The sequence below is a fragment of the Biomphalaria glabrata genome, chromosome 6 (assembly GCF_947242115.1).
Source record: "Biomphalaria glabrata chromosome 6, xgBioGlab47.1, whole genome shotgun sequence".
Lineage (NCBI taxonomy): Eukaryota > Metazoa > Mollusca > Gastropoda > Planorbidae > Biomphalaria > Biomphalaria glabrata.
This window is the reverse complement of record NC_074716.1, coordinates 2532666-2676844: the sequence shown is the minus strand read 5'-3', so window position 1 is coordinate 2676844 and position 144179 is coordinate 2532666. Positions and strand designations below refer to the sequence as shown.

At 38.9% G+C, this 144179-nt stretch overlaps 6 protein-coding genes across 11 annotated transcripts in view; 3 read left to right on the top strand and 3 right to left on the bottom strand.

Moving 5' to 3' along the window:
- LOC106051475 (schistosomin-like) overlaps window positions 1–16201 on the bottom strand; it is a 27599-nt gene extending 11398 nt beyond the window's left edge. The window contains exon 1 of the transcript XR_008778606.1: window positions 16078–16201. The gene's annotated coding sequence lies outside the window, so the exon portion shown is untranslated. The remainder of the gene's footprint in view (window positions 1–16077) is intronic.
- On the top strand, window positions 8397–14745 carry LOC106051767 (schistosomin-like). Its single transcript, XM_056033481.1, has 4 exons — window positions 8397–8556; window positions 10979–11126; window positions 13231–13341; window positions 14614–14745. Exons 1-3 carry the CDS (start codon window positions 8517–8519, stop codon window positions 13331–13333), a joined length of 291 nt encoding a protein of 96 aa, XP_055889456.1. The 5' UTR covers window positions 8397–8516; the 3' UTR covers window positions 13334–13341; window positions 14614–14745.
- A 12391-nt stretch (window positions 16202–28592) lies between the features above and the next one.
- LOC106077549 (schistosomin-like) lies at window positions 28593–32868 on the top strand. 3 transcript variants are annotated; one of them, XM_056031371.1, is made up of 4 exons: window positions 28593–28740; window positions 29890–30037; window positions 31429–31539; window positions 32762–32868. In XM_056031371.1, exons 1-3 carry the CDS (start codon window positions 28701–28703, stop codon window positions 31529–31531), a joined length of 291 nt encoding a protein of 96 aa, XP_055887346.1. In that variant the 5' UTR covers window positions 28593–28700; the 3' UTR covers window positions 31532–31539; window positions 32762–32868.
- A 726-nt stretch (window positions 32869–33594) lies between these two features.
- LOC106052840 (uncharacterized) lies at window positions 33595–42377 on the bottom strand. 2 transcript variants are annotated; one of them, XM_056034239.1, is made up of 6 exons: window positions 42266–42377; window positions 40736–41133; window positions 38569–38694; window positions 37372–37536; window positions 35330–35538; window positions 33904–34493 (listed from the first exon to the last, which is right to left on the bottom strand). In XM_056034239.1, the coding sequence occupies exons 2-6, from the start codon at window positions 40978–40980 to the stop codon at window positions 34114–34116; spliced, it is 1125 nt and encodes a 374-aa protein (XP_055890214.1). In that variant the 5' UTR covers window positions 40981–41133; window positions 42266–42377; the 3' UTR covers window positions 33904–34113. The 2 variants fall into 2 exon arrangements, with proteins under 2 accessions (XP_055890215.1, XP_055890214.1); XM_056034240.1 differs by lacking the exon at window positions 37372–37536 and having other exon boundaries at window positions 33595–34493.
- Window positions 42378–44756: 2379 nt separating this feature from the next.
- On the top strand, window positions 44757–117473 carry LOC106052839 (USP6 N-terminal-like protein). 3 transcript variants are annotated; one of them, XM_056032837.1, is made up of 14 exons: window positions 44757–44808; window positions 48207–48310; window positions 69309–69385; window positions 91501–91586; window positions 96053–96095; window positions 99086–99166; window positions 106765–106872; window positions 107382–107491; window positions 108521–108635; window positions 109445–109499; window positions 111176–111270; window positions 111971–112036; window positions 114967–115066; window positions 115651–117473. In XM_056032837.1, the coding sequence occupies exons 2-14, from the start codon at window positions 48307–48309 to the stop codon at window positions 117162–117164; spliced, it is 2454 nt and encodes an 817-aa protein (XP_055888812.1). In that variant the 5' UTR covers window positions 44757–44808; window positions 48207–48306; the 3' UTR covers window positions 117165–117473. The 3 variants fall into 3 exon arrangements, with proteins under 3 accessions (XP_055888812.1, XP_055888813.1, XP_055888814.1); XM_056032838.1 differs by having other exon boundaries at window positions 44799–44935; XM_056032839.1 differs by having other exon boundaries at window positions 44808–44824.
- Window positions 117474–142088: 24615 nt separating this feature from the next.
- On the bottom strand, window positions 142089–143117 carry LOC106065064 (uncharacterized). Its single transcript, XM_013223826.2, has one exon. It carries the CDS (start codon window positions 143115–143117, stop codon window positions 142089–142091), a length of 1029 nt encoding a protein of 342 aa, XP_013079280.2.
- Window positions 143118–144179: the final 1062 nt, after the last annotated feature.

The window sequence follows — 144179 nt, the reverse complement described above, 5'->3', positions numbered from 1 at the left end:
CATAAAACGCAATAAAGTCAAATCAGTGACTTCTAACTTTACAGATCTATAAAGAACTACAAAAAAAGTGATCCCAAATTGACACGACCTCAGGAAAGACAGCAAATCAGCTACTCCAAATCATAACAGAAAATACAATGAAAGAATTGAACACAAGTATTTATATTTGTTTGTTTGTAAATGTTTTGTTTTACATGTTTCGGATGTTCCTTCAGAGTTGAAGATAGTTTACTTCCTAGTCCAAACCTCCCGCAGGACGACGGGGGATGGGAGCGGGCAGGGTTTGAACCCTCGACCGTCGATAAATCCGAACGACAGTCCAGCGCGCAAACCGCACGACCAGGCAGCCATCCATATTGAGTTACAATTTTTTGTTAACAATCTGTAAATACAACCTCTACTGAAAGCAGCTTTTGAAAATTGAAACTCATTTTTACAATAATAAGAAGAAATACCATGGGTCTGAAAAAAATTTATTTCTTAAAAGTTTTGACGTATAAATCCAATCTTATCTTATATGATACAGACGTTATTTCAAAAAAAAAAAAAAAGAAAAAAAAGATGATGATTACGTCCTACGCGTCATGCATATAGTTATGCATATTAACCAATGACCTAAACTCTGCCAAGTCACTGGTTTTTCTGGCTAGCTCAGGCAAACCATTCCATGCTCTAATAGCACTAGGGAAGAAAGAGTATTTGTACAAATTTGTCATAACTTATACACACACACCAGAGATGCCATAGTTTATTTGTCTCCATTAAATTTAAATATCAGGTGACCGAGCCTCGCTCGGATGAATAATTTGTTAAGGAAGGATATTTACCCGAAGTTATTTTGGGAATATTGTTGTAATTACGAAAATGAACTATCGGGTAAAGACTATCAATCCGAAGAGTTGCTTTTTAGTTCTTTCAGTTCTCAATGTAATTGTACATGGCGATTAGAATAGAAAGTCCCTCCAATAGTAGGCCTATAGAAAACCACAGCTCACGTCTTAACGTTTTACATTGCTTCTTTCATGTAGAACTATTGGGCTATTATAGGCTTGTAAGAAAGTCTTTGCAGTATAACTTCTAAAATGGTTACTTCATGACATTTAATACTGCAATTAGTATATTTATTATGGCTCTGAGACATGGACACTTTACAGAAAAAACTAAGACTTCTTGAGTGCTTTCACCAAAGATGCTTGCGCTCCATCATGGACATACGGTGGCAGGACAGCACTACATACAGCGATGTCCTTGCCAACGCCGGTATGGACAGTATAGTGGGACTTCTTATGGTCCGACAGTTGCACTGGGTAGGGCACGTATCCCGTATGGGAGACGAACGAATGCCAAAGGCAGTCTTTTTTTGTGAGCTAAAATGTGGTCGACGTAACAGAGGCGCTCCACGGAAATTCTTCAAAGACCAGCCTAGTCGTCAACTTTCCTTGGCTGACATAGAAGAGAGCACCTGGTTGCATGCGGCCTCAGAACGAGACAGCTGGAGGTCTCTCACGAAGGCCGCGAGATACACATTTGAGACCAAAAGAAAATCTGCTGCCGAGAACAAACGCAGACGGCGAAAAGAAAATCTAAATCGGCCACCTGCGGACAATGGTTATGCTTGCCCTGGATGTGGCAAAATATGTAGGTCACAGTTGGGGCTGCACAGCAAAGGAAATACTGCATTCCTCACTTATCTTCGGACTCGAATTTCATACCTTTTTGCAAGAATATTGCTGTTTGTATTGTGGTCTTTGGTAAAGTCGTTCAAGAAGTCTTAGTTGCTTTCTATAAAGTACTCATGTCTCAGATCCACATAGAGGGGTTGAGAGAATACTGGTTGACACTGATTTTTGTAGACAGGCGGAGCGATTTATTTCGCCACACTCTCGCTTGGAGGCGTCCAAAAGCACGACTATCCATGATCACATATCAACCTCTCTTTAAAGCAATGCGTCAATTGATAAAATGCTTCCCAGATAATGTGAAGTTATCTACCACTTTAAGGGATGTCTATGCGCAGTGATCTTTGGGCTGAGTAGGTTTTATTGGATGACTTTTGTAACATGACTTCTGTTTTACCGAGGTTTATAGGTTAACAAATAAAAAAAAGGCAGCAGCGTGATGAAAATTCGTTGACCGCGAGCTGGATATCATCAGGGCCAGCCCTAGGCCTATGCTGTCACAGTGGTGGACTCCGAAGGTTCAAAAGCCCCGCGCTAATTCTAGGTGTAAATTATTAAATTAAACCATTATAATTTATAATAGGGTTCCCGTGGTCTCCTTGTTTTCAAGGAGCTCCTGGAAATCTCCTGAAACTCATAAAAATGTCCTTAAAAAGACAAAATTGTCACTTTGGGGTGTCAATCAATATGGTAAATGCCAATCCTACGCGTGATATAAAAAAACGGCATCGTCAGCTTTCATTTAATAAAAATGTAATGCAAATACGAATTTATTTTCTAATACAAAATCTTTATTTTCACTTAATATCTTTATCTCTACCCTTACTGGTCCGCGCGCAATTCTCACATTTCACATAGGGCCCCGCCAATGTTAGGGCCGGCCCTGATTGTGCAAGTAAGGCATAGATATGCTGTGTTATGACCATTTCCTATGTTTTGGTATTGGACAGCAGACTTCGAAGCTTAAACACATTGCAATAATTCACCAGCAAAATAATAACAAAGTAAAAGCTACCTACGGGTGTAAGCAATTAAAGTGTAAACAACTTATAAAGCCTTTAAAACACAATAACTAATCTTACATTAAGATATTTAATTTCATTATTTTTCTTCCATAAATTCCTAATGGATCAATGTACAATAAGATGGTGCGCAAATGTTTAATTACGCCAATTGAATCATTAAAACTTGTTCTTGTTTGCGAAGAAATGTCTTAGTGTACTGCTGTGAGGCTAGTGACGTAAGCGGTGTCAAGTTTTTTTTCCCATTGACGTCATACAGAAAATTTCATTCATAAAACATTCTAGCCAAAATAAAATTTTCGATAATGAGCCATTTTCAAACCGATATAACGGTCGACCTCGAGTTTTCCCGATGTGGCCAGTGAGTTGAGAATTTTTTTCTCACTATTATGCACATACCGTGAACTTTTAAAGAAAATCGTTAGAGCCGTTTTCGAAATAAAATTTATATATATATATATATATATATATATATATATATAATATCAGGTGACCGAGCCTCGCTCGGATGAATAATTTGTTAAGGAAGGATATATACCCGAAGTCATTTTGAGAATATTTTTGTACCAGGTGGCCGAACCTCGCTCTGTTAAATAATTTTGGAAGGTTATATACCCGAAATCATTTTGGGAATATTCTTGTAATTACGAAAATGAACGATCGGATAAAGACTACTAATCTGTTCTGTTAGTTCTAATTGTAGGCCTAATTGTACATGTCGATTAAATTTAAAGTCTTTTAAGTCCTCCTACAGTCTAGACAAACTACAGCTCACGTCCGTCTTATAGTTTTACAATCCATCTTTTGCGTAAAACTATTGTAGGCTTACTATTATTGGCTTGGAAGAAAGTCTTTGCAGTGTAACTTCTCTACGTTATAGGGTAAAACATTCACTTAGTGACAAAGTAAAATGGCGCATTTTTTCTTATTAGACTTAAATCATGGCATTAGTTTTCTAAAGAAACGTTTCCGTGGGGCACCTCTGTTACGCCAAACAATATGCTCGTTACCCATACGGGATACGTGCCCTGCCCAGCCTGACTGTCGGACTATAGGAAGTTCATACCGGCTTTTACCATCCATCCATCCTAGTGGTGCTATGGCCTGCTTTTACACATCCATCCATTCAGATCTCTCCTGGCCCTAACTCCAAGCTTTTTACCGAAGTTTATAGTTAAATCAAAAGAGGTTGCAGTGTACGCAAACTCGTTGACCGCTAGATGGATATCATGTTTAGTGTGAGCAAGTAAGGCGTAAAGAAGCTGTGTTATGACCATTTCCTTTGTTTTGGTACAGGAGAGGTAGACACTGAAGCATGAACACATGGTAATAATTCATCAGCAAAATAATAATAATAATAAGGCTTGTCTTAGAGTCCGAAAATTAATGAGGATTGCAGCTGTGACCTACATATCTTGCCACATCCAGGGCAAGCATAACCATTGTCCGCGGTGCTCGATTAAGATTTTCTTTTAGCGTCTGCGTCTGTCCTCGGCAGCAAATTTTCTTTTGGTCTCAAATGTGTATCCGCGGCCTTTGTATAGAGGGAATTCTTTAAGTCCGACAGTTACGCTGGACAGAACAGTATCCTGTATGGGAGACGAATCTCAGACGAACGCATGCCAAAGGCAGTCTTTTTTGGTCAGCTAAAAAATGGTCGACGTAACACCGAAACCCTTAAGACCAGCTTATGGCGCAAACTTGACTTAGCTGACATAGAAGAGAGCACCTGATTGCATGGGGCCTCAGGACGAGACAGCTGGAGGTCACCAGCAAAATAAACAACAAAGTAAAAGGTATCTACACCGCTCTACACAATTAAAGTGTAAACAACTTATTAAGCACTTAAAACACAATAACTAATCATATATCGGCACATTTAATTTCATTACTTTTCTTTCATAGTTCTATAATAAATCAATCTACAATAAGATGGTGCGCAAATGTTTAATTAGGTCTATTGATCCTTTAAAACTCGTTCGGCTTTGCAAAGAAATATTTTAGTGTACTGCGGTAAGCCTAGTGACGTAAGCAGCGTTTTTCCCGTTTACGTCATGGAAATTTTTCATTCATAAAACATTCTAGCCAAAATTAATTTTTCGATATTGAGGCATTTTCAAACCGATATAACGGTCGACCTCGAGTTTTCCCGATGTGGCCAATGAGTTGAGAATTTTTTTCTCACTAATATGCACATACCTTGAAATTTTAAAGAAAATCGTTAGAGCCGTTTTTGAAATAAAATTTATATATATATATATATATATATATATATATATATATATATATATAAATAATATCAGGTGACCGAGCCTCGCTCGGATGAATAATTTGTCAAGAAAGGATATATACCCGAAGTCATTTTGAGAATATTTTTGTACCAGGTGGCCGAACCTCGCTCTGTTAAATAATTTCGGAAGGTTATATACCCGAAGTCATTTTGGGAATATTCTTGTAATTACGAAAATGAGCGATCGGATAAAGACTACTAATCTGAAGAGTTGTTTTAGTGTTCTGTTAGTTCTAATTGTAGGCCTAATTGTACATGTCGATTAAATTTAAAGTCTTTTAAGTCCTCCTACAGTCTAGACAAACTACAGCTCAAGTCCGTCTTATAGTTTTACAATCCATCTTTTGCGTAAAACTATTGTAGGCTTACTATTATTGGCTTGGAAGAAAGTCTTTGCAATGTAACTTCTCTACGTTATAGGGTAAAACATGCACTTAATGACAAAGTAAAATGGCGCATTTTTTCTTATTAGACTTAAATCATGGCATTAGTTTTCTAAAGAAACGTTTCCGTGGGGCACCTCTGTTACGCCAAACAATATGCTCGTTACCCATACGGGATACGTGCCCTGCCCAGCCTGACTGTCGGACTATAGGAAGTTCATACCGGCTTTTGCCATCCATCCATCCTAGTGGTGCTATGGCCTGCTTTTACACATCCATCCATTCAGATCTCTCCTGGCCCTAACTCCAAGCTTTTTACCGAGGTTTATAGTTAAATCAAAAGAGGCTGCAGTGTACGCAAACTGGTTGACCGCTAGATGGATATCATGTTTAGTGTGAGCAAGTAAGGCGTAGAGAAGTTGTGTTAAGACCATTTCCTTTGTTTTGGTACAGGAGAGGTAATTACATGGTAATAATTCACCAGCAAAATAATAATAATAATAAGGCTTGTCTTAGAGTCCGAAAATTAATGAGGATTGCAGCTGTGACCTGCATATCTTGCCACATCCAGGGCAAGCATAACCATTGTCCGCGGTGCTCGATTAAGATTTTCTTTTAGCGTCTGCGTCTGTCCTCGGCAGCAAATTTTCTTTTGGTCTCAAATGTGTATCCGCGGCCTTTGAATAGAGGGAATTCTTTAAGTCCGACAGTTACGCTGGACAGAGCAGTATCCTGTATGGGAGACGAATCTCAGACGAACGCATGCCAAAGGCAGTCTTTTTTGGTGAGCTAAAAAGTGGTCGACGTAACACCGAAACCCTTAAAAGACTAGCTTATGGCGCAAACTTTACTTAGCTGACATAGAAGAGAGCACATGGTTGCATGCGGCCTCAGAACGAGACAGATGGAGGTCACCAGCAAAATAAACAACAAAGTAAAAGGTAGCTACACCGCTCTACGCAATGAAAGTGAAACAATTTATTAAGCACTTAAAACGTAATAACTAATCATATATCGGCACATTTAATTTCATTACTTTTCTTTCATAGTTCTATAATAAATCAATCTACAGTAAGATGGTGCGCAAATGTTTAATTAGGTCTATTGATCCTTTAAAACTCGTTCTTGTTTGCAAAGAAATATTTTAGTGTACTACGGTAAGCCTAGTGACGTAAGCAGCATTTTTCCCGTTTACGTCATGGAAAATTTTCATTCATAAAACATTGCAGCCAAAATTAATTTTTCGATAATGAGGCATTTTCAAACCGATATAACGGTCAAACTCGAGTTTTCCCGATGTGGCCAATGTGTTGAGAATTTTTTTCTCACTATTATGCACATACCGTGAAATTTTAAAGAAAATCGTTAGAGCCGTTTTCGAAATAAAATTTATATATATACATATAAATATATATACATACATACATACATACATACAAGAATTGCTCGCTTAAGAGTATAGGATATATACATACATACAAGAATTGCTCGCTTAAGAGTATAGGATATATATAAATATATATACATACATACAAGAATTGCTCGTTTAAGAGTATAGGATTAAATTTAGTTGTTATAAACTTTAATTTCTGTTATTTAAAAAGAGAATACATTCTCCTATATATCTATACCAAAAGTAACGTTTCCTGATTACAAACAAAAATGTTATTGAAGTTTGATCATGACAGGGTGGAATGTACAAATGTGAAAAATGAACAATTCTGCCAGAACTTGGAAACAATTAGGGAGATATAAGAGTTACATAACTTTTTTCTCTCAGAACAAAACCAAAACCTAATAAAATACCCAGAAAGACACATAGGCACATTCCTTGTTCCATATGCCAGGACCAATTTGTACAAACACTCCTTGTTCCCTACTACTATTAGAGCAAGGAATGGGTTGCCAGAGTCAGCCAGGAAAACCAACGTCTTGTTAGAATTGAAGTCATTGATTAACATGTATGACTACATTGACATACTGACACGCGTAAAATGTTATTTTCTTTTTTTTTTTTTGAAGTAACGTCTGTATTTTATAAGATATTATTCAAGACAGAGCCAATGATTTAGTAAAGTTTAAATCTTGGATTAACATGATTAACAGATGGATACGCTATTGACGTTAAGATCTTTCCATATGCTAGGACACATATTTAGAATGCAACTTCTTTCCTAGTGCTTTAGAGCAGCGGTTCTCAATCATTTATCTCGGAGACCCCTTTTTTAGTATTCACAACAATGCGGCGAACCCCAATAGTAACATTATTTTCGTTCATAGGCATAAAAACAACTGTTTGCTTTATCGCTTTTATAATTTATAGAGCTCAGTAAACTCTTTCTTTCTCCGGAACACTTTCATCTTTGAGTGGGAATAGACGTCTGCCAGGGGCAAAATGTACGTCAGATTTAAAAAAAAACACATGTTTTCGATGGTTTTAGGTGACCCCCCGGCAAATCGTCATTCGACCCCTAAGGGGGACGTCATCCACAGGGTGAGAACCCCTGCCTGGGAATATGGGTCGGGTTGCAGGCAAGTATTTATTGTATTTGGCTATTATTTGTACTATTACTTTGCTAACTCGATAAGCCCAGAAAATGGTTTAGTCGAGCGTGTGGTCCAGAATTGAAAGTTTTCGAATTGTACACACAAAAAAAAGGAAATGATTATTTTGAAACAAACATACACATTTTTTTTCATAAGTTTCATTTTTTGTTTAAACATTCCTTTTTTATATTTATATAGTAAAAGTTAGATGTTATAGGATTCATTATCAAATGTACGTTACTGTTGGTAGATATTTCGGGGGTTCCCTTTTGATCTGACATTCATTTAGATATAGGCCTATATGTGTCTAGCTAATAGCTATATGTGTTTAGCGTTGTTTTTATAAACATGATATTTTGGTATTGTCAGCCTTAAACCAAAACATATCCACAATACTAAAGGTTAATGAAAACAAGTCGCACTTGTTAATTGCTAAAATTAAAATAATTACTCTAGTAGGTCAAATTAGTAGCGTTTCCAACATAAATTTTCAGCTATATATACAGGCCAGTGCGTCGTTCGAGTCACACCAGACGACTAACCGCACTGATCTTTATATTTTGTGTAAGCCCAGCATATCGTAGCAGCATTCACCATGAAGACAGTATTTATTATTCTTGCCCTGATTGTCTGTGGTAAGTCTTAAGAACTGATCTAGACTGTAAATTGTGGTGCTTGTTATAGTATATTGTTACGATCTTCTCTACCAGGCCTTCTGCAAACACTGCCCAACAACACAACACAGCACATCTAAAACATCAACTTGACAACAAGAGCTTCAATAAACAAAGTGGCGGTTTATTTACAATTACATCGACAACAGCCAATAAACACAATTGGCTACAGTAACTTCAAATGCTCTGCTACACTACAGAACTGCCTAACTAATCACTACAAGTCTCTCTAGCTCGTACAGCTACATTTTCGAGGACTCACTTCGTAGCACACAGTCCTTACTGCTTGCTGTCCTGGACTCTACTGTCCTTTCTAACACACTGTCTCTCGTCTGTAAAGGCTTTGTGGTCACATGACCATAACATTGGTCATATTGCATGCATTAGCAGTAATGTTCCTTGTTCAACAGCCCTTGACCTGTGTGATTGACCTGAATCATGTGTGTCAGTAGGCCGCACACACATTAACCCTTTCAGTCCGCCACTAGGGTTATAACAATATTGTTTTCAATGTATTCCGCTTCTTGCATGTTTAATAAATAGCTTTTTATTAACATTCATTGTTTGAAAACATGTTTTTGAAAGGATATGATTATTTGTGATGGCTATTTAGTAGAAAAAAAATTGTGTTTGAGTGCGGTCGTTTTTTTTTTCTTTTAAAGAAGGAATTGTTACAATTTGTGTATGTTTAATCTCTGATTTTTTTTTTATTCCTTCCTTGTTCTATTCTCTCTGTCTCTCTGTCTCTCTCTCCCTCCCTGACTAATCACTTCTCTCCCTCTTGCGATGGTCGAAAACAATTCAAAAAATAAACAAGTTATTACTTAGCGTGCACCCAGAACAACTAAAACCCTTTTAATGGTCGAATTGGCAGTGAAATTAAATAATTTTCCTAAAACGATTTCAATGTCTCAATTTAGAACCGGTAAGCCGAGGAATAGTGACAATAGTCAGAGACTGTAAGTAAGTAGTAAAGTTCCCCTTTCAGACCTTGCGATATATGGGGCAGACGATGTCAAGGTCATCTGTTTCTAAGGGGGTGGTGGCTGAGTGGTTAATCGCTCGGCTTCTGAACCTGAGGTTATGGGTTCGAATCTCGGTGAAGGCTGGGGTTTTGAATTTCGGGATTTTTAGGACGTCCCTGAGTCCACCCAACTCTGACTTTAGTTGGGGAAAGTAAAGACCGTTGGTCGTTTTGATGGCCACATGACACCCTGCTCGTTAACCGTTGGCCATAGAAACAGATAACGGTCTATTGTACATAGACCATTTTGTTTTGGGAGGGAGTGGTAAGTTATACTTGAATTCATGGGACAAAAATATTCGTAAGTGGGGGGCGCTAATATGCTGGACGATCCATTTAAGGATTAAACAAAAATAGTTCCAGCTAAAATTTGCAACATTTAGTATCATTTCTTTCCAACGCTGCTAAGATTGAGTATCAGGGATAGTAGAATTCATGGGTTAAGAAACAGAAAGCTTCCGGCAAAAAAAAAGCAGCAACAGCTAAGCGTACAGAACTATTTTGTTTTGCGGAGGTATGAGACATGGGGAAAAAGTCATTCACAGGCAAAAAAAAAATAATAAAAAAATACCCTGAGTGGCGGGCAAGGGTCGGCATTCAATGTGGTCATTCTTAAAATATTTTTTCCCATTAGGCCTAGGGCCGTTCCAACGAAGAATGCTAGTGGAGTTGGGGTTTCAAATTAACTCTTTCTCTCCTAACTGACGATACCAACGTTGATTTCATCAGAATGTGGTAAATAATTACGGAGAGAAAGAGTTAAACATGTGTAGAGCGTTTGGGGGTTTGGGGGGAAGACGTTACAATTGGACAATCCAAGAATGGGATTTTTTTTTAAAGAGTACATCAGTTGGGCCAAAGTATTGTCTGTGCAGAGTCAAAATTAGTGGGTTGCTGGATGTTTTACCAAAAAACCAGAAAGATGATTGGTTGTCGAGAGTGTGTGTTGGGGGAAGGTTAATGTGTGCCTACCATTGAAATAAGAAAAAAAAAAAGTCCCTGTCAAATTAATTATATACCAACTATTTCAACCGTGGCAAAGCAGGGGTGTCAGCTAGTCTATATCTCTCCTTAACTCTTCATCCTTTTCTCCTTCACTCTCTCTCTCTCTCCATCATTTTCTTCTTTTTTTTTCTTTCTTCACTCTCTCTCTCTCTCCATCATTTTCTTCTTTTTTTTTCTTTCTTCACTCTCTCTCTCTCTCTCCATCATTTTCTTCTTTTTTTTCTTTCTCTATCGCTCCTTCTTTTTGTCCTTCTCTTGTCTTATAATTTCAATAACATCTTCTCTTCCCCTCTCTTTCTCCCTCTCTCCATCAATCACTAACTTCATTTTTAACGCAAATATTTTTTTTTCCAGCCGTCGTGGCCGACAACTACAGATGCCCCAACCCGGGTGACGCTTTTGAATGCTTTGAGTCTGACGCCACTGCCAGGTTCTGTGTGTCTGGTAAACGGGGAGCCTACGTCATCTGCTCCAAATGCAGAAGGAAATACGAGTTCTGCGCGTGAGTTTTGATTCTTTCAATACTAGTTTTAATTCTGAAATTCAGGGCCGGTTCTACCAGACAAAAAAAAGTACTAGACAGCGACAAAGGCAGCTAAAAATTGAAATTATATGCAGTTCAGAAGCACAAAATAATAGTGCTAATTAATATAACATTTTGTTACAACTGTTTTCCATTTTAGCCTCCATTACAAGAAATATGTTTGTCCATTTTGTCCTTATTTTGTTTATTAATGCGACATTTGCAACACAACTGCTGGGTTTTATGAGTGTGTAGTTTCTCAACATTATATTTTTTTTTTGTAGTCATGTTCTCTCTTAGTGCTCTCTACTTGTCCATTAGACATAACTCTCTAAATACACTGAATAAAGATAGGTGTTAGCAGACGTCAAGTTTATTGAGTAGAAATAACTTGGCTAATCTAGCCGCAAAGGCAAAGGCACACTGTACATACAAATAATAAAGTCACAACCATAGCTACCAATTTTATGTTCAGAATTAAACTCACATATCACTTAACAGTACACATACTCTTGCTCTGGAGATTCAAAGGTATATGTCCCTACTCTACAAAAAAAAAAAAAAAACAAGGGCAACAACTGAGGTTTTCACTTCGTGGTCAGTTTCAGACCGATTGCTTTCCCATGTAAAAGACACGAGATGATCAATGATTACAAATTCACTTCACGTCGCAGTTAGTCTCAATCGAGGCCGTGACAACATTGTTTTTTAATTCCATTATTATTTGTATTGCGCAACATTTATGCCAATAACAAGGTACTAGAATTTATAGAAAAATGTTTACTTTATTTTAAATGAGAAACATAGCAGATAGAGAATACTACACATTCCAGCCAATTTTAAAACAACATTTAATAAGACAGTCGTTCTCCAACTGTGATCCACGAGAAGACCGCACAGGTCTATACACACACACACACACACACACACACGCACACACACACACACACACAAATAGCCATTGCTTATCTATATAATAATTTTCTCACTAAAAGCCAGGTTAATCCGATCGGACAATTTGATTAATAATCCACTGGCCCCTAACTCCTGTTCAATATGTCAACTAATCATCCATGACTTTTGTTGACGCAGCATGGCAGACGATACTGATTAATCACAGTCCCTTTGATATAATGATATTTGGCGCATGAATATCAATTTCACTTATTTTACCAACGAATCAACGACGTTCTTTTAAGTCGTCTGCTATTCAAAGAAGTAGGCCAAGCTTTGTATTAATCAAACCGACGACACTGAGACTCCACGACACGTCGACATCGGTCTGGCTATTAATCGTGCATAATTAATGATTAAGTTGTACAGTGTTTATTGAATTGGTGTTGTTGTTTTTTCGCACACCCATCAAACCGTTAGATTATAGATAAATATTTGAAGCATAAGCAGACACCTGAAGAAGAGCTACCAATTAGTCAATTAATTACTGGTAATTGTTTATTTTGTTTGATACCTAGAAGAAAAAAATAAATCATTTAGTATTCATATAATATATGATATATATATATATATATATATATATATATATATATATATATATATATATATATATATATATATATATATATATATATGGCTAAATATGTAGGGTTTTGTCCACTTAGATAAATGTATATGTTATTACTCACACACCCATTTTCGGATCAAGTAAAAACTTTAAACAATTAGTTATTGTATCTAACAAAATAGGAAACAATCAGAAAAAAAAAAAACAATTAGTCAATTCATTATTTTTTATTCCATTATTTTGTTTGAGATCGAATATGGGAAATAACGTCTACACAACAGAGAGATATAGTTGTAAGTGCAAAGTTCTTCCCCTTAGATAACTTTGTTTTTTTTTAAAAGGATTTTTTAAAATTTATTTTGAGTATACTGAGAGGAACACTTGTGGGCCGATTCTGAGTTTGTGTTTCTACACAAACTATATAATTGTACGCTTGTTAATTTAAAGTTCACTTTATTTATTAACAGCTGAATTTTTACACAATTTCTCCTGTGACAGTATCTATACAAGACATTCTTTCAAATGTAGAAATAATGCAATGTGTGACCATTATCTCCATAGCAACGGCGCTAAGGTGTCCAAGAGACCGGAAGTTGAATGCAGACCAGATTGGGCCTCAACCGAATGTACTTCCGATAACAGTGATGTCCCCTCTGTCATGTAAATATTGAGGTCAGTGACATTTTCTTGAATGTTTTGAACTATAACAAAGAATTAATCCAGTATCAGTGTAAATATTCGCGCTGTATTATTATTGGGCTTTCGTTACAATGCTCCGGGTTTTAAAATGGGACTGCATCAGAGACGTGCTACTAGCAGACGACTGTGCCCCTAAAATCCTCAAACGAAGAAGACCTTCAAAAGAGCCTGTCCCTTTTTTGCTAACGCCTGCCAAAAATTATGGCCTCACTATAAATGTAAAAAAGACACAAGTGCTGCACCAACCTCCTCCAAATAAATCTGTCACAGGACCAGACATTCTTATAGAAACTGGTAAATGTTAAAAATAGTGTCTACAGCAGCGGTTCTCAATCTTTTAAGCTCGGCGACCCCTCTTTACAATCCCACACTCTGCCGCGACCCCATCTCCTCCGCTCAGACACACAGCAATAGAAGAATAGACCAAAACTATTCATTTTTTTCGATGGTCTCTGGCGACCCCTGGCAAATCGTCAATCGACCCCTAAAGGGGGTCGCGAACCACAGGTTGAGAACCCCTGGTCTATAGTGCAGCCCCACATCAGCGAATGCCAACCCTTGACGGCCAGGTAGACTTGCACGTGCCCGTGCTGCATTGGGCAGACGTCAAAGCAGAAGCGTAGTGAGGGGGGGACGCATGGAGAGAACGGTGCCCTGGGCGCTAAGCTCAGGGGGCGCCAGACGCAGAGGGAAGATTTTAAACAAAAAAAGATTGTTGATATTTTATATATTAGCTATATTTTGCACTTTTCAGGCCAAACTTTGACAGATTTAGGAAGCCACGGGCAAAATGTTTGTTTCTCAAATATTTTACATATTTCGGATGTTCCTTCAGAGTTGAAGATATTCTAGATTGTAGTCGAAACTTCCCGCTGGATGAAGGGGGGGGGGTGGCATCGGGCAGGGTTTGAACCTGGGACCATTGAGACAACATAGCGACAGTCCAGAACGCTTACCACATGATCAGACTGCCATCCAAGCTCATTACCCGTATGGTAAGGCGAGCATGACCCATATCAGCAGGGTTTCTGTCCAGGGCTTTTGCCAGAGAGGATTTAAGCCTCTCGAGCCCTCGCTAAAAATAAGCTTGACGATGATAATGCAGGGGTTGATGTGCAGGTATCATTATTTTATTAACACAAAAATGCTCATTATTTAGAGATACAGTTCAATTAACTCTATAATTTCTTTAGTCTCGTAATATTTTTTTTTCAATTCAGTGATTAAGTTGACTTTGTCTTACAGGTGATGTAAAGACACAACCAAGACACAACCAAGACACAACCAAGACACCAAACAGACCTGTTAGTACGTGTTATATTTATGGAATTCTCATATGAAGTTATTATGTAATAAACTCAAATATAAGAAAGAAAAGACATTTTTCTTTTGCTCTCTTCATTCATCTTATAAAATACAGACGTTACTTCAAAAATGAAGACGATTTCGTCCTACGCGTCATGGATCTAGTCATGCATATTAACCAATGACTTAAATTCTGCCAAGTCGCTGGTTTTCCTGGCTAGCTCAGGCAACCCATTCCAAGCTCTAATAGCACTAGGGAAGATGGAACATCTATATATATAATTCTCTTCATGGTTCAAGAGTTTGGACACCACGTAATGGAAAGATCACTCTTTTATTTTTGCAAGTCGAACGAGTAGAGTTACCCACGTAATTTTAGAGGCGAAAAAATAAAGGGGGGGGGGGGGGAAACAAGTAGAATTCAAGTAATCTATTCTGTATTCACCCGTCACTAAATAGCAAGGCCGGACTTAACCATTGTGGGGCCCTATGCGAAACGGATTTCGCGGGGCCCAGTTTGGGTAGGGATACGGGTAATAAGTGAAAATTAAGAATTTGTATTAGAAAATAAATTCGTCTTTGCATTTTATTCATTTTTTACTACGTACAGAATTACTTTACGAGCCTTGCGTGTAGCGAAGTCATACAGTATATCATAAAAATTCTATTTCCTACATAGATCACGCTCACTAGCATGAATTACCAAATGTTCCAATCTATCTACGAGAATTGTTGACCTCATTAGTTTGAGGCGCGAGAAGCTTCTTTTACTAGATTCCACAATTACGGGTAATGCATAATGCAGTTTTTTTTTATCACGCGTACGATTGGTGTTTACCCGCATTGAATGACACCCAAAAATGACAATTTCGTCTATATATTTAGATTTGTATGAGTTTTCAAAGATTTTAATAATTTCCGGAGATTTCCAGGACATTTTCATATATTTTGCGATTTCGGGAAATTTCCATGAGCTCCTGGTAAACCGACAAGAGACCGCGGGAAATCTGTTATAAGTTATAAAATGGTTTATACACCTAGACTAAGCGCGGCTCCAATGAAAGTGCAAGTGCTATGAAATTGCGGGGCCAACTGCGGCTAGTTTGTACATATTCACTGCTGCGTATGGAACGACGAATGTGCCTTTAATCCGTGTGTCTTTCTGAGTATTTTGTTAGATTTTGGTTTTGAAGGTTATGAATATATTCTAGCTTGCTACAAATTATTATGAATTTTTTTCATAACGTGGGAGACAACGACTTTAACAAGAGATGAATACATTATACACTATACAAGGTTAACTCTTTCTCTCCTAACTGACGATACCAACGTTGATTCCACCCAGAATGTGGTAAATAATTACGGAGAGAAAGAGTTAAATTAAAGACAAAAAAAAAACTTAACCTTTTGATGAACTGTTCGGATTTCTATCTCGTGTTGTTTCTCGGACGAGCTCGGGGTACTATTACTTAAGTGTAATATGTAGATCTAATATACACAGTGCACAAAAGAACATCAATAAGACTGCTTGCGTGGCAAATTGGATCTTTAGCGCCATGACTAAGGGTACAGTCCGATGCCTCTTTAGTCCCACGATGATAAAATAAAGCGTCTCTTCTTTATCCAGTCTCAAAACAACTTTTGTTCCATAATTCTGTCTCGTTATGTTTTGAATCTACCGTCACGTCACTAAAGCAAATCTCCGACTGTTGCTAACTTCTAAGCGCCAGCATGTTGCACTAGTATCTCTATACAACCATTCAGAGCCAATTATAAAATACAAAGGGGGAGGGGGATTACACGAAGAAAAAATCTACAAACTAAAAAAAAATTATGCATACGTGTATGAAAAAGAAAAAGAGATTGAACCATAGCACACTAAACATGCTAAATGCTGCTATAGGATAAAAGACAGTACAAAAGGGATTGGACCATAGCACACTAAACATGCTAAATGCTGATATAATAAAACACACACTCTACAAAAGAGATTGGACCATAGCACACTAAACATGCTATATGCTGCTATAGGATAAAAGAAACTCTACAAAAGAGATTGGACCATAGCAAAACTAAACATACTAAATGCTGCTATAATATGAAAGAGGCTTTCCTCAAATTAATTTAAAACAAACGAGAAATAAAAAGTATTGAAAAAAAAAAAGCTTATCTTTTTATCAATATCAAACAAAATTAACAAATTACCACCAACTAATTAATTGGTCAATTTTTCATTTTTCACTTTTTTTTATGTTTAATCTTCTTATCTTATCTTATGAATTACAGACGTTACTTTAAAAAAGAAGATGATTCGTTAGGAACAGTGAATATTTGCTCTAAATTTCAACTGGATACGAAAATGAGAAGTGGGAGAAATAACGTATTCAAGCCGCGTGACAGACAGACAGACAGACTGACAGACAGACGAAGTGAGTTGATATAAGATTCGTAAAAACACCATCAGACTAATTTCTTACAGTTGCTTTGACTAACGTATACTCCTATGGATGGTTCTGTTTTAATGTTTGTATTCTTTTTGAAAAGTATTACTTGAAATAAGAGACGTCGTTTCATGCTTTGAAAATGATTCTCGCAACACTGAGAGAAGGGAGAGACTATAAGAGAGAAATGGGACAAGAAGTATATACTAGAGGGAGAGATAGAGAGATAAAGAGAGTGAAAGAAAGAGAAAGAGGGAGAGAGAGAGAAAAAGAGAGAGAAAAGAGAGAGAAAGAGAATAAGAGAATGAGAGGCAGAGAAAGAGTCAGAAAGAAGGAAAGAAAGAGAGAGAGAGAGTAATAAAAGGATACAGTGAGGGAAAAGGAATGATATTGAAGAGAATGAGAGAAAGAGAGGCAGATAGATAAAGAGAGAAAGAGACAGAAAAAAAGGAAAGAAAGAGAGAGAGCAAAATAAAAGGATACAGTGAGGGAAAAGGAATGATATTGAAGAGAAAGAGAGACAGAAGAGAAATTAAGAGAATAAGCCGGAGAGAGAGAATGTTGTTAAAGAGAAGGGAATAAACGGAGGACGAGGGAGAAAGAAAGAGAGAGGAAGTAAAAAAAAAAGTAAAGCCCCCCCTCCCCCCTCTTTTCACACCTTGCCATCTATAGGGCGGATGATGTAAAGGTCATCTGTTTCTGTGGCCCTTATTTCATACGGGTGTCATCTGACCAGCAAAACTAACGACCGCCATTACTTTTCTCCAACTAATGCCAGGTACATATATGAGGAGGGTGGACTCCGAGGAGCCCTAAAAATCCAGAAATTCAAAATCCCAGTCACAATTTAATATTTTCAGCTTGCAAATTCTTAATGCAGAGAGAAAGGTGTGTAAAGATGGTCCCTACACACTTGATAGTTTATGTATATGGCTGTCTGGTCGTGCGGTTTGCGCGCTGGATTGTCGTTTGAATTTATCGATGGTCCTGGGTTCAAACCCTGCCCGCTCCCATCCCCCGTCGTCCTGCGGGAGGTTTGGACTAGGAAGTAAACTATCTTCAACTCTGAAGGTGCATCCGAAACATGTAAAACATTTTACAAATAAACAAACATTTTAGGAGAAAAAGATACACGCTTATTGGTCACAGGGAAATTACAGAGTCTGGTATTCTGGAACATGAGGAAAGAGGCAGAAAGACATAAAGATAAAGGCACATTCCTCGTTCCATATCCTAGGACAAATTTGTACAAATGCTCCTTCTTCCCTAGTCCTATTAGAGTATAGAATGGGTTACCTGAGACAGCCAGGAAAACCAGTGAGTTGGCAGAATTTAAGTCATTTGTTAAACATGCATGACTAAATGCATGACGCGTAGGACGTAATCATCTTCTTTTTCGAAGTAACGTCTGTATTATATAAGATAAGAAGATCCAGTTCTAAATTCAAATAACAGTTAATTAAAGAATACGTGCGCAGTCTGCGTCGTACCTTCGATGAAGTCCAGTAGGGAATCGGCGCCGGAGGCGCCATTATCCCGTTGATGGTTAGAAAGGCTTTTATCCAACCACCAGGCCTGGACATGGGACTCTTCACCCCTGTCCTGTCTAAGGGCACCCAGCGGTAGACGGCCATATCGATTGACTGGGCCAGACCGGGCCGTGCCGCGTACACAGCGCACCGTCCCCGAGTCTTAAGTCACCCGCTATAAGTGTCAGGGACAGCGCTAACTGCGGGGAGCTTGTCTCATATTCCTATACTGTAACCGCCACTGTTCCGTGTAAGGGCCGCCAATCCAGCAATCCGGAACTGATGACGACCCCCTTTGTGGAACGGCGTGGCGGACTTTTTGGACTGGGTTGCAGGTTACTTGTTCCATCCTCACCCCGAGTGAGATAAAAAAAACAAAAGCTCACCCAGGGAGACCTGCTAGAAGGCCTGGTTCGCTACTCGTTCTTTGCCTGTCCAGATCCACCTCTGGATGTTTCCACCGGAGGGCCACGCTGAGGCGACGGGTAGCTGGAATATCCTCCGGGCGTCGTACCAGATCTTGCTTCTCTATTTCCGTATACGTCTTTCAAATAGTCTCCAGTTGCCTCCCTTCTAGGTTAAACAATACAATAATCAACTCTAAAGCAGTAGCCAGCTTCATGAATACATTCTATTAACAAACCTAACGTAACACAAAGGGGAATAGTTTTAAATGGCGATAAGATAGACACGTGCATAATGTCCACCTAAAGACATACAGTGAATAGTACGACCACATCGGCATTATTTGTTGAATTACTGAGCACGTCTGATCATTGTTGCTAGCCCACGCGGTTACGAATACATTTGAAAACATTGATCTGACCTCCGAAACGAAACAATACATTGCTTCAAATTGAATAAACAACTTTGGGGATTTCCCTCTGAAAAAAAAAAAATGAGGCCGACCTTAGCAGTGCACGGAGCCCTGTGCGTGTGCCATATCAGGGCCACGAATATTTGTAAAAATGGACTGGCGTGACAAAAGATTTTCATTATTTTAATACATAAAAAACTAAACCATATTTACAAATAGAAAAAGAAAACCGAATGAATTCCTTTTTCCATACGATAAAACAAATCAATACAATTGCTTCTTCCTCCGTAATACCATTAGAGAATGGAATCAGCCAGGAAAACCAACAACTTAGCAGAGTTTAAGTCATTGATTAACATGCATGGCTAGACTGACACTTGAAATGCGTTGGACGTAAATATCTTCTTTTTTTTGGGAAGCGTGGTCGAGAGGCCAAGTGCGCTTGAACTTGGCTTAGCTTGGCTACCTAGAAGGGGGCTCGAGGTTCGACACCTGATTAGGGCAGAGTTGTGTTTACTGAGCGCCTAAAGGCAGCACGGAAAACCAACTCCCACTGGTCCACAAATGAGATTGGACCAAAAGCGCTTTGAGCATGCTATAAGCAATAAAGTAGCGCTATATAAAAGCTATAATAATAATAATTAACACCTGTATTAAATAAGATAAGACAGCGGGCAGGCTTCGAACCCGGGATCTCTAAGACAGGAGCACAGAGCGCATAACACACGACCAGCGAGCCATCCAACGACCTCAAATCAGCGCCCCTCAACTTAGAAGTACATATAACATAGATCCTATCCCCTGCCATTTAGTCAAGGGAGCATACATTTCTTGTTCACGTGTCACACCAAGTCACCTTTGACCCCGCCGGAGGTCTACTCATTGCCAACTAGAGGTGTCAACAAAGATTCACAAGCGATTAAGTCGCTCAGTAGGAAATCAGCGACATTTTCCCTCACTCGGCACCAAAGACTTTTGATGTCCCGCTGACGGTTAGCAGAGCTCAACGTAAGCGTACTTACTGAGGGGGGATAATTGCCAGAACACCTACATGTCCAAGCCTATTTTTTTCTGAATTGTAAACCCATTTAGCCTACTTCTCTCCCCCCCCCCCTCCTTTTTCACATGTAGTAGTACACTCTTATCATTCTAGAACAGGGGTTCTCAACCTGTGGGTCGCGACCCCTTTGGGGGGGGGGGGTCGAATGACGATTTGCCAGGGGTCGCCTAAGACCATCGAAAAAAATGAATTGTTTTTGTCCATTCTTCTATTGCTGTGTGTGTATGCGGTGGGGTGGGGGGTCGCGGCAGAGTGGGGGTTGTAAAAAGGGGTCGCCGAGCCTGAAAGGTTGAGAACCGCTGTTCTAGAACAATATTCTGATCTTGAATAACAAGATACTGTAACAAAAACAAGGGTCAATCCACAGACAGGAAAGATGAAAAATGGAAATACAGTATCAAAACACAATAACAAACTGATAGAATGAAAACAGTAACACAACTGTTACAAACACAATAACTAACTCGAATAACGAAATAGAATGAATGTTAAAATAGCTCAATGCAAGCCAAACATTTCCAATCAGTAAAAATCTAATATATAAAGCAAAACGTAAGGCGTATGTATGTATGTATGAGTGTGTGTGTGCCCCGCATAGAAATAAAAACCTTTTAACCAATCTTGATAAAACTTGTATGTATGTATGTATGTGTGTGCCCCGCATAGAAATAAAAACCTTTTAACCAATCTTGATAAAACGTGTATGTATGTATGGGTGTATGCCCTGCATAGAAATAAAAACCTTCTTGATAAAACTTGCCCTACATGTTCCTTAAATCATGGCAAAGACCGTAGCGTATGTTCAATGTCCCAACCACAACACGGGCCGCGGGTCATATCCGGCTAGTATTAAGATAAAAATGAAGCAGGCGATAAATGGATACGGATTAATTAGTAAGAGGATCAATTGGACGAGAGAAATTAATATTACCATTAGCAAATTGTTCTTCCGTATACAAAAAATTGATGATAAACCTTTCCAAGGTTATAGGCAAAAACTCTTCCAGGCTCGTGGCCTGTCAGGGGGCGGTACTGCTGCAGACCTGACACATCACCAGAAAATGTCTCAGTGGACACTGATAAACGGACTACAATTAAATTTGTTTCTCTCTAACGAAACTCGACCCTGCCAGTGCCAGTGCAGGGGCGTAGCTAGGAATTTTCTATCGTTTGGGGGCCGGTGGGGCTTGACCTCTTTGGGTGCCCCCTGTATTTTGCGTAATATTTAATGTAAAAATAGCAGTCATTTGGGGGCTCCACTCAAGTGCGGGCCGGGGAGATTTTCAAATTCCCCCCCCCTCTTCCCCCCACCATAGCTACGCCACTGTGCCAGTAAATTAATTCTTGTTCATTTTAAGCATTATAATAATACAAATAATAATAACCATAATAATCAATTTTGAAAGAGGAGAGTTTTTCAAAAATTCTGACTACTATCTCTCTGGAAATGATTCTGAAGTCACACCTCTAAACCTAAAGCCATCCTGATATTGGTTTGGGAGACAAGGGCTCGTAGATTCGTCAAAGGGAGATAATAGTGTTGAGCGCTTCCGCTCTGTGCCTTATTCAGATATGTCAAATGGAGGTAACTCAAATAACGAAATTAGATAACCCAGGCGAAAGGTTAACAATTGTAAGTTAGTCGACGCTGATAGCGAATTTCGAACAAGAAGTTTATCAATAATAATAAATGTGCACATTTATACATATGTTCATATTTATACTTATGTTCAGTTTTGTTTTTAATAAAGTTTGATTATGTTCAGTTCAAGTTCTACACTGCTATACCCATATAATCACACCAGACCAAATTCTACCAGCTGTTTGGAGTTACCAACTAACTACCGCATATCAACATTGATATCAACAGACAAGACAGTAAATTTACATAGACCAAACCAGCTGTTCATTGACACACAAGAATAATCTACTATTATCATTGACCTGTCAGTACCACTATCTGAAAACATTGAACAATCTGAGAACGAAACATGCAAAATGTTAGAAACCCTTTAAAAAACATAAAACAAAGCTTCTAAAGAGTGATAACTCCGTCATTAAAAAGCACATAGACCGTTAACATAATGTACAGGTTATTTCCCTTATTTGGTATCAAACAAAATTAATAACCAATAATTGATTGACTCATTGAGTATTCTTGTTTATTGATTCATGTTTTGGTTGGTACAATAAATAATTGTTTAAAATATCAACTTGATCGGAGAATGGGTGAGCTATTTAAAGGGACTAAAGCCAACAAATTTGGATGGCTGCCTGGTCGTGAGGTTTGCGCGCTGGACTGTCATTTGGATTTATCGATGGTCCCAGGTTCAAACCCTGCCCGCTCCCATCCCCCATCGTCCTGCTGGAGGTTTGGACTAGGAAGTTATTATCTTCAACTCTGAAGGAACATCCGAAACATGTAAAACATTTTACAAACAATTTAGCCATATCTGTGAATACTAAAGTATTAGCTTCCTTTGTTGCTATTAAACAAATTAATTGGTTACCAGTAATTCATTGTCTAATTGGTTACTTTTTTTATTTTATTCGTGTCTTGCCTATGTCATTTCATAATTGTGCGAAGTTTCAACTTGATCCGAGATTGGGTTTGGGAGAAATAACGTGTGCACACTTTTTACCAGACAGACAGACAGACAGACTGAGTTGATATAAGCTTTGTAAAAAGAACAAATATGAAAACTTTTCAATTGATCTTAAAAGTGTTCGGAAGTAACTAAAATTCCCTGGACATAATTAGGAGGTTTCTTATTGTCTTGCCTTATAAGTTTCGGACGTTACTTCAGAAGTGAAGATTATGACGCCCTGGTTCAAATCTCCAGCTGGACTGCAGGGGAGGTGGCAACAGGCAGGGTTGGAAATCGGAACCATCTTGATGACAGTCCGCGGCGCATACCATATGAACAGCCACCCTGCTTGACATGTACAGCCATGTATCTCAATACTGTACGTTTTATTTCCCTTCTTATGTATCAAACAAGCTTAATTAATTGCCACTAATTAATTTAATGAACTGTTTAATTTGTTAATCGATTCATGTTTTGCTAGGGACAATGAATAATTGTGCTAAGTTTCAACTTGATCCCAGAATGGGAAGTGGGAGAAAAAACGTGTACAAAACTTCTAACAAACACATAGACAGGCTGTGGACGCTGATTTAAGCTTTCTATACAAATCGGAAGGGATAAAGTTTGTGCGCATGATTTTTAATTAGAGACGGAGATTAAGGTGTTACTAGAGAGAATATAGGAGAAAATAAGAGAAGATAAGAGAAAATAAGAGAATATAAGAGAGCTGGTTTTAAGCTGATGTCAGATGTGTGACTATTTGTCTCTCCACTCTTGCACATATTCTACATATGCTCAGTAAATAAGCTCAAATACCACATCTTATCTATTTTATAAAATACAGACGTTACTTTAAAAAAAAGAAGATGATTACGTTCAGTGGCGTACCGAGGGTGCCAGGCGCCCGGGGCGGCATAGTCTGTTGGCGCCCCCCCCCCCTATTAGTATGCATAATCTATATTTGCATTAAAACAATCACCAATCAATAAATTAATTTTTTTTATTGTAAACAAAGTTAATGAACAATCTGAAGCAACATTAGCCATTTCTTATAGAACTACTTTTCGTGATCTAGCACTAGCAAAATTGTCAATGACATCATCAAAATTAATTGTTTCGACCAGCTCCTTTTCTATGCTTAGCAATGCCAAGTCTGACAGACGCTCCTGACCCATTGAAGCTCTCAAATAAGTTAAAATGATTTTTAGTTTACTAAAAGAAAGCTCACAGCTAGCAACTGACACAGAGATTGTCAGCATAATTTGCAAAGCAATTCGCAAGTTTGGAAATATGCCTCATTGCCATATGAAATAATAAATGAAAGTAATTCTAATGGGCTGCTTGGGGTAGCATCTGGCCGGGTTTTCAGCAACATACTGCAGTCACTGATTTCTACGAACAGTTCAGTTCCATCGATATCAGTTTTATAAAAGTCAGCCAGCGTAGCACAGTGCTGTTGAATATCATTAGAGGTATCATTAGCAAACAATTTGCTGATGTTGAATAGAAATCCAAACTTTTCATCTAACGTCTTCAGACGACCAAATCGTGTTGTCATCTCCTGGATTAGTCTATCAATAACTGATTTCATAATGCGAGTTATTTCTTCAACCGCAGCGAGTCCTGCATCACCAGCATTTTCACCAGGCATCTGTTTTCGACGTTTAATTCTTCCTTCTATCCTAATTCCCAATTTTTCACACAGAACTTTAGCTGCATTGACTGCAGTGATGCAAAGATCTTCTCGAATGCTACTTCATCAAAGAAGTTTTCCGATCCGTGCCGCTGAAAGTATGGTGTAATGTTTTGCTAGTAAAATTACTATGGTGTAACGTTTTGGTTAATTTGATGGAACCAAAATTATTTATAGAAACATATTGAGAGAGAGAATCAGAGAACAGAAAAAAGAGAGAGGAGATTCTATTTGCGTAAATAAGTTCGCAATATGTGCCAGATTTAAAGTTGTTGTCTGCTTTTGAAAAGTTGTTTTTTTTCACTTGGGTGTCACCCCCTTATGACCACACCCCCCGCACCTGCCTAGTGACGCCACTGGTAATACCCATTTTGGCGCCCCTGCTCTCCGGCGCCAGGGGCGGATGCCCCCCCCCCCGCCCCCCCCCTCGGTACGCCACTGATTACGTCCTACGCGTTATGCATCTAGTCATGCATGTTAACCAATGACTTAAATTCTGCCAAGTCACTGGTTTTCCTGGCTGACTCAGGCAACCCATTCCATGCTCTAATAGCACTAGGGAAGAAGGAGTTTTTGTACAAATTTGTCCTAGCATATGGAACGAGGAATGTGCCTTTATCTTTGTGTCTTTCTGAGTATTTTATTACATTTTGTTTATGTATTTGAAGATTATGGTTCAGTGTTTTATGTATGATTGCTACTTTACTTTTAAGTCTTCTATCCTGAAGGCTTTCTAAATTTAGTGATTTTACTAAAGGTGTTACTCTGGTCGTCGTTCACTGTGCCCAACTTTGTTTCTTAAGTAGTTGAGAGAACTAGCCTGCAAAGAGCCAGGTCTCTCAACGTCGGTAATTTAACCCTGCCATCGATCAAACCTATAGACCAGCATGTACAATCCTTAATCAGCATTTTATGGATTTGGATTTTAGATTTGCTGGCACATCGGCACACTTTAAGCCATGTCGTGCCCTTAAAAGAAACATTTCGGCAGTTTGTAAAACCCTCCCACGTCATCTAAAAATCACTCAGTTGAAACCGCTAATTAGAATACACAGTGACTTTTGCTTACGTTTACACGAATTTCGGTCCTGGCAAAGTCAAAGGAAAAAATAATTTAAAAAAAAAAACTTAGGTTGGTAAAAAAAATCCCCAGCCTTTTTTTTTTTCGTTCGAAATTCTTCAACATTTAATTCTATGCTCCGGAAGTGACGCGTGTAATGTGATGCGCACTGTCGAATGGAAAGCTAGACATTCACGTGACCGTTGAGGCACGTGCAGCCTAGAACTTGACGCCGACAATTTATTAGTGTTCCAGATTCGTTTCCCATTTACCCGGTAATTAGCCTGACAGGGAGGTACAGTGAACGGAATTACCCACAACATGAGTTTCAGCCAGTGATTATCTTATTAATCTCAATATCAGAGAGCTCGTTAGAGAAGTGTATGCACATTTATGTACAACCTACAAAATTGTCTTGAGTTTAAATTTAGATAAGACCATTTGTATATTTACCCCGATCAAGAAGGGTGCATTTCTGTGTATTATAAATATCTAAATATATAAATTATATATAGTTTCTAGCTCTATGAATACAAATAGAACGCTCTACGCCCAGACAGTGACTGAACAGAGTTTCTAAATGTTTTGAAGCCTGCATTTAAAGGCCCTTGACTCCTTTATGATAGACCGTATAAGGGTTTTTTACTTTGCAAAGCGTCAAAGCGAGGTTCACCTGAAATGAGGGCCGTCTTGACCCCTTTTTTCAGCCTCTTCTCCCGTCCCAGTTTTCTCTCTTTCTTTCTCTCTCTTTCTGTCTGTCTCTCTTTAGGTCTCTCTCTCTTTCTGCCTCTCTCATTCTGTCTGTCTCTCTCTTTTAGTCTGTTTGTCTCTCTTTTGGTCTCTCTCTCTTTCTGTCTTGTCTGTCTCTTTCTGTCTCTCTCTTTTTTTTTTCTTCTGGATCCGGTGGTGAAGTTTTTTTTTTCCTTTGTGATGATCTAATGGTAAATCTAAAACTATTTTTAGCTTTTAAAAATTTGATTTACACAGAAATGTTTCGAAGGACTATTGAATGTTGTCAGGATGTTCAATACTGAACTCAGTTGAAGATGTTGAAGTTGTTAAAGATGTTGAAGTTGTTAAAGATGTTTAAGATGTTAAAGATGTTGAAGATGCTGATGTTTTACAGGATTTGAAATGGTAATATGGGCAACTATCAAGTACAATATGCTTGTAACACTCAGAGTGAGAGAGAGAGAGAGAGAGAGATAGAGAGAGAGAGAGAGAGAGAAATGGAGCAGGAACAAGAATAAAGGCGTGAGATTGAGAGAAACAGAAAGAAAGAGAAACAAATTTAATATTTTTAAAATATTTTTAAAAATTAATTTTTAAAAAGCTCAGGTTACATTGAGTGAAATTGCATCAATAATGGACCTCATTCACCAATCGTAAACAAACAATATTTAGCCACGTGATTCTATATATCTTCTATACAAATTATGTCATCCATAGTGGTTGTCACGTGATACGTATTTTTCATTGTTTTATCAATATTATGACGTGGCTTAATGTGTTTATTTACGATTGGTGAATGAGGTCCATTTTAAAGCAATCATGTAATTAATTTTTCCTAGATCTAAACTAACAATAATAAATGTGTACTATTGGAAGTATTTTATGAATTATTTTTGTCTAGCGTTCCTTTCATGCTTATAACAAGCTCGGTGCGTTATGGACCAATCACTTTTTGGACCAGTTTGGGGACAAAGTTCAGCTTAATCTGAAGATGGAGAAATAACGTGTAAAGGATAGCACCTAGACAGACTTATCTTATCTTATAAAATACAGACGTTACTTCAAAAAAGAAAATGATTACGTCCAACGCGTCATGCATTTAGTCATGCATATTAACCAATGACTTAAACTCTGCCAAGTCACTGGTTTTCCTGGCTAGCTCAGGCAGCCCATTCCATGCTCTAATAGCACTAGGGAAGAAGAAATATTTGTACACATTTGTCCTAGCATATGGGACGAGGAATGTGCCTTTATCTTTGTGTCTTTCAGAGTATTTTATTAATAAGAATAAGTTGTGTAAACAAGCAAAATATAACCAGAGAATGCGTGAGGAAAAAATAGTGTTGACAATTATTTAAGGGGACTAAACCCGACAATTTAGTCATATTTGTGAATACTGAAGTATTAGTTTTCCCTTGTTGCTATTAAACAGTAATTAATTGTCTAATTGGAGACTTATTTATTGATTCATGTCTTGTCTATACTAATGAATAATTGTGCAAAGTTTCAGCATGATCCGAGAATGGGTGTGGGAGAAATAACGTGCACACACGTTTTACCAAACAGACAGAGAGAGCGAGAGTTTGCACGGGATGTACATCTGGTACAATACAATATGTTATTTATATTTATTCAATAAAACTTTGATTTAAAACAAGTCGCACTGCTACTGCATAAGTTTGCAAAGTGAAAAAAAAAAGCTGAAGGAAATGAACAGGCTACATTTCTAGACTTACAAACTCTGATAGTTTGAATTACTTAATTACTAAATTTTTAGTTTTCGGCTCTTTTAGCTTTGCTGGCACATTTTACTTATTATTATTTCTATTTTACATCATGGCCGACATAACGACTTTAAAAAAAAAAATATGAAAAGGTTAAACAATGAAAATAATCAATTATCGAATTGTTTCCCCTTACAGACATATTTTTTGTTGTGTGCTAATTACCATTCACGTGATTAAACTAATTGCAGTAATTACTTGGGTTTCTAGCATTTATTCCCGCTATATATACAGGCCAGTGCTTGGTTCCGATCAGACGACAACCTGCACTGCCCTACATCACTTTGTGCGAGTCTACAAGTCCAGCCTATACCAGCATCACCATGAAGACTGTATTCTTTATTCTTGCTTTGATAGTTTGTGGTAAGTGCAATACATAGAGGGACTAGTCTGGATTTAAAGATCTAGAATTCTAGATAGTTAGCTGATGTCTTTTTTTTTCAATAAGCTAATTTCATAGAGTTCAATGTTAAAAATAACCGTGATATTTGTTAGATCTAGGAGTTCTCTCTCTCTCTCTTTTTCTCTCTTTTCTTTCTTTCTCTTTTTTCCTTTTTTTTTCTTTATCTTTTCGGTCTCCCTTTCTCTCTCTCTTTTTATTTTTGTCTGATAGCCAAATTCTCTTTCTCTCTTTTTTCTCTCTCCTTTTCTCTCTTTCTCTCTACTTCTCTCACCTGTTCTCTTTCTCTCTCTACTTTTCTCTCTACTTCTCTCACCTGTTCTCTTTCTCTCTCTCTATCTCTCTTTCTCTCTACCTCTCTCACCTGTTCTCTTTCTCTCTCTCTCTCTCTTCTCTATTTTCGTTTTTTCGCCCACTAGACTTCTCTTTTGCAGCCTCTCGCTAACTCATTCTCTCATTCTCCATATCATTTCATGAGTCTGACACATTCGTACTCTGGCACAACATTCATACTGTGACACATCCATACTCTGACACATTCATACTCTGACACATTCATACTCTGGCACATTCATACTCTGACACATTCATACTCTGGCACATTCATACTCTGACACATGCATACTCTGACACATTCATACTCTGACACATTCATACTCTGACACATTCATACTCTGGCACATTCATACTCTGACACATTCATACTCTGGCACATTCATACTCTGACACATTCATACTCTGGCACATTCATACTCTGACACATTCATACTCTGACACATTCATACTCTGACACAGTCATACTCTGGCACATTCATACTCTGACACATTCATACTCTGACACATTCATACTCTGACACATTCATACTCTGACACATTCATACTCTGGCACATTCATACTCCGGCACATTCATACTCTGGCACATTCATACTCTGACACATTCATACTCTGACACATTCATACTCTGACACATTCATACTCCGGCACATTCATACTCTGGCACATTCATACTCTGACACATTCATACTCTGACACATTCATACTCTGGCACGTAACCTCAACACAATAAACACACATACATAAATGTTAAAAAGTTAAACATTCTTTTCTCCAGCCGTCGTGGCCGACAACTACAGGTGCCCCAACCCTGGTGACGCCTTCGAATGCTTTGAGTCTGACGCCACTGCCAGGTTCTGTGTGTCTGGTAAGCGTGGAGCCTACGTCATCTGCTCCAAATGCAGAAGGAAATACGAATTCTGCGCGTGAGTTTGAACATTCAGTTTTTTTTTTAGTTGTCATTGAAAAGTAAACACATTAAATAGGCCAGTATGGGGATCGAACCCACGCTCTACCAACTTAACTAAAAAAATTTAGATTGAAATTGGATAGGTCAAGACGAGGTCGCACCATTCTACTTTCACATCACGCTGCGCAATTGTTTACATTTTTGGACCAAATTATTATTTTTTTTTACCATTAGTTTTTACATATCCTCCCATGAGGACAGTGCAGACCGATAATAAGACTTCGACACGTTTTTCTCTTAAGAATATAATAAATCATTCGTCTAAATGTTGTTGTTTTTTTTTTCGTCTGCATTTTTATATTTTTGGGATGTGGTGGCCAAGTGGCACGCGCTTGGCTTCTAAACCAACTAGTCGTGAGTTTGAATCTCTATAAAGATTGATCGTTGTGCTGGTCGCGTGACACGTTCGCCATAAAAATAGGCGCGCTTTAAATTTTGATCCCCGCGAAACGCAAGTCCTGAAAAAGAGACCTTTGTTGGTGTGTGTTAACAATTCGTTGTAGTCAGTATAATCCGTGTATCATTCAACATGACTAGATTGACCTAGGAATACGCGTAGGACCATAGACATAAATAAATATAGACTGGAAAAAGGAAGTAACTTCATGTAACTTGAAAACATGTATATCTATTGTATTCGGATTTCCGAATTATAAAAATTGCATGATCTTCATTCTTAGAGATTAAACAAAACTACACTGCCTCCTTATTTACAATATATATAGGTGTGTGGCTGAAATAGATATGAATACTTAACTTTTATACTGCTCATAAATGCTGTATAATAAAGTACACAAAATTGCAAGTCACAAATTTTCGTTTCATAAAACTCTTTAATCGGCCAGTCTATATTTATTGATGTCTATACGTAGGACGTAATCATCTTCTTTTTTGAAGTGACGTTTATATTTCATAAGATAAGATAATCAGTGTAGCAGGCAGTCAAATCAGAATAGCAGACAGTGTAAAATCAGTAATGTTCATTTTTTAGTTGGCAACAACGATCTTTCACTATTGTTTTCGTCTTGACTTGGTTTATTTAGTGACAATTTAGTCTATTTATTTCAAAATCCCCCCCCCCCTCAAACATCCTCTTTTCAATTTCTTTTTTTTTTCCTTTCTTTAGCTTCCATAATATCACCACCACATTTCTTTATATTGCTTTCTCTTCTTGTATTTCCCCCTTAGTATATTTTATTGCATAAACAATGTAAATGGAATTTGAAAACTGTGATTAACTTTCAGTCTTAACATTTCCAGTACAGTGGGGTTTTTAGACTTCTAGACAGGTTTTCAATCCATTTCAATGGTTCTTTGCAAATGTATTTATACTCTTTGTTTCCATAGCAACGGAGCTAAAGTGTCCAAGAGACCGGAAGTTGAATGCAGAGCAGATTGGGCCTCAACTGAATGTACTTCTGATAACAGTGATGTCCCCTCTGTCATGTAAATATTGAGGTCAGTGACATTTTCTAGTTTTTTTTTTATTTATTTTTAGAGGTAATGACACTAGAAGGTTTTTATTTTCTATTGATGACACTAAACCAATGTTTCTCAAACTCTGGTCCGCATACCCCCAGAGGTCCACAAGATGACCGTAGGGGATCCACAGAAAGATTAAAATTGTATACAGTTGACATAACTTTGCTAAAAGCAGTTTATCTGTTCTTATAATTTGAATTATAATAAACTAGCCCCTCACTGCTGTTTAATATGTCTTCACCTAACCCTTAGTCTGTTGCCCCGTTGGGGCACGACACACGATTTGCAAACCGTCTTTCTCCATATACAAATAGAAAAAAACAACAACTAATAAAATACTCAGAAAGACACAAAGATAGAGACACATTTCTTATTCCAAGTTTGTACAAGTGCTCCTTCTTCACTTGTGCCATTAGAGAATGGAATGGCTTGAATCAGCCAGGAAAACCAACGACTTAGCAGAGTGTAAGTCATCGATTAACTTGCATGACACATGAAATGCGTAGGACGTAATTATCTTCTATTTTGAAGTAACGTCTATAATATATAAGATAAGATTCCTCTCTGTCTTTTGCCTTGCATAGAACCTCTTTGAATGTCAGGCCCGTCCATTCTTTTATGCTGCCTTCCCAGCAAGGTCCTGTTAATATGTCTATGACGATCTAAACCAAAAGATTTGAGGACATTCATCACTTGAATATTGAACGTGTTTATGCGTACACAAACTTAGATCCCTATCACAGATGAATCCAAACAAATAAAAGAGCATCTTATTAAAGTATCCACCAATGAGAAGCATTAACCAATGTTTGAACAAGGTTCCACAAATTCTGGTTTCAAAAACAGATTTGTATAGCCTACTCTCTCGTCTTCTTATTTGGTACTAAATGGATTCATTGCCATAATAAACCTCGTCACCTTTTGTTTTTTATATAAATGAGTTTAAAAAGCGATCACCTAGCTACCCCATTTTTTCTCCCCTACCTCTTACTAACTGGTCTAGACAAGTGATAGGATCATAGCGCATTGCTTCACTTCCGTAAGTCCCTGAGTCTGTTGGGCCGTTGGGGCACCACCCATGATCTGTCGACTGCCACACTCTCTTTTCACTCTACATTCCTTGAAGTTGTCTTCCCGTTGAAGTCGTAGCCAATTTCAGTGTTCCTAAAGAGTTGTTTTTTTTTTCTTTCTTCTCCAGGTGAACTGTCACACAACGGCATCGCTGTCTCAATGAGATGGAGTAAACTCTTGTGCCGTGTATTTGCATTGTTGACAACTAATTTATCAATAAAATGTTTTAACTTATGGAATTGTTTTATTCCTTTTCTTTTTGTAGTTGTAGTTTTTATAAATCCTATTTCATGAAACAATATTGTAATTAAGAATACACTTAGACTCAACACTTTTGTTGCTGTCCTGCAGTGTGCGGACATTCCAGCAGGCGACTCTGAGAGGACTCGAAGACAAGCCTTATTAGATTCAACAGGGGAAGTAATTTGTAATAGTTAAGAATACGATTATATACAACAGGGGAAGTAATTTGTAATAGTTCAGAATTCAATTATATACAACAGGGAAAGTAATTTGTAGAATTTAAGAATAAAATGTTTTTCAACTGATCAACTATATTTTGCAATATATTTTTTTTTAAATTATGTAGTGTTTTTTAATCATGCGATGTTTACCAGCATTCTGAGGACTTATTCCACTTACCCTGACCAGGTCTAGCTTAACCTTGTTCTGATAATAATGTTTTTCATGTGACTACAAGGTACCACTACAAGCTACGAGAGATGAGAATCTATTGTAATTCAAAATAAGTCTACGCTGGGTTCTACACCTTCTTCCATTAACATTGCACACATAGGAACAAAAGAAAAGCAGGAAGTGATAGGTAGCGTCAGTTGAATGAAATGTGGGAACATTAATTCTTATACATTTCGAGTCCATTGTTTGTGAGCGCAGTTTATCGGATAACATATGTTGAAATAGAAGAGAGACAAAAGATAATGCCCGACTCTGATTTCCACAAAGAATGTGTGGTCATAATAATATTTTAATTTATAGAGCGCTGATGTAGGCTTAAGGCGCTGTGATAACATTACAAACATGAACACGACAAACTAATCTAAAATAGCTTTGAACAGACAGGTCTTAATGTTCTTCTTGAATGTAGTGAAGCATGCTGTCAGTGATCAATGGGGAGTGAATTCCGAACATTTCTCAGGTGTCCTGGAAATCCCGCAAACCGTAACTTAAATTTAACATGGCTTGACTGTAATGAAATTGCGCTATGGTAAGTCTTCCATAAATATCGATCACTAAATTTTAAGACAATAAAAGAAACAAAATTGTGTGTGTGTGGTATTATTAAGATTTAAAGCATTTCTGTTTCCTACTTTCCGAATCCGATCGTACATAATAAATTTAAGCGACTGATGTATATCTATGATCTTTCCTTCACCTTTAACATGGTGATAATTTTTTTGCATAAAACAGGATTAGTCCCTACTGCAGTAAGTTCTGATGTAATGATCTCTAAAAGAACTGTCACTGGTGTAGCGTCTTGATGTAGCTCTCCATGTTATGTACCGAAGCATGCGACAACTGCGGCTCGGACTCGTTCTCGTACAGGGTCATGAGCGGCACGACCTGGGGTGGAATGGTGAAGTCCTTGCTCTGCATAGCGCCCTCCGAAACCCTGAGCTTCTTCTGCGCACTCCTGTGCTGCCCTGTAACGATGTGCTCCACCCTCTTGGTCAGAGGCAGGTGGAAGTTCTTGGCCATGCAAGAGACTGGGATGACATCTGGCTCGTTGTGGATGAAAATGTCCTTCTGGTTGAGACCCCCTGCGATGACGTCAGGGTCCCAGTAGGTTTCTGTCTTCTGCTGCATTCCTTCGGGCGTGTTAAACTTGTATTCAAAGGGATCTAAACGTACAAAAACAGATTTCATAAATGAGGTATATTCATAATATTGGAAACTTATTTTATGATTACAAGATTTGAAATTAATGTAAAATTATCCCTTCTTATTAAGGCTACCACATTCAGAGATAAAAAAAAGTTGATTACGTTCTACGCTTAATGCACTTAGTCATGCATATTAACTCTTTCTCCCCGTAATAATTTATCACGTTCTAGTGGAGTCAACGCTGGTATCGTCAGTCAGGAGAGAAAGAGTTAACCAATGACTTCAATTCTGCCAAGTTATTGGTTTACTATGCTGGCTTAGGCAACCCATTCCATGCTCTAATAGCACTAGGGAAGAAGGAGTATTTGTACAAATTTGTCCAAGCATATGGGACGAGGAATGAGCCATACACGGTCGATGTTATACAAAAAAAAACATTTTAAAAAATACTTAAAAAAAAAAAACAAAGCGATCACCCAGATACCCCGTTCTTTCTCCCATTACCCCCTTCAACTGGTCCAAGCAAGTGATAGGATCATAGCGTATTGAGCTAGCACCATAAAAGTATAAAAGAATACATCTACACTCTTAAATGCGTAGAGCAACTGGCAACAAAAGCTGATGCGCTAGATCAGGGGTTCTCAACCTGGGGATCTCGACTCCCTTGGGGGTCGATTGACGATTTGTCAGGGGTCGCCTAAGACCATCGAAAATATGGATTGTTATTGTTTATTCCTCTATTGCTGTATGTGTGTGTGTGTGTGGGGGGGGGGGGGTCGCGGCAGAGTGAGGGATTGTAAAAAGGGGTCGCCGAGCCTAAAAGGTTGAGAAGCGCTGCGCTAGATGAACCAACCTTGAAATATAGTTTTGGGGAGCTGTTTTGACGCAGGCTTGGCAGGTAGTATGTGCTTCTCTCCAGCACCTTTGAATTGTCGATAGAGCAGCCCTGCGGGTATGGACATTATGTCCTTATAGGTGGCTGTGTTCTCTTGAGCGAGAATGCTGGACATTTTAATGCTGGAAAGTCTTGGCCTGTCCATTAGTTGTACTGGTGGTTTCCCACTGCGCAGACATATATAAATATATAGACATTTGTACGATAAGGTTTACTGTTTTAATTCTATCCAGCACTAAAAAAAAAATAAATGATAAAATTAATAAATAAAAAGTAATTCAAGACATGGACGTGGTTTATGAATTTTGAATATCTAACAAATACACATACATCACACAAAGACCTACAGACACAGCAGAAGAAACATCCTGTTTCTAGTTGACAATGTGTGTGATATTTATTTAGTACGATATACATCGTTTTTAAATTCTTGTTTTTCTTTCAAGAAGTTTTGGAAAGCGTGGTAAGGGGCTATGACGCTTGAACTTGGCTTGGCTACCTATGATGGGGGCTCGAGGTTTGACACCCCACTCGAGCAGAGTTGTGTTTACTGAGCGCCTAAAGGCTGCATGGCAACCTTGTACCCAGGTGCCCCCTCCACCCACTGGTCCACAAATGAGATTGGACCAAAGCGCTCTGAGCATGCTATAAGCATGAAAGTAGCGCTGTATAAAAGCTATAATTTATTTATTTAAGATTCAACAACTATGACTTGGCTAGGTTCTTTCACGATCAAGTCTTTCAAAATATCAACTGCCATTAATTTATTTATTTTAAAAGATACTACCTGCACAAACTATAACCATCTCATTGCTTACCTGGATATTTCAGCCATGGGGCCCACAAACTATCAATAGCCATTGTTTATTTGGATTTTTCAGCCATGGGGCCCACAAACTATCAATAGCCATTACCTACCTGGATTTTTCAGCCATGGGGCCCACAAACTATCAATAGCCATTGCTTACCTGGATTTTTCAGCCATGGGGCCCACAAACTATCAATAGCCATTACCTACCTGGATTTTTCAGCCATGGGGCCCACAAACTATCAATAGCCATTACCTACCTGGATTTTTCAGCCATGGGGCCCACAAACTATCAATAGCCATTGCTTACCTGGATTTTTCAGCCATGGGGCCCACAAACTATCAATAGCCATTACCTACCTGGATTTTTCAGCCATGGGGCCCACAAACTATCAATAGCCATTGCTTACCTGGATTTATAAACTATGCTGCCCACAAACTATCAATAGGCGTTACTTACCTAGATTTATAAACTATGCGGCCCACAAACTATGAATAGACATTGCTTACCTAGATTTATAAACAATGCGGCCCACAACAAACTATGAATAGCCGTTGCTTATCTAGATTTATAAACTATGCGGCCCACAAACTATGAATAGCCGTTGCTTACCTAGATTTATAAACTATGCGGTCCACAAACTATGAATAGACATTGCTTACCTAGATTTATAAATTATGCGGCCCACAAACTATGAATAGACATTGCTTACCTAGATTTATAAATTATGCGGCCCACAAACTATGAATAGACATTGCTTACCTAGATTTATAAACTATGCGGCCCACAAACTATGAATAGCCATTGCTTACCTAGATTTATAAACTATGCGGCCCACAAACTATGAATAGCCATTGCTTACCTAGATTTATAAACTATGCGGCCCACAAACTATGAATAGCCATTGATTACCTAGATTTATAAACTATGCGGCCCACAAACTATGAATAGCCATTGATTACCTAGATTTATAAACTATGCGGCCCACAAACTATGAATAGCCGTTGCTTACCTAGATTTATAAACTATGCGGCCCACAACACCTACACTTTTCTATGAAACGATACACAAACTATGAACGGACATTGTTTATCTAGATTTTTCAACGACGTGGCCCAAAAACTATCAAGTCATCACTTACCTAGATTTTTCTACGATCCGGCCCACAAACTATCAAGAGCCATCGCTTACCTAGATTTTTCAACGATCCGGCCCACAATCTCATTAAGTCTGTTGTATTCAAACAGCAGGTCGTCTGGCATCAGCTGCTTCCGGGCCTGTGAGTACAAGTTTTGTATAGCGCAGCGATAGGCTCTCCAATCGTCTTCCAGTAGCTCATGGCGTGGCACAGGGATCCTGTCCCCATTTCAATATTAATGTCAATATTTACTGCATAGAATTTGTTATTATAGCTTTTTTATACAGCGCTACTTTCATGCTTATAGCATGCTCAGAGCGCTTTGATCCAATCTCATTTGTGGACCAGTGGAGGGAGGGGGTATATGAGTTGGTTTTCCGTGCTGCCTTTAGGCGCTCAGTAAACGCAACTCTGTCCGAGTCGGGTGTCGAACCTCGAGCCCCCTTCTAGGTAGCCTGTGAAGAGCCCATCCAATGATACATTATAGAATGACTTTTTCATAATTGAACATTTTATTAGCGATTTATTAGATCTAGATGTTTAAAACAGATTTTTACAAAAGTATATATTCACTTTTAACTACCAGTATTTTTCATCCAATCTTTGTCCTTATTACAAAGCTTATATCAATTCTGTCTGTCCCTTTGTCTGTCGGTGTGTTAAAAAGGAACAAGAAAAAAAAAAGAAAGCTTATTGATAATAACAAAGAGATGATAGTTTTTGTACACTTAGACGACATATTAATTAATCATAAAATTATGATGGTCAAACGTTGTCATGGGGGTGAAGGTCGTTGGGGGGGGGGTGAGGTCAAATGTGTCCATAAATATTCCTAAACAGCATGCGTCTCAAAAAGCCTTTGACTGCAGTGGCGTAGCCCAGGTGGGGGGGGTCCAAATTTGAAAATCCCCCGTGCCCCTTCTGGTTTTTAAATTAAATATTAAATATTATCATGATGTCGCATGTCAAAATGCAGGAGCCCCTAAAGATTTAAAGCCCCCATCCCACGAGCCCCCCAAATCCCTAGCTGCGCCACTGACAGAGTGGGCTGACATAAGCTTTGTAATCATCTACTTCCTGGTCCAAACCTCCCGGCTGGTGGCAGCGGCCATTGACGCATAATATGAGCCCAATAAACGTATCATAGACCCCCCTTGACCAGGATCTCGGAACTGGGAAAAACTTGGACATAAGAACTAAATCAATCCCGCCCTTACGTCACGTCCTAACCAAAAACTGAACATTTTTACCTGTTGGCCAACACAGGGTAAACCATTTCCGGTATAATCTTAACCTCTTTGGTCAGTGGGTCAGTTCTTTTGATGTAGAGATATGATGGTGCTTCCTTGGGAAAATGTCCTAATTTTGTTTTGTACCTGGAAAACATAATTAAATTCGAGTCCACGTGTCTCCCCAAACTGTGTTCCGCGGAACACTAGGCCTAAATAGGTTTTCCACAAACTACTGGAATAATTGAGTAGTAGGCCACAGCGTGAATTAATATCTCTAACAAGAAAAACATTTTAAAAAATACTTAGAAAAACAAAGCTTATCAATTAGTTTGGATTAATCATGTAATTAAATTTGTAATAGGCCTAGATCTAGACTAACAATAAAAAAAAGTATTTAAAAAAATAAATTTTAAAACAGGATACGACCTGAATTCGAACTCGTGAGCTAAAGCATACTCAAGCCAACACGGAAATCCCTTTACTAGCGAAGAGTCTATGGTCATGGCAGATTGTATAGTTATCTATTGTTTCTATTTCATGTTTTGTGTTCTCTAAGTCTGAGACGGCGGCCTAATATAAAGGGGACTAATTCACCTTATACCACCATTTCAGTCATATACTATTTCATTCCCTTGCTTGAGATACCAAACGAATAAATTTATTACCAATAGCAAATAAACTAATTGGTAATTATTTTTGTTTTATTCGTGTGTTGTCAGTAAAAGAAAAAATTGTGTAAAAAATTTCAGCTTGATCCGAGATCTTATCTTAACTTATATAATACAGACGTTACTTCAAAAAAGAAGATGTTACGTCCTACGCATCATGCATTTAGTCATGCATATTAACCAATGACTTAAATTCTGCCAAGTCACTGGTTTTCCTGGCTAGCTCAGGCAACCCATTCCATGCTCTAATAGCACTAGGGAAGAAGGAGTATTTGTACAAATTTGTCCTAGCATATGGGATGAGGAATGTGCCTTTATCTTTGTGTCTTTCAGAGTATTTTATTAAATTTTGTTTTTGTATTTGAAGATTATGGTTCAGTGTTTTATGTATGATTGCTACTTTACTTTTGAGCCTTCTGTCCTGAAGGCTTTCTAAATTTAGTGATTTTTCTAAAGGTGTTACTCTAGTCAAATCTAAATATTCATTTGTTATGAATCTCACTGCTCTATTTTGTGTCTGTTCCAGTTTCTTAATGTTTTCTTGAGTTGAGGGGTCCCAAACAGAGGATGCATATTCTATTATTGGCCTAACCAAGGTTAAATAACATTTTAGTTTTATATTCTTATTTGATTTATAGAAATTTCTTTTATAAACCCTAATGTTTTGTTTGATTTTTTGATAGTTTCATCAATATGGGGATTCCATGACAGTTTTTCATTTATTATAACACCTAGGTATTTTGCGTTTTTAGTTTGTGTTACTGGTTTGCCATGAATAAGATAGGTGGAATTAATTTGTTTCAGTTTTTTTGTTACTCTTAATAACTGACATTTTTCTGGGTGGAAAGACATGCTCCAATTTGATTCCCATTTCTGTAATTCATCTAATTCTTTTTATAAATTTCTGTATCTTGTGCTGTTTTTATTGTTCTATATATTATGCAATCGTCTGCGAATAATCTGACTTTTGTTCCTGAACTAATGCAATTTGGTAAATCGTTTATGTAAATTAAAAATAGTAGTGGATTGGGTGTACCATTTCTTTCCCTTGTTTGGTATATTGAACAAGGGAAAGAAAAGGTACTTGACAGATTTGACATAAGTTGAATTAGTCCTTATAAGAAATCTTTAGACCTGAGTGAACATTTTTTTTTATGCATTTAAAAAGCAATCATGTAAACATTCACCAAGATTCCCCCTTCTTCCCTCCCCCTTTCCCAACTGGTCCAGACATGTGATGGGATTATAGCGCATTCAGAAAGCTAAAAGCTAAACAAAAACAATTGGTAAAAATATTTCTATCTATCGCACAGATATGTTTAAATCAACCACGCAGGAGATTATATGACTAATCCAAACGTATTGATACAATAACACTTAATATAAGCTTATGTTTTTTTTAAGTATTTTTTTTTTCTGTTTATCTTGTTTAAAATAGTATTTTTTAGTGCTGTAGTTCCTGTTTTAGTTAAACAAAAGAGTGTACTAACAACAGTGAACAGAAAGATTCCATTTACCGGAAAGCTGGCTGCTTCCAAGCAAGGTGGCGATCCGTCTCCAGCTGTCTGGCCAGCAGCCTCTGTGTAGGTTGGTCAAGGGACACATTTCTTAGAGAGCTCATGTCTTCCAAGGAAATCTCCGAGGTGGTGAAGTAGCTGTGTGACATCTTTGGCAGTGATATTCGGTTCACTGGGAGCATGAACCCTGGCGGGTGGTATATATGCTCTATGGAGGGGGACGGCGTTTTCAGTTTTGTAGGCATGGTTTGAATATATATGTATCATTTGTTTCAGCACCTAGCTTCAACTCTATGTTTATGGTTTGAATATATATTTAGGTAGAAATTCAAACCAGTACTATAGTGACATTCTTGAGCTTGCTTATGATGATATTTCTTATTGACTTGATGGCATCCCTGAAATAAACAAGAATCATTTTTACAGAGAATACCTCCTTTATGAATGAATAACTAATAAATGATAGATTTAAAACAAGCGAAATATAGAAAGAAAGCCTTTTTAAAAAAAAAAAAAAAAAGAAAAAAAAAAGCTTATCTAAAGGGAAAGAACTCCGTCCTTATTTCCCAATAATGTAGGCTACAGGTTTATATCCCTTATTCGATATCCAACAAAAATAATTAATTGTCAATAATTAATTGACTAATTGGGTTTTTGTGTTTATTGATTCGTGTTTCTTCATTAGGTACAGGAAATAATTTTTAAAAGTATTCCATTCCATTCTCTAATGGCACTAGGGAAGAATGAGCACTTGTACAGATTTGTCCTAGCGTGTGGAATAAGGAAATAGTCTCTATTTTTGTGTCTTTCTGAGTATTTCATTAGGTTTTGTTTTTTCTATTTGTAAATTATGGTTTAGTAGTGTTTTATGCACTAAACAATAATTGTAGCTATTTTACTTTTTATTCTTCTGTCCTGAAGTGTCTCTACGTTTAGTGATTGTACTAATGGTAGATAGGGCCTACTAATTAACCTTGGTTAGGCCAATAATAGAATATGCATCCTCCGTTTTGGGACCCCTCAACTCAAGAAAACATTAAGAAACTGGAACAGACACAAAATAGAGCAGTGAGATTCATAACAAACGAATATTCACATTTGACTAGAGTAACACCTTTAATAAAATCACTAAATTTAGAGAGCCTTCAGGACAGAAGGCTCAAAAGTAAAGTAGCAATCATACATAAAACACTGAACCATAATCTTCAAATACAAAAACAAAATTTAATAAAATACTCTGAAAGACACAAAGATAAAGGCACATTCCTCGTCCCATATGCTAGGACAAATTTGTACAAATACTCCTTCTTCCCTAGTGCTATTAGAGCATGGAATGGGTTGCCTGAGCTAGCCAGGAAAACCAGTGACTTGGCAGAATTTAAGTCATTGGTTAACATGCATGACTAAATACATGACGCGTAGGACGTAATCATCTTCTTTTTTTGAAGTAACGTCTGTATTATATAAGATAAGATAAGATAAGAATGGTGCTACACTCTAATCTTTTAACAAGATGAAGTTAGTGCTTACTTATTTCCTAAGTTTTATTCCCTAGCTTCTGGTGTTCGGTCCATCGCTACTCGAAACACACAAACACATTAAAGCAAACCATTGATGGTATTACGCTGGTGTTAAATTGTATGTTCTCATGGGATATAGATATATGTAATGGTGCGTAAAAAAAAAAAAGAAAAATATTAATTTTTTTTTTTTAAAGGGAATACTTCTTTTATACAACCAAAAGAGTGATTATTTTTTTTTCTTTAATACCTAAATGAATGTTAAATGAAAAAAAAAAAAAAGAGAGACGATAACAGTGGCGTAACTAGGGTGGGGGGAGGAGGGGGGAGGATTTGAAAATCCACCCTGGCGCCCCACTTGAAGGGGGCCCCCAAATGAGTGTTTTTTTACATAAAAAATAAATATTACGCAAAATGCAGGGGCCCCCAAAGAGGTCAAGCCCCCCCGGGCCCCCAAACGATAGAAAATTCCTAGCTACGCCCCTGGACGATAATTAAAAAGAAAAAGGTTTTTTGACATCGCTTACAAAGACCCCATAATAAATTAATCATAATAATACAAATAATAATCTTTATAAGGAAAATGTCTTACTATTTGTGCATTACACCAAAACAAAACATTGTAACTATATTAAAAAAAAAAAAATAAAATGTACATTCACACCTGGAGGATTAATACTGCAATTGGACCCCACGATTACCTGCTAAACACTGTCAAAAAGAAAAAAAAACAACTCAAACGTAAACTGTATTTCCACATCACTAGGTCCTCAGGGCTCGCAACCACCTGGCATAGACCTTCCTTCAAGGAACAGTACCAGGAAAAAGAAGAGACTGACAGAGAAAGCGATGGGAGACAACATTTAAAGAAATTCAATCCAAGGCAAAGGACAGAATGGAGTGGAGAAAGACGGTCGACAGATTTTGAGTGGTTCAACTGGTGAAGGTGAAGCAAAAATTTTTGTTTGTAAAGTTGTGTGGTCTGGGCAAATGAAATCTTTTTTAAGGATACATTTTATCTTATCTTCTTATATAATACAGACGTTACTTCAAAAGAAAAGATGATTACATCCTACGCGTCATGCATTTAGTCATGCATATTAACCAATGACTTTAATTCTGCCAAGTCACTGGTTTTCCTGGCTAGCTCAGGCAACCCATTCCATGCTCTAATAGCACTAGGGAAGAAGGAGTATTTGTACTAATTTGTCCTAGCATATAGGACGAGGAATGTTCCTTTATCTTTGTGTCTTTCAGAGTATTTTATTAAATTTTGTTTTTGTATTTGAAGATTATGGTTCAATGTTTTATGTATAATTGCTACTTTACTTTTGAAGGCTTTCTAAATTTAGTAATTTAGTGCTACTCTAGTCAAATGTGAATATTCATTTGTTATGAATCTCACTGCTATATTTGGTAAATCATTTATGTAAATTAAAATTGTTTTAATAGGCTCAAAATGTTCCATATTAGAATTGTCATTGATACCCTACTTCTGTAACTTTCAATATGACATTTCAATGTGCACCTAATGGCCTATTTGGATGAGGATTAGGTAAATCCATCACCTTACTTAAGATTGCTTCCTGGTCGTAGGGTATGCGCTCTGGACCGTCATTCGGTGGTTTCGGTAGTCCTGGGATCGAACTCATTCCGCTGCCAACCCCTGTCATCCTGCGGGAGGTTTGTGCTAGGATGTCATTATCTTCTAATCTGAAGGAACATTCGAAACTTGTGAAACATTTTACAAAACAAGCAAATTTAGATCCTCCAGCACCGTACAGCACTTTGGGCGCCAAGTTGTCTCAATAGGGCATCGGTTCTCAACCTTTTAAGCTCGGCGACCCCTTTTTACAATATCCCACTCTGCCGCGACCCCCCCCCCCCATACACACACATACAGCAATAGAAGAATGTTTTTTGTTTGGTGTAATGCACAAATTGTAAGACAAATAATAATAATTAATAATAAAGATAATAAAGATTATTATTATTATTATTATTATATAATAATAATAATAATAATAATAATTATTATTATTATTATTAACAATCCTTATTTTTGATGGTCTTAGGCGACCCCTGGCAAATCGTCAATCGACCCCCATGGGGGTCGCGATCCACAGGCTGAGAACCCCTGCAATAGGGCAATGTCTGAAGCCTCTTCTCAAATGGTGTCCACTGCTCTGAGGTCCTCCTTGAAAGTGTGGAACTATGATGCTACAGAAAACTGGTGTAAAGGGAATTAACTTACATCAGTGGGAAATTTTAAAACATATATGTGTAAGGTCCCCTTATAATAATAAAAAAAAAGAAACAAAAAACGAAATAGGTTAAAAGCACCATTTACATTTAGATCCAGACATACTTCTTTACGTATATTGTAAATTTTAACAATTAAGCTAGATCTAGATAGAGAGATTGTTATAAATGTAGATCTATCATGTGTCTTTGCTTATTTATCAAATTATACTAAACTACATTGTAGCATGGCTTTTAATCTTCACAGTCACGTGACTTGAAGTTCCTGTTTAGGCTAAAAATAAATTTAGGGTGAGTTAGCCTTCTTGTAAGAAGAATTTGTAATGTACATTGTAGATCTATTTAATTGTAATTATTTTAATAGATTATTTCAATAGCTGTGTACATTGTGAGTTTCGTGCGGGTGTTTTTTATGAGTGTAAGATATTTATAATTTTTTTATACGGGTCTTGATCTAGATTAGAATATATTTTAAGTAAAACTAATAAAAAACAAAAATTTACTAAAACATTAATAAAATTAATTAATTAACAAAAAGTCAAAAGATTGAAAAGTTAAAAGTAGTCTTCTAAGTCACTTTTTAAATAATAATTTAAAGTAATTAAAGTGGGGATAGTATAGTATTTATAATAATGTCTAGAAAAAAGATATTTCGAGTATCATCTGACATCTTGTCGGGATAGCTTATAGTAAGCATCATCTTTCTTGTGATTTGGATGGAACCACTGCGCAGTTCATCTCATGTATTGGTCTAGTCATATGAACACTCCAACATAACAATGAGAACGATGAAGAAGAAGAAGAAATCTGACATCTGTCTCTCTGAGACTCTCTCTGACACTCAGTGACAGTACTGACACTCAGATGACTCTGTCTAGTGACTCTAGACTCAAGCTCATGTAGCTGCAGTCTAGATCTAGTCACTCTATAGTGGCCTAGTCAGTCTGTCTAGAGTCTAGTGACACTCTAGTCAGACTAAGATCTAGAATCTACTACTTAGATTAGACGACTTATTCAACTTACTTTCACTTAGATCTAGATCTAGATTATTCTACTAGATAGACTAGTAATTCCTAGTAAGTCTGACTCTCATCACAACAGTAACAGTATGATCAGTCTCTCTGGATGACTGCCTGGTCGTGCGGTTTGTGCGCTGGACTGTCGTTCAGGTTTATCGATGGTCCAGGGTTCAAACACTGCCCGCTCCTATCCCCCGTCGTCATGCGGGAGGTTTGGAAGTAATTATCATCAACTCTGAAGGAACATCCGAAACATGTAAAACATTTTACAAACTCTGCTGGTTGGGTTGAGTCTATAATAATAGTCTAGTCCATCTAGACATCTATATCTAATTAGAATCTAGACTGATTCTATACTATAAGATTTGTAGATATGAATAGTAGAATTGGAAATAATAATTAGACATCTAGATCTAAATATAATAGAGACTCTAATTAGAGTCTAGTCTGAATGGATCTCGTCTAGAGATCATTTGTTAATATAGTCATATATATATATATATTATATAGTATAGATCTAACTATAACTATAGTCTGGATCTAGACTCTAGAGATAAAAAATAATCCATTAAATTCTAGATCTGGATGTTATTAATTAGATAAAAATATCTAGATCTAGTATGGTTATTTATATCAAGAGGGTAGTGACTAAATTGTCACAAAATCTAGTCTATTTAACTATGATTAGTTTAGTAAAATAATTGATATATAAATATATCTAGATTTTCTATTTTTTATATCTAGATATAGATAAGATAAAAAATATTTTTTAAAAACTAGAACAAATGTTGAGCAGACTGAGGTTTATAAAACACAAAAATGAATTTCCATTTGTTTGGACCAATAAAATCAAACTATTTGTCTTATTTGTCATGTAGCATAAAGCAGTTTTTGCACGAGTTTATTTTTAGTTTGAATATTTGCATCGAAAGGTCATAGATGTGTATGTTGTAAATGGAATTTACGTCAGCTTTAAAAATAACTTAGTAAAGGTTGGGAAATTCCTGGTGCGTGTAAGGAGATTGGATGGTTACAGAAAAGGTGGGAAGATGTAGCTCAATAAAGGGAGATATTGTTTGAGACTTCTAAAATTGTTTTAAAAGAGAACTATTCCAAAGCTAGAATTTCAAAAACACATTGTATCCCATCATAATATCAATCAAGACATCGTGACATCTGGCACTTGAACATATTGTGTCATTATTAAATTTTCTTGTCTCTTAATATTCACATTTGACCAGAACTAGAGTAAAACCATTAGTAAAATCACTATATCTAGAGACACTTCAGGATGAATACTAAAATGTGAAGTAGCATTAATGTAAAAAAAAAACAAACAAACTAAACCAAACCATAACTTAACAAAAATAATAAAAAAACAGAACCTAATAATTTACTCAGACAAGCATATTCCTACAAGTGCTTAGTCTTCTTTCCTTATAAGTCTACTGCCATTAGAGCATGAAACAGGTTGCCTGAATCAGCCAGGAAAACCAATGCCTTCTAGCAGATTTTAAGTCTAAAAATTAATATGCATGACAATATAATTCATGGATACCTAATTATAATTCATGGATACATAATCATCTTATTTTTTCAGGAACATCTTTAGAAGAAAATGTATAAATAGATTGTCAATAAATCTACATTTTAGGAGATATTTTTTTTTCGAATGTCCAAAAGTAATCATGATCTAGCCTAGAAATTTAGATAATCTAGTTTTAAATCTAAATTTGATATCTAAAATCTAGACAAGTTTCTGTGTTCATGATCTACTGTTGCAATTCTGCAAATTAATTATTAAATCTAAATCTTTTCTTTGGGACTCATCAGCTCAAGAAAACATAAGAACTCTGAAAAATGTATAAAAAAAAAAGAATATTCACATTTAGAGTAACACCATTAGTAAAATCACTAAACTTAGAGACACTTCAGGACAGAAGACTAAAAAGTAAAGTATCATTAATGTACATAAAACACTGAACCATAATTTAGAAATATACAAAAGCAGGTATTGGTGTATACCTGGATTATTTTTTTTTCTCATGGTATTGACGCTGATTCTGCGGGTTTCTTCTCCTTTAAGTAGTATTGGCTTAACAATGGTGTTGAAGAGTCTGATCTAGGTGCTGGTGCTTTTTTCTCTGGATATTTGGGGATCCAAGATCACATATATTGCAGATTATTCAATCTAGACGTCTACACTCATCTAATAAAAATTAATGCTTTTCGCTTTTTAAAGTTAAACTATCATGCCAGGCCTAATCATGTTTTTTTTTCATATCATATCCACTTCAGCCTATGTAAGAAAGATTAATAGACCAGTTGTAACATCATTAAATTATAAACTTAGTTCTAGTCAAAAGTTATTACCTTGATCAGTTAGACTAATTTAAACATAAAATTTAATTGAATTGTGGGAAGATTAATTAATTAATTTAAGATTATAGGTTATATAAATACAAATATTCCATCAACACGAGTCCCATTCATAGGAGGATATATATATATATAATATGATAAAAATCTCTAAGAGCTGTTGTTTCACATATATCACTTAGAAATGAGCCTTTTTTGTCTTAATATGCAGAAATACTTTTGTTATTGCCAAGTAAAAATGTACATCTAGATAAACATAAGAGATAGATATATTCCTGCTTTTTATTTCAGACTTTTGTGATGTGAACTTTCTAATTTGGATGATAACTGTGAATTCACAAACCTAAGTACAATGTGATTTACTTATTGGATTGGACTATATACTGCCACAATGAGTAAGTCTTATTTTAGCAGATTAAAAAAAAAAGGTTAAAGGTCAAAATATTTCACCAAAAGAATGTCCTTGTATGCAAGACTTTGATTTACCATTGTCCTTCACCTATCCCTGAGTCTGTTAGAGTGTTGGGGCACCACACGGTCAACCATTCGTCTCTGTTTTTAGCTTTGACTAGAGACACTATTCTGTTGTGGTTAAGTAAGCTTATATAAGGTTTTTTTTTAAAGGGTGATGAGTTTTAATAAAATCAGCCCTGAAAACTAATGACGTAATAGAATTAAAAACTGTAATTGACAGTCATATAGAAATGCATGGAGATCTGTTGGTTTAAAAAAAATAATTCTTAAATTTTTTTTTGCTTTAAAAAAAAATTTTTTTTTTTTGGTTTTAGATGTTTGATCCAACTTTTTAAGCAATACTGTTTAAATCTAACCATAGCAGTAATGTTGTTTGATCCAACCATAGAAGTTCTATTGCTGGATCCAACCATAACAGTACTGTTGTTGGATCTAACCATAGTAGTACTGCTGTTGGATCTAACTATAGCTATTTTATTGTTTGATCCCACCATAGCCTTGCGATGTTTGAACCAACCAGAGCAGTACTATTTTTTGATCCAATCATAGCAGTACTGATGTTCTAACCAACCTTCGCAGTACTATTGTTTGATCCAACCGTAACAGTACTTTTGTTGGATCTAACTATAGCTATTTTATTGTTTGATCCAACCATAGCAGTACTGATGTTTGAACCAACCATAGCAGTACTGATGTTTGAACCAACCATAGCAGTACTATTGTAGGATCCAACCATAGCAGTACTGATGTTTGAACCAACCATAGCAGTACTATTGTTTGATCCAACCATAGCATTACTGGTGTTAGATCCAACCAAATAACTTAGTACTGTGTAATTTAGTCTCTTACATCCATAAAGATAGAGATGTGTTGTTGGTTGTTTCAAACATCTCATAAGTTTTCTCTCTCGTAAGTGATTTTGAGTGTTCCTCTTTTTTCACTCAGGGAGGTAATTGTGAGCAAGAAAACGTTTCTAGTGTGTAAACAGTCATGTGCCTCTTGACTCAATGATACCATTGAAACAATGGCCATGGATGTCTATTGAAATCTATTTCCTCACTTGACTAGTGGTAAACATAAATCAAAAGGCAGCTAAAAGTAAATGAAGGGTGAGAATTCAGTTTGCTTCTAACACAAGTTTTATCATCTTTACATTATGATGTAAACCACTCGTGTCACTAGAAGTAATGGCAATTGCGGGAAGAAACTTTCAGTGTTGATCAGTTATTTATTTATTTTTTTTTTAATTTTTAAAAATTCCATTCTTAAATTTACCTTTATTTTGTTTTTATTTAAATTGAAAAATGTTTGTTGTGGGGGTTGGTAAGGGTACAGGGCCTGTCCTAGGCCACTGCAACCTAAGCGGCCGCAGTAGGCCCCGCGCGAATTCTGGTTGTAAATGATAAAATTAAACCATTTTAACTTATTGTTGTTTTTGTTAGAAAATGTACTATCTACCGTAGATGGCTCGTTAAGTTAATTTAACAAGTGATTTTGTACTAAGTAAAGTATGAATAAAATGTAAAGACAAATTTATTTTCAAAATCTTAATTTTCACTAATTATCATTATAATGACAACCCAGAATAGGCCCCGCGCAATCCGTTTCGCATAGGGCCCCGCAATCTGTAGGACCGGCCCTGTAAGGATAGATCTAAATAATAATAATCTTTTATCATCAGTGAGGAAATTTACTTTACAATTGTGTATTACGAAAAACAATACATGATTAGAGCAAACAACTTGTAGTCCAATAGCACACAGCCCAGTATTACTTCAACATTGCATGTGACATTTACAGCAGGAAGTTACAGCTTGTTCAATGATTTAATTTTCTTTCATTGCCAAAGGAACAAAAGAGTTCTTGTGTCTGTTTTTTTTTTTTTTTTAGTGTCTTGTATCATCTCTCCAACCTGTCAGACACTGTTGGACTCAGAAAGTGTGTCACCCTGGACCCTGGTCTCTGTTGGGGAAAGTTCTATCTATTCTTATAACCAATCCATTTTGTTGTTACTACTGCAGTGAAATAGAAATAACTTTTGCTTGCATGATGGGGTTGTACAAATAAAACAAAAAATCATTCAGGCAATTAAGGTGTGAAAAAATTTGTGTGTGTGGGGGGGGGGAGAGACCAGGATGAGATATGGCTGCCTGGTCGTGCGGTTTGTGCGCTTGACTGTCGTTCGGATTTATCGATGGTCTCGGGTTCAAACCCTGCCCGCTCCCGTTGTCCTGCGGGAGGTTTGGACTAGGAAGTAAACTATCTTCAACTCTGAAGGCACATCCGAAACATGTAAAACATTTTACAAACATAGCTTGAGTGTCTTCAGCTGGTGGGTGAATTTTCTTACGTACAGAGGTTACTTCAAAAAAAAGAGAAGATAATTACGTCCCAGACATGTCATGTGTCCTTCTAGTCATGCATGTTAATCAATGACCTCAACTCTGTGGTTGGTTTTCCTGGCTGATTCAGGCAACCCGTTCCAGCTAATTACTCAAGTGTGGGAGAATAAAGTGTGATGCCACTGTGGTCAGCCAACACTTTAAAGTGCGACTTGGTTTTGAATATTTTAGCAGTTTTAAATTTGATTTTGTCCCCACTCTGTGGCTTTCTACTACATGAGAGAGTTTTCTTGTGTATTACATTTCTTTGAGATCTGAAATGTCTTATTTAGCAGAGATTTAAACCTGTCATATCTTTGTGTGTTTTATTTTTTGTGCATGGAATAATTCTTTTCCCCAACACTTGATTAGCTTGTTAAGGAAGGGGGTTTCACCTAGACTTAACTACAAATAATTTTTATGGATTAGTAATATTAAAACTTATGATTTCTTTTTTACAAAGCTTATATCAAATGAACTTACTCTGTCTGTGTGTCTGTCTGGTAAAAATCTTGTACATGTTATTTTTAGACACCCAATCTTGGATTAAGCAGAAGTTTTTACAATTATTTCTCTTACCAGACAACACAAGAATAAAAAAATAATCAGCATTTGTTTTACTGTTATTGTACAGTAGTTACGCTGATGTTGTCAATTGCAGTCAAACTGAATTTCCATTTGATTGGATCAATAAAATTATCTTATCTTATCTTAATTAGTTAATTAATTATTGGTATCTCAAACAAGGGGAAGAAATGTTACTTGACTGAGGTGGTGGTATAAGCTGAAACAGTCCCTTTCATAGGTCACCGCTTTAAAGTAAGTTTGAAACAAATCTTTTATTTCATACACACCTCAGTAGCAACCGACTTGAGGAGGTTAGAGTCAAGACTTGAGGAGGCTAGAGTCACGACTTGAGGAGGCTAGTGATCTCCCTTTTTATTAAACGAATGCATTGAAAAATGATTTTGGTACCCCCCCCCCCTCTCCCCAGCTATTCCCTTTCTTTCTCTCTCTTTCCCCCCCCCCCCCCCCCCCCCCCAATTTTCCCAATCGGCCCAGACAAGGGATAGCATCGTTGTGTAGTGAGAAAGCTAAAAGCATGAAATAGTGCTAAACTACAAAAAAAACAAAACAAAAACTAATTAGTAAAAATATTTTTAATCGCACTGATTTGTTATTGTGATAGATCTATTACACACTTAAATACGTGACTGATCCAAACTAATTGATAAACTTCACTTCATATAATCTTTGATTAAAAATAAATATTTTTTATAATTTTTTTTTTAATCATTTTGAAATTCCTACTTCTGGGTCGAAGTTGGGTGTAAGGAAAAAGTTAGTAAAAACTCAGACGTCTCTATAATTCAGAAACTATCAGCCGAGTTGATAGAGCATTGCACTAATAATGTGAATGTCATAGGTTCAACTTGTCCAAGACGGGCTGGTCAGTAATGTTTTACATTTTTCAATGATGATATCCTATTCAAGCAAGATCCGGTCTCATTGTATTTGAATATAACTTGACTTAATCTTGCCAACTCCAAGGGGCCGCAACCACACCCCTCCACCGAACTCGTTCTGAGCAGCTTTCTTCATCTGCTCCCATGTCATGTCAGTACCCTCAGCTTCACCGATGACTGACCTGTTCCAGGTTTGCGTGGGTCTGCCCACTTTCCTTGCAGATTCCAATCAAGTGCCTGCCTTGCAACATTGGTCGCTGTTTTTTTTTTTTTTTTTTTTGCAGGGTCTGGCCTATCCAGCTCCACTTTCGCTTTTTGCTATCTTGAGCTGTGGGTTTTTGCCTGATTCTCTCTCCCACAAGTTGACTGTGATTATCCGGCCACCTAATTCTCAATATCCACTTAGGCATTTATTAATAGAGGTCCGGAGTTTTTCCATATATATGTTTTAGTGACTCTCCATGTCTCCGTACCGTACAGAAGGGCCGACTGAAGCTTTGTGTTATAGATTCGTATCTGGTTATGCAGAGACAGTGCCTCGGAGCGCCAGCTGAAGAGGGGAAAAAGCAGACCTCGCTTTATTGATCAGACTCGTCATCAGCTGTCTTTACTAACTCTTACTTCCCGGAGGAGGGAGGTGCCTCCGTCTCCAGCATGATTGGGGTCTCCTGTTATTCATAGTGGGACTTAACGTAAGGAATTTAAATAAGGAGACGGTGTCTCTTGTTCTCTGGTGTGCCTGTCTCTTGTTCTCTGGTGTGTCTGTCTCTTGTGCTCTGGTGTGTCTGACTCTTGTGCTCTGGTGTGTCTGTCTCTTGTTCTCTGGTGTGCCTGTCTCTTGTTCTCTGGTGTGCCTGTCTCTTGTTCTCTGGTGTGCCTGTCTCTTGTTCTCTGGTGTGCCTGTCTCTTGTTCTCTGGTGTGTCTGTCTCTTGTTCTCTGGTGTGTCTGACTCTTGTGCTCTGGCGTGTCTGTCTCTTGTTCTCTGGTGTGCATGTCTCTAGTTCTCTGGTGTGCCTGTCTCTTGTTCTCTGGTGTGTCTCTTGTTCTCTGGTGTGTCTGTCTCTTGTTCTCTGGTGTGTCTGTCTCTTGTTCTCTGGTGTGTCTGTCTCTTGTTCGCTGGTGTGTCTGTCTCTTGTTCTCTGGTGTGTCTGTCTCTTGTTCTCTGGTGTGTCTGTCTCTTGTTCTCTGGTGTGTCTGACTTTGACATTGTGTTTCATTGTTTATAATTTCAGCTCTTTTTTTTTTTCCTTTTCTTTTAATCTTGATTTGATTTTATCCTCTGTAGAAGTCTAGAGCTGACAACTAATTATCCGTGGCGAGACAATGTGTGTAGTATTTCCATTGCTGTCTCTCAGTCTCTTACTAATTGTGCGTGTGTAGTTGATGGCATTGTTTGTTTCAAGTGCGTAGTTGTACTATGTGTGTGATTGGGTTCCTGGGATGTGTAACTATAGACATTGTCCTTGATGTTATCCTGATAGTGAATGGTCAAGTTGGACAGTCACAGCCACTTACTTGGTGTCTCTTGTCTTGGTCAAGGTAGATTGTTATACCTACACACTGGTGCATGTCTCACAGTTTGGAAATAATTCTAACTGTAGAGGAACAGAAAACCAAAATAAGTTTGGCGTCTCTGTGACAAGTCTATGATCTAGTGGAGCTGAGCTAAGGTGATAAGTCTATGATCTAGTGGAGTTGAACTAAGATGAAAAGTCAGTGGGGCTGAGCTAAGGTGACAAAGTCTATGATCTAGTGGAGTTGAGCTAAGGTGACAGTCTATGATATAGTGGAGTTGAGCTAAGGTGACAAAGTCTATGATCTAGTGGAGGAGTTGAGCTAAGGTGACAAAATCTATGATCTAGTAGAGTTGAGCTAAGGTGACAAAGTCTATGATCTAGTGGAGTTGAGCTAAGGTGACAAAGTCTTTGATCTAGTGGAGTTGAGCTAAGGTGACTAAGTCTTTGATCGATTGGGGCTGAGCTAAGGTGACAAAGTCTATGATCTAGTGGGGCTGAGCTAAGGTGACAAAGTCTATGATCTGGTGGAGTTGAGCTAAGGTGACAAAGTCTATGATCTAGTGGGGCTGAGCTAAGGTGACAAAGTCTATGATCTAGTGGAGTTGAGCTAAGGTGACTAAGTCTTTGATCGATTGGGGCTGAGCTAAGGTGACAAAGTCTACGATCTAGTGGGGTTAAGCTAAGGTGACAAAGTCTATGATATAGCGGAGTTGAGCTAATGTGACAAAGTCTCTGATCTAGTGGAGTTGAGCTAAGGTGACAAAATCTATGATATATTGGAGCTGAGCTAAGGTGACTAAGTCTATGATCTAGTGGGGCTGAGCTAGATTAAATAATTTCATATTGCTCATGCAGAATGACGAAGGAATTTTAGAAAGATTGTCTCCCTCTAGCGACGACGCCTGCAGCTCACTGTGATGCTCACACCTAGACTACTACGGAGCTTAGCGAGAGTACACTACAGGCCAGACAAAGTAAACCCTTCCCGCCCTCCTCTCGGTCTCCCTCACCAAGTCAAGAAAGAAAAATAAGTTTCTGTTGAGGTTTGCTTCTTTGAAAGGTCATTTTAGTTCGTCCGTTTCTTTGACCTTTGCCGTGGTCTGTAAGGTTCAATGTTGGTGCGCTACACTGAGACGTTCACTTACATCACGCTCAACAAGTGGCGGGAGTCTTGCTTCTGTGGTCATCATGTGACGAAGGTATTACGATTGATCAGATATAGACTTGAACAATGAAATCAAATTCAGTGTTTCAAACCCCGGCCTTCCCTTGGTGTTCAACTATCGCCCTCGACAACCAAAAGTACTTTACCAAACCAGCTTTTCCTTTGTGATTCTTAGCCGCGTATAATAGTCTTTGTCCAAGTTTATCTAGTATGTCCAGGTTTTATGTCTATGCTGTGTCCGTGTATGTTTGTCAATCTATTTGGCGCTGTCCATTTATATGTTTCTCCCCCCCCCCTTTTTTTTAAAACCCCTGGCTTTCTCTCACTATGCATTTTTTTAAGGCGCCCCAAGTCCCCACCCAACTCTAATGTACACCTGACTTTAGTTGGGGGGAAGTAGAGGCGGTTGGTCGTCGTGCTGGCCACATGACCCCCCCTGCTCGTTAACCGCTGGCCGTATAAACGTGTGACCTGACCATCATCTGCCCCATAGATCGCAAGGTATGAAAGGGGGGAAACTCTCCTCAACTTATTACATAAACTCCCTCTCCCTTGGTCTTGTATGTTAGTTGTTGCTGACCTGTTCTCAATATATGTCGACTTAACAAAGGCATTCGACACTGTTAGCAGAGAAGGACTCTGGAAGATCATATCAAAGTATGGCTGTCCACAAAAATTCATAACCATGGTGAGACTATTTCATGATGGCATGAAGGCTCGTGTCCAAGAAAGTGGAGAACCATCAGAGCCCTTCGAAGTATCAAACGGGGTAAAACAAAGCTGTGTCCTAGCACCTACACTGTTCAGTATCATGTTCTCCGCTATGCTGACAGATGCATTCACAAATAGAGAAAACAACGCATAAATATATCATACAGATTTGATGTTGGCCTATTCAACCCGAGGCGGCTTAAAGCAAAAACAAAAACAAACGCAGCAGTAATCAGAGACTTGCTATTTGCTGACGACTGTGCCCTAAATGCCTGCTCTGAAAACGATCTGCAGAGCATCGTCAGTGACTTCTCAAGAGCATGCTCAGACTTTGGCCTTACCATCAATACGAACAAGACTGAAGTCTTATATCTACCTGCTCCTGGGAAAGCCTACTCGGATCCAAGCATTACTATAAATGGACAGGTTATAAACGCAGTGGACAAATTCACATATCTTGGCAGCACACTCTCCAGAAATGGAAAAATCGATAGTGAAATCGACCTGCGTATCGCCAAGGCCAGTGCATCCTACGGCAGACTGTCTACAAATGTCTGGAACAGACGGGGTATCACCACAAACACCAAGCTAGGGGTCTATAGAGCCGTCATCCTCCCTACATTGCACTATGCCTCAGAAACATGGACAGTGTACAGTAAACATGCAAAGAAACTAAACCACTTCCACATGACATGTCTGAGAAAAATACTAAATGTCAAATGGCAAGACAAAATACCAGATACAGAAGTCCTTCGAAGAGCGTGTCTGCAAAGCATCCACACAATCCTGATGCAGTCCCAGCTGCGATGGGCAGGTCACATCTACAGAATGGAAGACCACCGCATCCCTAAACGACTCTTGTATGGCCAACTAAGCGAAGGAAAGCGCTCGCAAGGTGGTCAAAGAAAGCGCTTCAGGGACACCCTCAAAGTTTCTCTGAAGGCGTTTAGCATAGACCCAGGCACCTGGGAGACAGAGGCACATGACAGAGCATCTTGGCATCGCGCTGTGAGAACTGGCGCACAGGTTGCTGAGGAAAAAAGAACAATGCTGGCAGAAGAAAAACGCCAGAAAAGAAAAGCAAGGCCCACGACACTAGCTCCAGCTGAAATAACCTGCCCAGTGTGCGGCCGAACATTCCGGGCTCACATGGGTCTCACCAGCCACATGAGGAGGCATAAAACCCCAGTGCAAAGCCCTCAGCCCCCTGGATGACAAAGTGGTCATCACCGCACCACGATGGACGAACTATATATATATATATATATATATATATATATATATATATGTTAGTTCTCTCCCTTTTTCTATTCTCGTCTCAAGTTGAAACTTTGACACAATTATTCATTGTCGATGGAAACGCATGAACCAATATAAAAAATAAAACAATAAGTTAATGAATTTGCGGTGATTAATTAATTGTTGGTTATGCGGAAAAGTACTGAGAGATTTCCCTTGTGAGAGATTTAGTGATTTTTTAAATTATTTTTTTGCTTTGCTTATTCTCTCTTTCTCCCTCCCCCATTCTCCTGTTAGCCCATCTCTGTGTCCGAGTGTACTTAGAAAGTCACCTATGAATCTTTGCCTGCTCGATTTCTTTGTGTCCTCCCTCCCCTCCCCCCTACATTCCCCCATCCCACGAGCAGAGGTGTTCACCAATACAAGACCGAGAGAACAAGTGGATGTCACTTGGCTTGAAACTCATTCCCCACACTGATCAGGTCATTGGGCAGACGTGAAGTGTGTGGGACCATTAGAGAGTCTACTTGCTTACTTCCTTCCCCCCAAAAAACAATGATCTCTACGAATGGCTCTTCAAACACAAACATTTAAGGATGATAATAATACGTGAGAGTATCTTCGCTATCAGGAAGAAGAAAAGGACGGTAAAACCAGGGGCGTTGCCAAGTGGAAAGAGAAGGAAGGGTTATTGAGTAAGCGTCAAAAGCGCGTCCCACATTCACACGTCTGAGAATTAACTTTTTGAAACACGCTTGACTGTTGTAATGGCGCCTGCTCATTGAGCCTAACGTTCCCAGCCATCTTGTTTGTCCAGACTGCGCTGTTGATTCATCCATTAATGACTAATGAAACTTAGGCTGTTAAAACAATGAGAGTACGGTTCTTAAAGATCTACTTCCGCGAGGTGAAGATTCTCAGGGCCCTCGTAATGGCGTCATTGATTCGTGAGTACCGAGATTATGTCAAAGGTCAAACTACTTGAACCACGAGGGTGTTAGAGATTATGTCTCGGGTCATCTCTCTCCGTATCTCTCTGTGTTCACCTTTTGGGCCAAACTCTGCTAAATCCTGCATGGGGGCGCGGCCGCACTCAGTTAATTGACTTGGCCATTATTGTTTTAATACTGTATAGTACACCATCGTCTGCCCTAAAAGAAGTATTTAGGTCACGTGTTCCATGTTTTGTTAGTATTAAGCCGAGTATCCAAGTCTTCTGACGTAACCTATCTGTGCACTAAGTTTTAACTGGACCTGATGATTTCAATGCACTCAGTACTTTCTGGACCTGATGTGTGTACACTAATTCAGTACTGACGTAACCTGATATCTGTGCACTCAGTACTAACTGGACCTGGTGATTTCAATGCACTCAGTACTTTCTGGACCTGATGTGTGTGCACTAATTCAGTACTGACGTAACCTGATATCTGTGCACTCAGTACTAACTGGACCTGGTGATGTCAATGCACTCAGTACTTTCTGGACCTGATGATGCCGATGCACTCAGTACTTTCTGGACTTGATGTGCACTAAGTACTAACTTGACCTGATGATGTCAATGCACTCAGTACTTTCTGGACCTGATGATGTCAATGCACTCAGTACTTTCTGGACCTGATGTGCACTAAGTACTTTCTGGACCTGATGTGCACTAAGTACTAACTGGACCTGATGATGTCAATGCACTCAGTACTAACTGGACCTGATATGCACTCAGTACTAACTGGACCTGATGTGCACTCAGTACTAACTGGACCTGATGTGCACTCAGTACTAACTGGACCTGATGATTTCTGACTTTGTTAAAGTAGAGCCACCTTCTATTGCATTCTTTGTTCCTCTCTATTGCATCTGTTTCCTCCTGTGTTGTCTCAAGCAACTGGCCCCCCCGATATGTTCGACAGATTGGACTCGCTGTGAGCATAACCACAGCCTTGTGTGGCGCTCCCCTCATCGGTGGGACCCAAACACTGGAACTCATTGTTACGTGACTTCAATACGAACAGACAATCATTTATAGCTGTATATCATGTGCGTGTGTGTGTGTTATTGCTTACTATCATTGTAGACACGATCACCTCCCGACAGAGGAGAGTTCTGTATGCAGGTCAGTGCAGTAAAGGGAGATAACTTATGTCATGGTTCAGCGTTTCTCAAACTGTGGAGCCCGCAACGTCCTGACCCGGGGAGTGGGGCAAGGTCGTGGCCGGTCAATTTACTTTTCAAAAAGATAAAAACAAAAATGTATTTTAATTGTAGCTATAAATTTGTGTATATATTAAGGCTTTTCTTATAGTCCGAAGATTAGTGAGGAATGCAGTATTTCCCGTGGCTGCGCAGCCCCAGCTGTGACCTACATATTTAGCCACATCCAGGGCAAGAATAACCATTGTTCGCATGTGGTCGATTTAGATTTTCTTTTCGCCGTCTGCGTTTGTCCAATTAAAATAGCAATGCTTTTAAAAAAAAAAAAAGTTATTTTATTGTCCGAGTTGGACCTTCAAAAAAAAAAAAATCATTTGAGTAAGAGACGTCTGCAATACTCTAAAATTTTTTGAAGAAAGTATTTTAAAAAAAGCGATTATCGACTTTTTTTGTTTTACGTCATAACAGTCGAATTTCTCCCGACCGTTGTTCATCGTTCTGCTGTCGACTATTACATAACAACAAGAAGATAAAAGAAAGTTGGTCAACTCCAAGACTTCTGACTTAATACAATGACGATCACGCTCGTTGCATGTGTATTATATATATCTGGAATGACCCTTTGCACACACACACAAAAATAGTATTAACCAGAGCTGCTTCATTCTTGTGTATCTTGTGTAAGTGTATCGGTCCGTACCACCCCCTTTGAAATTACATTTTTTTAAAACATGCACCCTTAGTACTGTGAGAAAAATTGCGTTCAGGATGCCGGTGTGGGGGGGGGGGTGACATTCTGAAGTTCAGAACGCATGAAATGCTTGGCGTTGGGGCTCCACCCTGAACCCGCATGGAAAGCTGGATAGAGGTTGAATGCTGCCTCTCCCCAAATTGTATGAAGTATGCAAAACATTTCAACATTTTCAAGGAGACACGTTCTCCGAAACGAAAGATAAAAGCTAACTGAACTGATGTCAATGAGCTTCATTAAGTAAATGTGGAATTCAAACATACTGTAAATATAAATGCAAAGAAAGCCGGGAAAATGTGCGCCTTAGAGGTTCTAAGAGGTTTTTTTTTTAAATTGGGTATGGGGGTGTAACAGGTAAAAGTTTGAGAAACACTGTCGTATCAGTTTAATTGATGCCGACTATGTCTTTTTTTTTCCCTCCAGAAACATTTTACAGAACACAATAAACTCAAAGGGCCATAACTCATCTTAGGTAAATAGATGATAGGGGGCGCGCCTTGCTTGCAGAAGATAAGACCATCATTGTTTACACATGGCCCTTTAATTTATGCACCAGTTTTTAGTTCACTACGCGTACAGAAGGGGTATTATGGGTAATGTTTGCTTTGCAAAAACAAATAAAAGTAAATCTAATGACTTGGTGATAGCGTAGCAGCTCAGGAGTTGTTTACCACTATAGTTGTCAGATTCTGTTTCAGATCTGCTCTATGTCTAACGTTTCTAGATCGATCTTTCTTTGTTTCATTTCGAAATCCTATATCAAACGCTTATCTCTGATATGTCATTATATCTAATATATAAAGCAGAAAGTAAGGCGTGTGTATGGATGTATATCTGTATGTATGTATGTCCCCAATAAAAATCAAAACCGTTTCACCAATCTTGATAAAACTTAGCATAAATGTTCCTTAGATAATGGCGGAGACCGTAGTGCATGTTTAATGTCCCTCCCACAACCGGATGGCCCTAAAAATAGACAAAAAGTAACTAATTGTATCTGAGTATCTCTATCAAAGAACGAAACGTTTAACAAATCGGGTAAACCCGTTTTCACAGTAGTTTATATTGGCTATGAGTATATCGGCTGAACGGGTATACCCATTTTCACACTTAAAATTTAAAAATGTGAAGGGAACATTCTCCATGTTTGACGTAGATCTAAATCAAGTAGATCAATAATATCCAAACTAAGGCCAGCAGGCCCCCGGAACATACACACACACACACAACAGCCTCGTTAACAAGTCTGTTCTTGAAACACAAAAGCATTATCTGCGCTTTGGACTGCTGGACGTGGGAAAGAACTATTAGGAATTGATCGTTTGTTTCTCATTCCTCATTAGTGGGACGTGTGGCTGAGAGACCAAACCGCTTGACCACCAAACAACGGGGGGGATCGAGTTCGAATCCCGACTCAGCAGAGTTGTGTTTGCTTAGCGCCTAAAGGTAGCACGGAAGACCTTCTCCCAGATATCCCCCCCCCCTTTTCTGGTCCACAAAAAAGATTTGACCATAGCGCACTGAACATATTATAAGCATAAAAGATGCGCTCTGAAAAAAAATAATAGCCACAAATAAATGAAATAAATATGACAGTAAGGATCATTGGCAGCCTGGGCCAGCTCTGGAGCTTATAGTCAGGGCTCAGTTGTGCATACTCTCTCTCTCTACCAGGAGCTGTACTATGCAAAGTAGTTCAGGTTGACAAATCAATGCTGAATGTGGATATTGATTCCATACCAACCAGTCTACATAACATGGCCGCACCTTTGTGTTCTGTACATATCCTGCGGTTAGTCATTATTTTGACTGTGCCTTTTACGGGGCACTTTCTCCTCGACAAACAGGAAGGCGAGAACAATGCATAAATAAAAGTGTGTGTTTGGTGGCCTGGCGATAAAGCAAAAAATTAACCAATTTAGAAGGAATGATATGTAGGTCTTGGCAGTGTCGTTACTGAGCAGTTCAGCACGACGTGAGCGCGGGTCGAACTTTCACGCACTTTCTAGTCACAAGGTAGTTTTAAAAAAAAAAGTCTCCAAACACTTGCTGATAGGTAGCGACTGCAATGTTGGTATGGTCCATTAACTAATTAGCTTTGGAGTGTGTCAGCGTGATGGTGAGATTGTGGGCTTCGGTATCTCCACGCGATCGTAGCCACCGCCCCCAACCACACACACACACACGCGCGCACGCTCTCTAGCTTTGAAAATAAAAAAAAAGTTGGTTGCTTTGAATTTGAAATCACGTCCAGTGCGTCATGTGACCGTCACACCGTGCTGTACCGTGCTAGTGAAAGTAGACTTGTTGAGGACACACACATTCCATTGAATGGCTTGATGGCGTGTTGTCAACAGTCCTATGTGTTTGTTCAGGACACCGGAATGACTAGAATTATATTGACCCTGACTAACTCCTCTAGTATTCCAACTTCGCTATACACATATGAAGAATTGTGATGTGTGGTACTATAATTGATGGTCAGTTACTAGTTATAAAGGGGAAAGGTACCCATTTTAGACCTTTCGATCTTCATGGGCAGACGATGTAAAATCTCATCTGTTTCTGTGGCCGACGGTTATCAAGGGTGTTATGTGGCCAGCACAACGACCAACCGCCCCGCTTCCCCAGTGTATGTCGGATCTTCGAGTTGGGTGGACTCAAGGGCGTCCCAGTCAGCCGCGGCACCCCTACTTCTAAGCTATTCACAACTAACTATAGAGTTATTTGTGTTTCCTAGCCTTTAACGCTTTCTCTCCTAACTGACGATACCAGCGTTGATTCCACCAGAATATGGTAAATATTTACGGAGATAAAGAGTTCAAGAGTGTGTGCGTGTTTTGAGCTGTGGGAACACTGTGGATCATAGCAAGCTCCAAATTTCACTAAACTAGGACCATTACTTGATTGATTGATTGATTTTTTAAAATTATCTAGTCACATTCTAGTATATTACTTCATGCATTGGTACTCTCAGGTTGGGCCTTCGTTGTCTTATATATATATATGTTATATTTGTACACTGGTGTTTTAAGGACACTGTCCTACAGGACTTGGTGTACTAGTTGTAGGACCAACTGTCAGACGAACTGTTCTTACTTCCTGGCCTCATTGTCTGGCTGTCCGCTCGATAACTCGTTGAGATGCGCTCGAGAAAAGGGGGGGGGGGTAGGAGGAGCCAGCGTTCATTTCTGCTGTCAAAAGTTGCCAAGATCGAACTGTAGTCCGACTAAAAATGTCCAGATATCTGCGCCAGATGGTCCTGTGATCGATGATGACAGACCACTGATTTGAGCCGCGCCTTGGATTGAGTATGAATCATGTCTAACACTGAGGAGCAGACGACAGACGAAAAGCGGACAGGGAGGGGGGTGGGGCTGAATCCGTTCTCAAAGTTTTTTTGTTTTCTACAGATTGTATTTCAAGTAAACAATAATGTTCTTACAATTGCACACAACCAAAAAATCTCTGAAGTACGTGACGCGGTGATGGTCAGCAGTTCTCAAGTTCTAAGGCAAGCTTTTATGTATGGGCTTGAAAACATAGCCCTGAATACAATGATGGCAAGCTCAATTACGTTTTTATAACGGTAGCCTTGACAAAAGAAACGTTGACTATATTTGAATACACTTTTAAAAATTATTTCATAGGTCCCTGGTCTGAATTGTAGTCGCCATTTAAAGATGAATTTTAGCACAAGAATATTTTCAATTATTGAAACACTAAAAGGAAACTATTGTTCAGGGATTATATTGTTTTGTTTGAGTGGTACATAAGAGGCTATTTATTGACACTAAAGAGTGCATCTATACTTCAAGGATTACCTTTGTTTGACCGCTACATAAGAAGCCGTCTATTGACTGGTATTCGATTGTTCATGGTCAAGGTGATCTGCTCCTAGCTGGTCAACTCACATGAACGTACTAAGGGATAGTTGACGTCTGGGGAGGTGATGGGTCACGTTGACCAGATCATGGGGACATGTCTGTTTGAATATTGTTGGGAAGAAACAATTTGTGTGTCTGTGTGTGTGTGTGTGTGTGTCTGTGGTGTTTGACAGTGAAACGGTGTATGTGTGGTATTTGACAAGAAACAGTTTGTGTGTGTGTTTGTAGTCTGACAATGAAACATTGTGTGTGTGTGTGCTAGTGAGCTATGAGTGGACATAGTAATAGCTCAGGATTATATTCTCGTTGGATTGGGTCGCGACCTATCGTTACAGAGGGCCTGTGCGCTGACCTGCAACGTCACAACCTGTGGGTAGTTTAGACCAGTAGCTCTTTGCCGCACCACAAGTCTGTACGACGTGACAACTAGCTGTACTCTACAACTGCCCATAGGCTGTGACGTTGCAGGTCAGTGTTGAGGCCTTCTGTTATGATTGGTCTCGCGCGGATACACAGTAGCATGAATCTGCCAGTTTAACCAACATAGATGTTGTAATCTATTGTTCACTCGAATTGATCTAAATCTAATCAATACGTTTAGAAGTACCCTTTCATTGTCTCATATAATCAGTTTGTATGTTTGAAGTGACCCAGTAGTGTTAGCCTGTGTTTAAACAAGGCATATGTATATTGAAGGAGTGGACCGACTGACCAATTAAGAAAAAGTACTGATTGATCGTTAGAAAGGATTGTATCCACCGACCAGGCGTGGACCAGGAGCTCTTCACCCAAAAGTCCAGTCTGAGGGTTCCACAACGATAGTGGCCATTTACTTGTATGGGTCGCACCATGTGTGGCGCACCGTGCCTCTGTCCCGGGGGTCCCCTACTACACGTTTTCATGGAGACGTCTCACTGAGACGACGGGAATTCCTCCGGAGTGCTTGAATGCACAGATCGCATGATTTCAGTGTTACAGTGAGGCCGGTATTCGGTAAGGTCTGTCTTTAGTGTCTCCAAGCCTTCTATCACATTCTCCACTTTGACATGACCGGTAGAATGTTAAACCGATACAACTGATACCATGCACTCTGTCTGACTCTTTTGGTCATCAGGGTAGGGACTACGGTCTTGTAGAGCACTCATCTAACAATCTTTACTTAACTACAACTGCGAAGTAACTCTTTGGGTGTCAAAAAAAATATTTTATTTCTTAATTTTTTTTTAATAATTTTTTTTAATAATCATTAGTAAAACAAAAAACTAATTTTAAAAGTTTCGTATGTCATCATGGCAGAAGGTAGGAGTTTCAATTTATATTAGTTTCTTGAAGACAGAAACATATGTTTTATAATGAGGCATATTTGTTTCTTGATGTCTCGGCATTGAACAATTGTGTCTGTTTATTTAGTGAATGATCTTGCCTCTTCACTAAATGACCTTGCTTCGTCACTAAACGACCTTGGATGGCCACTGAATGACCTTGAATGCTCATTGAATGGCCTTGAATGTTCATTGAATGGCCTTGCATGTTCATTGAATGGCCTTGGCTGTTTGATGTATATCCATCTCTTAATTGTCTTGCCTAGAAGCTGATGTCACAATGTGGTCTACTCTAGTCACCATAGACAGTCGTTGTTTGAGACCACATTGTCATGACACACGGGTTTACTGGGTTAATCTTAATAAACTAGACCACGTGACTAGTGCCACTTGACAGAGATAGCTGTTCAATACGTCGTAACGATGTCACTTCACTCGTGGCTCAATCTGTTATCCCAGTTTATCTTCTTGAATCTCACAACAAAAAAAAAAAAAGCTTTAATTTTTTTCCCCGAAAAAAAAAATGTGTACTGTTTGATTTTACGAAAAATTGGCATCATCCACTTGTGACTTCACCACGAAACAAAACACTTTTTTGACGTCATTCATTTGAGCCTACGTCCTCACCCATCCACGTTTTACAAATGTCTGATGCTATAAAAAATAATTTTAAAATAATTTTAAAATTTGACTAATTACTTCTGACCCAGTTTTGTTGTAACCTCGGATGAAGCGTTAAGATAGCTCATCTCAATCCCAGATTCGATCTAAAATGTCAAATTACTATCTAAGATTGAAAAAAAGAAATTCGTTTTTTAAACAAACTGTACTTCAATTTTACTCAACGAAATGTTTAAAGGACGCTCCGTAGCAGTGCATTGATCTCCCGAACTATATTAAATATAACAAACTAAGGTCACACGCAGTATGAATACTCTACATCCTAGATCTTTGGTGGCAGTGTTTTCGATTCCCAAGATAAAGGATGGGCACACTGTTTCACGTGACGGCGTCAACCCAGTTGTTAAATGCATATTTTGTCACACAGATGCAGACAAAGCATTTGTCTGCCGGGCGGGGAGGGGGGGGGTGGGTCCACTTAAATTTTCTTCTTCTCGTCTAGCTGAGGGGGCTTGACGAGGCTTGAGCCATGAGTTCAAATTCAGGTCGTTCCCCCCCCCCTCTTTTTTTTTTTTGGCAAATGCATTAAAAAAAGACGATTACGGTCAAACTCACCCAGATAGCCCTAACTCCCCCCCCCTCCTCATCTCGCAACTGGTCCAGACAAGTGATAGGATCATAGCGCATTGAGAAAGCTACAAGTATGAAATAGCGCTCAACAAAAATCAATTGATCAAAATAGTATTAATAGTGCATATTTAGTGTTGTTAGTCTAGATTCTAGATCGATGACACATTAAATTATATGAAACTAATTGATACAAATACACTTCGTATGAGCTTCTGTTTTTGTTTTTTTTTTAAAGTCTTTCTTTGTATATGTTTTTCTTGTAAAGTAGTCTCGCCACCAATTTAACAATTGCATTTTTGTGTCGTAAAGTAGTCTTGCCAACGTATGCCTAAACATGGAGCGAAAGTATCATTGATCGAGGGTTCTTGTACCTTTTATGTGCCTTCTAGGGAGCCCCCCCCCCCCCCCCCCCATGTCTCGGAGCCATACAAAGTGTGGGAAGAACTACTGTCTTATAAAACATTGCTATTTGTTGTTGACTGTTGACAAGACTTTCATACTGAACGTTGCATGTTTATTTCATTCTTTTATAAGTTTTCAAGGGTCAGTTAGAATCTTGATATATCAGCCAATGTTGTATTGACACAGGTTTGGGTCTGGGATTCTAGTAGGAGTGTGTCAAGGCTTGGCTGACTCGCGCTTGCTTCGTTTGTCAGACCTGTTATTTCGAGAATGTGGAAGTGACTGTTTGCTTCATTCTTTTATAAGTTTTCAAGGGTCAGTTAGAATCTTGATATATCAGCCAATGTTGTATTGACACAGGTCTGGGTCTGGGATTCTAGTAGGAGTGTGTCAAGGCTTGGCTGACTCGCGCTTGTTTTGTTTGTCAGACCTGTTAGTTCGAGAATGTGGAAGTGACTGTTTATTTCATTCTTTTATAAGTTTTCAAGGGTCAGTTAGAATCTTGATATATCAGCCAATGTTGTATTGACACAGGTTTGGGTCTGGATTCTAGTAGGAGTGTGTCAAGGCTTGGCTGACTCGCGCTTGTTTCGTTTGTCAGACCTGTTAGTTCGAGAATGTGGAAGTGACTGTTTGTTTCATTCTTTTATAAGTTTTTAAGGGTCAGTTAGAATCTTGATATATCAGCCAATGTTGTATTGACACAGGTTTGGGTCTGGGATTCTAGTAGGAGTGTGTCAAGGCTTGGCTGACTCGCGCTTGCTTCGTTTGTCAGACCTGTTATTTCGAGAATGTGGAAGTGACTGTTTGCTTCATTCTTTTATAAGTTTTCAAGGGTCAGTTAGAATCTTGATATATCAGCCAATGTTGTATTGACACAGGTCTGGGTCTGGGATTCTAGTAGGAGTGTGTCAAGGCTTGGCTGACTCGCGCTTGTTTTGTTTGTCAGACCTGTTATTTCGAGAATGTGGAAGTGACTGTTTGTTTCATTCTTTTATATGTTTTCAAGGGTCAGTTAGAATCTTGATATATCAGCCAATGTTGTATTGACACAGGTCTGGGTCTGGGATTCTAGTAGGAGTGTGTCAAGGCTTGGCTGACTCGCGCTTGCTTCGTTTGTCAGACCTGTTATTTCGAGAATGTGGAAGTGACTGTTTGCTGGGCATCTTGTCTGCTTGTTGTCTAACTCTACGACGTAAGGTCTGCTTGTAGATTTCGTGTCAAACCTGTTGGTTCACTTTCTGTCTCCTGGCCCCCCCCCCCCCCCATTTCCCGATCCGATGACTGGTTTTGTTGTTTTGCTTTTTTCATACGTCGGACTGTGACACACACACACACACACACTATTGCTCACAAAGTGACTGACACCTGTTACTAATGATAAAACTACAAGTGTCTTAAAGGAACCCCCGTCTTATACGGTAGTTTTACGTGACAATTTTACACTAAAATAAAAATAACATGAATTTAATTGTACAAAGCTTATAATATCAACTCACTCTGTCTGTCTGGTAAAAAGTTTGAACATATTTTTTTTCTCTCCCTTACTCGGATCAACACGAACATTTCCACAATTAATCATTTGCACCTGGCTAGACAGTCGTCAATTATATAAAATTAACCAATTAGTTGATCAATTATTGGTGAATAATTATTTAGTTTGATATCGAAGTAATAAGCGGAATAACTGCTACTTAATGAGAGATGTGGTTGTATATGTGGATTTAATCCCCGTATTATGTTTTGACACGTATCTTCTCCCTGTTCCCATTCTCGGAGCAAATTGAAATTTTGCATAATTATTCATAGTCGATGGCAATACACGAATCAATCCAAAAAAATAACCAATTAGTACTATTAATTAATGTAGTTTTATATGGCTGAACTATGCCATTTTCAGATAAATGGCAGTAATTGGCGGTTCTTTCCTTTAGATAAGATTTGTTAAAAAAAAAAAATCTTTTTTCTCTTGCTTGTTTATTATACAAATACAAACAGTCAACAAGTACAAACATTTCGTATGTTGGTTGTATAGAAAGCAATGCATTCGTTATTTTCACAAAGCTTATAACATGTAAAACAGACAGACAACAAGAAAACAACATATCCACCCGACTCTGGCGAAAACCTTGTGCACCTTGTGTCTCCCACTTCCCGTTTTCGGATCAAGTTGAAATTGCGCACAGTTATTCGTTGTACCTGACAAGACATGAATCAATTCAATAAATTTAACCAATTAGTTAATTAATTATTTGGTTTTAATTAATTTTCTTTTATATAAAAAAAGGAAAGTAAATCTTTCAGAATTGTGCGGCTCTTTCCTTATATACGCTTTTTAAACAATTTTTTTTTGTTAGTTTGTTGATCATTCTATATTTTTTTTTCCCCGTAGATTTCATTCCTTAAAGTGAAACCAAAATCTTGACTTAAGACTTGACTCTCGCGTCTTTCGCTGCATTAGGGGGGAAGCCGGATTTACTTGAAATAAAACTCCACTCCGCGTTTTAAACGAAATTGGTCGATAAATTTTGTTGTTGTCTGGTCTTGTGTCTGTCACGTTGACAGTAACCTCAGCAATAACTGTACGTAGTCCCAGTTTGGGAGCCGTTGACTGTGCCAATGACAACTTGCATGCCGTCCGATTTTCAAGCAATGCCTTTGTTTCTTTTTTCTTGCAGGTTCGTCGTTGGCAGAGTTTGAGGAGATCCAGAGAGCGGCCAAAGAAAGAGCTGATATTGTTGCCAAATATGATCTGGTAAGTAGGGGGCTAGCTAGGTCTTTAAAAGGAATCCTCACAGCTTAGGGGATGTCTAGATCTGTAGTGGGCACTCACAGACCAATGCTGTCGTATGTGACCTTGACATTGATCAGTTGGTGTGAATTCAACTTCGTATCCCAGCACTCACCAATGTACTTGTCTATATCTGTAGTGGACACTCACAGCCCAATGCTGTCGTATGCGACCTTGACATTGATCAGTTGATGTGAATTTTCAACTCCGTATCCCAGCATCCACCAATGTACTTGTCTATATGTGTAGTGGACACTCACAGCCCGATGCTGTCGATGTGACCTTGACATTGATCAGTTGATGTAAATTTTCAACTCCGTATCCCAGCATCCACCAATGTACTTGTCTATATGTGTAGTGGACACTCACAGCCCAATGCTGTCGATGTGACCTTGACATTGATCAGTTGATGTAAATTTTCAACTCCGTATCCCAGCATCCACCAATGTACTTGTCTATATGTGTAGTGGACACTCGCAGCCCAATGTGTATGTGACCTTGACATTGATCAGTTGATGTGAATTTTCAACTCGGTATCCCAGCATCCACCAATGTACTTGTCTATATCTGTAGTGGACACTCACAGCCCAATGCTATCGTATGTCGTATGTGACCTTGACATTGATCAGTTGATGTGAATTCAACTCCGTATCCCAGCATCCACCAATGTACTTGTCTATATGTGTAGTGGACACTCACAGCCCAATGCTGTCGATGTGACCTTGACATTGATCAGTTGATGTAAATTTTCAACTCCGTATCCCAGCATCCACCAATGTACTTGTCTATATGTGTAGTGGACACTCACAGCCCAATGCTGTCGATGTGACCTTGACATTGATCAGTTGATGTAAATTTTCAACTCCGTATCCCAGCATCCACCAATGTACTTGTCTATATGTGTAGTGGACACTCGCAGCCCAATGTGTATGTGACCTTGACATTGATCAGTTGATGTGAATTTTCAACTCGGTATCCCAGCATCCACCAATGTACTTGTCTATATCTGTAGTGGACACTCACAGCCCAATGCTATCGTATGTCGTATGTGACCTTGACATTGATCAGTTGATGTGAATTCAACTCCGTATCCCAGCATCCACCAATGTACTTGTCTATATGTGTAGTGGACACTCACAGCCCAATGCTGTCGATGTGACCTTGACATTGATCAGTTGATGTAAATTTTCAACTCCGTATCCCAGCATCCACCAATGTACTTGTCTATATGTGTAGTGGACACTCACAGCCCAATGCTGTCGATGTGACCTTGACATTGATCAGTTGATGTAAATTTTCAACTCCGTATCCCAGCATCCACCAATGTACTTGTCTATATGTGTAGTGGACACTCGCAGCCCAATGTGTATGTGACCTTGACATTGATCAGTTGATGTGAATTTTCAACTCGGTATCCCAGCATCCACCAATGTACTTGTTGTCTATATGACACTCGCAGCCCGGCGCTCTCGTATGTCGTCCGTGTCCTTGACATTGATCGGTTCAACTCCGTATCCCAGCATCCCCCACCAGTGTACTTGATGTTTAACGTCATGCGAGTCAAGTTGCAGTTGTAGATGTCTTAGAGATTATTTCCGATGTGTCAACAGTTGAGTCATTCAGTCGAGGACTTTATATGGATGGCTTGACCCTTGACCCAGACATCACTTTTTATTGTATTTTTTTTAACACACTGTCGCCTCTTGAAATATGGAACTCGGTTAAAGTGCATGTAATATAGACTGATAATTCACTGGTATTACGTTTTTGGCGGACTTTCTCGCAGGATTTACACTGAAGGAAATATTTTTTTCCCATCGTGAGGCATTGTTTGGGGACTTGATAGTACATAGAGCGTGTTTCCATCTCAACAGTGTCCATACCTATTATCCTTAACCTATTGCTGCTATTTTGAAGCAACTGTCTATTATAATAGGGTTCATCACTGTCACTCCGTCTCACTCCCCCCCCCCTTTATCCTCGGCTAGTCGGTCACCTAGTCTTGTTGTAAACAAATGAGCTCTACTTGTATTGATTTGTTGAAGTGTAGCCGTCCTGGCCGAGGCCGTGGTGACGGTGAGTTGTGGGTTCGCTCACCCTAATGACCCGTTTTGTTCTATTATAAACTGCTTGTCACGGCGCTTGTCATGATGCGACGATTGTTGCAACAGGTAGCGACCCGAAGCTTTTCAGCGGGCTTGTCGAGTGGTTTACCTGGTAGAGTTTTTATCGTCAACGGGCCAGTTGGCTTCGTTTCTCGCACTATCCAGATAAAAGTCGCATTTTCTTTTCTGACTAAAAACCAGAAATACATCTCTGCTTGTGTATCATGTCAACATTCAATTATCCCTTTGCATTCGGTACTTACGCCATATCGTAACATCAAATAAGCCCACTACATCAGCGGTGCTACCGTAACATTCAATTATTCCAGAGGACATACAATTCGCTACTTGTGTGCTGCCCTAACATCTAATTAGCACACTACATCAGCGGTGCTACCGTAACATTCAATTATTCCAGAGGACATTAAATTCGCTACTTGTGTGCTACCGTAACATCTAATTAGCCCACTACGACATTAAATTCGTAACTCGTGTGTTCCCGTAACAGTTATTTCACCATGATATTGTTACGATTGTTCCCTCAATTCTTTATTACTATGTCGCCTGCCTGTACCCGCCCGTCAAAAAAGTCCACTAGTACACTTCTAGTACAGACGCGTCCTAATGTGGACGCCCAAAGTGTTCGTCTGCTGATCACGTGAATGCATGTTGAGCACTGTGTGTGCTACACTATATCTTGAACTGCTCACCCTGAAAGACACCGTCATCAGCAAGTCTAAGACTTATGTCTTTGGTTCCATGAATGGCCAGTTTTAGCAAAAAGAACAGAGAGGGAGAGAGGGGGGGGTGGAGAGAGAGGAAGGGGAGAGGGAGTCGATTAGTCTTAACTTACTAGACATCGGCCTTTACCTAAATTCTAGAGATCTTCACCAGAAACTAAACAAGGTTTGGAGAGTGTGCTATGACTACAGACTTTTAGAGATATTCTCGAGAAACTAAACAATGTCAAGGACGCTAACATTGACATTCTCTGTTGACCTAAATAGAACCAAGAATTGAGCTAGAACTTCCACACTTCGTGACAGTTAGTCTTCGTATCAAATCTCACTGCCGCGAGTCCCCATTAAGTTTCAGTGATAGACTGAGAGTCTAACGTTGGCTCCACATTGAAAGTATTTGACACTACAGGCGGAAGAGATTAGAATATTTGTTTCTGCACTGCTAGACCTTATCAGCACTTTTTGTTTTTTCAATCTTGTACAACGGATGCACCAAAAGGCTGCTATATTTAGTTTCCCGCCAAGTATGAAAATCTGTCATTGTCAAGACCCAGTCAGTGTCATTGCTTGTCAGCTTACTTGTGTTGTTGATAAAGTCAGTGAATTGTGTCCACACCCGGAGTTTTAATCCTGATATTGCATGGATTATCTGTTCAGTATAAACTTGGTGGGGACACAGATTGGCCGGGGGGGGGGGGTAATGCTGTGTGTGTTTTTGGCCGACGAAAATCGCCCCAGGCCAGCGCAAGACGAGCGGTCAACCGTGACGAGTAGCAGTATACGTCAGTTCGGGAAAGGACCTGTGTTGTAAATAGTACGCTCGGAAATCACTTCGAACGTAGTCATGTGATCACCCAGAAAGGTCCAGCGACGTCCCATCCGTGGCCCCAAAAATCCCTGGTCCTATCCCAGGTCTGTTTCCCAAAGATGTCTCCCTGCTGTGAAAGTAATCCACATGAAGATTGGTGCACCAATGTCATAGAGGAAAGTATCTGGCAGCAGATGGCCTCTGAGAGAAATATTGGAGACCCCGAGAAAAACCTTTGTAGCAGATGGACAGACAAACCAAGACTTAAAAAAAAAACCATCGGACGAAGACCTTGTCTGCATCAGGAATGGTAATATATGCCGCTCGCAACTGGGTTTCCCTAGTCATGTGAAACACTGCACTCATCCTTGATCTTCGAAGCCGAAGACATTGCCATTGTTATTATTGCCGAAGACATTGCCATTGTTATTATTGCCGAAGACATTGTCATTGTTATTATCGCCGAAGACATTGCCATTGTTATTATCGCCGAAGACATTGCCATTGTTATTATTGCCGAAGACATTGCCATTGTTATTATTGCCGAAGACATTACCATTGTTATTATTGCCGAAGACATTGCCATTGTTATTATTGCCGGAGACATTACCATTGTTATTATTGCCGAAGACATTACCATTGTTATTATTGCCGAAGACATTGCCATTGTTATTATTGCCGAAGACATTACGATTGTTATTATTGCATGTACTATTTCTTTACAGTTATCGTTCTTGGGGCTAAATAACCAAATATATGTGAACTCTTTCTCTCCGTTATTATTTAACACGTTCTGATGGAATCAACGTTGGTATCGTCGGTTAGGAGACAAAGAGTATATTGCCTTGTTATTTGTGAGCGACTCAATTGTAATACGTGGAAATGACGAAGTTTGAAAGCGACTTAAAAAAAACAACAGTTGAATGGTTGCTCCGATAGGATGGCTGCCTGGTCGTGCGGTTTGCGCGCTGGACTGTCGTTCAGATTTATCGATGGTCCAGGGTTCAAACCCTGCCCGCTCCCATCCCCCGTCGTCGTGCGGGAGGTTTGGACTAGGAAGTAATTTATCTTCAACCCTGAAGGAACATCCGAAACATGTCAAACATTTTACAAACAAACATTTTACAAACATTTTACAAGCAAACATTTTACAAACAAACATAAAATAACTTGCATTGCGACGTGCTCTGTCAGTGTTTGGGGAAGGGGAGATAAGTCTCTTGCTCTCCAGATGTATTACTACTGACCAATCCAGGACTTGCTAGAAGTTTTCTCTAGGTTGACGCGTGTCTCTAAATTGACCATGGTCTAGATCCCTACGTCTCGTAACATGTGCACTTTAGCCTAATGTAGCTTGTAAAATCTGACCTTCGCCTTAGTCTGTGAACCGTTGGGGCACCACACTTAATCTGTCTTTTGTTTTAACTAAACTCTCTTGCAGTGACCGCCCGCATCACAAATGAGGAGATTCGAAACAGGATCACAAGAGCAATTGAGGAGATTCGAAACTGGATCACAAGAGCAATTGAGGAGATTCGAAACAGGATCACAAGAGCAATTGAGGAGATTCGAAACAGGATCACAATAGCTATTGAGGAGATTCGAAACAGGATCACAAGAGCAATTGAGGAGATTCGAAACAGGATCACAAGAGCAATTGAGGAGATTCGAACCAGGATCACAATAGCTATTGAGGAGATTCGAAACAGGATTACAATAGCAATTGAGGAGATTCGAAACAGGATCACAAGAGCAATTGGGGAGATTCGAAACAGGATCACAATAGCAATTGAGGAGATTCGAAACAGGATCACAAGAGCAATTGAGGATATTCGAAACAGGATCACAATAGCAATTGAGGAGATTCGAAACAGGATCACAAGAGCAATTGAGGAGATTCGAAACAGGATCACAATAGCTATTGAGGAGATTCGAAACAGGATTACAATAGCAATTGAGGAGATTTGAAACAGGATCACAAGAGCAATTGAGGAGATTCGAAACAGGATCACAATAGCAATTGAGGAGATTCGAAACAGGATCACAAGAGCAATTGAGGATATTCGAAACAGGATCACAAGAGCAATTGAGGAGATTCGAAACAGGATCACAATAGCAATTGAGGAGATTCGAAACAGGATCACAATAGCAATTGAGGAGATTCGAAACAGGATCACAAGAGCAATTGAGGATATTCGAAACAGGATCACAATAGCAATTGGGCCCCCTCTACGACCTAATGACACTGTCAAAAAAAGGCGAATGAAAACTTAATGGCTATATCACAAGGTCCTCCGGGCTCGCAAAGACCTTCCTTCATGGAACAGTACCAGGAAAAAAAAAGAAGAGGCAGACGAAAAGTAATGGGAAGCCATCAAATCTCTAATGTGACTATATAATCTTATATTAGCTCGTCAGATACACGCGTCATCTTAAGTGACTTGTACTTTGTGTGGCCTGATTTCATGCTGAACTGTGTCATATGAGATTATTACAGTCAGAGAAATCTACCAATGTTCACAGCCTGGAGACGCCCCCCACGTGAGACGTCACATAGTTGGGTGGTACTCAGTAGAGATAGCAGTTTGTTGTTGTCATAGTGTCTGTCAAGTTTGAAGAGGTTGTCCACATCAGAGGCTCACATTACGCACAGCTTTATTTCTGAATGTAGTTGTAGTCTTGAAGACGCTGTCCACATCAGAGAGGTCTTCTCCACTAATTGAAAAAGTTGTCCACATCAGAGGTCTTCTCTACTAAATTGAAGAAGTTGGCCACATCAGAGGTCTTGTCTACTAATTAGATCACAGAGCCCTGAGCCCATGTAATGTCATTGAAAAGCTGTGGACCCTTTCTGACACTCAAAATGCCTCGCCTGATCTTACATGCTGGTACTTTGAACTAAACAGTCTACAGCCACAGTTTGAACTTAATTTAAACATATATTTTTACCCCCCCCCCCCCACAAGGAAACAAAAAAAAAAAGAAAAGAAATGACTCAACATTTTGTTGAAACAGTCAAATTAAAATAGATAACTATGTAGTATCTCGATGACTGTAGTCAACAGTACATGTAGTTGAAAAGTAACCACAATCCTTTGCGTGTGTCTGTGAATGTCTTGGGGGCTCGATTTTTAGCTACATCTGTCTGTACATTGTCTGTTTTTTTGTTGCTGGTCACAAGACAGCAACTTGTTCATTCGCTGCTACAACTTATCAGTGATTCCCAAACCACAAGTCGCGCTCGTCCCTCTAATTCTGACAGTGAGTCCTTTTTTTTTTCCCCAAAATAAAAACATTGTACAGAAGACTAAACACTCTGGAGCAGATTAAACCAGATTGAGCACTGGAGCTCTTCTTAAAAGTACAATGTATATTAAATTGACCTTGTTCCCTGCCTGGGTGATAACAAGGCTTAGAATCCAAAAGTGAAAATTTCTTTTAAAGAGAACATCTTCCGGCAGGATAACTTCCAGCACCTCGCAGTAGAGCAAGACACTATCTGTCTCAATCTCTGTGTGTTTACATTAAAATATGTAAACATTGAACTGTCTGATGTAGCGCCGCCCCTCTCCCGTGTTTGTTTACCTGTACGACTCACGTGACCTAGACTTCCCAATGTTTACCCAGCACGCACCTGAACAATGCAGTGCGCATGTCTACTGGCGGACTTGTTTATTGCTGGGCAGCACAGCTCCGTGTGTTTATGACATACAAGTACACACTGAGACATCGATACGCTCAATGAAACCTGATTGAGATATTCAACACCTAGCCTAGCATACGTCGGTGTAAGAATGGCGTCTGAGGAGTGGGGGAGACTCTCATTACTTTCGAGTAGCTGGGTTTTAAATCAAATCAATTTGTGCAATAAAAAAACATATAGATGAAGAGAGGTTTCAGGTTTCTCAACGGGGGCCTTACGCTGCGGTGACTGCTCTTTCACGGTTTGTAGGGCGTAATCATCTTCTTTTTTTGAAGTAAGATATATATAAGATAAGTGGCGGTACATTATACGAACACAGAGGAATCTCTAGTGTGCTCGGCATCCGGCCTCGCTGTGATGGAGGAACGCTGTCGGGGCTCAAGGAGCCGCGTCTCACTGTAGACCAATTTGATCATCTAGTTGATGGGAGCCCTCCAGGTAGGAGCCGATCCTTCGTTCCTGGCTCTGGGTAAAAGCCGACTCTTAGGTCAAGCGTCATAAAAAACGTCGCTATACAGAGGTATAGACGAAGACAGACTTTGAGAAAATGTCTAGTCTGATTTGAAAGAAGACTTAAGTTTGCGGCTACTATTGTATGTTCTCTCCATAGACTTTCAGTGAGTGCCGACTTCTAGGGAACCACGTTTTGTAGTAGTGCTAAATGATGAAACGCCCTTGACTTGAATGTACTGATTACTCCCTGGATCTGTATCCTCGGGTACCCCTCTTTACCACGAACTTGTGCCGCACTTTTTCTTCATGACTTAACACTTAGGATCAGCTGGCCTTCTCAGCGCTCGGACCTAAGAAACTCGCTCCACATTGAGTCCAGCACTTGGTTCACTGAGTATTGGAACATTAAATCCTACCTGTTGAAAACTTGAATTAGCTTGCTAAGTTTGATGACTGCTGTGTTCTCGGAGCGCCCACGTTCTGTTTGCTGACAGCGCTATGGAAATGAAAATGAGTTTTAATTGAAATGTGTAATTAGCACGATTCGTGGTCTTGGTTTCAAGCCTCTAATCTGAAATATCATACAGAGTTATCACTCTTTATTATTTAGCCGTCAGGAATCCATGCTTTGGGCTCCAGGCATTGAACGCGTTATGACATCACAACATGGGTGTCAGATGGACCTAAGTTTAGAATGATAGGACCGTACAATTAATTTAGGACACGCTTGATCTGTTTCGTATCTGGCTCATGTTCATCGATAATAACAAAACTTTTCTTCGAGTCTGAAGTTTTAGTAACGCGCAGGTTTCTTTTTTTTTTTTTTTGTCATGTTTACACAGACCGTGATGTCTAGTTATCATCTTGTGTAGATTAGGTCTTCTAGTTATTGACTATGTCGTCTTCTTGTGTAGATTAGGTCTTCTAGTTATTGACTATGTCGTCTTCTTGTGTAGATTAGGTCTTCTAGTTATTGACTATGTCGTCTTCTTGTGTAGATTAGGTCTTCTAGTTATTGACATTATGTCGTCTTCTTGTGTAGATTAGGTCTTCTAGTTATTGACTATGTCGTCTTCTTGTGTAGATTAGGTCTTCTAGTTATTGACATTATGTCGTCTTCTTGTGTAGATTAGGTCTTCTAGTTATTGACTATGTCGTCTTCTTGTGTAGATTAGGTCTTCTAGTTATTGACTATGTCGTCTTCTTGTGTAGATTAGGTCTTCTAGTTATTGACTATGTCGTCTTCTTGTGTAGATTAGGTCTTCTAGTTATTGACATTATGTCGTCTTCTTGTGTAGATTAGGTCTTCTAGTTATTGACTATGTCGTCTTCTTGTGTAGATTAGGTCTTCTAGTTATTGACATTATGTCGTCTTCTTGTGTAGATTAGGTCTTCTAGTTATTGACTATGTCGTCTTCTTGTGTAGATTAGGTCTTCTAGTTATTGACATTATGTCGTCTTCTTGTGTAGATTAGGTCTTCTAGTTATTGACTATGTCGTCTTCTTGTGTAGATTAGGTCTTCTAGTTATTGACATTATGTCGTCTTCTTGTGTAGATTAGGTCTTCTAGTTATTGACTATGTCGTCTTCTTGTGTAGATTAGGTCTTCTAGTTATTGACTATGTCGTCTTCTTGTGTAGATTAGGTCTTCTAGTTATTGACTATGTCGTCTTCTTGTGTAGATTAGGTCTTCTAGTTATTGACATTATGTCGTCTTCTTGTGTAGATTAGGTCTTCTAGTTATTGACTATGTCGTCTTCTTGTGTAGATTAGGTCTTCTAGTTATTGACATTATGTCGTCTTCTTGTGTAGATTAGGTCTTCTAGTTATTGACTATGTCGTCTTCTTGTGTAGATTAGGTCTTCTAGTTATTGACATTATGTCGTCTTCTTGTGTAGATTAGGTCTTCTAGTTATTGACTATGTCGTCTTCTTGTGTAGATTAGGTCTTCTAGTTATTGGCATTATGTCGTCTTCTTGTGTAGATTAGGTCTTCTAGTTATTGACATTATGTCGTCTTCTTGTGTAGATTAGGTCTTCTAGTTATTGACTATGTCGTCTTCTTGTGTAGATTAGGTCTTCTAGTTATTGACATTATGTCGTCTTCTTGTGTAGATTAGGTCTTCTAGTTATTGACTATGTCGTCTTCTTGTGTAGATTAGGTCTTCTAGTTATTGGCATTATGTCGTCTTCTTGTGTAGATTAGGTCTTCTAGTTATTGACATTATGTCGTCTTCTTGTGTAGATTAGGTCTTCTAGTTATTGACATTATGTCGTCTTCTAGTGTAGATTAGGTCTTCTAGTTATTGACTATGTCGTCTTTTTGTGTAGATTAGGTCTTCTAGTTATTGACTATGTCGTCTTCTTGTGTAGATTAGGTCTTCTAGTTATTGACTATGTCGTCTTCTTGTGTAGATTAGGTCTTCTAGTTATTGACATTATGTCGTCTTCTTGTGTAGATTAGGTCTTCTAGTTATTGACTATGTCGTCTTCTTGTGTAGATTAGGTCTTCTAGTTATTGACATTATGTCGTCTTCTTGTGTAGATTAGGTCTTCTAGTTATTGACTATGTCGTCTTCTTGTGTAGATTAGGTCTTCTAGTTATTGACTATGTCGTCTTCTTGTGTAGATTAGGTCTTCTAGTTATTGACATTATGTCGTCTTCTTGTGTAGATTAGGTCTTCTAGTTATTGACTATGTCGTCTTCTTGTGTAGATTAGGTCTTCTAGTTATTGACATTATGTCGTCTTCTTGTGTAGATTAGGTCTTCTAGTTATTGACATTATGTCGTCTTCTTGTGTAGATTAGGTCTTCTAGTTATTGACTATGTCGTCTTCTTGTGTAGATTAGGTCTTCTAGTTATTGACATTATGTCGTCTTCTTGTGTAGATTAGGTCTTCTAGTTATTGACTATGTCGTCTTCTTGTGTAGATTAGGTCTTCTAGTTATTGGCATTATGTCGTCTTCTTGTGTAGATTAGGTCTTCTAGTTATTGACATTATGTCGTCTTCTTGTGTAGATTAGGTCTTCTAGTTATTGACTATGTCGTCTTCTTGTGTAGATTAGGTCTTCTAGTTATTGACTATGTCGTCTTCTTGTGTAGATTAGGTCTTCTAGTTATTGACTATGTCGTCTTCTTATGTAGATTAGGTCTTCTAGTTATTGACATTATGTCGTCTTCTTGTGTAGATTAGGTCTTCTAGTTATTGACTATGTCGTCTTCTTGTGTAGATTAGGTCTTCTAGTTATTGACATTATGTCGTCTTCTTGTGTAGATTAGGTCTTCTAGTTATTGACTATGTCGTCTTCTTGTGTAGATTAGGTCTTCTAGTTATTGACATTATGTCGTCTTCTTGTGTAGATTAGGTCTTCTAGTTATTGACTATGTCGTCTTCTTGTGTAGATTAGGTCTTCTAGTTATTGGCATTATGTCGTCTTCTTGTGTAGATTAGGTCTTCTAGTTATTGACATTATGTCGTCTTCTTGTGTAGATTAGGTCTTCTAGTTATTGACATTATGTCGTCTTCTAGTGTAGATTAGGTCTTCTAGTTATTGACTATGTCGTCTTCTTGTGTAGATTAGGTCTTCTAGTTATTGACTATGTCGTCTTCTTGTGTAGATTAGGTCTTCTAGTTATTGACTATGTCGTCTTCTTGTGTAGATTAGGTCTTCTAGTTATTGACATTATGTCGTCTTCTTGTGTAGATTAGGTCTTCTAGTTATTGACTATGTCGTCTTCTTGTGTAGATTAGGTCTTCTAGTTATTGACATTATGTCGTCTTCTTGTGTAGACTAGGTCTTCTAGTTATTGACTATGTCGTCTTCTTGTGTAGATTAGGTCTTCTAGTTATTGACATTATGTCGTCTTCATGTGTAGATTAGGTCTTCTAGTTATTGACTATGTCGTCTTCTTGTGTAGATTAGGTCTTCTAGTTATTGGCATTATGTCGTCTTCTTGTGTAGATTAGGTCTTCTAGTTATTGACATTATGTCGTCTTCTTGTGTAGATTAGGTCTTCTAGTTAGTGACATTATGTCGTCTTCTTGTGTAGATTAGGTCTTCTAGTTATTGTCATTATGTCGTCTTCTTGTGTAGATTAGGTCTTCTAGTTATTGACATTATGTCGTCTTCTAGTGTAGATTAGGTCATCTAGTTATTGACATTATGCCGTCTTCTAATGTGTATTAGGTCTTCTAGTGAGTGACATTATGTCTTCTACTAATGAAGTATTGCCTAGAATTGTCGAGACAATTATGGATATTATATTTGTTTGACATGTTAGGTATTTTCTTTCAGATTTGGAAGATAATTACCTCTTAGCCCAAACCTCCCGCATTGATACTTTTGGCATTGATACCTTTCACATCACATTAATACCTTTCGCATTGATACTTTTCACATTGATACCTTTCGCATTGATACCTTTCACATTGATAGCTTAAATAATTTATAGCTTTCACATTGATACCTTTCGCATTGATAGCTTAAATAATTTATAGCTTTCACATTGATACCTTTCGCATTGATACCTTTCACATTGATACCTTTCGCATTGATACCTTTGGCATTGATACCTTTGGCATTGAAATCTTTCACATTGATACTTTTCGCATTGATACCTTTCACATTGATACCTTTCGCATTGATACCTTTGGCATTGATACCTTTGGCATTGAAATCTTTCACATTGATACTTTTCGCATTGATACCTTTCACATTGATACCTTTCACATTGATACCTTTCACATTGATACCTTTGGCATTGAAATCTTTCACATTGATACTTTTCGCATTGATACCTTTCACATTGATACCTTTCGCATTGATACCTTTGGCATTGATACCTTTGGCATTGAAATCTTTCACATTGATACTTTTCGCATTGATACCTTTCGCATTGATACCTTTCACATTGATACCTTTCACATTGATACCTTTGGCATTGAAATCTTTCACATTGATACTTTTCGCATTGATACCTTTCACATTGATACCTTTCGCATTGATACCTTTGGCATTGATACCTTTGGCATTGAAACCTTTCACATTGATACCTTTCACATTGATACCTTTCACATTGATACCTTTGGCATTGATACCTTTCACATTGATACCTTTCACATTGATACCTTTCACATTGATACCTTTCACATTGATACCTTTGGCATTGAAATCTTTCACATTGATACTTTTCGCATTGATACCTTTCACATTGATACCTTTCGCATTGATACCTTTGGCATTGATACCTTTGGCATTGAAATCTTTCACATTGATACTTTTCGCATTGATACCTTTCACATTGATACCTTTCACATTGATACCTTTCACATTGATACCTTTCACATTGATACCTTTCACATTGAAATCTTTCACATTGATACTTTTCGCATTGATACCTTTCACATTGATACCTTTCGCATTGATACCTTTGGCATTGATACCTTTGGCATTGAAATCTTTCACATTGATACTTTTCGCATTGATACCTTTCACATTGATACCTTTCACATTGATACCTTTCACATTGATACCTTTCACATTGATACCTTTGGCATTGAAATCTTTCACATTGATACTTTTCGCATTGATACCTTTCACATTGATACCTTTCGCATTGATACCTTTGGCATTGATACCTTTGGCATTGAAACCTTTCACATTGATACCTTTCACATTGATACCTTTGGCATTGAAATCTTTCACATTGATACTTTTCGCATTGATACCTTTCACATTGATACCTTTGGCATTGATACCTTTGGCATTGAAATCTTTCACATTGATACTTTTCGCATTGATACTTTTCGCATTGATACCTTTCACATTGATACCTTTCACATTGATACCTTTCACATTGATACCTTTCACATTGATACCTTTCACATTGATACTTTTCACATTGATACCTTTCACATTGATACCTTTCACATTGATACCTTTGGCATTGATACCTTTCACATTGATACCTTTCACATTGATACCTTTCGCATTGATACCGTCGAACGACAGTCCAGGGCGCATACTTCATGACCAGGCAGTCGTGTATTTATGTGTTTTGAGCATTTTGAAAAATGTGAATTGTCTGTCCCCCACTCTTTGGACTAAATGAATAAAACCATTGGTGTTAAGCCTACTTCATCTTCTTCTTCTTCTTAAACTGTCAGGTAAAGTTGAGCCTTCGGCTCTTGAAACTCTAGGCCAGCAAAAGTGAACAAGAGTCCTCTTTCACCGGCCTGAATGAGAACAGTTTACACAGTTCTGTCTGACGGGTGGGTCAGACTCGCGGCAAGAGACCGCGTACACTAAAATCCCCGCCATTTTCCTTTTCTATACCAGGCTAACCATGCGGGACACGCCATTTATGTAATGGCCCCTTGAGGAACAGCGCCTGGATTGTGACAAGGTTTTGGGAGCTTTTTTACAACTCCGCGCAGTGCAATGAGGATGCTCTCGCACCCCTTTAGGCACCCCCACGGGAGTCTTGTTTTGCTACCCTTTAGCCTAATCGCTTCCTCTTACGATCGTTTCCACCCGGTCGTACAATAAGGTAAATAATAAAGCATTGAACTGGAAACCTGGCAGCAATTCGTAGTTTATAGCAACTTCAAAATGCAACCACTGTGCTGTAGTTGTAGACCTACTACTTCAATGTGTCTAGAAAACACTTTGCATGAGGAACTGGCCAGAGTCTCTGCTTTGTCCTGATGTTTTGTCCTGATGCTTTGTGCTGAAAAATGAAAAGTCAAGACTTTTTTTGTTTTTCTTGTCTTGCTTTTGTTTCTACACAACGCGTGCGCTCTGGTCTGTCACCCTACTGTCATCAGCAAATTAGCAAAGTTTATTTTTAGCTCATTGTGGACTTAAGGTGGGGAGGGGGTCTGTTTTTGTTTCCTTTTTTTGGGTTTAAATTATAGGAACACCCCCCCCCCTCCAGCTTTTTGTTTCTATTGATGTCTCCCCCCACCCCCTTTTTGGCTATTTCTCTCAACCTCCCGTCCTTTCCTTCCACCTCTCTTCCTCTCTCTCTCTCTCTGTCACTCTCTCTAACACATACGGCCAGACACGCTGTGACCAGTGACTATTGTAGTACAGGTGCACAAGGCCGACGCTACAGCCTACCTACCACCTTATTGACCACATTGATTGAGTTCATGAGTTGAGGCAACTCGACATGGCCAGATTTCTTGAATGGGATGTAGCAGGTCTTAGCGTCACAGTTCAACGACAAGCAAATGTTTGACCGTGTCTGCTTCAGTCGAAAACTATACGGACAAAGACCTTCCTTAGGGGAACAGTACCTGGAAAAAGAAGAAAAGGCAGACAGAGAAAGCGATGGGAAGACAACATAACAGAATTGACGGGCCTGCCGTTGAAGGAGATTATATCCAAGGCAAAATACAGAAAGGAATAGAGATTGACGGTCGACAGATCTTGCATGGTGCCCCAACGGGCCGACAGACTAAGGAATAGGTGAAGGATTTTCAGTCGAGGTGATGAGGATAACAGCAGTTTATTGATATTCAGTTGGAGTCTTCAAATCAGATATCGTGAAATTCTATGAAGGTAAATGGTTTGAGTTAATAAAAATGACCTTGCACTAAATTGGAAACCTGTTCGTCTGTCTGCTAATTAACAGGGTTGGAAAAGGGAGCAAACTAAGCTATTAATTGAAGTTCAAAGGGAGGAAACCGAGATCAAATTATGATATGTCTATCAGGATTCTTTAACATGTTTTTTTTTTTCCGAATTCGATGACAACATATGAATAATAAACAAAAATTAACCAATTAGTTGTAACTAATTAGCGTTAATTTATTTATTTGTATATGGGAAAAGGAAATAAATCTTGCAATATTGAGAGAAATGGTAGTAATTGAGCTGTTCTTTCCCTTATTATTTTTCAAGTTGTTTTTTTTAATAATATATTTTGCTTTTTTTTTCCTACTGTCAATTAGCATTTTGAGAAATGAATTCTTTTCAATTCTTACTACTTAAACAAAAGTCGTTTGCTTTTTATGTGTATTCCCACAATTCACGGCTAGACATGAAAGTGTGAGGCGTAGCTTGGATCTATTTCACATCGTTCTAATGCTAGATCATTTGGCCACTGCGTAAGTAAGACTACACACGACTTTCAATCGACTTGCCGTAGACGCCCTCTGCTGGTCAGCGGGTCACATTTGGACGCCAGATCGAAACGAAAAGAGGCGTTCGTTTTTTCCGATCGTGTGTTTCCGCCTCGTGGAATTGTAACTTACGAGAGAGAGAGAGTTCACGGAGGTCACATCTGCATGGCCCGTTCTGGTTCAAGGTGACGTCAGGACATGCAAGTGTACCACACACACACACAGTGCCACCCCTCCATACACATACATAGACCGCTTCCCTCCCAAATAGTTGTATACCTCTGTCACACTTGGGTCGTTCCATGTGGCATTCCTCTGACGTCAGTAGCCCCACCCCTGGATTAGTTCCGTGACGGCCACATGTTGATAAAGAAATGTACCGCCTCTCTTCATGGGCTTGTCTGGAGATAGGACATTGTCTCGGGGTCTATTATGTAGTGGGAAATAGTGTGTTTACTTTTAAACATTAGAAACCAATCAAATTAGGCATTTCTTTACAAACTTTAGTTTTGGACAAATAGAGAACTGATCTCGTGTATCATTTGTTGAAGTCTTTTAAAATAGATCCAGATAACCTGCTTGTGGTGCTGCCACTCGCTTAGTGAGTGGTCCCTCAACACACTTTGTCAGTGGTCCCTCAACACACTTTGTCAGTGATCCCACAACACACTTTGTCAGTGGTCCCGAAGTACACTGTCAGTGGTCCTGCAACACACTTCGTCAGTGGTCCCACAACACACTTTGTCAGTGGTCCCGCAACACACTTTGTCAGTGGTCCAGCAACACACTTTGTCAGTGGTCCTGGAACACACTTTGTCAGTGGTCCAGCAACACACTTTGTCAGTGGTCCTGGAACACACTTTGTCAGTGGTCCAGCAACACACTTTGTCAGTGGTCCAGCAACACACTTTGTCAGTGGTCCAGCAACACACCTTGTCAGTGGTCCCGCAACATACTTTGTCAGTGATCCCACAACACACTTTGTCAGTGGTCCCGAAGTACACTGTCAGTGGTCCTGCAACACACTTCGTCAGTGGTCCCACAACACACTTTGTCAGTGGTCCCACAACACACTTTGTCAGTGGTCCTGAAGCACACTGTCAGTGGTCCCGCAACACACTTTGTCAGTGGTCCTGGAACACACTTTGTCAGTGGTCCAGCAACACACTTTGTCAGTGGTCCTGGAACACACTTTGTCAGTGGTCCAGCAACACACTTTGTCAGTGGTCCAGCAACACACTTTGTCAGTGGTCCAGCAACACACTTTGTCAGTGGTCCCGCAACATACTTTGTCAGTGGTCCAGCAACACACTTTGTCAGTGGTCCCGCAACATACTTTGTCAGTGGTCCAGCAACACACTTTGTCAGTGGTCCCGCAACATACTTTGTCAGTGGTCCAGCAACACACTTTGTCAGTAGTCCAGCAACACACTTTGTCAGTGGTCCCCAAACATACTGTCAGTGGTTTCACAATACACTTTGTCAGTGGTCCCACAACACACTTTGTCAGTAGTCCTGAAACATACTTTGTCAGTGGTCCCCAAACATACTGTCAGTGGTTTCACAATACACTTTGTCAGTGGTCCCACAACACACTTTGTCAGTGGTCCCGCAACATACTTTGTCAGTGGTCCAGCAACACACTTTGTCAGTGGTCCCGCAACACACTTTGTCAGTGGTCCCGCAACATACTTTGTCAGTGGTCCCACAACACACTTTGTCAGTGGTCCCGCAACACACTTTGTCAGTGGTCCCGCAACACACTTTGTCAGTGGTCCCGCAACACACCTTGTCAGAGGTCCAGCAACACACTTTGTCAGTGGTCCAGCAACACACTTTGTCAGTGGTCCAGCAACACACTTTGTCAGTGGTCCTGAAGCACACTGTCAGTGGTCCCGCAACACACTTTGTCAGTGGTCCTGGAACACACTTTGTCAGTGGTCCATCAACACACTTTGTCAGTGGTCCCGCAACACACCTTGTCAGAGGTCCAGCAACACACTTTGTCAGTGGTCCAGCAACACACTTTGTCAGTGGTCCAGCAACACACTTTGTCAGTGGTCCTGGAACACACTTTGTCAGTGGTCCAGCAACACACTTTGTCAGTGGTCCCGCAACACACTTTGTCAGTGGTCCAGCAACACACTTTGTCAGTGGTCCAGCAACACACTTTGTCAGTGGTCCCGCAACACACTTTGTCAGTGGTCCTGGAACACACTTTGTCAGTGGTCCAGCAACACACTTTGTCAGTGGTCCCGCAACACACTTTGTCAGTGGTCCAGCAACACACTTTGTCAGTGGTCCTGGAACACACTTTGTCAGTGGTCCAGCAACACACTTTGTCAGTGGTCCTGGAACACACTGTGTCAGTGGTCCAGCAACACACTTTGTCAGTGGTCCAGCAACACACTTTGTCAGTAATCCTGGAACACACTGTGTCAGTGGTCCCGCAACACACTTTGTCAGTGGTCCAGCAACACACTTTGTCAGTGGTCCCGCAACATACTTTGTCAGTGGTCTAGCAACACACTTTGTCAGTGGTCCCGCAACATACTTTGTCAGTGGTCCAGCAACACACTTTGTCAGTGGTCCCGCAACATACTTTGTCAGTGGTCCAGCAACACACTTTGTCAGTGGTCCAGCAACACACTTTGTCAGTGGTCCCCAAACATACTGTCAGTGGTTTCACAATACACTTTGTCAGTGGTCCCACAACACACTTTGTCAGTAGTCCTGAAACACACTTTGTCAGTGGTCCCCAAACATACTGTCAGTGGTCCCACAACACACTTTGTCAGTGGTCCCACAACACACTTTGTCAGTAGTCCTGAAACACACTTTGTCAGTGGTCCCACAACACACTTTGTCAGTGGTCCCGCAACACACTTTGTCAGTGGTCCCGCAACATACTTTGTCAGTGGTCCCACAACACACTTTGTCAGTGGTCCCGCAACACACTTTGTCAGTGGTCCAGCAACACACTTTGTCAGTGGTCCTGAAGCACACTGTCAGTGGTCCCGCAACACACTTTGTCAGTGGTCCTGGAACACACTTTGTCAGTGGTCCAGCAACACACTTTGTCAGTGATCCCGCAACACACCTTGTCAGAGGTCCAGCAACACACTTTGTCAGTGGTCCAGCAACACACTTTGTCAGTGGTCCAGCAACACACTTTGTCAGTGGTCCTGAAGCACACTGTCAGTGGTCCCGCAACACACTTTGTCAGTGGTCCTGGAACACACTTTGTCAGTGGTCCAGCAACACACTTTGTCAGTGGTCCCGCAACACACTTTGTCAGTGGTCCAGCAACACACTTTGTCAGTGGTCCTGGAACACACTTTGTCAGTGGTCCAGCAACACACTTTGTCAGTGGTCCTGGAACACACTGTGTCAGTGGTCCAGCAACACACTTTGTCAGTGGTCCAGCAACACACTTTGTCAGTGGTCCTGGAACACACTGTGTCAGTGGTCCCGCAACACACTTTGTCAGTGGTCCAGCAACACACTTTGTCAGTGGTCCCGCAACACACTTTGTCAGTGGTCCAGCAACACACTTTGTCAGTGGTCCCGCAACACACTTTGTCAGTGGTCCAGCAACACACTTTGTCAGTGGTCCCGCAACATACTTTGTCAGTGGTCCAGCAACACACTTTGTCAGTGGTCCCCAAACATACTGTCAGTGGTTTCACAATACACTTTGTCAGTGGTCCCACAACACACTTTGTCAGTAGTCCTGAAACATACTTTGTCAGTGGTCCCCAAACATACTGTCAGTGGTTTCACAATACACTTTGTCAGTGGTCCCCACAACACACTTTGTCAGTGGTCCCGCAACATACTTTGTCAGTGGTCCAGCAACACACTTTGTCAGTGGTCCAGCAACACACTTTGTCAGTGGTCCCCAAACATACTGTCAGTGGTTTCACAATACACTTTGTCAGTGGTCCCACAACACACTTTGTCAGTAGTCCTGAAACACACTTTGTCAGTGGTCCCCAAACATACTGTCAGTGGTCCCACAACACACTTTGTCAGTGATCCCACAACACACTTTGTCAGTAGTCCTGAAACACACTTTGTCTGTGGTCCCACAACACACTTTGTCAGTGGTCCCGCAACACACTTTGTCAGTGGTCCCGCAACATACTTTGTCTGTGGTCCCACAACACACTTTGTCAGTGGTCCCGCAACACACTTTGTCAGTGGTCCCGCAACACACTTTGTCAGTGGTCCCGCAACACACCTTGTTAGAGGTCCCGCAACACACCTTGTCAGAGGTCCAGCAACACACTTTGTCAGTGGTCCAGCAACACACTTTGTCAGTGGTCTAACATCACACTTTGTAAATCTAAGGTCAGGTTCTGTTGCACTTTACCTAGATCTTTGTATGAGCACTGCCCCTGTTTGGCTGTCTTGACTTGATAGGGCAAATACAACTGTTGTTTAGAGCCCAGTGCAAGAGGAAGTGGTTAAATCCTAAATCAACATTTGGCTAAAAAAGTCAATGTGTAGGGCTACTGTAGGGATTTTGAGCTGTCAGCTAGATCAGTTAGCTGTATCCCAGCCAACTGGAGTGTAGGAATAGTAACTGAGAAGTCAAAAAGATGCACTAGTGTTCTAGTGACTGAAAAGTTGGTCACACATTGGACTTCAAAAGAAGCTTTGGGGAATGTTGGTCTCATCTGGATTCTCTGTGTGTTGGCTGGATAACACTTGAAGACAGAAACACACATGCACACATACACACATGCACACATACACATGCACACATACACATGCACACATACACACATGCACACATACACACATACACACATGCACACATACACACGTGCACAATTCTAATTGAATGCTGAGAAGAAAAAAAAAACATATCTGTTAATCTGACCTGTCCTTTCCAATACATGGAGGGAAGAGATTTCTCATTTGGCAATACTGAAGCTGCTTCTCAGTTGTGGGTAGTTTGTTTTTAAATGCAACACATACAGGGCTAGTCCTAGCGATTGCGGGGCCCTATGCGAAACTGATTGCGCGGGGCCTAGTCTGGATGAGAATAAGGATAGTAAGTGAAAATTAAGATTTTGTATTAGAAAATTAATTCGACTTTGCATTCTATTTATTCTTTTCTAAGTACAAAATTGCGTTCAAGTTAACGGTTAACTTTACTTTACGAATCTCTCAACCTATGGCATATTTATATGCCATTGACTATAAAAGTAACAAAGGTATTGGAGCTTCAGGTTAAGGGGAAAATTCCTCCGATTATCACATTCTATTACTGGAAAGCTGACAATGGCTTTTTTTTTTTATCGCGCGTAGGATTTGTGTTTTCCGTAATGAATTTTAATTTTGTCAATTTTTCAGGAGACTTTTATGAGTTTTCAGGAGATTTTAATAAGTGCAGGACATTTCCAGGAATTTTTCGCTTATACTTTGCAATTAATAATTACACATAGAATTAGCGCGGGGCCTATGAAAGTGCGGGGCCCACTGCTACCGCATAGGTTGCAGTGGCCTAAGACCGGCCCTGAACACATACCATGTTCCCATTTAACATATCTACCTTGTCAGATTTCAAAATGTTTTAATACCAAGCTTATTTGGACTGGCTTTGTCCTGAGCCAAAGTTTGTACACATTGTTTCTCCCACCCTCATTCTCGATTCAAGTTGAAACTTTACACAATTATTATAGTGTGCCTAACAAAACCTGAACCAGTAGACAAAATTAAGCAATTAGTCAATTAATTACTTGGAATTAAATATTTTGTTTGAGATACCAACATGGGAAATTAATCCTTCCAGATGTGGCTAAATTTGTGAGGTTTTGTCCCCTTAGATAATTGTACATGTTATTTCTCCCTCACCCATTCTCCTTTATACATTTTTGTTTACATGGTGTTTGTTCATTCTGAGAATGGAAAGTCACTGAAGAGTTGAATTTAAACACATCAGGTAATTAATGATGAGATGAATCTCTCCACCAAACATTGGAATATATTAATATTATATATATGTATTGTGCATACTATCATGTGAAGACAACTCTTATTTCACCACATGTATTCTGGTTACAGCCCCTGAATTATTACAACAAGTACTAACCAACTGATGTTTTTTTTTTTTTTGTTTTTTTGTTGCTAGGGGCGTGAGGAAGGAGCTCAGATTGACCCCTGGGAGGACCCTGCTTTTGAAGTGTACCATGTGACAGACAGATATGGCTTCATTCAGTAAGTAAGCTTGGATCTAAACATGGCATGAGAATATGTTGCTTGGATCTAGACATGACATGATTATAGTTTGGTTGGTTTGAATCTAGACATGACATGATTATAGTTTGGTTACCTTGAATCTAGACATGACATGATTATAGCTTGGTTGGCTTGGATCTAGACATGACATGATTATAGTTTGGTTACCTTGAATCTAGACATGACATGATTATAGTTTGGTTACCTTGAATCTAGACATGACATGATTATAGCTTGGTTGGCTTGGATCTAGACATGACATGATTATAGTTTGGTTACCTTGAATCTAGACATGACATGATTATAGTTTGGTTAGCTTTGATCTAGACATGACATGATTATAGTTTGGTTAGCTTGGATCTAGACATGACATGATTATAGTTGGGTTACCTTGAATCTATACATGACATGATTATAATTTGGTTAGCTTGGATCTAGACATGACATGATTATAGTTTGGTTAGCTTTGATCTAGACATGACATGATTATAGCTTAGTTAGCTTGGATCTAGACATGACATGATTATAGTTTGGTTACCTTGAATCTATACATGACATGATTATAATTTGGTTAGCTTGGATCTAGACATGACATGATTATAGTTTGGTTAGCTTTGATCTAGACATGACATGATTATAGCTTAGTTAGCTTGGATCTAGACATGACATGATTATAGTTTGGTTAGCTTGAATCTAGACATGACATGATTAAAGTTTGGTTGGTTTGAATCTAGACATGACATGATTATAGTTTAGTTTGTTTGAATCTAGACATGACATGATTAAAGTTTGGTTTGTTTGAATCTAGACATGACATGATTATAGTTTGGTTGGTTTGAATCTAGACATGACATGATTATAGTTTGGTTGGTTTGAATCTAGACATGACATGATTATAGTTTGGTTGGCTTGAATCTAGACATGACATGATTAAAGTTTGGTTGGTTTGAATCTAGACATGACATGATTAAAGTTTGGTTGGTTTGAATCTAGACATGACATGATTATAGTTTGGTTTGTTCGAATCTAGACATGACATGATTATAGTTTGGTTACCTTGAATCTAGACATGACATGATTATAGTTTGGTTAGCTTGAATCTAGACATGAAATGAATATAGTTTGGTTAGCTTGGATCTAGACATGACCTTAATATAGTTTGGTTAGCTTGGATCTAGACATGACATGAATATAGTTTGGTTAGCTTGGATCTAGACATGACATGATTATAGTTTGGTTGGGGTTGGATTTAGACATGACATGATTATAGTTTGGTTGGGGTTGGATCTAGACATGACATGATTATAGTTTGGTTAGCTTGGATCTAGACATGACATGATTATAGCTTGGTTTGTTTGAATCTAGACATGACATGATTATAGTTTGGTTAGCTTGGATCTAGACATGACATGATTTTAGTTTGGTTAGCTTGGATCTAGACATGACATGATTAAAGTTTGGTTGGTTTGAATCTAGACATGACATGATTATAGTTTGGTTGGTTTGAATCTAGACATGACATGATTATAGTTTGGTTACCTTGAATCTAGACATGACATGATTAAAGTTTGGTTTGTTTGAATCTAGACATGACATGATTATAGTTAGGTTAGCTTGAATCTAGACATGACCTGAATATAGTTTGGTTAGCTTGGATCTAGACATGACATGAATATAGTTTGGTTAGCTTGGATCTAGACATGACATGATTATAGTTTGGTTGGGGTTGGATTTAGACATGACATGATTATAGTTTTGTTGGGGTTGGATCTAGACATGACATGATTATAGTTTGGTTAGCTTGGATCTAGACATGACATGATTATAGCTTGGTTTGTTTGAATCTAGACATGACATGATTATAGTTTGGTTAGCTTGGATCTAGACATGACATGATTATAGTTTTGTTAGCTTGGATCTAGACATGACATGATTAAAGTTTGGTTGGTTTGAATCTAGACATGACATGATTATAGTTTGGTTTGTTTGAATCTAGACATGACATGATTATAGTTTGGTTACCTTGAATCTAGACATGACATGATTAAAGTTTGGTTTGTTTGAATCTAGACATGACATGATTATAGTTTGGTTGGTTTGAATGTAGACATGACATGATTATAGTTTGGTTGGCTTGAATCTAGACATGACATGTTTAAAGTTTGGTTGGTTTGAATCTAGACATGACATCATTATAGTTTGGTTGGGGTTGGATCTAGACATGACATGATTATAGTTTGGTTGGGGTTGGATTTAGACATGACATGATTATAGTTTGGTTGGGGTTGGATCTAGACATGACATGATTATAGTTTGGTTAGCTTGGATCTAGACATGACATGATTATAGCTTGGTTTGTTTGAATCTAGACATGACATGATTATAGTTTGGTTAGCTTGGATCTAGACATGACATGATTATAGTTTGGTTAGCTTGGATCTAGACATGACATGATTATAGTTTGGTTGGGGTTGGATTTAGACATGACATGATTATAGTTTGGTTGGTGTTGGATCTAGACATGACATGATTATAGTTTGGTTAGCTTGGATCTAGACATGACATGATTATAGTTTGGTTGGGGTTGGATTTAGACATGACATGATTATAGTTTGGTTGGGGTTGGATCTAGACATGACATGATTATAGTTTGGTTAGCTTGGATCTAGACATGACATGATTATAGTTTGGTTGGGGTTGGATCTAGACATGACATGATTATAGTTTGGTTGGGTTTGGATCTAGACATGACATGATTATAGTTTGGTTGGGGTTGGATTTAGACATGACATGATTATAGTTTGGTTAGCTTGGATCTAGACATGACATGATTATAGTTTGGTTGGGGTTGGATCTAGACATGACATCATTATAGTTTGGTTGGGGTTGGATCTAGACATGACATGATTATAGTTTGGTTGGGGTTGGATTTAGACATGACATGATTATAGTTTGGTTAGCTTGGATCTAGACATGACATGATTATAGTTTGGTTGGGGTTGGATCTAGACATGACATGAATACTTAACTGTACATTTCACACATTCTGAGAATTTAACGGAACTCTTTGCAATTTTCTTTTTACTAGTTAATTATTCCAGTAGTTCAGGAAAACCTATTCAGGCCTCGTGAAACATTATTATTATACATGACATGAATATAGTTTGGTTAAGTTATTTAGCCGGAACAGGTTTTAGAGTTTTAGATTTTGACCCATTAGAAGCTGAGAGTGTTCCTGACCTTTAATTAGCTCATGTCAAGTCTGCAGGTCATTGTATTTATCTCCTCGTAAACAGAACTAGAAGAGCTTTAATTCACTTGTCCATCGAATCTTTAAAAGGGAAATCGTACTTGACAAAAGGTCCATGCTGAACAAAGTTGAGATTCCTTGGGTGTGCTGAAACGTTAGAATGTGCTGTGCATTGTTAGGCTCAATCAAAGTTCTCAACTCTTGTAAATGACAGGAAGACGTAATTAGCCCTGAGACTTGACATTCGTACAACATCCTGACATTAAAGCCTCATAAACTGTCATGTGACAGCTTCAGCAGTTCCCTTCTGTAATGTCAATGTTATAGAGATGACTCTTATCTAATGAGCTGATTGTCAGCTGTGTACTCAATGTTTTAATGTTAAGGCTGTGTAAGCACAAGTTTACATTTAGTAATATGGCATGTTGTTCTAAAGGTACATTCACTCTGGATGCTACAACTATGAGCCTAACTAACAGTTTTAGTACTTTTTTTTAAAAAAAGCTTATATCAACTCACTATGTCAGTCTGTCAGTCTGTCTTGTAAAATGTATGAACATGTCATTTCTCCCACACCCATTCTCTGATCAAGTTGAAACTTTGCACAATTATTTCTTGTACCTGTCAAAACAAGAATCAAATTTAAAAAAGAACCAATTCGTTAGTTAATTACGTGTAATTAATTATTTTTTTTGGGGTATCAAACAAGTTAAAGATGATGATGTGGTGGTATAAGTTGAATTAGTTCCCCTTAAAAGCTGGAAACTAACAATAGATAAAAACTTTCTTTTTCATAAGCACTTCTTTGACACGGTGGTTAGTATATTGGCTTGAGGGGCTTGAATCCTCAAGTTCAAATTTAAGTCATGAACTTTTTTTTTTATCAAATACATCTTAAAAGCTATCATGGCAACCTTTACTCAGGTACCCCTTCTTTATCCAAACTTATTGAAATTGATACAATTACACTTTGCTTTTTTTTTTTAAAAAAGAACATTTTATATATATTTTTACTGTAATATTACATCTAAGGACGGGCCAAGTCTGGGTTTTATTTGGTCTATATTGGTTGGAAATGGAGATCCAGCCGTATGATTGTCATCCCATGAATATTTTGATCTATGAGACTCCTTGTGTTTGTTACCCAGTGCTATGTATCTGGTCTGTATTCTAATGATGCTGTTTTTGATTACAGTGACAGGGCCTTGCCTACACATATGGACGCTGCAGAGGAGAAGGTAACTCTCGATGCTTTGTTTCTCTCCCCCTCTCCCCTCCCTGAGCATGTATTGATAGATCTTGTAACATGTACTGACGATGATCTGTCTACATTTTTCTCCTGGCTTTGTTTGACTTGTAGATTTTCATTTCTTTCAACTGGTTTATGGTTTATATTTAAATCAGACACATAGCCATGAAAGCAGTTGGTCTGTGTTTGTGTGTGTGGATGTTTATTATTTAAATCAGACACATAGCCATGAAAGCAGTTGGTCTGTGTGTGTGTGTGTGGATGTTTATTATTTAAATCAGACACATAGCCATGAAAGCAGTTGGTCTGTGTGTGTGTGTGTGTGTATGTGTATTATTTAAATCAGACACATAGCCATGAAAGCAGTTGGTCTGTGTGTGTGTGTGTGTATGTGTATTATTTAAATCAGACACATAGCCATGAAAGCAGTTGGTCTGTGTGTGTGTGTGGATGTTTATTATTTAAATCAGACACATAGCCATGAAAGCAGTTGGTCTGTGTGTGTGTGTGTGTTTATTATTTAAATCAGACACATAGCCATGAAAGCAGTTGGTCTGTGTGTGTATGTGTATGTGTATTATTTAAATCAGACACATAGCCATGAAAGCAGTTGGTCTGTGTGTGTTTGTGTATGTGTATTATTTAAATCAGACACATAGCCATGAAAGCAGTTGGTCTGTGTGTGTGTGTGTATGTGTATTATTTAAATCAGACACATAGTCATGAAAGCAGTTGGTCTGTGTGTGTGTGTGTGTGTATGCGTATTATTTAAATCAGACACATAGCCATGAAAGCAGTTGGTCTGTGTGTGTGTGTGTGTATGTGTATTATTTAAATCAGACACATAGCCATGAAAGCAGTTGGTCTGTGTGTGTGTGTGTGTATGTGTATTATTTAAATCAGACACATAGCCATGAAAGCAGTTGGTCTGTGTGTGTGTGTGGATGTTTATTATTTAAATCAGACACATAGCCATGAAAGCAGTTGGTCTGTGTGTGTGTGTGTGTTTATTATTTAAATCAGACACATAGCCATGAAAGCAGTTGGTCTGTGTGTGTATGTGTATTATTTAAATCAGACACATAGCCATGAAAGCAGTTGGTCTGTGTGTGTGTGTGTGTATGTGTATTATTTAAATCAGACACATAGCCATGAAAGCAGTTGGTCTGTGTGTGTGTGTGTATGTGTATTATTTAAATCAGACACATAGCCATGAAAGCAGTTGGTCTGTGTGTGTGTGTGTATGTGTATTATTTAAATCAGACACATAGTCATGAAAGCAGTTGGTCTGTGTGTGTGTGTGTGTGTATGCGTATTATTTAAATCAGACACATAGCCATGAAAGCAGTTGGTCTGTGTGTGTGTGTGGATGTTTATTATTTAAATCAGACACATAGCCATGAAAGCAGTTGGTCTGTGTGTGTATGTGTATGGATGTTTATTATTTAAATCAGACACATAGCCATGAAAGCAGTTGGTCTGTGTGTGTATGTGTATGGATGTTTATTATTTAAATCAGACACATAGCCATGAAAGCAGTTGGTCTGTGTGTGTGTGTGTATGTGTATTATTTAAATCAGACACATAGCCATGAAAGCAGTTGGTCTGTGTGTGTGTGTGTGTATGTGTATTATTTAAATCAGACACATAGTCATGAAAGCAGTTGGTCTGTGTGTGTGTGTGTGTTTATTATTTAAATCAGACACATAGCCATGAAAGCAGTTGGTCTGTGTGTGTGTGTGGATGTTTATTATTTAAATCAGACACATAGCCATGAAAGCAGTTGGTCTGTGTGTGTATGTGTATGGATGTTTATTATTTAAATCAGACACATAGCCATGAAAGCAGTTGGTCTGTGTGTGTATGTGTATGGATGTTTATTATTTAAATCAGACACATAGCCATGAAAGCAGTTGGTCTGTGTGTGTGTGTGTATGTGTATTATTTAAATCAGACACATAGCCATGAAAGCAGTTGGTCTGTGTGTGTGTGTGTGTGTATGTGTATTATTTAAATCAGACACATAGCCATGAAAGCAGTTGGTCTGTGTGTGTGTGTGTGTATGCGTATTATTTAAATCAGACACATAGCCATGAAAGCAGTTGGTCTGTGTGTGTATGTGTATTATTTAAATCAGACACATAGTCATGAAAGCAGTTGGTCTGTGTGTGTGTGTGTGTTTATTATTTAAATCAGACACATAGCCATGAAAGCAGTTGGTCTGTGTGTGTATGTGTATGGATGTTTATTATTTAAATCAGACACATAGCCATGAAAGCAGTTGGTCTGTGTGTGTATGTGTATGGATGTTTATTATTTAAATCAGACACATAACCATGAAAGCAATTGGTCTGTGTGTGTATGGATGTTTATTATTTAAATCAGACACATAGCCATATAAGCTATTTGTTTGTGTCTGTTGTCTGTGTGTGTGTGGACTGTGTGTGAAGGATTCTGTCAGTGTACAAAACTGTTTTGTCGTCTCCTTGACTCCTAGCCATTGGTTCCTTGTTTGTAAGATTTGATTTGAAACCTCTTTCTTTGTGTCCCACCAGAGTTCTAACTTTGTATGCTTCATCGTTGTTACGTGCCCATGTTGGTGTAAATGTGGGACGGTGCGAATGCGTGTTAAAAGTGGGTAGAACCAAAATGGAGGAATAGGAACTAAATGGTGGTTTCAGTGTTCATGGAGGTTAAATGAATTATAATTGTTGACGTTTCGTGTTGTTGCGTTATTAAAAGAGTCTCTTCACATAACAAAACGTAACAATCGTCATGCAGCTTACACTACATTCTCTTGTGTGTACTACATTTTATTTATTTATTGTTTTTCGCCTATGTCCTATTTGTGTTTTTGATTGGTCCTCGAATACTAACATTTCGGTGCATAGTTTTGTTCTAGCTGTTTTTATTTATGAATTTTAAATTGTCGCTTGTATGCTGAATGCTTTATTTTGTTTCTTTTCTTTTATCTTAAAGGCTAAACTAGTCGAGAGAGAGAGAACGACCAAATGGCTCAAAATGTTAAGCAAGTGGGATAAATACTTCCCAGGGGAAAAGGTTGGTCGTTTGTTTATGACTCTATGTAGCACTAACACCTATTGTTATGAAATGTTTTGAAAAATATATGCTTAAACAACTTGTAGCAAAAGTCAATAACAGCCTAGACCCTCACCAATTTGCATACAAAGCAGCTAGAGGAACTGAGGATGCCATTCTATTGCTTTTGGACCATCTTTATAAGCATCTCGATATACCCAAAACCTACGCACGAGTCCTCTTCGTAGATTTCTCCTCGGCTTTCAATACCATACAGCCACATCTAATGATAAACAAACTGAGTAACTTAAATGTAAGCCCTTACTTACAAGCATGGGTTCTAAACTTTTTAACTCAACGGCCCCAGTATGTTAAAGTCAACAACACCAAATCGTCAACTCGAGTACTATGTACGGGTGCTCCACAAGGTTGTGTACTTTCTCCTGTGCTATACACTCTTTACACTAATGACATAAGAAGCATCTATGACTCAGTTAAACTCATTAAATTCGCTGATGATACTGCCATAGTCGGTCTTATTTCAGGAGACGAAACTCAGTATCGAAGCTCGATAGAAGAGTTTACAAACTGGTGCACCGACAACTTTCTAGAACTGAATGTAACAAAAACTAAAGAACTTATAATAGATTTTAGAAAGAAAAAACAAACTATACGTGAACTGCAAATAAACACTACATCTATAGAACAAGTAAGGGCATATAAATATCTAGGCGTTATCATCAACAACAAGCTTTCATGGGAAGACCACCTTGGAACCCTGACAAAGAAAACAGCCCAGTGACTCTTTTTTCTATACAAACTCAACAGTTTTAAATTAAACAAGAAGATCCTTGAGACATTTTACGGCGCAACTGTACAAAATCTGCTAACATACGGAATAAGTTGTTGGCAAGGCAACGCCTCATCTAAACTGTTGTGACGTCTAGAAAACATCATTAAAAAAGCATAAAAAATTACACTCACAACATTACCACATTTAAAGGAATTTTTTGAACAAACGTGCCTAAGAAAAATCGAAAAAATCATGGAAGACAACGGCCACCCGCTCCATCAGAACTACGCCAGGTCGTCGCGAAGTGGGCGACTGCTGTCAATCAAAACAAGAACGGAGCGGTACAAAAACTCGTTCGTACCTCACTCGGTCAGACTCTATCACCGCCACTCATTGATCAGGGAACATGAAATGCACCAAGATACCTGTGTGTAGTCGCTGAATGAACTCTTCATGTTGTCTGTTGTATTTATGTGTATGTTTCTGTTGTGTTGTCTTTATATGAGAAACGAGTCCTTGTAATCACAACAAATTTCCGTAAGGATCAATAAAGCAGTCTTAGTCTTAGTGTGATAAGTACTGACCTCTGAACCCCGTACACTGGGTATAATGTTTATATATGATATGACTTTATTAAACTTTTGGCGTTTGTTTAATCAGAAAGATCGTCCCGAGACATGACGTTAAACTGCGCTCCTCTTTCCTTAGCACTTTTGGAGCTCAAAAGTGCCCTACTTCTTTTCTATCATTGTGTCTGCCTCCTCTTTTCCTAAGTCTGCCTTCATTGATCATCCCACTGTCTCCTTAACTTTAAATTCTCACTACGTCCTAGACCAGTCCGTTTGCCGTGGACTGCGACGGGTAAGGGGGGATAAAGAGATCCTGGTGTTTGAGTGGTGGCTATCTGAGGATAAACCACAACAACACAATACTTTGGCTCCAAGTTCCCCTAGACCTGAGACCCAGATGGCCCGCTCTGGGTCAACCGGCTGGTCATGCCGAGCTACCAGCATAGGTCGTCGACCTATGCTGGAGGGCGGTGGCTGGAGGGTCAATCAGGGAGCTGCTGTATCGGACATGTCCGATGTAGCAGCTGACTGAGTATAGCACCTGTGTAGCCCTGGCGGGCTCATTCTGGACATCCGAATGGCCCGTCCCCTTGTTGGACTCGATGGCGGGTGGGGAGCACAGGTGCCGAATTAACCAAAATATATATGGACAAAAAAACACACACAAAACTACTTGCCCCAGACCTATGTCTGGGCAAGAAACGACGAATTGACGATAAAAAAGAGGAGGTCCCAAAAAAGCTGTGCCACCTGGCCATCATTTCTGGTGGTAAGATGCACAGAGGAGGGAAAAAGCCTGACAAAGTTGAGCCCTTTTATTATCTATAAGGGACTCAAGTCAGTAGTGGGAGAGCCCAAGAGTGTGTCTAAGCTACACAAAACAATGGAACTCCTTGTAGAAGTAGACAGCAAGACACACTCTGATGGGCTTTTAAGATGCAGAAGACTCTGTGATCTCCAAGTGGAAGTCATGCCACACAAGAGTCTGAACACCAGCAGAGGTGTAATCAGCTCTAGGGACCTACTGGAATGTTCCGAGAAGGAAATAGTGGAGGGCATTGAAGGAGTCACCCATGCCCGGCGCATTACCAGGCGCAGGGAGGGTGAGGAGGTCAAAACCGCCACTATTATCCTCACATTCGGAACTAGGACACCGCCAGAGTATGTGAAGGCAGGATACCTACGAGTTCCAGTGAGGCCCTACATACCTAACCCCATGAGGTGCTTCAAGTGCCAAGGTTATGGACACGGCGCGGCAGTCTGCAAGAGGAACACTGTGTGTGCCAGATGTGCTGGAGAGGGTCATGAGGACAAGGGCTGCACAGCCCAGTTCAAATGCCCAAACTGTCAAGCTGGCCACTCAGCCTACTCCAAGGACTGCCCTGTGTGGAAACAGGAGGTTGCCGTGCAGGAGTACAAGGCAAGAAACGGATGTACCTTTAGCCAGGCGAAATCGGCTGTACTGGCCCTACCCAAGGGCCAATTCGGCTTGACAAAGACCTACGCCCAGGCTGTTGCTAAGAAAGGAAGATCCATAGCCACACAGACGGACACATTGACCCCACCACCCCCTCCTCCTCCCCCAACTCAGAAGAAAACACCGCCAAAGAACACACCTCTGAAGAAACAAGAAAGCCCTGTTGTCATGCTAAAGAACAGGTTCTCTGTGCTCGCTGATGAGAGCATGGAGACTGAGCAGCATGTCAAAACCAATACTCCGGGAGAACCCGGAGACATCATGTCTGACACAGGTTCTCCTCAGAGAACCCAGCCAGACACCCCAACCTCTACCGAGTTAGAGGTTGACCAACTCCCTAAGGGGAGAAATCAAAGCGGAGAGGATGCCCGAGGTGAGAGAGGAGGAAATAACCTCCGCTCTAACCAGAGGGATCTCCCCTCTCCAGAGAGAAAGACTTCCCCCAAAAGGGGGTTGTCCTCCTCTCCATCCAAACCCAAGAATAAAAATACCAAGGTCACTGGAATAAAGGGAAACCCCTCCGGGGGCCTCCCAAGGCCAAATAGCTCCAAGTAGGTCATCTAGAATAAGCCATGGATTCCAGAATTGTACAGTGGAATTGTAGAGGCCTCAAGGCCAATTACGAGGAAATGCAGCTACTGATGGACTCTGAGACTCCTGTAGCTGTCTGCTTACAGGAAACATTTCTAAAAGATTGCATCAGCTTCCGAAGCTACCGTGCTTACACCAAGAATGTTGAGGATGCAGAGAGAGCATCAGGTGGAGTCTGTATCCTTGTGAAGGATAGCATCCCCCATGAGAGGGTAGAACTACAGACCACACTACAGGCCGTAGCAGCTAGGATAACCCTTCACAAGGTTATCACTTGCTGCAGCCTGTATCTACCACCAGGCGCTCCATTAAACCGAACAGACATGGAGGACCTATTGAAACAACTCCCCCGGCCTTATTTAATCCTTGGGGATTTCAATGCCCATAACACCATGTGGGGATCCAACAATACCGACACAAGAGGTCGTATGCTGGAGGATATCTTCCTCCAACATGATTTATGCATACTTAATGATGCATCACCGACCTACTTGCACCCAGGAACTGGATCATTCACATGCATTGACCTCACCGTATGCGTCCCCGGACTTCTGGACGATTTTAAATGGTCAGTTAGCAATGATCTACGGGGAAGTGATCACTTCCCAATCATCATTACTAACAATCTCCCTTCATTGGGACGACCTCAGCGGTGGAAACTGAATAAGGCCGATTGGGAACAATTCCAAAAAAGATGCTCTGAGGATATCACAGAAAATATCCTCCATGAACAGAACCCAGCTGATACCTTTGCTAGCAAGCTACTAAGTATAGCCAGGAAAGTTGTACCCCTAACCTCTGCAAATCCAAAACGGCCTAGCAAACCATGGTTTGATACAGCTTGCAAAAGTGCTATTGGTGATAGGAAAAAACGACTGGCTGCATTTATAAAGAATCCTTCCCAGGAAAACCTAAAGCTATTCAGGATAGCTAGAGCAAAGGCTAGACAAACCATACGGTCAGCCAAAAGGAATTCCTGGAGAAGTTTTGTCGGCAGTCTGGATGCCAAAACTTCTGCTAGAGCGGTTTGGAAGGCAGTAAGGCGAATCAAAGGGAAAGAATCAAATGCAATAGGGCATTTGAAAAACCAAGGACGAACTGTCACGTCCCCCAGAGAAATAGCTGACTGCCTTGCATCCTCAATAGCAGAAAAATCATCCACTGCACACTACACGCCAGAGTTCCAAAAAGTCAAAACCAGGGAGGAAAGACACCCCATTGATTTCAGGTCAGAGAACAATGAAGACTACAACAAACCGTTCTCGCTTGAGGAACTGAGGGAATCGCTGGACAAGTCACATGACACAGCGCCTGGAGAAGACGAAATCCATTACCAGTTCCTCAAGCACCTTCCCGAACCCTCATTGGCAGTCCTACTAGGGGTCTATAACTGTGTGTGGCAAACAGGCGCTTTCCCAAACAGCTGGAGGAAAGCCACAGTTATACCGATACCTAAACCGGGAAGAGACGGCTCTGACCCAGCTAACTATCGACCAATAGCACTAACAAGCTGCATCTGCAAAACCATGGAAAGAATGATTAACAGTAGGCTGGTCTGGTACCTGGAAAGGAATAAAGTGATCTCAAACTACCAGTGCGGATTCCGGCAGGGGCGGACAACAACTGACCACCTGGTAAGGCTGGAAGCTTATATTAGAAATGCATTACTCAGAAGAGAACATCTAGTAGCTGTATTCTTCGATATAGAAAAGGCCTATGACACAACCTGGAAACATGGCATTCTACGTGACCTGGCGCTTATGGGGCTTAAGGGACACCTCCCCCGTTTTGTGGAGGAATTCCTGAAAGATCGAAAATTTCAGGTCCGAGTGGGCAACTCCGCTTCTGACACTCATGACCAGGAAATGGGTGTACCCCAGGGCAGCATTCTGTCAGTCACCCTGTTCAACATTAAAATAAATAGCATCATAAATGCGCTGTCCCCTGGCATAGAGTGCTCTTTGTATGTTGATGACTTTGTCATTCTTACTTATGGGAAAAACATGAACACCTTAGAAAGGAAATTACAGTTATGTTTAAACAAAATTCAGGGTTGGGCAAACCATAATGGTTTCAAATTCTCAGACTCCAAAACAGTTAGTATGCATTTTTGTAATCTAAGGGGACTCCACCCAGACCCTGAACTATTTATACACAAAAAGAAGATCCCTGTCGTGAAAACTACAAAATTTTTAGGCCTCACCTTAGATTCCAAATTTAATTTTCTCCCCCACATTAAGGAACTTAAGAAGAAATGCCAAAAGTCATTAAACATACTAAGAGTACTCAGCCATACGGACTGGGGAGCTGACAGAGATACCTTGCTGCTGCTCTATCGGAGTCTAATTCGATCCAAGCTAGACTACGGATCCATAATATATGGAGCAGCAAGGAAGTCGTACCTAAAAATACTGGAACCAATACAAAATGCTGCCCTGCGTCTCTGTCTCGGCGCGTTTCGTACATCACCTATCCCAAGTCTCCATGTGGAGGCTGGAGAACTCCCCATGGATATAAGAATGAAAAAGCTTGCAATGCAGTATATAGTCAAGCTAAAATCCAACCCCACGAACCCTGCTTTTGACTCCATATTTAACCCCACAGAGGTAGAATTATACAATCGAAGGCCTAACGTCATACAGCCGTTGGGCCTTCGAATGAGAGAACCCATCCAAAATTTAACCCCACCCATTGACCAAATCTCTAAAATAGAAACCCCTCAGAATCCTCCTTGGCTAATGAATAAACCTAAATTAAATTTATCCCTCCTTAATTTCAAAAAAGAAAATACAGACCCAAGCATACTACAAGTCCACTTTAGGGAACTGCAGGAGAGCTACGGAGATTGTGGCACCATCTACACAGACGGATCCAAAATGGAGGGAAAGGTCGCGTGTGCCTGCTCCTTTCGGAACAAAACAATCTCCCGTAGACTCCCCGATGGCTGCTCCATCTTTACGGCCGAATTGCACGCAATATTGCTTGCACTTATGGCCGTAAAAGCATCAGAAAGGAGTAAATTTATAATCTGCTCCGACTCCAAATCTGCATTGCAAGCTTTGGGGCGGATGAAGACTGACATCCCATTGGTACATAAGAGCCTGAAGCTGTTGGACCAAATAACAGCCGACCGTAGGGATGTCACCTTCATCTGGGTCCCCTCCCATGTTGGCATTGAGGGAAACGAAGCCGCAGACAGAGAAGCAAAGAGAGCCCTAAATCATGCGGTGTCAGGAACCCAAATTCCCTACTCGGACCTGAGACAAAGTATTGCCTCTGCCACCTATCGAGAGTGGCAGAACCGATGGGAGGCTGAGACTCACAGTAAACTCAGGCAGATTGTGGCGGATGTCAGGTGGCGGCCCACATCTAAGGGTCTGACAAGGCGTGGTAGCACAACCATGTCCAGACTTAGGATTGGCCACACCTACATCACGCACTCTTTTGTACTGAAGAGAGAGGAGCCCCCACTTTGCGAGCACTGTGACTCTCGCCTCACCGTGGAACATATCCTCGTTGATTGCCCCAGATACCAGGATGTCAGGGCGAAACATTTTAGAGCCACTAATCTAAAAACACTATTTAATAATGTCGACCCTGGGAAGGTACTGGGCTTTATTCGGGAAGTGGGGCTATCTACGAAGATCTGATTTCTGAATTTGTGAACATGCACTATTTACATTAGATTTTTACCAAATATTTAAATTTTTACTACCTTTACTATTTTAACTGTGAATAGACCTTAATTTTAATTATATTACTGTATAGAATCTGGCCCTTGTTGTTTAGAGAGAGAGTAGTCCTTAAGGGACTGCAGGCACGACATGGCCTAAATTGTGCCGATGTGCCACAAATCAACAAATCAACAAACATTTAATCAGAAAGCATTAGAGCAGCGGTTCTCAACCTTTTAAGCTCGGCGACCCCTTTTTGCAATTCTTCACTTTGCCGCGACCCCCCCCCCTTTTACATACACAGAGCAATAGAAGAGTAGACAATAACAATCTATACTTTTGATGGTCTTAGGCGACCCCTGGCAAATCGTCAATCGACCCCCCAAAGGGGTCGCAACCCACAGGTTGAGAACCCCTGCATTAGAGCTAATTAGGTTTGTGTTTATGTTCATATTTGTACTTAGAGTTGTTGTTTAATTGTAAATGGCTTATTGTGTGTATTTCCTTATGTCCAGCTAACTCGACGTGTGTACAAAGGAATACCAGACTGTGTGCGAGGAGAGGTCTGGTCAAAGTTGCTTAACATTCCCAGAGTCAAAGCTGAGCAGGAAGGCATTTACATGGTAAGTACCAAGTGAAAAGACACTTCAAAACAAGGCAATACCATTAGGATCTTCTTCTTCGTTGTTCTCATTTTTCATGTTGGGTTCAGATCAGTCATCCTATAAATATACGAGATAACACACAAAGTGGTTTCCAGATCAGGCAGTTCATATAGTTTCTCTTTTTTAGGAGAGTTTCGGGGCCAGAAAAACATGTTCGGTCCTCTTGTTTGAGTATACAGCTTGAAGGGGATGGCCTTATTCGAGGCTGAGAGCCTGGCCCCCACCTGCGCTGCAGGATTCCACTGTATGCTAGGTCTCCCAAGACCATTAGGCTAACTACAATAATAATTTCCTCTCCTATTTCTTCATCAAGATAACCCTATGCCTAATAGTCAGAGAAGTGATAGTCTCTTGCAGTTTGTTTTATTTATTGTTTCAGTTGAAATGACATAAAATATCTCCCCAAGTTGTTATTTGTCAATGTGATTGCTTTCTACTATATTAGACTTTTGTCTGTGTTTTTTTAGAAAATGCGTGAAAGAGCTCGAACAAAGTCAACATCCATCCGCCAGATTGACCTAGATGTGAACAGAACGTACAGGAATCACATAATGTTCAGAGAGAGATATGGAGTAAAGTAAGTACTTAGAGTAAAGTAAGCACTCATAAAGTAAGCACTCAAGAGTAAAGTAAGTACTGAGAGTAAAGTAAGTGCTCAGAGTAAAGTAAGTGCTTATAGAGCTTTTCATTTAGATTGCAGTGTTGCTGGTTTTTTTTAAGTGTGTGAGATTAGATTTATCCAGGGCTGGGTAAAATTGTGCTGAAATATTGTGAAGATTGATAGAGAATTTATAAATGTTCGTCTTTTCTATTGAATTATTCATAAAGATTTTAAGGGAATGGTTTTCAACTTTTTTTACTTTAAATAAAAAGTTTTTTGATTCTTTTTGTGTGAATCTTCTATTTTTCAAGTTTGGTTCAAATTCAGCAGCTATTCTTATTTCTTCTAGTCTGTCTGAAGCATCTCTCACAGCAGCTACAACTAGAAAGTAGAAATGTTTCACTGGGATATTGTTTCTAAAAGAAGTCTATGATGTACAAGTACAAAATCCGAAAGCATTGATAATCTATGTATTTTAAAAAGCGTATAATAAGGCAAAAAACTAACTCTGAATACAAACCTCTGCTGCCTTGCAGCTATACCCAAACAAGGCTTCGGGAGTCAACCTAACCCTAACGCAGGTTGCAACACACAGTGCTGCGCCCTGGCAGACCCTGTATCAGCACCTTCCATTCCTTTGGATATGTTAGCTGCCTAGAGAGTGGGAAATGTTCGTTAGGGGTCATCGTTCTGGCCACTCATCGTTCTGGCCACAGCTTATGCCCAGGCTTTCATATCTAGTCACTTCTTGACTGAAGGAGGCCATAGAGATAATAATTTATATGGCTTCCACATTTCTACAATCACTTTCTCTTCTTTTTCTTTCTCACAGTGTTTAAAAAATGCCAAATCTTACAAATCAAAATGTAAATGATTACTGCGATTGATAAATGTATGAAAAATCCCCTTATGGTTAGTCCAGACAAGGGAAATAACTCCCCGGTGCTTCCTGTGGTCTCAATGCTGTATGACTTGCTGACTGGTTGGGTTTGGTTCTACTTGCAGACAGCAAGCATTGTTTCATGTCCTGGCAGCCTACTCTGTCTACAACACTGAGATTGGTTACTGTCAAGGGATGAGCGAGATAGCAGCACTGTTACTGATGTACATGAACGAAGAGGTACACTGTCTTCTACCCTTTTCAGCTTACAAATGCAAACATACGTACACCATTTTTAATATGATTAAAAAGTCTTTATTTAGCTTATGCAACTAGATGGTTACAGACATACCTGCAAATGTAAACTATTCTGACCTTTGAATCTTACAGAAACGTTATTTTAAAAAATAAATAAATAAAGAGAAGAAGAAAACAAACAGACGTAATTCTGTGTTCTGGTTCAACAGTGGTTGTAGGTCTTCCAAAAGTGTGCTCTCTGGTTTTTAACAACAAAGTTTACATATACATCTAAGCATTATTTCTAATCAAGAATAAATCGGTACTTTGTGTCCATTCACAAGTTATCCTCCTCTGTTGTCATCCTCCTTTTTGTAGCTTGCTTTACCACTGACTTGCAGGGGCCATCCACAAGTTTAAGTGTAACACAAACTCCCTTTCATTCTTATTTTTTTGTTAAATTTTTTGAACTTACACATAAATAGACAAAAAACATTTTTGTATACATATTCAATAGTTTATTTTTTAACAATATTAGATGCTTGTCACTAATCCACAATTAGAAATGTGAACCAGTGTCTGTGGTCAACTGTAAAATAATTTTTTTTTTCATTTCTAAATTTTGTATTCTGACATGATAATAATTGTCAGATTTAGATATTCATTATGGCTTTAGCTAAGCTATTTTAAAAAAATCTCCCTAAAAGTAAAGAAGTTAGCCAACGTATTCTGAATGTTAACAACTAGCACTATCATTATTCAGAGATTTTATTTTGAACTTTTGGTAATTATACATTACTTTCTCTTTACAGGATGCATTTTGGGGACTGTCCCAACTGTTTGTTAGTCCAAGGCACATGATGCATGGTAAGAAGAATTGATTCGCAGGACCTAATTAACTTCTTCCTTTGGAGGACAGTTTGTTACTTGATAAGAAGATAAAAAGTAAAATTCCCCTTTCAGACCTTGCAATCTACAGGGCTGTTAAGCTTATCTGTTAATTGGCCAATGGTTAAAGAGCAGGGTGTTGTGTGGCCAGCACAACGACCAACCGCCTTTACTTTCCCCAACTGAAGTCAGGTACCCATTAGAGTTGGGTGAACTCAGGGTAGCCCTAAAAATCCCAAAACTCAAAATTCCAGGTTCAAACCCAAGACCTGAGGTACGGAAGCTAAGTGCTTAACCACACCGCCTCTGTTCCCCCTGATAAGAAGATATATGTCCATAATTGATTGGCGATGACTTTTAAGTTCCACTACAGCTAAAAAGCTTGAAGTTAAAATTTCTTTTGCAACAAAGTGGAGGTAATTGTTTTCCCACTTGAGGTAGATGATTGGCAGCGGGAGACAACTCTTGTGACAGCGGGAGACAACTCTTGTGACAGCATGGGATGTGTCATCTGGAACGTTTGTGTGATGAGAAATAAGAGGCCTCATTATTTGGTTCATGACCTTAGTGACCTCACACTGTTTACGAGCTGAAATGTTTGATTGGTTTGTTCCCTTGGAAAGCCTTGTAATGTTTAAATGCACTTAAGATCATCCCTTAATGCGATCCCCTGGAATCAAGTTGACACTTTGACACCACTGTTGTTTACTTGAGCGTCAAGTTATTGCCCAAGTATTGCCATGATATAGCTTACAAATTACAAACTTTGCTTCTAAAGAGAAGATAATTATGTCCTCCCTGTACCCATGTGTCAATCCAGTTCTGCATGTCAAGTAGAGAAATGAAATCTAGGTCATTGTTGTTTTCTGACTGATTCAGGCAACCTGTTACATGCTCAATGGAAGAAAGACTACTTATAAGAATTTGTCCTTGAATATGAAATAAGAAGTGTGTCTTTATCTCTATGAACTTAACATCGTCTGTGTTTATCTTCTCAATATTTTAGGTTTTATGTTTTTTTTTTATTTGTAAGTTCTGGTTTAGTGTTTTTTTGTATTATTGCTGCTTTACTTTTTAGTCTTCTGTCCTAGAGTGTCCCTGATTTGAGTGATTTTGCTACTGGTGCTACTCTATTCAAATGGGAACATTTGCTTGTTATATATGTGTGTGTGTGTGAGAATCAAGTTTTTATTTGAGTATGTGTGTGTAAAGAAAGTTTTTTTATGCACTATAACATTGTCTACTATCATAACATGAGGGATGTAATATTAGACCTCAATGGCCTAAATTCTGCCCATGTGCCAAAACCCAAAAATACCAAACATTAGACTTGTTTCTGGTTTAGGTTGACAACAGTCTAGACCAGGGGTTCTCAACCTGTGGGTCGCGACCCCCTTGGGGGTCCATTGACGATTTGCCAGGGGTCGCCTAAGACCATCGAAAAAATGGATTGTTTTTGTCTATTCTTTTATTGCTGTGTGTGAGTGCGGGGGGAGGGGGGCGCAGCAGAGTGGGGGGATTGTAAAAAGGGTCGCCGAGCTTGAAAGGTTGAGAACTGCTGGTCTAGACCTACATCTTACAATAGCTATTTTAAAGTGCACAATAGGTTAGGAGATAATGGTCAAAGGGGAAATAACTTTTTTTTTCATTCCCAGGTTTCTTCATGCATGGCTTCCCAAAGCTGCTTCGGTTCCAGGAACATCATGATAACGTTTTAAAGAAGTTTGTTCCGAAAATCAGGAAACATATGGTGAGTAGGAGTTGACCAATTGTTTGATATTTTATCTTTTCCACTGGTTACTGTGTCCAGACCTTTCAGTGTCCAGATTAGTGTCCTGTCATCTCCTACCATTACAGACATTAGGAACAAAACAAAACAACAACAGTGCCTTCACTTCTTGCTTCATTAACTCATAACTCTCACATTAACTCTTATCTGTGTCATTATCTCATGAAACAGTTTTATCCTCTGATCTAACATTACCAAATAAACGATTTTATCCTCTGGTTTAACATGACAAATAAACAGTTTTATCCTCTGGTTTAATGTGACCAAATAAACAGTTTATCCTTTGGTTTAACATGGCCAAATCAAAGTTTCACTTTGAAAACAAAAATAATTTGCCTAAAGTAAATCAAACTAAAATTGCATATCATTTCTTGATAACACACTGTTGATTAGAAACTAATGTGAGGATAACCCACTGATGTCAGAAAAGTGTGATTGTTGATTTTTCAAATGGTTCTAGAAATTAGTGAAACATTCAACTTATTCTAATTAACATTCAATTGAGATTTTGACAAATAAAGTGAATAAAATCATATTTAAAAAATTAGTCATGTGTTATGGTTCCGGTCCAATGTGTTGATGCTGTTTGAAATGTGTCTATACTGATGAATGAAGTAATAACGTAGTTTGCACTTGATGACAATGTGTTTTGTTGTTTCAGGAAAAAAATGAGATGTACCCAGCTCTCTACACCATCAAGTGGTTCCTGCAATGCTTTCTAGACAGGGTAAGTGCTAGGCTCTTTTAGTTTGCAACAAACAGGGAACCATTCTTTAAATAATTGTAATATTTGAACAGATAGTGAGATTTTTAAAATTTAGTTCTATTGAGGAGGCACAAACAGCCACTTGGCATCACCATCTTATGATGGATGAACTATATTTTTAGTGCTAAGACGTTACCACATGAGCTTTATATTAAGTACTAAGATTTCACTTGACAAACCATATATTTAGTGCTTAGACTTGACTGGACAAATCATATAGTTAGTGCTAGACTTCACTGGACAAATCATGATGTAGTTAGTGCTTAGACTTCACTGGACAAATCATATAGTTAGTGCTTAGACTTCACTGGACAAATCATGTAGTTAGTGCTTAGACTTCACTGGACAAATCATATAGTTAGTGCTAGACTTCACTGGACAAATCATATAGTTAGTGCTTAGACTTCACTGGACAAATCATGTAGTTAGTGCTTAGACTTCACTGGACAAATCATGTAGTTAGTGCTTAGACTTCACTGGACAAATCATATAGTTAGTGCTTAGACTTCACTGGACAAATCATGTAGTTAGTGCTTAGACTTCACTGGACAAATCATATAGTTAGTGCTTAGACTTGACTGGACAAATCATATAGTTAGTGCTTAGACTTGACTGGACAAATCATATAGTTAGTGCTTAGACTTGACTGGACAAACCATATAGTTAGTGCTTAGACTTCACTGGACAAATCATGTAGTTAGTGCTTAGACTTCACTGGACAAATCATATAGTTAGTGCTTAGACTTCACTGGACAAATAATGTAGTTAGTGCTTAGACTTGACTGGACAAATCATATAGTTAGTGCTTAGACTTGACTGGACAAACCATATAGTTAGTGCTTAGACTTGACTGGACAAATCATATATTTAGTGCTTAGATTTCACTGGACAAATCATATAGTTAGTGCTTAGACTTGACTGGACAAATCATATATTTAGTACTAAGATTTCGCTGGACAAATCATGTAGTTAGTGCTTAAGACTCCACTGAACAAATCATATATTTAGTGCTTAAGACTCCACTGAACAAACCATATAGTTAGTGTTAAGGCTTCACTGGACTTGTTTCACAAAACTTCTTATGCAAAATACATTTAAAACACATGAAATGGAAATCTTGAACGAATTATTGAAGTCACTTCAACTGGAGACAGAAAACTTGACTGACACATTATCTAGCTCTGAACTAGATCTAGGAAATATGCTATGATCCAAATTAATTACAAATATTTTTTTAATGATATTTATCCAAATGTCACAAAACTCTATATATAACATATTTAAAAACACTTCAAATGATTGTCATTATCAAATGATCCTATGTCACTACCAGCCGAACATCAATCGAAAGGAAATTGTTAAAATGCATGCACCTTGCTTTAAGGGGAGGTATCCCTGAAAATCTTATTTTTGTTATTTCTAAAGCTAGGCCTTTGAAATTTGTTATGGTAACATATAATGATATTCTAAAATAAATAATGCTAAAAAAGAAAGTTTTTGAATGATGGTTGCCATGGTAACGGCGGCCATATTGTTTTTTGTATACAAATTAAAACTCTGAATTTTGTAAAAACTATTGATCAGAAATACATGAAATTGAATTAAAAGATAAGGAAAAAGGATCCTCTAAATTGGTACAACGTCAGAATTAAAGATTTAAGTATGTTAAATTTTTTACAAATTTTTGAATTTTTAGTATTTTTTTTAGACCTAAAAAACAGGATAAATATTAATTAAAAATATTTATAAAAAAAAAGTGAATAAAATATTGAAAAAACAACATTGTACCAGTAAAGTTAATGATGTCCTTAAGAAGTGTTTCAAATTTCATCAAAATCTATCAAGTAGTTTAGGAGAAATTCCTAATAAGGCACAATGACATGTGCAAAAACTAACATTTTGAGAAAAATGAGTTTAAAGTATAAATTTTATTAAGATTTTGTCTTATAACCCTTACAAAAACATTAAAAAAACATGTTTTAGACACAGATTTATGCAATAAAAATGATTGTAATGTAATGAAAAATGATTGATCTACTTAACTATGTTATTAGTTAAAAATCGATATCCTAGACCTAAAACTCGATTTTCTCTAGGGATACCTCCCCTTAAAAACCCAGAACATCAATCTAAAGGAAATTGTTAAAATGTATGCACCTTCCTTTAAAAACCCAGAACATCAATCTAAAGGAAATTGTTAAAATGTATGCACCTTCCTTTAAAAACCCAGAACATCAATCTAAAGGAAATTGTTAAAATGTATGCACCTTCCTTTAAAAACCCAGAACATCAATCTAAAGGAAATTGTTAAAATGTATGCACCTTCCTTTAAAAAACCCAGAACATCAATCTAAAGGAAATTGTTAAAATGTATGCACCAATCTTTAAAAACGTCTTTCTCCTTAAAAACATGGAAGAAAGAAATTCAGGGTGTTAAGCAAAGGGAAACTATTCAAGATAATTTTTTAAGCAATTAAAGGGGAGTGATAAAAAAAAGAGTGTTTTAAAGCACCCACGCTGCATGGATTTAACAAAAAATGACCTTTTCAAATCAATAATGGGAGCTTTGTTCCTGAAAGAGTTAAATATAGATGAATGCTAAATTTTGGGGGGGAATTTTTTAGAACCTTTGATGACTCAATTCTTTTGGCTACCTGCCATTAGTTGAGAAAATAAATTGTTTAGTCATTGTTCTGGCCAAAACATCCTTATGTAACATTTGTCATGTAAAAGTATAGTACATTAAAAAAAAAGTCCCTTTTACTTCTCAAACAAAGCAATTTTTTTGGTCAACAGCTTTTTGTTTGTTTGCATCCAATTTTGCCGACTAAAGTACTAGGCACTACCGTAGATAGTTTCATACTTTATAATTGTAATGAATATACTTTCAGACCCCATTTCATCTGACATTACGTCTGTGGGACGTTCACATGTTAGAAGGTGACCAGTTGCTAGTGGCTATGGCCTACTGTATCATCAAAATGCATCGGCGTAAGTACTCTAGTATTAGTCTGAAATAGAATTTCTTAATATAGGTTGAAATCCTTTCTTATAAAGTTCTTATTTCCAACATGAAATTCTTTCTTATAAAGTTCTCATTTCCAACATGAAATCATTTCTTTTAAAGTTCTTATTCCTAACACGAAATTCTTTCTTATAAAGTTCTTATTTCTAACGATGAAATTCTTTCTTATAAAGTTCTTATTCCTAACACGAAATTCTTTCTTATAAAGTTCTTATTTCTAACGATGAAATTCTTTCTTATAAAGTTCTTATTCCTAACACGAAATTCTTTCTTATAAAGTTCTTATTTCTAACGAAATTCTTTCTTATATAAAGTTCTTATTTCTAACGATGAAATTCTTTCTTATAAAGTTCTAAAGTACTGAAAATTTCATGATTGGAAACCTTTCAATGCACAAATAAGCATTAAGATACTTGCTTACTATAATTTGTAATAAGGTACATGCTTTCTACAGTAAAAAAAAAAAAATTCCTTCTCTCTTATATTAATTTCACCAATGTTTATTGGAGTACTTAATTAATGGTCTCTTATCCTGTTGTCTTTATCTCAGGTCGTATCATGAAAATGCAGATGGATGACCTGCTGACATTCTTCCAGAGCAACCTGGAAAAAGATTTCTCCTACGACAATGACACTGTGATAGAGCAGCTCCAGATCTGCATGGAGGAGCTGAAGAAGGCCAGGATGTCCCTGCCGCCCAAGCCCAAGGCCAACGAAGCCCCGACCCTCCCGTTTGGCTTGGAGATCCAGCCCAGCGTGGAGCAGCTGATTGGGAGGAGGTCGGAGGAGACTGTAGACGAGCACTTCCGGAAGAATGTGCCCAGGCAGAGCGGGGGCAAGGCGGCTTACTTGCGGAGGAAAAACACCGGAGGGAGTCTGTCAGGGGGGAACAACTTGCTGAGCACGCCAGAAATGTCCAGAAGTCACATGGATACCAGATCATTGCAGTCTCGGATGTCGCAGTACTCTATAGACGACAAATCGTCTTATTATGACACCGCCACAAACTCTAGGCTGTCCCTGGTGGATTACAGCGCCAAGACCTCTGCTCCTAGTTCTCGCACGTCTTTCGGAGAGAACTCGGAGATGGGGAGTATGTCTGCGTTGGGTCATGGTTTCACTACACCAATAGACTTGGATGATGTTGGAGTGGACATGGCAACGCCCACCACTCCAACCAATCCCCCCCTTCCTGGGGCCCAGTATGTGGTAACAAACAGTCCGCCACCCGTTATGTCCCAGTCCTATGAACAGCCGAGATCGACGGCATCTCATGACCACCAGGGTACATTGAAATCTTCAGCCTCCTTGGAAATTTCCCCTCGCCGAGTGGTCACAACGTTTGACAGTTCCCCTGGTGTTGTGACCTCTCGGGAACACGCAGTTCGACCCTCCCATAAGCATAGACCAGGGAAGTCTATTCCAACTTCTTCCTCATCATACGACAATAATTTTAAAATTGCACCAGCTGTAAGCCACCATCAGATGAAAAGTTCAAGGTCGTATGAAGCCAACCACACGTCGGGAAGTACAACCCCGAAGCACTCGTCCTCTTATGAACAACACGTCAACCGAACAAACGAGTTTCAGCCCCAGCAGACTGCTGTAACAACGGCGGGAACTAGCAATGAACAAAAAATAAGTGCGATGGAAGATAGCGACTCCACCAAATCTCCCGCAGGTTCAACAACCTCTGACTATGATAACATAAACGGCATGTATGAGGTAGAGGCGGAGGAACCAAACAACAGGTATGGTTCTCGTGGGGACAACATCACCATCATACCAATCAGCAAGTCGGACGGCTTTGTGACTAGCACTGGAGCTGCGGAAATGGTCATACTGAATGGCATTGACGGAAGGGTCACCTCCCAAATGAAAATGACCAAAACTGATCATGATATTCAGCGTGCACACCAACGAGACCGCAGAGATCAGAGAAACGTAGACTATCAAAATGGCTACCAGGTGGAGAGGCAGATGAGTTATCAGGTTTCTCAGGCAACGTCCTCACAAACCAAGTCAGTGTACACAAAGACTATAGAAAAAACGGCTTACTTGTAGTTTTAGTTGGCACCTCTAGGCAGGCAACAAGTTGTTTTGAATGTATGCAGAGTTAGAGAGCTAAGTTTGTTTTGAATGTATATTTCTACGATTTTCAAAACTATTTGGCTTACAAATGATTGGGAATGGATACTTAACCTGTCTCCAAATCCAAGGGCGTGTTGGTCAATGTTAACACTAGGCTGTGGCAAACTCTGTGTTGTGTTATTTATTTGTTTAGATTAGGAACAGGTGTTCTGTTTGCTGTTTGAAACCCACATTTGATAACTGTAAAAAAAAAAAAAAAAAAAACAACTGATGCTGTGGAAAGCATTGTACCACATACAATGGTTGAGTAAAGCTGCTGCATGTTCCACCTAGATCTTGAGCTGGACCATCCATATGGATGTGGCAAAGATGGTTCTCTATTGTTACAAACTACTGGGATTTGGGAGTCAACTTGGAATCCCTGTGGTAGTTTCTTTGGATGCCAAGAACAAGGGAACTAACCCAGTGTTTCCCTGACCTCTGCATCTCTAGACCATCAAGGCTTGGGCTGACCAAAACATTTCATGGATTATCTCCCATCGTTCATCATCTTGTAACCGTAGCAAGCCCTATAGATGTACAAATAAGACACAGCAGTGAAATCATTCCATCTCAACTCTCTTGACCTTTTTACTCCAGACTCCATTCACAAATACCGGTATTGAAATAGTCAAGATGTGTGTGTGTGTGGCTTGCATTGAGACTGTAAAGTACAAATTTACTATGCTCTAAAATGTATTTTTGTAAGAAAGCTTTCTATTCCATTGATCAACTTGTATTTGCTGTCCCTTTACTTGCATCTTTCTTATAGCCCTAGGCCACACTCTACACTTTTCTAATGAACACTCGGCAAACTCAACACTTTTCTTCTGAATGCTCAGCAAACTCAACACTTTTCTTCTGAATGCTCAGCAAACTCAACACGTTTCTTATGAACACTACATCATGAGGTTCTGACAGTGAAGAACAGATCTAGCAAATAAAAAGATGGTCTGGCCATGTTGTCCATTTGATGGTCAGTTATGTTGGACAGTGAGCTATGCAATACAAGGTGGACAGTTTGATGAACTACAAAGATTTCTCATCATTTTAAGCTCAATATAGATTCTTGAAATGTGGCTGTGAGTGTTGAAGAAATAACATTTCAAAAACAATAGCAAAGACTCTGACTATCCTTCATCCAATGGTAAACTAGTAATGATTGAACTGCAACTTAAGGTCATCAAATCAAGTTAACTCTTGTGAAAAAGAAACAGCAGGCACTTGACTAGATGTTCTTAGACTTCTTAGGAGTTCTATTGTTATGCTTGTTTTTTAGGTTGTTTAAAAAAAATGTTTTTAGCTCACCTTTAACTCACTTTTTTTGTACCATATTTTGTAAAAAAAAAAATTTTTGAGTGCAAGTTTTTTTCCCTTACTGGAATTTGTTTACTATATGCAAATGTATTTATTTCTTGTTGGTGTAGTGTGAAGGCACCTTCATTGTGGTGCTTATGTTGTGTGTGACCTGGAAGTTTTTATAGTTTGTTTAGAGTACAGTTTGATGTCATTGTTTTATGTTGGAGGAGGTTGGACTTGTTGGGTGATGCAATATTGAGTCTAAGGATCACACTTCTGCACACAATATGTTCGTATGATTTGAAGTTTTTGTTGATTGGATGTGATTCTCTTGTTGCACTTCTTTGTATATCCCAGAACAAAATAGAACAAGTGACTACCATTGTTTTAAGTAGTCCATTGCTCTAGAAATGGAAGAATGTGCCATGTAAGATTTTGTGCTGGGGTCAACAGTTCACTAGGCTGTGCAAGTTTGGAATCAATCTGTTTTGAAAATAAAGCCTTAAAACTTGACTAGTGCAATGTCCTAAATCAGGGTTTTTCAAACTGGGGTGGGGGGGTTAGGGGGCACAATGTTCCTTACAAAAAGGGTTGGCATAGCAGATCCATTTTGTTTTTCAAGGGATGAACACATTTTTTTTTTTATTGTAGTTAGTATACTTACCAAGTTAAGTGGCAGTATGGCAAATCATTATTACCAATCTTTCATCTTCCTAGTATGACCTTATAAAATCTTCAACAATATCACTTGACTACAATATAGACTAAAAACTTTAAAAGAAGACATTTCAAAACATCTTTGCTAATGCACTTCTTCTTGATTTGTCTGAATGGTCAAATTTCTTTCAACTCACAACATTGTTTTGACTTCTATTGCACAAACGGCCAAATTTCTTTCAACTCACAACATTGTTTTGACTTCTATTGCACAAACGGCCAAATTTCTTTCGACTCACAACATTGTTTTGACTTCTAATCGCACATTGTTAATGACTATCACACATTGTTATGTTGAATACTTTTGTGTGACAAAAGAAAGTGAGATTTTTCTTAACGCAAAGATGAACTTAGGATGCTCATACCCGTTAAAGATTTCCAAATGCTCTATGTACCTGGAATATCCCTAACATAATAGCATTGGCTAGGTGTTGCCTCCTTCTGTAACTTTATTTTGTCTTGATTAAGATGAATGTAGTGTTCTCTAGACTCCAGTAGAAGTAGAATTACTTTTATACTTGGATATCGGCCGTCTAACACCTTTTTACTTAAAACTTTTAATTTGACAAGGATGAACAATGTGCTGTAGTAGTTCTTTCATCTCTTGTTACAAGAAAGCGCAAAGTGTGTTGTTGGAGCCTGGAAAATGAATTTCCGAAGCACAAAAGGCAGGAAAACAGCTGACACTGCTGGGAAGGGGGGGGGGGGGAGATTTCACTTACACTTACTTTTTGTTTTCGTTTCAATCTCAAACTCCTCCTCCACCTCACTGTTGTAAATTGTTCCCCTCCCCCCCCCCCCCCCCCCCCCCCAGACAACGAACTGGCTAGGGACGGGGTAGCGCACAATTGTTTTGTTTTGTTTTTTTTTCAGAATGTGTTTGGGATCTTGACAGGTAACACTACCTTTTATGATAATACACAGTTTTGAATTTGGCTATCACTGGGAAATAGACTCTGTGAATGTGTCACAGGGCAAGTTGTGGGGATAAGTTCTAAATATTTGAAGAGGAAATTATTGTTTTTTAAGAAAGGTTTGACTTTTATGTTTTGCACAATTAAATCAATGTCACTCTACTTGATCCAATACAGACCTTGGTAGGTCATTGAAACATTTGACTAGGAATGAAACATGGGACTTTTAGGTTGTTTTCTTTGAGATAAAAACATTGAGATCAGACATTGTCAGGGTCTAGTGAACACAGTGTCTGATTTGTTTTGAGTCTTTCATTCTTTCGTTTTCATTCTTTCTACTCACCCCCCACATAGCTTCATGTTCTAGAGACCTTGTATTCCACACTCTTTCTTCAAAGCCAATGTTTATATTCAACAGAAGTTGTTAGGACTTGGTGAAGATCATTGAAATTAGAACAAAGTGGTTCTTCAAAGCCAATGTTTATATTCAACAGAGGTTGTTAGGACTTGGTGAAGATCATAGAAATTAAAACAAAGTGGTTCTTCAAAGCCAATGTTTATATTCATCAGAAGTTGTTAGGACTTGGTGAAGATCATTGAAATTAGAACAAAGTGGTTCTTCAAAGCCAATGTTTATATTCAACAGAGGTTGTTAGGACTTAGTGAAGATCATTGAAATTAGAACAAAGTGGTTCTTCAAAGCCAATGTTTATATTCAACAGAAGTTGTTAGGACTTGGTGAAGATCATTGAAATTAGAACAAAGTGGTTCTTCAAAGCCAATGTTTATATTCAACAGAGGTTGTTAGGACTTGGTGAAGATCACTGAAATTAGAACAAAGTGGATAAAAACCATGATTAATTAATTAATTTTTTTTTTTAAATTGTAATCATCTAATTTCTATTTCTTGGGATGTTAGTCTTTTATATGATTGAACAAATGAAAACTTTCTATTAATTGAAACAAATTTACACTTTCTGTAACAGAATCATTTCATCGACATAGCCAGAGGTAAGGGTCAGTCACAAAACGTTATATATACCATTGTGTTCAACCAGCGTGTCAGTTGATTTCAGCGGATGGTGACTTAGCATTACAAATAGTTTGAATTTGATGACAGTATCAAGAGATAGAAAGATAAGACTCTTGTTTATGGAGAGTAGTTGGTAGATGACATGGCACTTGCTGGTTGTTTTTTTTTTTTGGGGGGGGGGGGGGGGGGGGGGGGGTTAAATCAGGGGAACTAACCGGTGCATGCATCTCTTGTTGGACGATTGAATGTCGAGTTTAAAAATAGAACATCATAAAAAGTTGGTGTGTGTGTTTGTAAATAAAATGTGTTTTTAATTTATTTTTAATGCCGATTGAACAAAATGTCCAAATGGACGTTTACAACTCCAAGACACTTAGACACTTGGAACTCTCTCGTCTATGAATATTTGTCTTAACTCCGAGGCATGAGGAAGGGGTGGTGCCAATATGTTTGATCAAAATATTCTTCTAGCAACACACAAAAATGGCTTTAGTTATGGCTTGGGTCATGTGAAACTGAAATCATTTTTTTTTTTTTATTTGAACAAAAATGTCTCATTCCTACAGGTAGATACAAAGGGCAATGCTGCCGTGGAGTCTGTTCATTGTGAATGGAACTTTGTTGATGGCCCACTATTCACTCTAGAAATGTAACTGACCAGGTTGAAAATCAGGAAACATTTTTTTAGAGCTCAATGTAAAAGTAAATGTGACATTTTTTGTTTTGTTTTGTTCAATATTCAAATTTGCTTTTACTTTTAATGTTTTTTTTCCTGGTACATGGCTAGGAACCATAACTCTTTTTTTTAAATTCTAGTTTTTCTAACAAATTACTGCCAAGATCTTTCCTGATGTAATGGAACATGACCTTTGAACTATTGACTCTTGTTACTTCTGTAATAGAAACTAGATTGGATGCAAATCTAGGTTCAAAAGAGACATGTATAGAGCTCAATATCTGGTTTCAGTTTGTGGGCCATCAGGATAGCTGCCTAGGCTTGTGGTTTGTGCTTCGGTCTGTTGTCATGATGGCCCTGAGTTCAAACTCTTCCCTCTATCATCCCTTACTGCCTGCCGAAAGTGTGGGCTAGGACTTCCTATATTTCTGATGCTCAAAACATACAAAACAGACGTCGCAATTAAAATAGTGTTGAAACTCTTTGGAGTTGATGTTTTGAACTAGTCTTCTCATCTTGTATAATGTTCCTTCCATGAAATGTGAGAAACCATAGCTTAGTAGACAGTGCATCCCTCTGTGTAAAATGTTTATTCTATTTATGTACTAGGTACATTTTGTTATTATTGTCGACTCTTGGTCACAAGAAATCTGTGCTACAGAATTTAGCACTGTGTGGCACAGCAAATTTATTCAAATGTATTTTCTACTGACTTGTAGGTGTGCATAGAATGTTAGACTACCACTTTGATGAGTTGATGCAGAAGTAAGTCTATGTGACATCCTGGCTGTTCTGTTAGTAGTTGAGCCTCTCTATCTACTGTGTGGTCTAATTGTGTTGTGCCAATGTTGTTGTGGGGGGAGAAAGTCAGAACTAATAAACTCAACTGTACAGTATTTAACACTCTGGAATTTTCTTGTTGATTTATAGACTCACTGTTGGTCTCAGTGCTAGAGAGGTGTCAAGTCCAATGGCTGTACATCTGCCATTATTAATCTTGCAACATAAGCATTCATCTATTTGAAATACAGACACACAGTATAACTTAAGTTCCTAAGAAACATTTTTTTTTTACTTTTTTTTATAGTCTTAGGTACATAATTGATTAAATAGAACAATGAGAATTTTTTTTTTAGGTTCTTCTATTAACTCTTTCTCTCCGTAATTATTTACCACATTCATATGGAATCAACTTTGGTATCGTCTGTTAGGAGAGAAAGAGTTAATCCACACTTTTGTCAAAGTATAAAAATTAATTAATTTTCTTCGATGATGAACTCATGTGATCCAGCTGAAATTTCGCACTTTACTTTTTTTTTTTTGGTTAATTCAGAAATATCACTTCGTTAAATATTTAATTCATTACACAGTTTTAGTTATCGCATACCGGTATTTTTAGACCCTCATCAGACTGCCACCCAGATCTCAACAGCTTATCTCATTTAATGGTAGGAAGGTTGTCAGTTTGAAGAGAAACTCATTGGAAAAAAAGTTTTCTAAACATAATTGAAAATCTGCAGTTTTAAGTTTATTGTTAGACAACCTTCCATTTCTAATTATTTTTTTGTCCAAAGTTTATACCAATCATCTCACTCTGTCTGGTCAAAAGTTTGTACACGCTATTTCTCCTGCGCCTAATCTCAAATTAAGCTGAAGTTTTGCACAATTATTTCTTGTACCTGACAACACAATAATCAATTTAAAAAAAAAATTAGTTATTAATTAATTAATTATTAATTATTTTGTTTGATAGCTTGAACAAGGAACAATCGTACTTGACAGATGTGGTGGTATAAGTTGAATTAGTCCCCTTTACGGACTTTTGAGCCAAGAGTGAACATTTTTTTTTTAATCCATTTAAAAACGATCATGTAAACATTCACCAAGATGCCCCCATCTTCCCTTTCCCAACTGGTCCAGACAAGTGAAAGGATCAAAGCGCATTGAGAAAGTTAAAAGCTAAACATAAACTGTTGGTAAAACTATTTCTAATCGCACGGATTTATGTCTAGGTCAATGAAACATATAATTACAAACTAATTGATACAATCACACTTAATATAAACTTTTTTTGTTTGTTTGTTTTTTTGTTTGTTTGTTTTTTTGTTTGTTTTTCTTGCTTGACCTGTAGGAACGTATCTTTATGTTGACCTATCATTTGGAAATATTTAGAGAAAGATTTCGGTATTTGGAAAGATTGACCTTGGTCACTCCATCTCATAAGATCACTTAATTTATAATTTTGCTGAGTTGTTACCAGACCTACTTGCTAAGCTGTTTCTACGCCATGTTTTTTTAAAGTCTTTGAAACTCAATCCTGCTACTCTATGCGAAGTGTATTCACGGTTATAGATTCAACTGCCTTGTAGAATTTTTAATGTTCAAAGTGAATTTTTTTTTAAATTCCTAAATAGTTTGACTAAAAAGAAGGGAGATAACCAGCAGATATTTATGAAAGCTAGAAAATTGGGTGTTGCAATCAAAGTAAACTGTGTTAGAGGTTGTGAAACAGGGCCGGTCTTAGGCCACTGCAACCTATGCGGCCGCAGTGCGCCCGCACTTTCATAGGCCCCTAGAGAATTCTAGGTGTAAATTATTAAATTGAACCATTTTAACTTATTACTAAAGGGTACCTGAATTTTCCTGAAATTGCAAAATATCCGAAAAAGTCATGAAAATCTCCTGAAATAATAAACATCTTCTGAAAACTCAGGCAACTCTCCTTAAAAACAGACAAAACTGTCATTTCGGTGTGATTTTGTACTTAGTAAAATATAAATAAATAGCAAAGACATTTATTTTCTAATACAAAATCTTAATTTTCACGTATTATCCTTATCCCTGCCCAGCCTGGGCCCCGCGCAATCCGTTTCGCATAGGGCCCCGCAATCTGTAGGACCGGCCCTGGTGTGAAACACGTAGGTGTAGCCAGATGAAATACTGCTGACGTCAACTTCGCGATGACGCTTGGACGTACTAATATAATCTTAGGCCATATAGAAATAGCTCTAGTGCAGGGGTGTGCATATTGCAGCATGCCAGAAAGTTTTATGCGACCCGCGGACACCGACAGACACAGTTTTTATCTATAAAAATGCATATGTGTTAAAAATAAACTTATAATTAAACTTCATTATAATAATATCTTTATTAGAAATCTGGGAGCTTGTTGATAGACGGACGAAGCAGTAAAGTGTTTTCACCAAACAAAATAAGTCGGTCTTTTTTTCTTTTTTGTGAAGGCCTCTTTCTTGTGGACGCCACTGGGCTGTAGCCCCACCTGTCTTCCCTTAAATCCGGCTCTGGATACTTACTGTCATCAGACGGAAATATGGTGTTCTGAGCAAAACACAAATATTGATATAAATATTCATCCGGGGAGTAAATATTAAGTTTCCGCTCACGGAATAGCTATTCGGTGTTGAATCACTTAAAGACACAACCTCAAGCCAGGATTTATTCAACGCTGTGTAGAACTGTGATGAAAAGAGTTGGCTTGCCTTGGTGCAAGATGGCAAGTGTAACAACTGATGTACACTGGGAAAAACGTAGGTTTGTTGAAGTTAATGAATGATGACATGAGTAATGAGTAATTGTTGACCATACATTAGTACATCTCCACTACGTTCTTCGTCAGGAAAATATGTGTACAACTTCTCTGGATATTATGTGTAATTGACTCAATTCTCACAGTAATCAACTTTAATAATGTATAGGTTATATAATGGTTGCCCACACTTGTTTCAGGAGGTATATCGTTATTGCAATTTCAGATCGAAAGGTCTGAAAGGGGAACTTTGCTTTTTTTCTATTTTCACCTATTGTGATTTGGAAGTAGCATAATGATGAAGAAGCCATTTTCCTTACATACTTTACTAATTTCATGAATTGTTTCCCTTTGATGAGAAAAAAAGGTCGTTAGGTTAGACATTTTTAGGACTAATGTCTCGACAATTAATACAGTTATCTCCCTTGAATCTTTGTATGTCGTATCGAAAAGTTCTTAAATGGAAACTCCGATGGTTTTTAAAATTTAGGCTCTTGTCAAATTTATATTCTGCTTAAAAAGTTGTAACCGTCAACATTTTAAATAAGAAGTAAATAGATCGTGTGTCTAACAAACTGGTCAGTGGCTAGCCTAGGCTACGTGTGGTCGTCATGACCACTAGCGGATCCAGAACTTTGGAGTGGGGGGGGCGATTTTTTACCAAACCCTAACCCTAACGCCCAGTAAACCCTAACCCTACGCATAAACGTGCACACACACACACACACGCGCGCACACACACACACACATATATATGTATATATATATATATATATATAAATATGAGAATAAAAAAAGCAGCATTTCTCAACCTTCGGCGAAAAACAAAACAACTGGGGCAGCGCTATAAGGTTCTCTGGTGAAGTTCGGGGCGAATCCCCGACGCCATAAGCGTTTTCTTGCTTTTTTGACTGCAGAAACGCATTCTCCTGACAAGTACAGCTCATTCTTCACAATGTAGTTCGGGGCGAAGCCCCGACGCCAAAAGCGTTTTCTTGCATTCTTCTCTGCAGAAACGCATTCTCCTGACATCTACAACTCATTACCCATAAATGAAGTTCGGGGCGAAGCCCCGACGCCAAAAGTGTTTTCTTGCATTCTTCACTGCAGAAACACATTCTCCTGACCTGAAGCTCATTATTCATACTATTAATAAACGACCTTTCGAATAATGTTGTACTTGAAAAATATTCTAATTTGAATTTATAGGCCCATAATACATTGCAAATAAAACCGATTTGTTCCTTGAAAAGATAGGATACCCCACGTATTTAGATTTATGCTTTGAGGATCGCCGCCGAAAAAAAACTTATTCGATAAATAGTATTCAAGAAAACTCTGGTATAAATTGTGAGTTAAAGTCCCAAATTTATTTAGCTAGAAAAATATCAGATTGAGTAAAGGTTGGGAAAAGGTGACTATGAAAATGTTATTTGAGTTTAGAACTCATCTCAATCATGACTCTTATACTGAAAAATTTCGTTTGAATTCTAACTTTTCCAATGCAAAGTCTTTCTTAAAATACTTATGATAACTTCATGTGAAATTACAAAAACTCTGTCTGGAAATGGGAATGGCGGTAGAGTGAAAACGATTAATCCTCGCTCCTTTACTAATTTCTGCTAAAGATTGCATTTGGCATTAAAGAATAGGTATGGGGCGACTCGATATAAGAATTTAATTTATAGTATATATAAATTATATTAGTGACAGATTTTTTTAATTTTGTAATTTCTTAACTATAATACAAAAAGAAAAAGTATTGATTTGTCCGATGGGGGAAATGCGATTGCATGCATCGCCCCTCCCACCTGGTACAACCCTTTTTCATTTAAATTTACTAATGATACAATTTGAGATTAGAGTGTGGTACGACATGTTTACAATGGGTCACATATCAATACGTAGTTTATATTATATAGATATTCAACTAATTGTATTCACAAAACATGATTCTCCACAAAAATAGGACCGCCCCCCCCCCAGCACTCAGAGGATTAGAGTGGGGAGGGCAGTACATGCAATCGCCCCCCCCCCCCTCACCCCACCGAATCGGCCAAAATACCAGAAAGGGAGCGACATAATATAAAATTTATATATTAATTCAATTAATTTTGTTCACAAACTATGATTTCTCCATAAAAACGGACCGCCCCCCCCTCACTCAAAGGGTTTAGGTGGGAAGGGCAGAAGAGGTATTCGTCCCCCCCCCCCACCAATCGGCAAACAGGGAACAACATAATATAAAGATTGGTTAAAATATCAATAACAAGTTACAAGATTATAGATATTTTATTGATTTGTTAGCAGGCTGTGATTTCTACCAATAAATTGGACCGCCCCCCCACTCGAAAGTGTAGGGGGGGGGCGGGATTGATACCATCGCCCCCTCCCGACACCACCAAATCGGCCAACATACTAGAGGGGGGGGGCGAAATAATCTAAAAATAGGTTGAAATATAAATAATTAGTATATATTTTTAACATAAGTAATAAATTCGTATACAAATTGTGTGAATCCTATACTAAAGTTCGTCCGCCCCCCCCGGGGGGGTCGGCCGAGTGGGGGGGGGGCGATCGCCCCTACCGCCCCCCCCCCCCTGGATCCGCCAGTGGTCATGACAAGACAACCAAGGGATATAGTGTTTGTTGTGTGTTGAATGGTCAGGCGAGAAAATACACACGGCCATGGCTGTTCAGGCATGCAGATCTACTCATAACACGTATTTTTGCTTACAAGATCTAGAGCTAACTTCATGTACAGACATGAATGTGCTCAACGTGATTTTATAAACTTTGCTGCATGTTTTGTTTTGTTTTACATATTTCGGATGTTCCTTCATAGTTGAAGATAGTTTACTTCCTAGTCCAAACCTCCCGCAGGACGACGGGGGATGGGAGCAGGCAGGGTTTGAACCCGGGACCATCGATAAATCCAAACGACAGTCCAGCGCGCAAACCGCACGACCAGGTAGCCATGGTTTTCTTTAAGTTAATTGATAGGTTTGTGAAACGTCAGATAGAAACCCGTTACGTCAGAAAAACATCAATTACTAAGTTATAATTGAAAAAAAAAACATATTCATTTTCTGTAAATCAAAACACATATTATATCAAAAGTTGTCAAAACCATCGGAGTCTCCCTTTTAGTAATAGAGTAATTATACTAAATTAACACTACTAAATATATATGTGCTGAGAAAAAGGTTTGGAGCTCTAAGGAACTATATGTTGGTCTAATTCGTCATTACAAATAACAAAACGTAAGCCTTTATTAAGTATGTTACAATTCCTGTTATCAGTTTGCTAACTCTTTGTGAGTGGACAATTTTTCCTAGAAATTTGAGAAAATTGGGAAAAAAAACAAAATGACTAGCTAATCGGACAAAGAGAGATAACACTGGTTGGAGACCGTTATAGTTTTACAAAAAATATAATCATCTTAAAATTAACTTTGGCTATTTTGAATATGCGCACCAGTTATTTAAATAATATTTGTTACTAATTGTTTTTTATTTAGCGCTATTTCATGCTTGTAGCTTTCTCAATTCTCAATGCGCTATGATCCTATCACTTGTCTGGACCAGTTGGGAGAGGGGGGGGGGAGAGAGTAAGAATATCTGGATAGATTTTACCGTAATTGGTTTGTAAAAGCATTAAATAATTTAAAAAAAAAAAGGTAGCGACCTGAATTCGAACTCGTGGCTCACCCTGGAGCCGACGCGCTAACCACTCTGCTAGTGAGGTATTTGTGACAGTGAAGATTGTATACTTATATATTTTTTTTTCTTTTTTTTTTTGTTATAATTTAGTAGTTACAAAAATAACTAGACGTATACAAAGTTGCACAGACCTATATATATTCTACCCAGACTGGACATGGGGATTTCTAACACGAAACAAAAACGTGAAAAACTTCAATAAAAGCAGTAACAAGGCGTTGTTTTGTGAAGTAGTCAGTGTGTAACATAGAACATATATATAGCACGTGTAGGATGTTATCGTCTTATTTTTGAAGTAACGTCCGTATTTTTATAAGATAAGATAATCTAATGTTTTCCAGTCTAAGTATAGCATATAAATTAACCTTCTTCGGTTGTAATGACGCTGGTTCATCTCGTCACGTGACAGAACCGTTTGATCGTCTTAAAAGCTGAGCCGAAGGTCTTCGAGCTCTAAGTTTGAAAAAAAAAAACAGTTTGAGCGTCAAACAGTAAAAGAAAACAACCTGCGTGAACCACAGTTCTGTCTGGGAGAGACTCGAGTCAATGCCTATGTAAAGCATTGCTGTTTCCAATGCCTTTGGCACCCCGGACGCATGCTTGGCTGGTCATGGCCGAAGGCCGAGGGCACCGGGAGCCTCCGCCATTTTCCTTCACTATACCAAGCTAACCGTGGGGGGTGGGGGGGGGGGGACTCGCCATTTAATGTAACGGTCCCTTGAGGAACAGCGCATGGATGTGTGACAGGTTTGTGGGGACTCTTTTACAACTCCGCCCGTGCAATGAGTAGATTCTCGTCTACCCGTGGGCATCCCCACGGGAGTTATGTTTCGCCATTCATTTAGCCTAGTTTATTATTATTATTATTATTATAGCTTTTATATAGCGCTACTTTCATGCTTATAGCATGCTCAGAGCGCTTAGGTCCAATCTCATTTGTGGACCAGTGGGGGGAGGGGGTATCTAGGAATTGGTTTTCCGAGCCCCCTTCTAGGTAGCCAAGACAAGCCAAGTTCAAGCGCAGTTACCCCCTCAAGTAACCGTTTCCACCCTGGTGCCACGGTGAGGCAGAACAGCGTACCCGGGCGTGACGGAACCTGCTAGGCTACTGATCCCAAACTGTATCGGACATTTCGTTTCTTTAGTCACGTCAGGAGAGGGAGGAGCTGTAGCCCCAAACCTTAAACAATGCCCAGGCCACAGACGTAGTCCTAATATATATAGGTCTGTGGCCCAGGCTTCCATCTCGCTTTCATGATATATATGTGATATGAACATTTTGGGTACTTTTTTTTTAATGTAGAAATCATTAATGGCTGAACTGTTATTAAAAGAACTCCATTGTTCAAAGCTGACGAGAATGGCTCCTTGAAATATTGAAACATTACAAGAAATGAAACAAAACGACAATTTATAGACTTCACGAAGGAGAAATAGATTTTAAAAACAATTTCTTTTTAATACTTGTACAAAATATTTTGTTAAAAATAATCTTATGTATTTTTTATGGACCTCATCGAAGTTATGTAAGACAGAATATATCAGGAGTCTGAAGAGAATACACTTTAATGGGGTAGCCCGGGGGGAGGGGGGCGGTGAGCACCAGGAAACACGCGAAGATGACGTTCAAATCTCATGACATTTTATCCCGGGCTCCACTCATAAATCCCAACAAATCCCTAAGATTATCCTACGTCCTACTCCCATGCCCCCACCCCCTTTAACCGCCCATCCGTTGAGACGCCCCTGGTGAACATTGTCACTCTACGCGAACACCTCCCCCCCTGATTCCCCCTCTCTCTGCTTCATTAGTTCGCATGGTTGACTCGTAGTTACAACGTCATGGTTGTGTGTGCGTGTGTGTTGGGGGGGGGGCGGATCAGATACTACCAGCAAACAAACATGGGGCCGGCATCTGTCGCGGGCGAGACAATCCTTAGACAAGAGAGGAGGGGGGGGGGGGGTGAGAAACAGGCGTTAATCCAATTTGAACGTATCCGTGAGCAGAGCCTCGGGGCGCTAGGGCAGGGGGGGGGGGGGCGATAAAGGCACCCTGTTCGACTTCTCATTTTTCAAGCCTTTCCCTGGAACCATTTGTGTGTGTTTGTCGGTAAGCTAAATTTTAATTGGCGGCTATCGGGAAGGATACGGTTTCGTTCTGGTCTCTTCGGATGAAAGCTGATAACATTCGGACGTGAAAGAGAAATGACATGAAAAGAAAGGCGTGTTTGTATGTGTGTATGTGTGTGTCGGTAAATTACCGTTTTTAAATGAGTATTTCTCATCAGATTGTCAAGTCTCTTCTTATCTTGTAATCAACTCAACCTGAACACTTCGATAGCTCGCAACAACAAAGAAATACGAGCATGCTAATTGGGATAAAGAATTTAGCTTCGATTTTTAGCGTCCCTCGTAAAAAAGCCGCTATTAGGTTTGTGCAAAATGTCCATCAGTCTGTCTGTCACACTCAAATCTCAAAAACTATTTGTATGGATGATTGTTGCATTTGTAGGTTCTACCAAACCCTTAAACTAATTAGAAACATAATAATAAAGATAAAATTGTCAGGCTCCTTTGTTACTTGGCTCAAGGGATTATAGATAAAATTGTCAGGTTCCTTTGTTACTTGGCTCAAGGGTTTATAGATAAAATTGTCAGGTTCCTTTGTTACTTGGCTCAAGGGATTATAGATAAAATTGTCAGGTTCCTTTGTTACTTGGCTCAAGTGATTATAGGTAAAATTGTCAGGTTCCTTTGTTACTTGGCTCAAGGGTTTATAGATAAAATTGTCAGGTTCCTTTGTTACTTGGCTCAAGGGATTATAGATAAAGTTTTCCAGGTTCCTTTGTTACTTGGCTCAAGGGATTATAGATAAAATTGTCAGGTTCCTTTGTTACTTGGCTCAAGGGATTATAGATAAAATTGTCAGGTTCCTTTGTTACTTGGCTCAAGGGATTATAGATAAAATTGTCAGGTTCCTTTGTTACTTGGCTCAAGGGTTTATAGATAAAATTGTCAGGTTCCTTTGTTACTTGGCTCAAGGTATTATAGATAAAATTTTCAGGTTCCTTTGTTACTTGGCTCAAGGGATTATAGATAAAATTATCAGGTTCCTTTGTTACTTGGCTCAAGGGTTTATAGATAAAATTGTCAGGTTCCTTTGTTACTTAGCTCAAGGGATTATAGATAAAATTGTCAGGTTCCTTTGTTACTTGGCTCAAGGGATTATAGATAAAATTGTCAGGTTCCTTTGTTACTTGGCTCAAGGGATTATAGATAAAGTTTTCCAGGTTCCTTTGTTACTTGGCTCAAGGTATTATAGATAAAATTGTCAGGTTCCTTTGTTACTTGGCTCAAGGGATTATAGATAAAATTGTCAGGTTCCTTTGTTACTTGGCTCAAGGGATTATAGATAAAATTTTCAGGTTCCTTTGTTACTTGGCTCAAGGGTTTATAGATAAAATTGTCAGGTTCCTTTGTTACTTGGCTCAAGGTATTATAGATAAAATTTTCAGGTCCCTTTGTTACTTGGCTCAAGGGATTATAGATAAAATTATCAGGTTCCTTTGTTACTTGGCTCAAGGGTTTATAGATAAAATTGTCAGGTTCCTTTGTTACTTGGCTCAAGGTATTATAGATAAAATTGTCAGGTTCCTTTGTTACTTGGCTCAAGGGATTATAGATAAAATTGTCAGGTTCCTTTGTTACTTGGATCAAGGTATTATAGATAAAATTGTCAGGTTCCTTTGTTACTTGGCTCTGTCACAGTCTTAGTTGACATTGCATGATCTAAAGTTCACGTCATGTTAAGAGTTTAAAAGACACGTGGAATTCCTGATGTAGAAAACAGGAAGTAGAATGAAAGTTGACTTTGAGTTCAGTCAAGTCAAGTCAGTAAGGTCTTGCTCCCGGTACAGGAAGGTTGGACGTTTCTTCCTGGACTGGTGTATATATGTATATAGCATGAAAGTCGATGGACTAATGATTGTTGATTAATTATATTTGAGAGTTGATTTCATCATGTGCTTATTGAATATTAAGGTATTATTCGTATTTCAATGGATATCTATAGTTGAAGCTCCAGTGTCACTAGTAGTAATTGTTCTTATTGTTACCCGCTGAGATGCGGACGTGATTTTTTGTTAACGTATTGGATACTTTTGATACCGCTGTTATGCGGATAGGATTATTATTTCTTGACTTGTAGCACTAACAAGGAGTGCAGTATATTATTATTATTATAGTAAAATAAACTTCATGTTGTCTGCTGAACGGACTTGAGTCAGTCGTATAGTGTTTGTCTTGTCACGTGTCTAGAGTACTTCAGGAAGCAAGAGCCCAGTATTACACTATTCAACGTTCATTGACAGGCTCAAGGGATTATAGATAAAATTTTCAGGTTCCTTTGTTACTTGGCTCAAGGGATTACTTGCGAACGATTAATTACTACTTAATAAATAATCCACAAAAAGAAATTCCAGCTATCCAGTAAAATAAGAACTTTGTAATATCCGAAAAAAGACATAATGACAGCAACAACACACATATTCTGATCTACTCTCAGAAAACAACTGACTATCAATGTCTCTCTATCATACAAGGAAAACTCACATTCAAAGACATCACATGTATACTGTTTACATTAGGAGATATAAACAATGGGATATAACTCTTTCATACCCAAATATGAACAAATCAGGAGAGTAAACTTAACAGGTCACCCAAATATAAAAAAAGAAATAACATTCACTCTCGCCTTACCTGCCCCTGACAAAAAAAGTAATAATAATCTCGATAGATACTTGATTTTATGAGGAAAAAAAAAATTTTAAATGCGCTAAATTATTTCAAGTCTCGGTAACCCAAAGGAAGCAGTTGAGTTGAGCAATGAGGGAACTCCTCCATTTGATATGAAACGTTTGACAAATATCCTATATATATTAGCATATATATGTAGACTGGACCCGCCCATCTCTAAACATTACAAACAAAATGTCCTGAAACATGGTGCTTTTTTGTAAAGTAGTTATAAGGAGTGACTTTCTTAAAGACCTAACCTATATAGCATAATTTGGGGCGCTGCTGTAGAGGGGCTAGGCTTCCGAACCTGGGATCCTGGGTTCGAATCTCGGTGACGACTGGGATTTTAAATTTCGGAATTTTTAGGGCGCCCCTGAGTCCACTGTTATAATGTTTATTTCTAAACTTTGAAAACTAAAGATCATTACTTTTCTGAGACAGAAGAGCGATTTCCAAGATTCTTAAGCCGAATCGCCTTACAGCTTGAAAAAGAGTTATATAGTAATGATCTGATACGAAATTTAGCTGTGTTTCCAGCCTAGATATAATATATGTAGGTGAGTGAATCTATAGGTGAGGAAGACCAAGTGTGCATTTGGGAGATTTACTTAACTTAAGGTATCAACATTACATAATCATATGTACTGTACTAAAAACCAAGACCTAAGTCTTTAAACTAACGTGTAAATGAACTGAATCTTTAATCTTAAAGTACTCAGACGTAAAGTACCACTCTTTGTATTGCTGGGATATAGTTCAAAGTTCAAGTTGCATATCATTACGTTCATTTTAAATAATAATTTTTGAACAGGGTTTCTTGTTATTTCGCCATCTTGTTTGTAGTTTCCAATTTCTTCCAAGCTCATTCCCTCTTCTCCATTTTGTTCCGCCCCTGCGCCTTTCATTCAGACTTAAGACTCCGATAGTGACGACAATGATTGCTTTCCACCTTCGCCATTTGAACTGCGCCCCTGGGGACAACGTAGGGAGTCGGTGGTGGCGCGAAGGTTAGAAAGCGTAGCTCCATCAGACGACAAAGTCCACCAGGCGTGAAGTATATACAGACTTCCGGTATTGTGCGGTCGCAGCGGGAAAGACTCGGCGACTTTTGTCGGCTTGAAGATCCGCGACATGGCACAGGCGATCTGACGATAAATAGATCCGGCCCTAGCCGTTGGGGCGTTATTTGTCTTGAGGTGAAAATTTCTTAATGAGACGAGGGTTGAGAAGACGGTAATATTTGTATGATATCTGATCTGCTCCTTCTGGGGGCGCCCTGCTCCTTCTGGGGGCGCCCTGCTCATCCCGTCACCGCGAATGGCTCGGGGGCGTACGCGGTGCCCTACAACTCAAACCATCTCAATGTGCGTTGTGAAATAAAGGCTACCCCTCCCCTTCCCACTCCCGATGGCCATAGTTTAGGCAGAAGAATAATCACAATTAGTTCTTGTTTGTAGTTAGGCGCTAAACTAATCCTGAACAGGGAACTGTGTTAGTAGAGAAAGCATTGAAGTTTATCTTATCTTATATAATACAGACGTTACTTCAAAAAAAGAAGATGATTACGTCCTACGCGTCATGCATTTAGTCATGCATATTAACCAATGACCTAAATTCTGCCAAGTCACTGGTTTTCCTGGCTAGCTCAGGCAACCCATTCCATGCTCTAATAGCACTAGGGAAGAAGGAGTATTTGTACAAATGTGTCCTAGCATATGGGACGAGGAATGTGCTTTTATAATATAATGATAAGAGATTAAGACATGTTTTAGCATTTAGCATTTAGCTTCCTTCGCTTTAACGTTTGTTTTATTTTTAAGGGAGGGTAGGGCTATGGGGCACCAACCATTGCTGATTCTTGCACAATTTATTGTTCTCTATTTTTTTCTTCCGCTGTTGTGAAGTTTGTATTGAATAGACAGCTCAAGTCCAGTACTCGTCATTGACCTGTTCTCTGTGAGACTTCCTTGTAAAATGTTTAGAAAAATTTTCTGCATGTTTCGGATAATCCTTCAGGGATATAGTTCAAAACCTCCCGCAGGACGACGGGGGATGCCTGCGAGCAGAGAATGAACCCGGGACCACAACCGAACGACAGTCTAGCGCCCATGCCGCATGACCAGGCAGCCGTACTCGCCTGGTACAGTGCCATGTAGGATTTTGTAAAAATTGAAAACCGTTTGTGTCACGTGACAACAACATCTAATATAACATAACAACATCTAATATAACATAACAACATATACTTAAATTTGTAATAGATCTAGATCAACAACAATAAATCTGTGCGATTCTCTGGACCAGTTGGAAACACGGGGAGGGGAAATGAAAGGGGTATCTGGGTGAAGTTTTACCGTATTCGATTTTGAAAAGCAGTTATTAAAAAACGGGGGTGTCACATCATTGTTTGATAGCCAGTGGCATGAACTAGTGGGGAATCACGGGGTACACCTATTTGTTGCGCTTATGATGTCTCACGCGGAGATTCATGAATGATGGGTAAAAAGTCTGGTTCTGAGAGTTGACCACATGGTTAGAAGTTAGTAGTCTCCATGTTTTAAAAGAGTCTAGTCTAGACGTCACTAGCCAGTACTTGCCAGAGTTCTTAGAGAATTAAGATGGATTAACGTGAATAATTTCTTGTATTCATTGATGGCTGGACTTGCCAGTGTGTTAATATTAATATTCTTTAGCAAATAAATACATCGTCTGCTATTCAAGCGTCAAGTTCTGTCTCTCTAATGTGCTATTTAGTCTTAGTACTCAATAGATCTAGTAGACATACGCAACAACAAATTCTAATGTGAAGAAGGATATTTAATCAATACATAACAGACATTCTTATAATACCAGAAGAGGTATTAAAATAATACAAAGAGCCTTACAGGGGCGGGGGGGGGGGCTGAATTTGAGCTCCTGGCTCAGCCTCCTCAAGTCGTTGTTAGTGAGGTTTCTATGAAAATAGAATATTGTATAGTTTTATATTGTTTGTTTCAAACTTTGAAGCGGCGAGTCGCCGACCGATAAAGAGGAGACTAATTCAGTCTATACCACCGCTTCAGTTTAGTACGATTTCTTTCCCTTGTTCGAGATACCAAACAATATAATGAATTACCAATATTTAATTTACTAAACGTTTTTTTTTTTAGTTATTTAATTAATATTCAATTCTATTTAAAATCCGTTAAATGGGATTGCATTATTTCTAAACTTTGAAAACTAAAGATCATTACTTTTCTAAGACAGAAAAGAGCGATTTTCCTAGATTCGAGGCGACTTCCCTTACAGTTAGAAAGAGTTGCGTAGAAAACGACCGGATCCTGCTCAGATAAGCATTTGTTTCCGCTGTCCAGTCGAGGTATAATATATATAGGTCTGTGATTAGAGCATCTTGCCACACAAAGGAAGAAAACAATATAAAAAAACAACATGTTGACCAACAACATGTGTAGTTCTATCAGTCATCAAAGGACCGCGTGTATACGTTTGTAGAAAAGACGAATCAGGTGTTGCGGTGCAGTGTTTGGGTTCATGTGTTCAATGTTGGTCTCCATTGGTGTCAACGAGACTGTTTTCCACGGCATCGGGTACAATGAGACGCCCCGGGCGGGGGTGGGGAGTTGTTTCATGGGTACTGCTTTGACACCCGAAGTGATGGGGCGCCTTTGTTGACCCCCCCCCCATTCTAGTTGCTTAACTTCTGATGGTTTCTATACTAAAAACCGAGGGGTGGGGTGTGGGTACGGTGAAGAAAGCTAATGATTGAATTTTACCTTAAGGGAAGTAACTTGTTCAGACTGGGGGAAAAAAGAGAGAAGAGTAACCGGTAATTGGAACCGGAAGAAGAAAGAGGGAACGTCGGGAAACAGAAAGCAGACGGTTAACTAAGATGTGATAAGTTCCAAAGAATGTCAATTGTTATTAATTTGAATCTTTGATACTGATGAAGGTTGAGAGTTCAATGCTTCGAAATAATTCACCTCGTCGCTTAGCAAGGAAGGATTGCATTGAAACGAAAGAAATAAAAAAAATTGATGTTACATTTCACTTTAAGGGGATCTACAGATGCGGCCTGAGATGGTTGGGCAACCTTCCTAGTCCCCGCGCTTAAAGATTGGGGGGGGGGGTGTGTGCTCGAATAAAAGAATCTCACCGTCAGCGTAGAAATATTCATGGCCCTGATTTGACGCTCGCTCAGGGCCTCTAACACTGCTGAGGCCGCCTCTGACTGACAACAACATCGAAGACATTGTTATCCGATGGGTCGTTCAGCCTCTAAAAAAATCTGTATTCTCTTTGCATCTTTTGGATCCTAGACACTACTGTATACATATATATAGGCCTATATATGGGTCGTTGGGTAGGCGAGGTGGTTGAGTGGTAAAGCGATCGGCTTCCAAACTGGATGTCCCGGGTTCAAATCCTGGTGGAGACTGCGGGTTTTTTTTTTATTTCGGGATCTACAGAAGGCCCCTGAGTCGACTGATTGGTTAGAAGGCCCCTGAGTCGACTGATGGGTACCTGACATTGGTTGGCAAAAAAGTAAAGGTGGTTGGTCGTTGTGCTGGCCACATCATCTGCCTTAAAGACCGAAACTGGAACGTTTTACATCAAAATCTATTCATCTAATTAGCAATAAAATACATGCATTACTTTTAATCAATGTTACAGCAGAAACACGCACACATTCCCAGAGGCGTTGAGATGGAAGGGGGCAAGGGAAGGGTCACGATGCCCCGGGAGCCACCCTCTGGGGGGCGCCACATGCAGAGAGGCGCCAAAAATTATTGTGGATATTTTAGTTAGGTAATACATTCTGTGGTTATTTGTATTATATTAATATTGGATACTTTTTATTTATAAGCCTCTATTTCTATGTGATGTTCATGAGGAAAAGGGGGGGGGGCGCCAATAAAGAATTGATATGTTTTTGTGTGTAAAATCCCCTGTTTGTAAACATCATAACCTTTACCTATCCCTTAGTCTGCTGGACCGTTGGGGCACCATGCAAGATTCGTCGTATGTCTTTCTCAAATCCTCTCTTTCTCTGTTTCTTTATGTTTTCTTGGTTTGATGGATCCGAAACAGAGGGTGCATATAATGGCTCTATATCTTCTAGCCTAGCTTCTAGGTCTTTACCTTTCCTTACATATGTGTCGTGAATTGGCTTATTTGGATTGTCGCCCCTTAGTGTTTGTTTACACTTGTTCGCCTGTGTACTGACCGTATTTCGTAGTCCGTGTTGTGAACTCTACTATGTGTGTAGTTGTTTGTTTGCATGGTGCCCCGACGGTCCAATAGACTAACGAAATTCAGTGAAATAAAGCTTTGAATGTAACATGGTTTTGTTATTATTAAGTATAACAATTTTTTTAATTTTTTTTTTTTATGTTACATTCAAAGCTTTATTTCACTGAATTTCGTTAGTCTATTGGACCGTCGGGGCACCATGCAAGATTTTTCAACCGTCTTCCTCCATTCCTCTCTGTCCTTTACCTTAGTTAGAGCCTCTTTCAATGGTAGGCCCTTCCATTCTCTTATGTTGTCCTCCCATCGCTTTTTTCCTGGTACTGTTCCCTGAAGGAAGGTTTTTGCGAGGCCCGAAAATCTTATAATTTGGCCATAACCATCATAACCAACTCGCAGTGAAGTCTCGTACTTCCATCATGCCCTTTAGAAAACGGTAGACATACAGCGACATTCCCACAATGACTTGGAACAAGGGAGATAAACAATAGGGGAAAAAAGAAGCAGACGTTGGAAAGTTTAAAACGAAAGTTCAAAGACAGCGGCTCCCTAAGGCTATGTTTGAGAGGAGTGGGGAGCTACGGGGCCCTTTACACAATCTCTGTCCCTCTCTCTCCTCTTTAGGACCGTTGACTAGAGTCATATTTCAATTAAAACAGACATGAATAGAACATTTTTTTTTTACATTGCAGCTTTTTCAAAAGTAGCTTGCCAATTAGAACTTATATAAGAATATCTCATCTTACAAAATACAGACGTTACTTCCAAATAGCAGACGATTACTGTTTTAAGCGGTTAGTTGACGATTAATTTGACGGAGTTTTCGAATAATTTTAAAAAATTCATGCAGCTACTCCAAAACCAATTATAAAAGAGTAAAATAATGAAACCTATAAAAATAAATAAAATAAGATTCAAACTGAATAGTAAATGTAACTTCTACATTTGAAAAAAAAAAAAAGAATTATTGTTAAAATTTTGAGAACTTACTTTAGACTTTTATAAGCCTGAATGAGTTTCTACTATACTATTTTCACAAAGCTTCTATCAAGTCACCCCGTCTGTCTGTCTGTCAGTTACACATCTTGAACACGTTATTTCTCCCACTTCCCATTCTCGTATCAAGTCGAAACTTTGCACAATCATTCATTGTTCCAAACGACACCTGAACCAATCAAACATTTGACTAATTATTTAATTTTATAGTGGTAATTAATACATTTTATTTCATATTGTAAAAGAGAAAAAAATTGTTTAGTCTTAGAAGATGAGGTAATAATGAGGAGTTTTTTTCCATTATATAACTACCCTAAACAAGCAGTATCTTTTTGTTTATATTTGTATGCTATTTACGTATATAAATGTGGTTACTAATATTTGAATAGTTTTTTTTTATTCTCGTATGAAAGAGAACACTTTTACTCAGAATAGCGGCCTGAATGGATTAACTCTTCTGAGCTTGAGTGCTGGTCCTTTACCACACTTGTCTTCGTAGGTTAGTAGGAAGGAAAATAAAAGGTTTTGTCACACGTTTTACAGTTGTGACATGAACATTGACTTGAACATTGACATGAACATTGACTTGAACATTGACATGAACATTGACTTGAACATTGACATGAACATTGACTTGAACATTGATATGAACATTGACTTGAACATTGACTTGAACATTGATTTGAACATTGATTTGAACATTGACTTGAACATTGACTTGAACATTGATTTGAACATTGACTTGAACATTGACTTAAACATTGATTTGAACATTGACTTGAACATTGACTTGAACATTGACTTGAACATTGACTTGAACATTGATTTGAACATTGACTTGAACATTGATTTGAACATTGACTTGAACATTGACTTGAACATTGATTTGAACATTGACTTGAACATTGACTTGAACATTGACTTGACCATTGACTTGATCATTGACGAACATTGACAACAGGACAATGAACAGACAGCTCTAGATGGGAAAGAACCACGGAACTCAGCAACTTTAATAATGATAATTTAATTTATATCGCGTTATTAACAAACATCTTATGGGTTCAAGGCGCCCTGATACATAACACACATAAACACGAGAGTTATAATGACAAACTAATCTAAAAAAAAGTTTTACATAGGCAGGTGTTAATGTTCTTCTTCAATGTAGTGTAGCATGTTGTCTGTCTGAGATCAATGGGGAGTGAGTTCCAAACCTCTGGTGCGTGCAATAAAAAAGCTCACGACCCATATTTTTTTAAGGAAGAAACGCGACATCACTAGAATCGTTGAGTCCACGGCACGCAGGGTTCTCTGACGACAAAAGGAGTGATCAGTTTATATCCACTTTTAAACATTAAATGATTCGCTTTAAAAAAAAAATAATAAAAAATAGTAGCCGTTGCACCAGAACTTTTCTAATATCTAGAATATTATGATATTGAATTTTCAATATCTTTTTTTAGTTTTTTTCGATCTAAACGGGACAGACAGGTGGACAGACAGACTACACAAAATTAAGTCTTTTCCCCTTTCAAAAGTGAAACCTTAGAATTGTGTCTTGAGCAATATATTTATTGCTAAAACAATCGATCTATTTGGACACACAATCTTGAAGAATCTGGCACAAGTTTTCATCGTGTTGCCAAATAAGTAGTAATTATTTTTTAACACCAAAAACTTACATAAACTGTCGAATTTCTAGGAAAATCCTTACAACCCTTTTTTTGAAATACAAGAAGGTATTGTAAAAACTCAAACAATGACAACTTTTGTTTAGTTTATTCTAAACATAATTCTGAAAATATTGTTTTGAATACACAAATATCACATTGTATGTTAGTCTACGATTGCGTTACAAAGTATTGGATAAAACTGACAAATTGGCAGCAAAGCTCAAGCAGCCATTATTGTCGTCTGCACCATGGGAAAAGGTTGAAAAAAGTCAGCCGGAAGTTGGTGCTCATCTTCAAATAGATGAAAAGATGAACAGAGGCGTTGATGAAGTCAACTGTCATGACGATGTAGGCGCAGACGTTAAACAGGTTGTGGTACGCGCGTAGGTAGTAGAACTCCGGCTCCACCATCTTGCCCGCGTGGAGCAGAAACCTCGGCAGAAGTGCCAGGATGTAGACTATGATTACAACCAGTAGCATCTTAACAGCTTGCTTCTCCCTCGACGACATTTCTTTTTCCTTGTCCTTGTAAATGGATTTGGATCGAAATTTAGACATCTTGTGAAGCTGGTAGAAGATGACAACAGTGCATAAGAATATCACCACAAAGCAGAAGACTGGATTCAAGAATCCGATATACGTGAAGTATTCGATTACCCCAGAGCCGTACTTGCGATAGAAGGCGTTGTTCGTGTACACGATAATGGACTGGTTGTAAATGGGATCGACTATCCAGTAGATGTCGTAAACGAAGAAGATGATCCCGAACGAAAGGATTACGACTATCGAAATCAAGATCATCATTACTAAGGTGAGTCTTGGGACGAAAATAGACTTGACCTTAAAGGGCAAGGCCACGCAGAGGCAGCGCTCGAAGGCCACGTAGGCGGCCATGACGTAGGTGACGTAGTTGGCGAAGACCTGGACGTAGTTCAACGTAGGCGTTGAAATGTTCTTCCAGGTCTTTCTGTAGACGGGGGAGATCCACCCCAGGGGGCCGTACACGCGCATGGCCAGCCCCACAATGCACTTGAACAGTTCCCAGATAGCCATGGCGGTCAGCGAGATGTTGACGCTGTCCTGGAAACCCTGGGTGGAGAAGACGATGATGATGATGGTGTTGGTGACGATGCCCATGACGGCGAAGAAAGAGATGGCTGCCACGTCCAGAAAGTTTTCTACGATCTCCAGTCCAGCGCTGGTCACGAAGATCTCTTTGGCTATGAAGCCTACTGTGGTCTGCTGGACTTGATTGCTCATTCTGAATGTCTTCAGGCCAGTCTTTGATCTCGAGATTCTTGATGAGAGTCTATTGGAATAGTTATAAGATGAGATTATAGAATGTAAGTTATAAGACGAGCCTATTTATCTTAAAAATAAGCTAATAACTTATTAAGTTGAGTAATAAACTATAGACTATTTTTATTTTCAAAGTACACAAATAGCTCATTGACAAACACGATGGCTATCCATCATGCACGTTCGGATTCGAATTCAGATTCGAGCAACTTTCGTTCCTTTTTTTTAAAATTGTTTTTGAAAAGACAGTACTGAAACCTTCTCCCATATACCACCCCCTCTAACATTTAGATGTGGTCTCGCTAAGCTAAAACAATAAATAAAAATATTTCCAATCGCACACATTTATTATTGTTAGGCCAGGAGTATTGATTGATTCATTTAAAATAATAGATGCAATCTCTCCCCCCCCCTTCCCCCGAATATAAGCTTCGTTTTTTTTTTAAAGTCCAGTATTTAAATTTTAAAAAAATGCTGTACTTGTGTTGTTTTTTTTTTATGCCGTCAACTTCATATAATACTTTGGAATTACTGACTGTTATATGAGGTTGTGTCCCTTTCTGCACTGCCCTATTCTTGTTGGTTTCAATCCGCCATGGATCATCCCGGTTCCGGACAAGTTTTGACGCTCGTTGGCGACCTGGTGGGGAATCCGTGGACAGTGCTGCATGTCTTGCAAGAGTGTCCAGTGTCCGAGGTTCCCAAAGCTGTGGTGTGACATACCTGAAGTCACTAGACCTGTATGAAAGCTAAGAGGGACTATGCTGAAACTTCTCGACACGTAGCTGTCCGTTTGGTGCTGCTGCCAGTGAGAGTTCATCTCCCAGGTCATCAGATGAAATACACAGACTCGCATACACACACACACAGATTCACGCCATTGATTTTCTTTAATTATACATTCCGGGGTTTTTTTTTTTTCTTTCTATTTTCTGAACATAGATAATGATTGGATGTTATCAAGTTTCTATCAGGCTGAAAGAGAGGGGATGTCTATCATTTCTGTCATAAGTTCATTGGACC

Bases quoted from the DNA above. Each gene is read 5' to 3' on its own strand.
- LOC106052840 (XM_056034239.1), bottom strand. From the start codon at position 40,980: ATGCCTACAAAACTGAAAACGCCGTCCCCCTCCATAGAGCATATATAC. The intron at 38,695-40,735 runs GTAAATGGAATC...TATGTTTTCCAG, and splicing joins TGGAAGCAGCCAGCTTTCCG to GTACAAAACAAAATTAGGAC. The intron at 35,539-37,371 runs GTAAGCGATGGC...ATGTCTGCGCAG, and splicing joins CGGATCGTTGAAAAATCTAG to TGGGAAACCACCAGTACAAC.
- LOC106077549 (XM_056031371.1), top strand. From the start codon at position 28,701: ATGAAGACTGTATTCTTTATTCTTGCTTTGATAGTTTGTG. The intron at 28,741-29,889 runs GTAAGTGCAATA...TCTTTTCTCCAG, and splicing joins TCTTGCTTTGATAGTTTGTG to CCGTCGTGGCCGACAACTAC. The intron at 30,038-31,428 runs GTGAGTTTGAAC...TTGTTTCCATAG, and splicing joins AGGAAATACGAATTCTGCGC to CAACGGAGCTAAAGTGTCCA.
- LOC106051767 (XM_056033481.1), top strand. From the start codon at position 8,517: ATGAAGACAGTATTTATTATTCTTGCCCTGATTGTCTGTG. The intron at 8,557-10,978 runs GTAAGTCTTAAG...TTTTTTTTCCAG, and splicing joins TCTTGCCCTGATTGTCTGTG to CCGTCGTGGCCGACAACTAC. The intron at 11,127-13,230 runs GTGAGTTTTGAT...TTATCTCCATAG, and splicing joins AGGAAATACGAGTTCTGCGC to CAACGGCGCTAAGGTGTCCA.
- LOC106065064 (XM_013223826.2), bottom strand. From the start codon at position 143,117: ATGAGCAATCAAGTCCAGCAGACCACAGTAGGCTTCATAGCCAAAGAG.
- LOC106052839 (XM_056032837.1), top strand. The intron at 107,492-108,520 runs GTAAGTACTTAG...TTCTACTTGCAG, and splicing joins AGAGAGAGATATGGAGTAAA to ACAGCAAGCATTGTTTCATG. The intron at 115,067-115,650 runs GTAAGTACTCTA...TCTTTATCTCAG, and splicing joins TATCATCAAAATGCATCGGC to GTCGTATCATGAAAATGCAG.